General features: G+C 34.1%; 8 protein-coding genes across 13 annotated transcripts; 3 read left to right on the top strand and 5 right to left on the bottom strand.

Moving 5' to 3' along the window:
* The first annotated feature begins 32195 nt into the window (after positions 1 to 32195).
* On the top strand, positions 32196 to 33613 carry Psf2 (DNA replication complex GINS protein PSF2-like protein). Its single transcript, XM_013324971.1, has 3 exons — positions 32196 to 32513; positions 32818 to 33088; positions 33410 to 33613. The coding sequence occupies exons 1-3, from the start codon at positions 32269 to 32271 to the stop codon at positions 33488 to 33490; spliced, it is 597 nt and encodes a 198-aa protein (XP_013180425.1). The 5' UTR covers positions 32196 to 32268; the 3' UTR covers positions 33491 to 33613.
* Positions 33614 to 35160: 1547 nt separating this feature from the next.
* Positions 35161 to 102556, bottom strand: Traf4 (TNF receptor associated factor 4). Of its 5 annotated transcripts, none has more exons than XM_013325280.1 (8): positions 102513 to 102556; positions 81712 to 81763; positions 39399 to 39503; positions 38414 to 38575; positions 38180 to 38329; positions 37486 to 37656; positions 37082 to 37342; positions 35161 to 36486 (listed from the first exon to the last, which is right to left on the bottom strand). In XM_013325280.1, exons 1-8 carry the CDS (start codon positions 102545 to 102547, stop codon positions 36133 to 36135), a joined length of 1290 nt encoding a protein of 429 aa, XP_013180734.1. In that variant the 5' UTR covers positions 102548 to 102556; the 3' UTR covers positions 35161 to 36132. The 5 variants fall into 5 exon arrangements, with proteins under 5 accessions (XP_013180734.1, XP_013180733.1, XP_013180732.1 ...); XM_013325279.1 differs by lacking the exon at positions 102513 to 102556 and adding an exon at positions 89295 to 89447; XM_013325278.1 differs by lacking the exons at positions 81712 to 81763; positions 102513 to 102556 and adding an exon at positions 59227 to 59511.
* A 3020-nt stretch (positions 102557 to 105576) lies between these two features.
* On the bottom strand, positions 105577 to 107263 carry LOC106127060 (cytochrome b5 domain-containing protein 1). Its single transcript, XM_013325004.1, has 4 exons — positions 106917 to 107263; positions 106353 to 106608; positions 105879 to 106124; positions 105577 to 105694 (listed from the first exon to the last, which is right to left on the bottom strand). Exons 1-4 carry the CDS (start codon positions 107160 to 107162, stop codon positions 105621 to 105623), a joined length of 822 nt encoding a protein of 273 aa, XP_013180458.1. The 5' UTR covers positions 107163 to 107263; the 3' UTR covers positions 105577 to 105620.
* A 288-nt stretch (positions 107264 to 107551) lies between these two features.
* Positions 107552 to 109674, bottom strand: LOC106127039 (RWD domain-containing protein 4). The gene is given in 5 exon segments (NM_001312557.1): positions 107552 to 108483; positions 108657 to 108837; positions 109034 to 109137; positions 109283 to 109405; positions 109627 to 109674. Coding segments are annotated over 4 exon segments (558 nt in total). The 5' UTR covers positions 109391 to 109405; positions 109627 to 109674; the 3' UTR covers positions 107552 to 108318.
* Positions 109675 to 110094: 420 nt separating this feature from the next.
* Positions 110095 to 111474, top strand: LOC106127032 (serine/threonine-protein kinase Aurora-2). Its single transcript, XM_013324972.1, has 2 exons — positions 110095 to 111332; positions 111364 to 111474. Exon 1 carries the CDS (start codon positions 110264 to 110266, stop codon positions 111293 to 111295), a length of 1032 nt encoding a protein of 343 aa, XP_013180426.1. The 5' UTR covers positions 110095 to 110263; the 3' UTR covers positions 111296 to 111332; positions 111364 to 111474.
* Positions 111475 to 112951: 1477 nt separating this feature from the next.
* Ir68a (Ionotropic receptor 68a) lies at positions 112952 to 116713 on the bottom strand. Its single transcript, XM_013324910.1, has 7 exons — positions 116709 to 116713; positions 115614 to 115809; positions 115264 to 115412; positions 114651 to 115020; positions 114292 to 114578; positions 114032 to 114183; positions 112952 to 113838 (listed from the first exon to the last, which is right to left on the bottom strand). Exons 1-7 carry the CDS (start codon positions 116711 to 116713, stop codon positions 112952 to 112954), a joined length of 2046 nt encoding a protein of 681 aa, XP_013180364.1.
* Positions 116714 to 116910: 197 nt separating this feature from the next.
* Acox3 (Acyl-CoA oxidase 3) lies at positions 116911 to 124645 on the bottom strand. The gene is made up of 13 exons (XM_013325260.1): positions 124124 to 124645; positions 123792 to 123929; positions 122848 to 123163; positions 122183 to 122354; positions 121393 to 121532; positions 120933 to 121075; positions 120357 to 120459; positions 119679 to 119822; positions 119219 to 119452; positions 118861 to 119015; positions 118357 to 118488; positions 117725 to 117877; positions 116911 to 117401 (listed from the first exon to the last, which is right to left on the bottom strand). The coding sequence occupies exons 1-13, from the start codon at positions 124280 to 124282 to the stop codon at positions 117291 to 117293; spliced, it is 2100 nt and encodes a 699-aa protein (XP_013180714.1). The 5' UTR covers positions 124283 to 124645; the 3' UTR covers positions 116911 to 117290.
* A 470-nt stretch (positions 124646 to 125115) lies between these two features.
* Positions 125116 to 131990, top strand: LOC106127245 (beta-1,3-glucosyltransferase). 2 transcript variants are annotated; one of them, XM_013325329.1, is made up of 11 exons: positions 125116 to 125253; positions 127424 to 127474; positions 128625 to 128734; positions 129404 to 129595; positions 129750 to 129898; positions 129976 to 130165; positions 130281 to 130416; positions 130516 to 130669; positions 130776 to 130885; positions 130952 to 131118; positions 131425 to 131990. In XM_013325329.1, exons 2-11 carry the CDS (start codon positions 127426 to 127428, stop codon positions 131572 to 131574), a joined length of 1407 nt encoding a protein of 468 aa, XP_013180783.1. In that variant the 5' UTR covers positions 125116 to 125253; positions 127424 to 127425; the 3' UTR covers positions 131575 to 131990. The 2 variants fall into 2 exon arrangements, with proteins under 2 accessions (XP_013180783.1, XP_013180784.1); XM_013325330.1 differs by lacking the exon at positions 125116 to 125253 and adding an exon at positions 127044 to 127278.
* Positions 131991 to 144179: the final 12189 nt, after the last annotated feature.

The raw sequence follows: 144179 nt of genomic DNA, 5'->3' as shown, positions 1-144179 counted from the left end.
CGAGCAGCGGTACTGTAGGAGCAGTAGGACAACGGCCAAGTTGCCCGCTAAATCACTGGCCATCGTCTGCGGACCACGGCCATAGAACTTACGGGTTGATATCACGCAAAACATGGATGAAAGAACTAAGAAAGAGCTGTTATTAAATTAGAAACAAAAGGATTATGTAGATGGAATCAAATTAAACTATAAAATAAAATCGATTTGAATTCATTATGGCTAAGAATATGATCTTAATGTATTTTAAAATTAGAACCTGAACCCAATCTAATAATAAATAAAGACGAAATTTAAATATGGAACAATAAAACAAATGAATTTTTTTAAATATAAAGCAGGTCGATAGTAATATATAATCCCGTATGTTCTTATCATTTTGGCGCACTGACCGTAAGCAGAAACTTATTCCAGTTGCTCATGAGAGTTGGACACTTTGTCAATTTATGAGGCGGCATGAGACGGGCATAGTGGAGTTCTCTACAGGCACATTTTGTTAATTGACTACCAAGAGGGCGATACATGCTTAATTTGCCAGCTTTAATCAAGCTAGTAAGACCCCAGATGTTCTGATTGAGATGAGGTCTGTAAATATTTGTTTGGAATCATAAAACATGAGGATTTTTAATTTCGAAATTGTTTTGTAAGACAACTTCAAGATAAGACATCAACGCGCATATCTGATAATATTTTTGTTAAAAGATAACTTAATAGGAGCTTAACTCCTCAACAATTCAAGTCAACAGTTACTTAACGTTGACAAAAAAATGTAGATTACATTAAGCTAAGTAAGAAAGGCATGTCTTGGCAAAATTAGATGATACGAGTATTAACTTCCTAATTCTGTTGTTCAATACAGTCATTATGTTGCTCAAAATCTCATATCACAGATCCTGGCGGCCAATTAGTTGTCAACGAGGTGCATGTAATCAAATGGCATACGTTGCGGTCAGCCCTCGCCGCACGGTGTAAACTTCTGCTACTAGATGGCGCTGGTCGATGCTCAATAACCAAGTTGCAAGCCAATGTAATAAGGTTACCAGTTCACTTTACTTGTAAATCAACAACAAAGGGGATTTTTTTCTTCAATACTTTAAAGGTTTTTAAGGCTTATTAATTCTTAAGTCACCTTCTCATTTTTTCATTAAAGATGTTATTTGTCATTTGAGTAATTAATAAAATTTACAAGATTGGGGGAAGGAAACTTGTCTCCTGCGTTGTGAAAAAATTGTGTTTCCATTAGTGAGGTCGACCCGCGGCCGCGCTCTTAATCAATTTGGACAAAATCGCCGGACTGAAGTGTTTTTTAATTAATTTTATGAGTGAACAACGCAACATGACAGTAAACGAATGGAGTCGGACATATTATAAAAACATTATTTTACCTTTATTAAACACCGACATAAATCCGGAAACAGAATTATTCATATAAAGATATAAGATGCCAAACGTTACAGAGTATAAAGGCATGTCCACACGACGCGCTGTCCTCGCGACGCCGCGCCACGTCCACGCACTAATTCAATATGGCCGATGTAAGCCATTTGCGTTCGCGCTTGACATATCGCCCGTGAACAAAATCAATTATGATTTTTTGATAGCGGCGGGGCGGCTGACTGATTGATGTGGAAAAACACTAAGCACTTTTCACCTGAAATTTATCCATTGCTTGAATCTTCAAATAATTGAGCAGACAGTTTTACATCGTTTTCATGACTCAAAAATAATTGAACACAATATATTAAATTATTTTCGGTATGGTTTTTTATCTCTAAAAATGTATACAAATTCAGTATTTGCTGTATTTACGAACGTACATATTTTAAACTATTTTAAGAAAGGGCATCTTCTTTTAAGTATAGTACGGTAACCATTAATGTTAGGGTTTTAAATATTATAATTTTGATATTTTATCTACATAGTAAAAGACCCTTACCCCAGTTTTCAATCTTACCCACTTAACTAAGTTAAACCGCTAACAACACAAACGACTGTAACTATAACGACATCGCTGCGTGTCATAAATTATTCCGAATGGCTATTAAGATGCAAGCAGGTGCAGTTTATGCGCGCGCGCAGATCATGCAAACAAGTCGTGTGGCGTTGCCCTTTTCTAGAGATTTTGATAGATGATATTTTATTAAATTAAATAAAGGATATAAAATGCAAACTGTTTCGTCATTTAACCACAGTTATTGAAAAAAATGTCTGTCGGTTTTTGTAGTATTTACGAATAACACACCCCATTAAGAATAGTATAATTAAGTTGTAAATTAGTTTAGTTCCAATAGTGAATAATTAGTGTGAAATTATTTAACCTATATCAGAGATTATTATTTAATATTAAATAAAAGATCTTAAGGTTTTAACCTTGCCAAAGGTAGTTAATATTATAACGGTTACCATTTACAACACTTGCACACGGTTTCGCTACGTCAAGTTAAAAGCAATATTCATTAAACGCTATCAACGCACGTTAATATCTGAGACACTTAAATCACGTTCGCCCCAAAGCGGCTCATAACAACTGACATATTTATCCCTAAAATTAACTGAACGACGTCGTATTTAACCTTCCTAACGCAAACTAAAGCGTCAGACGCGCTAACCTTCAGTACTTAACCTCTCGACAGCCGAGCGGGACACGCCCACAAATTAATCTGCTTACGGATGGTTAATGCTCACATCACCTGGACTACGCCACCCCGCTGGCCCATTGCTTTAAGTCCGGACTGTTGCTAGATATGGCATCAGCATAGTTAACGTAACTAGAAATATTTTTGAAGTTTTTAACATTCCTGGTAAATCTCAATCTTACCTGAAAATTGAACTATTTATTTAAATCCCTCATATGATCTTAAATTTAATTTAAAATGTGGTACTTTAAATGCACATATCAAACTTATGTGGATCCCTGTAGTATGGTATTTGTTCTAAAAAATATACAAGAAGATCCACTTGTTGACAATTTGGCAATACTAACATTATTAATATTTTGAAAATGTCACATCTAGAAATCTGAATAGCATTGACATGGCAATACATGCTGACAGTGGATCGGTAAGAACATGGAGAGGAATTAGACTTTGTCGGAGCAAGGTACCGCGTTCGACCGGATTAGTTGGACCCGTGTTTATCTATTTATTTGTTCAAACATTCAACCATCGAGCATAATGTGAATTTAATATAATAGGTTTATGATTAAAAACAATTTGTGCTGCTACACTAAGACGTTTGTTTCCTACCAATTTTGATGTTCATTTGTTTAAAATGGAATTAGATTTATTTGTCACAGCAACATACGTATTTAATCATGGCTCTTATGGTGAAAGTTTGTCAAACAATATTAGATCCTAAGTGGGAAGCGAATTTAATTCTTTGACTGTACACGGACAGCTTCAAGCTTAAGCTGTAAAGTGCTTAGTCTGTGTATGTGTCATATTTTTGTACTTGCATTTAATTAAGTACGAAGCTATTCGGGTAATTGAACAGAATAACTGATATATTTTCCGAGGAAGTTTCCATATATTGAATAATATCTAAATTGCGGTGCAGCGCTAAATATCTCACGTTTTAATTTATGTGGCAAGTTGCGCAGTTTGTCGTCTGTTGCACCATGCAGGGACCAAGTTTCGATACAATGGGACCATAAATTGATAAGCCAACGTTTGCTGGACGTGTGATATATTGGTATTAGATGTTTGCGCTGGCGTTTGTCCGCAATTACTGAAGCCTTTCATTCTTATATTTTTACTATTTGGAACTTTAATTTGTCTTATTACATGACTTTTTGTAATCATAATAAATTGTTTTGCTGTAGTAACTTCCTCACGTTGTAAAAAACATTATTTTTTCATGTCATTGATCGAATCGTGGTGAGACTAGACTAGACGTAATTTTAACTGCGCCTATATATATACTAGATCAGGTAGAAAAGGGTATTATTGGGTACTACTCTTGCTGACATAGTTAAAATTAGTTTAGCAGTTGTTTAACATAAAGTGGTGCCTGTTATCAGGGTTGCACATTACGCGAACGCCCGCGTCGAGCGGCCGTATATTAGCGGCATCATTACACTGAGCCGTGGCCATTAACGCGGTAAAGTTATCAAAATTCAACGCTTATCTTGCGAGGTATCAGCGCGCACGAGCCGCTCGGGACTGCGTTAGGACATGTTTATGCGCGCTCCGTCCCCGCCCTCGCCCCTCGGACACAATTACACCCGTTTTTCATTTTCTAATTATAAATGCAACGCGTGCGTCCGCGTATCACTTTTTAGTTATTTATTAGTTTGCATATTGCACTACGGTCTAATAAACGCACACAGAAAGGAATAGATAGTACGCGTATAATATGTATTATATTAAAAATATTAGCTTTAGGTACAGTAATCTAACACAAGTGCGTGTGTCCGTATTCGTAAGAGAACGTCTATAAAACGCGAAGCGCTTTTCAGGTTGTAGGCTAATATTAATATGCATCATAATTGCATCCTTTATTATTTCTTTATTAAGTCCTATAAACCATATGTCAAAAAAGGTAAAACAAATGAAGAAGGATCAAAACAAAACAAATCTTTTGAACTGCTAAAGATATCTGTGTATATTGAGACAGGATTGAGTCGCGGCGATGGCCCTTTGTGAGTGAGTAATTGTTTTATCCGGCAATCGAGGGCTCGTAATTAGGTTCGTTAGCACGCTGAGGTCAGCTACATTAATCACAGTCGCCGCGTCAACGGGACGGCTACGAACGGGAAGCCTCTGTACGGTTACTTTTATATCATTGACAAAATACAACCTAATTTATAAAATAAACAATACTACGTTATTTTAGAAGTGGCAATAGTTTTATCTACTAACAGTATTTATTGTATACCAAAATATTCTCAAAAGTTTCCTACAGTATTTGGTCGTTTTTGGTTATATTTTTTTTTCTATAAGTATTTCAAATGTTATAATATAATTCGTCAAAACAAAGAGTAAATAACACTGCTTACTTTTGTCATATGTATGTGAATTTGTGAAATAAAAACCAGCATTTATTGAAATCTAAAAATCAATTTCTAAAACGCCACGTATTAATTTGTCAAAAAAAAATTTTTAAACATAGACATAGTAAATACATCAATTAGGAGTGGAGTGAAATTAATCTAACGACGAGTACACTAACACTAACAGAGCGCCGTCGAGTTAGAGTGACCATTCTTCATTAGCACAAAGGAAGTCCCCTTTTGTCTGGGACCTTTCGTTTGTGATTGCTCAGTGCCACCGGACAGTCTTATTCTGCGAACCAAGCCACAAAGAAAAAGAAAAGATTAACAGTAGGCATGAATTACAATATTAACATACTGTATAAATACATATTAAACTGTTATCTATCTGGATATTATAATAATATGTCCTAAGTTTGGTTTCACCACCAACTTTGTTGTTGTTATTTCTCTTACCAACTAACTAAGAAATATTTAAATGCGATATAAATGCGATGTAACTTCAGAATGAGCACCGTAATAAGGCTCCCGTTGGACGGGCTTGATCCCTGTCAACAAATCCGCAGTAAACCCTGACTCGCTGTCAGCCGACACAACAATGAAATGATTAATGGACACCCTTCTTGCACTCTACTATCGGGCCCTGATTCGATTTGTACCACAGAGGTTACACTGTGTCATTAATTAAACAAATAAATTGTTTCAGTCGCTTACATTTACCAAGTGTTATTGTTTTAAAATTAATAATAACTAATCCACATATAAACACATAGCGTTGATGTCAAACTTCTTCTTCAAAATTAACAATAATGAAAAAAGGTGGAAGTTTCTGGTAAGTGATTGAATGTTTTATTTATTATTTTTAATGAACATCACGAGAGGTTAAGGCCAGTAACTGTTACGTAAGTAAGCAAACCATATTTTGTGACATTTATGCTATCCACTTTTGCTAGTCTAATTATAAAATATCTCACCTAGGTATATAAAAATAGAATAAATTAAATTGTATTTGTGTTAAACAAAAAGCTACGTACCCAACAAACGCCTTCAGATATCACCTGTCAGACATCAGGCCCCGCTAATCCTGACGACTTGTTGACGCCACTCAGGCTTTCCTTGGGCTCGAGTGACGGCCACGTGGAGGATTACCTCCGCCGGACAGATAAGCTACATTGTCACAACGTTAAAGAACATGGTACAGACACCCTGTACCTGAAAAGGTAAAAGATAAAGGTATAAGATATTAATAAAATAGTAAAAGGAAAAAATACTATAGACTAACTTTAACTTCAGAATTATTAAGAACTCTTGTGACGCTCGAAATAAAGAAAATAAGCATATTCGTGAAAACAGACTTTAATATAATACTATAACACAAATACTAAAAAAGTGTAAAGATTTAAATCCTACATAAAAGTAATATTTTACTTAAAGAAGAATAAATAAAATCAGTAATCAACCTATTTTGTTCATCCCTACCCCAAAGTACAATCGTTAGATTACCCGTGACGTACAGACAAGAGTATCAAAAGCAGACGCCTTCTTCAATTAGACTCGCTAAACGTTTGCTCAACTATTAAAGTAAGTGACAAAACAAACTTTGCTCACTGGCGTGCTCCGGTTCGAACCGCCCTAAGCCGGCTCACCGCCGGCGCGATCCGGTTCTACCTAATTTAAGCTCGATTTACCTTGAATTAGAATATCTAGACTATCAGTCAACCTGGATAATTAATTCGTTTATTTGTAGATTAATTTTCTCGCTTATAAAATAATACTGACTTTACATTGTGAACATTTTTTCACACATTCGTATCATAATATAGCTTATGTTTTTAGGGACAAGCTAGTGTCGTAATAGTGAAAACATTTTTGAAATTGGTTTAGTAAGTTTTGAGTTCATTCGTAAAGAACAAGATAAAATAACTAACAAAAATATTAATAAAACGGTTGTATAATTATGAATATTTGTAGTGATAAATTGAGTCGCAAAAGCTCTAAGGTGCAATGATCCAAGGCGAGCAATGCGGTGCATTAAGTTGGCCGTATCGGAATCTTTACGGTGACCATTTGGAGACATTTGCGATTCTATGGAGCCGCACTGACATTTAGCTAAAAGGGTACGGTGTAATTGTGACCGCCTTTATTTTTATTCTCTCTACTCAGTATAACAACCAAAGATTATACAAACACGGCAAATGGATTACGCTTTATTTATTCAATGTTGTTTGTGTCCCGTCAAGTGAATATAATTGTTTATTTAGTGAACATAGGTAATTAATCTATTCCACCTTGTTATACAATTCTTGGTGCTTTTACTAAAACATTAAGCCTAAACTGTTAAATTCGCATTTAACGTGGCCATAAAAGCCTCAAATCCTCCACAGAGTAGTAACACAATAACGGGAATCCATTACCGAATTGTTTGCGGGCGTTACAGCGAGTGGCAAAGCGCGCGAACCGCAAAGCAAGCATGGCGGTACAAAGTTTGCGAACCGGATTGCACCGGATTACATCGGTCGCCAGTCTGAGGCAGTTAGTCAGGTGAGATCCAAGTCGCGGGCTTACAACTGGTGTATTATTGCGCTGATATTCTTACGTATGCCACTATGATTGTCACAACTTTCTATTTAATAATTAAATATATTATCAGTGGAAAAATTCTTCATTTATAATTTCCAATTTATAAAATTTTAATACCACGAATAACTTACGTGTTAAATTAAATTACGTAGTTATCTGTTTAATACAATTTAATCTAGATTTATCTAATAACATATCGTTTACTCAACTATGTCATAACTATCAACGACTAATACCAATGTACATATAACACGACAATTAATTGCATGTTAATGTTAATTATATTAGCAGTAAAGCAGCGTCAATCTACATAAACAAGCTTCAAGCAATCCCGTGGCAAAGCAGGCTCTTAAATCAATAGGTCTTTGTGCAGGTATCCTGAGCCTATAGAGGCCGGTTTGATTTAATATAATGGCCATATGGGCACATTAGACGATCAATTGGTCATCAATTGTTGGGTTAATTTGCAGTAAATACTACCTAATCCTCTCTACTCGAGGGTGGATCACGGATTCACGACATTGTCTAAGCTTGATCGCTGCAAGCCCGCTACGAGCTCGTTAACCAGCTAATGCATGCTTTGTTATCTTAATATACGTAATTAGATTATTTTAATGTTGATTACTAACATTATTGGCTCTATACATTAATATTGTACACTACTGATACCGTATATCATATTGAGACAAACATAAGGACTCAAATATATCAAAAGATAATATAAACAACGAAATTCGATGAGTCTAAACTAAATTTATTTGAACCAAAGTGGCGGCTATAATTAAACCTACTTAATAAAATTAATTAAATAACAAAGTAAAATTTAAAAACACGCTACCTTCTAAACGATTAGTAATTGATTAACAGTAATTCAGTCTCCGTAACTGCGGTACAAATTGCCGTCCCATATCTCAAGACGACAACGGCCTATCAATAAGGCGCGCTCGTAGCACGCGGTGTAAATTGGGCCGCTCGATTTACGAGCGCTGTTCGTAGCTCTTAGCTCCGTAGCTCGTAGCCTCAAGACGTAGTCGGCCGTCAGGACTCGATGGAGAGTCGATGTGTCGCCCCTGTCCCCTGTCCGACTCTAATTGCTTCCAATGTTCCTGTCTTGTTTAACCGACAATGAATTGGAACGTTCCCTACCCTTGATAGGTTGGAGACTGCCACATCTAGTCACTATCTAGAGTTGATGGGTTGTACAAAAAGTGACAAATTTAGCCATGTATTGATAAAAAAAATGCATTTAATAATTAACATTTAAAAAATCATCTGCCAAATTAATTATAATGCTAATTATTTAGTTTAGAATGAAGAGTAAATTTAGAGACCTATTTTTATTTTAATAAATAACTAGACAAAAGTAAACTATTTTTTACTCGGTAAAGGTTAAATTAAACATTGCTGTTAAACAAGTTAGATACACCCGTTTTACAATTACAACATCAAAATCCAAACAATAGTATAATTTAGAAGTAGGCAAGAGTGCGGTAGTAGTGGGGCTGAAGGGTCACGTATGGTTTAAAACTAGCTGGGCCCCATCAACGTCCGATAGCGCGCGGCCTCTATGAGATACCTTGTTTATAGCGCGACTGTCACACGATACACTATGTTCACACTGTGCTACGGGTTTTATTTAGAATATCTATTAAATAGAATAATTAAAACTGTTGGATTACAAAAAATGGTAAAGAGTATTAACTGTGCTTATCTTTAATATTCTCGTATTTTTCTTCATGTTATATGTATTATACAAAGAAAACATTCACGTTTAAAAATCGAGTTACCTCGATTACTTTTGGTTTAATCGCCATGGAATACGACACAGTGAGCTATAAAAACACCCTATATATGTAGCTGACAAACCATATCATTAAACAAATAACAGTAATATAAACTTTATTTTTAATAATAAACTTTCTAAGCAGCATAATCAGAACGCAGGGCCGCCCTATACATCCGCCGATAAGGCCTTTTGTATCTGAAAATAAATAAAATAGCTTAAATATGTCCGGCCGGGGACACAAATTGTTCTCATGTGTGTAACACACTGCCTCCGCCGCGCAGACCTACAATACTAGATAATTCCGGTACAGATATGCGTAATACGAAAATGAATGCCTCGCCCGTGTTACTGCGGGTTAGGAACTCGTTTAGGATGCGATGTTGCCGAATTAAATTACGGTATGTTTCGTTAGTTTATCATTTCTTATATTATAGGTCTTATTGTAAAGTCAAATGTTAACATTGTATTTTTCTAAGAAGACTATTTTTCTTTACAGTTTAGATTTCAATCTTATTATATTCATAGTATTTATCAAAACGTGTTATAAATGACACATAAAAGTAACTTTTGCAAATAAAACTAGTTTTATGTACAAAGTGGTAAACTCATTCAAACTTTAAAAAACGTTCAAAAAGAAAAAGATTGCAGCGAAGCCTTTTTTAACACCGAACACTCGTAGATCTAGCAGTCTCAGGGCAGCTCTTTCCATTCCGAGACCCATAACATAAACATGACGGTACACTATTAAAACTTGGACTCGTTTTGTGAGCCGAAATATTATTCCACTACCTTCCCTCTAGCCGTATCGGGCGCAGGGCTGCCAACACATTTACATTTTTATTTTATCTTATTACACGTTGCGTATGCCGGTTTCGTTTCGGTTTAAAAAGTTGGCGGCACTCGGTTTAGGAGCGTCGTTATTTTGTTATCTGTGTGACGTAAACCAATTGATTTTGTTTATACAACTGTACGAAGTTACTTCGGCCAGGAAACGTATATTTTTATAATACTGACTTGTTTTCTATTTGGTTTTATCAAATAGTGATAAACAAAATGTTGAGTAAAGTTTACATAAAACTTTTTACAATACGAGTGGCTTCTATCTGCCTTAATGTCATGTTTGTTGTTAAGCAAAAATAAGATTTGAACAAATTTTACAACGAATTTATTTATTTGAACTAAGTTTAAGTTATTAACTAACTTAACTTATTTTATCCTTTATCTTGTACTTGGGATATGACATTTTATCACGATTTTTACCACCTTTGGCCAATTCAGAACGGCGTTTTCGTAGTTCATAGCAGATGTATATTAATGTTGTTTAATTTAAATAAGCGACAACCCTAGCACACCGAATAGAGTCCGGTGTAGTCCGGCGACTGTCTCATAAACATGCCCCTGTATCAGCGAGTAATCTGCGGGATTTGTCGATCAGGCGCGGTATCCACTGGCCAGATTTGTACGGGGCTTTGCCGCCGATAGGGCACATACGTTTTGCTTTTCTTGCCCGCTATTTATGGCTCTGTGCGGCCAGGTGGAGCGAATGGGCTACAAGCGAATTTGTTTATTGCGTAACCTATGATTGAGAACGCCGATGTCCTATCTACCACTTTTTATATGCTTTACACTAACTGGATTTTGCGCTCGGATACACCATAAGGATAAGCTTTTTGGACATTTCAATAACGTTTATTGTTTTATGGTCTTTTTTTATTTTCACATAAATTATTATGTAAATATAATAAATATCTGTGCCACTGAAATATTCAAAATATAGTTTTTTACTTATGTAGAAGTTATAAATATTTTGATATTTTACTTAATAATAAGTGAGCAGTAGAGTAGAAAATTTCCGCCGCCTCCTTATTTTGCGTAATTCCATCCCAAAATACATCTTGATAAAATTAAGACGATACAGTGAAGTGTCTATCAGAGCGAGCAGTCATGCGTTCAGACTCGTCCTTATTTAGCCGACAACTCGTCAAAACTGAAGGAATTGATTCGACAGCGTCGGCCGCCGTCGGCCACGGCCTGTTGAACATGTGAATGAGTGCGGCACTAACGCGCCACTGTTGCCTTGGCTCTACCACTTATAATCTCTTTGAAATAAAATAAGTGTGTACTAAAACATTCTTGCAAGTAATACTTTGTTACTAGCACTGATGGATTCAGTTTTCTACAGACAAGTATCATTAAAAATTATATAACGTTTTTAATTCACTCAATATTTGAATATTCTTACATTGAATAAGAATTTATGTTAAAAGTAAAGATATTAATATTATTTATTGTTATAACTACAATGTAACCATGATCTAAGTGACAAGCGATGCCAACAGAGCAATTAAAGGCAACCCATCCAATGATAATAACCATAAAAAACTTTAATAAACAATGAAACGCGAGCGGCCTGTAAATTTGACGAAAACAGCGAGCGAGTGCTCCCCCTTAACTGGCCATAATTACGGCCATTTGGTGTCATCTTACCCTTAACGAGATCGTCGCCAGCTCTACTTGTGAAGGAGTCAGAGGAACCCGCGAGAAATGTTATGTTAAACATGACTTTATCTTCTATGAGATTTAAGTAACGCACGTGGTATGTGATAACTGCCTACGAGGGAGAAATACATACAGATTAAAAATATATAAGAGGTTTGTTATATGATGGAAGACTAATAATAATAGAACGTAGGCAAAGACGTATTTATGACAATTTTTTGAGACAATAAAATTGCTTAGAATTTATCAAAAATTACTTGACGATTATCTCAGTCATGGCTTGGAACCTCGCGAAATAAAACCGCGAACAATAAATAATATTTGATATTAATGATAATGGCGATATTTCGGCCGAGAGTCGGCGTTGGGCGGAAGATATAACTCAGGGCGCGTGACGCACGCCCTTTGCTAATACACGAATATTTACCTCGCCGTTATCAGTTATTTATTATGATTACGACGGGATAAAGGTGTGATAGATAAGCGCTACGGTTACAAATGGCCGGAGCGAGCCTCGATTTATTTGTATGAACTATTAATTGTAATGGGAATACAGCGCTAAACAGCTACGCGGCTACGGTGCTACGCGACAACGCAAATGCGTAATAAAATTAAATGATCGACAAAATGCGTTACATTTATATATTAATATGCAAGTTGATATGATTGTATAATTAATTTGATTGTCCTAAATTGTCGCTATATTTTATTATTATATTATGCATATTCAAAATGCAATCTCGTCCATGACGAAAGGCCTGATACTTTGGAAGTAACTTATTCCTTTCAATGGCAATTACATTTATTGTGATTATGATAAAATAAAAGTATTAATAAAATTGATAAATCAAATAGCAATACCAATAAGGCGAATCAATAACAAATCACAGTGAATAGAGAATCAAAAGGCTTGGGAGGCTGCGCGGCCCTCCTGAGTTATTTGCTCAAGTTATCACGGGCCGTTTATCAGGGGCTTGTCACATTTAATAATAATTAATGATAATTGCCTTCCAGCTTAGAACGACAAAGGCGATCGCCGATCGTAACTTACTTCAGTTTAACTTGGAATTTGACTAGAGAACTGTATCTTGCGTAGTTCGGAGCAGAAGCTCTAACAAGGAATCTATGGAGTTCATTCAATTGATATGTTTTATTAAAATAATTTATTGTATTATATTATATTACTCTTAACATCTTAAATAGAAGTGAATCAACAAATATTTACTATATATACAGTATAAGTATATTATTTAGTGCCTAGTTATATTTAAATGTATATTTTCTTTAAAAATATAACTATACAAAAACCTTGTCTGATGCCATCTAGTGACTAATTTAAACAACTTATTCAACATTTCATTTTGACTAGATAAAATTTCGCTATTTCCAAACATAAATTTAGTTAAAAATTACAATAATAATTGCAATAGTTTTTGATAACTCAGCTATTTATTAAATAAAATTAACCATAAATAAAAAATACATCTTAACAACAACTCCATAGCTCTTTGTCCATATACTTGGTGCAGCATTCTTAATCACTTAGCATTGGTAACCGGGCACTCGACAAGGTAAACAATATGAAGACGCCAACTTGAACCATAATTCACGGTTACTCCTTAAAGTTGGCTCCTACGCAAACATTTAACTGCATTGTTTGAGCTCGGGACGATTACTGACACACTGCTGTGTTATTGAAACGGCCTCTTATTAACAAAACTTGTTGTCTACTTCGCCATATTGTTATAATTTAAGTTCTAATATCTGAAGATTACGTCTACTGGCCATTCTTGCTGTTATTGATTTATACTAAAAATAAGTTATTGCATAGACTGACCTTATGGAGATAGATAATTTTTTATAAGTTGCTTAATTTTTTAATTAGTTAAATCTGATAAATAAGTTAATACTTAATAAAGTAGTAATTTACCTGAAAGTAAGTAACACAATTCTATTGTTCTAATGCATAATAAGCATTTTACATTTGTTGCGTTTAACAACAAACTTATAGTAGTCTCTAATTACTAATTAAGATAATATTATTTTCTGAATATGTCAATTAGCCTCGCAAAAACACAATGATGGTGTATATTTTGGTATTAAAACATAAAGAATCAATAGGCATCCCGTTCGACTAATCGCGAGCCATCGATCTGCTTCAGATAACGGAGCGTGTTAACAAACAAGGTATTGTTCGAGAAGTTTCCATTGCGAATACAATTTGTTCCTAAAACTCTCAGAGTTAATGGAACGTGAGCTTATAGGCCTGCGAGATGACAAGGAACAACGTATAATTACAAATGTACATTTTTGAAGGAAAATATAATATTACATTTTTTTATTCTATTTAATTAGTTTTATCTAGACATATTGAAAAGTCAAATAGTGCGAAGTTTTATATGATTTTTTTTTTATTAGATATATGGCATTTATACAACCGCCAATACCATTTGGTTGCAATATATGTTTAAAACTTTAATAGAAATGAAAGAAGTGTGCAATTGCTATCCTAAAAAAAGAAAAACGTCTATTTGTTTTAATTAATCGTGTTACTTCAACAACATTGTAAAATATACATATATTCCTTTATTTAATAATTATCTATTTTTATAATTAATTTAACAAACAGTTTTTAATGTTTTTTACATTTTCATTGTCCTGTCTATATTTACATAGTGCTACAAATATTGAAGGCGCCTCTGTTCGAATATTAACGTGAGCCGTTGGATTGTATCGAGCGATCTCTTTGTTGCGCTCGCGTATCGCCGCTCGATTAACATTGCCACTCTACTCGATATTGTGTTAAATAATGCCTTAAACTTTGATAAATGTGCTAGATGAGTCTTAAAATGTTTCAGCAAAAGTAGTAATTTGGCAACATAATGTTATGTCACAATTTAAAGATTTAAAATATGTCAAGATCAACAGAACTAAATTAGATCTCAACTAAATGGAAATTGATTAAATTGTTAGTTTTCAATTTTAATGGTTACTTAATACTTTAGTCGACGAACACACATTTAAATGAAATTACGTAGTAAAATTACTACTACATAATAAATTTATATTTTACTTAGTAATAAATCGTATGAACAGGATTTGAGACGTGAATAAATTAGTTAAACTTTCCTTATCCTTTTACTTAGTCATAAAAATAATAAAAGGTAATTTAAACATACCAACGGTGACACATCTAGTAATTGTACATCGTTGGTAATTGGCATTCGGGTCCTTTTATTATGAGATCGCTGATGGCATTTAGATGGTATCACCGCGCCTTGTATTGAGGTGGATAAACGAGTTTTCTCTTGTTACCGTACCATTTCAAAGTTTTGCGCCTATCAGAACTCGCTATTGTCTTCGAAGCCTTATCGTACTTTAACATAGATTAAAATAAGTTAGATTGTCCGTTCTCTTTGAATTTACATTATATACCTTGTTTAAAGCAATTCCATACTTTTCTAATTATGATTACTAAACCTTTTATACAATCTATTGACCGAAAAGCAATTCTTGAATATGATTTCATTTGTTTGTTTAACAAAAATCGCTACACGTATAGTTATAATATTTAATTAATGTGGACAAATAAATGTTATATTTTTGTTCTATATTTTCTAAAATTCAGCTAATTTACATTAATCGTAGCGCATTGTCGTAATAAGAGAGCAGAGGCGAGTGTTGCTACTTTAAGAAGGCGCATGCAAAATAAGTGCCGTTAATTTCCTAACAGATCTTAACAAACGCTCGATTCGTTGTTTAATTAAAGTCAAATTAGCGTTGAAAATGAACAGACAAACGTGTACGCAGCCCGCTCCATCGCCCGCCCCGCTACCCGCTCCGCTCGATTAATGAGACACCGCGCCCTCTTACAAATTGGCCGCATTAACACAGACGATAGATCTAGAACATTCGACTGTAACATGTGCGAATATACCTTTTACTATCGTATTTGCACTTTATAATTAAAATCTCAATGAATTAATTATCATAAATTATTACTTTGCTAGATCAAATTAAATTAATCTTAATAAATTTAGAAACTAATGTAATTAACAGATTGTTAAGTGGGAACTCTGAACATACTACTTATCATTTATATTAATCTATGCACATATAAGAGTAGAAATTATTGCATTTCATATAGAAATAATAAAAATGTTGTGCACTATTGTTAGTCCAATGTATATTAATGTAGTGGATTCCGCCGCCGATTCGGTAACGGGGCTGTCGAACGCTCGTCTTACGACTGAGCACGGGCTGTGCTAACATTAATGATATTATTTGATAATAATTTTACCAAATACAAAAACAAATTTATATATTTAAAATTAAAACTCCTACACGATATAAGACAATTTTACTTATTCTAATTCTTCTTTAAGACCTTACTTAGGTCGGTCGGCCTTTCGTTTACAAAATGGTAGAAGATGGGAAACCGAACTAAAAACTAAATTATTCTAGCTTTCCTTACTTTCCAAATAACTATATAAATTACCAATGGACTGACATTTCTGGATAAAGCGCGTCAGATTTAAGATTAAAACAGGTCGAAGAGTTTTTGGTCCTATAACATTATTAAATTATTAATCCAAAAGTTTCTAAGACATTCGATAAAACGTTATCGACAACCCTAGGGAACTAGAGCTGTCAATAAGGTCCGGAGTGATATCGGTTTAATTCGCGCGCCTGACGCCTGACGCCCGAGGCCCGAGGTGTGCGGGAATGTTAATTAAACAGGCAGACTGATCGCGCGCCGATACCGCGCTTCTTAACTTTATTAATACGCGCCAGAAGAACGAAGTGCCAACCCTAGCGGAGCTCAACTGATTGATACCTGAATTTAATCAATTAGTAATCGAATTATTTTTAGGGGTTAATATAAAATCGTTTAGTAATAGTAATGACGAACAATAAATAGATTTTACATAGTCTTACAAGGACAGAGTGATGGTGGCGGTCTATAGATACGTGCGTATGGTTAGATTTAGGTTACCTTATGTATGAATGCCGTAATTGTGTTGGTTCTACGTCATATCCTGCGTTAAATTTTTCATAATATTTAATACATACATCTGACTATTAGTGTAGAATAATAATTTTCTCTCTTGTAATTTTAGTCTAGATATATTTTCTTTTTTTACGTTTCTTCTTTATTTTAAAAACAGAGTGGCAACCTCGAGGCGTTTCATTTCAACGCTACATACTAATTTTCTTTTACGATACAAATAAGTAATGTTTTTTATTTTGTCTTACAAATAACTAAGAAAAAAAGATTTTTTTGAAAATCGAATACAAACTTTTTTGTCATTCTTGTCTAAATGAAAAATACAATTTAATCATCAATACTTTACAATGCCATTGTATGACTTTTATTCCTTTCATTCCTATTGCCTTCAGTAAAACATATGTTTATCTGATATCAAACAATCCAGACTGCATTTAATAATAACATTAAGGTTATGAAAAGATATTTCCCCTTGCACACATCCGCTGCCCAATTAACTAACTCGATACAATAGCAAAAAGGAATAACAAAGAATAAATTGGCATAGCAATAGCATTCGCTATCATCGGGGCCGGGACAATGCAAAAAGGCGCTAATTTCTCGAAACCAAAAAGTGCTAACGGTTATGCGTCGGCGTCGCAGCGACGCGTTTTTCTCGCGATAACGCACGCTTACAATTAGTTGGGACGGTTTTATGCAATTTGTAAAGCAATCAGCTGACACATTCTCTGTTTTAAAATCATAAAATTATTACGGAAAGATTATTACCGTTCACAATCTTTAATTTTTAGACTTAAAATTCACACTTTTTCCTTTGGAATTTTAGAGTTTTAAACGTTTTTGTAACACACTAAACTCACCAAAATGCATGCTATAAACCATAGATTACTAAGGGAAGTATAAGGAAAACTGATCGTCTTAACTTGGTTTTACCGCCCTACATTTAACACTATGTGGTCATTCCATACTGCATAATACCGGCCAGTGTCGCAATTAGAAGTGACTTGGCGACTATTATCGTTAATGTTTAGCACCGGCCACACATTCCCGTACCTTTGCGATGCACCCTCCGTCTCCCGGACGGAAGCCGGGACTCGGGACTCGGCAGTCGGCAGTCGGGACCAATCACCCCACTGCTAACTGTTATTGTACGCTTTCAACTATTTTTTCCGTGTTACAAACTCTTTGTAGTTCACTTTTGTCTTTCGAAAGTTTAACTAATATAACGGTTAGCGTCGTTATGATATTATACGAATATGTTATGCTATTTATCGTTATTACATTACAGGTTGTCATAAACGACACAGCGCAAAGCATATTAATTAGGTCAACATACATTTTCTTGTAAGAAAATCTTATAAGCATATGAAGACAATTCTTAATCTAAAGATATCGTTTTAATCGTTCCATCAGGCGTCCTGTATAAATAAAAGGATGTGTGCAGACGCGGCGGGAGCGGAGGCGGAGGCTCATTAGCCGGCATATATCGACTCGCCTGATTTCTCCAGGGCGTCTCTACCGTTTGATGTAGCCCAACGCAGAGCACTTTTATTGTTCGCCCACGAAAAATGCGGATCCCAAACGGGATTTTTTTTATTATTCAGAAAGGGAAAAATATTACGATGTTTATTAAAGAAACGAGTTATCTAGTAAAGAATGTACAAATTCAAGATTTAATTAATTATAAGAACATTTAAATAACACAGACATCTACAATATATTTTGTGTCATTTACGAAATTTAATACAGTATAAATGTTAAATAAGGATTTCATATTAAACTACTTTTTAAATGAAATTAATATACCACTCGCTAGTTTCGTGGCCCAACACGATAACTAGCGCGTCTATGAAACCATGTGTACCAACATTTCATTGTACAACCGCCGCGTCGTTCGCTGTAAAAATACAGCCTAACTTTATCTTATTTCATATATATTACAGTAGGATAGAATCTTGATAGACACTAAGAACAAAATGCATAATGTTTTTAAAACTACTTTTCAAATTCTCAAATAATCGATTCGAAAGCTTTTCCGTTTTCTCTTTATTAACAAACTTAAATAAAGCACCACGAAAAATCAATGACAAATAACAGTGAAATTAGCCTGACCTTACTTCATTTTAAACGAGTATCGTAATTAAAAAAGCCTAAACATTTTCATCACATCGAATGAATTTGTTTCAGGAATAATTCCTAAGAAAAAATGTTAAGAGAAAAATGTAAACATTGATTAAATTACTCCCTTTATCTCTTCAAATCACTGGCTGGAAACTCTCAACAAAAAAACAAGCAAAAAAAGTAAAAAGGCCCCACGATGGCCGCCAAAAACATGGCGTATTAAATATTCATAAACCGTAAAAGTTGTGCAAGGATTCAGCCAGCCTCATCAAATTATAAGTTGGTCGACATTATGAAGTTCTGAGGAGAACGATATAAGAAATACAAAGTTTAAGTCTAGTTCATCTTAAAGTTATAATAAAGATTTGTGTCAATAATTAGTTAAATAAATACTTCCAGTAAATAGAATCTTCATGAATACTAAGGAACAACATAAATAATATTTTATTTAATATCATAGATTTAAGACTTCTTATTCATGTTTATATGTCCAATATCTTAAATGAGTTTATTATACATCCTTATTTCTATGATTACATATAGTCTTAAATCTATGATATAAAATAAAATATTAAAAAAAAACGAATAAATCACTAAAATATGTTATTAAAATAATTAAACATAAATAATTATATAGATAAAAGTTAAAATGTGGCAAAGATATAAAGTCTGTTTTATTTTCATCTCGAAATTAGAAATTATTTAGTTCTAATCGTGATCTTATTATTTCAGTAGTAATAAATGTTTTTATTTATTCCAGTGTGCACCATATTATAGTAGGAAAAAGGTTACAGAAACTCATTTATAATAAAAGTTTAGTTTAAAGATGTCTATCATAGACTTCATGAACAGAACTATCTTCCAAGCGACCGGCGCCGTCGAACGCTCGAGGCGAACTGACAAGAACTGACTAACTTTTAATTTCTTCAACGCAGGCATTGACATCGGACAATTGCGATTGGCGGGAAAGTTACGTCGCACAGATAAAGACAAGTTTTTGAATATAGAATCTGTAATACGAGTAGACGCATCCGAAATTGAGGTTCATTGTAATATTGAAATTAGTTTAATCGTTTCGGTGAAAAGTATAACGTCTTATGTTTTATTATATATCATAATATAATAAAATACCGATTTTCCACATTGCCTAAACCCATGCGGTTTAGGCAATTTGGAAAACGGGGCAAAGTTTTTCCACATTATCACAGTGTCTCGAATTAATTGAATAAAGATGAGTAAACGAAATAAGGTGCCTAAAAGAAGCAAAAATAAATTGCAGAAAAGAAAATCAAAATTAAAACACGAATAACATTAATTACACGTCCACCTGTAAACATAATCATATACAAAAAAGGTGCTACGACTATTACAGAGTCAGCGAATCGCTCGGCTTATGAGGTAATGACACGAACTGGACACCTAAACAATGTTTTAATGTTCACCAAACTCCCTACGCAGATGGCTGGACGTATTTGTTTAGGACAAGCTAACTGCCGACCGTTTAGCAACCGTTCCAATCTTAGGTTTCAAGATATAAGCGGTAGCGGGTTATTTATCAAGAGAAGCGATTAGTGGATTCCTCAGTGCTTTTATTTTAAGACTATTTGTAAATCCTTAACAATAGTATCAAGATGAAATGTGTAATTGTTTGCTGTTTGATATTTTATGCATTAGACTTATTTGAATCTTCTTACTTGTAACCCGATGCATCTTTAAAACTGTTTTTTTTACTTTCCGCGTAAATCTCATAACTTATAATTTATTAACCAAATACAGCGTGATACAGGTGCGAGATTAAATGGCCGCCGTGTATACAGGGTGTTCATTACGATATTGCGAGCGCGGGAATATGCTCTCTTTTATTAGGGTCGTCATAACGGTTTTACTTTTTTGATGAGAATTGAAAACATGTTTGATCTGGCGACTGCCAACCCTTGTTTCTGTCGAGCCTAAAGCTCATTGTTTATTCGATTTGTTTCACAACTCATCGAGTTCTAAAAGTTAGGGAACATCTGATTGCAAGCTTTCATGACGTTTGTTAATTGTTTTGTCTGCAATGAAGTTCATATGAACTTAATTCTGGTTCATTAATGTCTGATTATGACTAATTCATATACAACCGCCTTTCAAATTTTATCTATGTCTTGATTCTGAGCAGCCATTTTATAATTTTACTCTTACACAAATGTATAAGACATGTCGGATTCATTGAGCTTTGATGAGAATAAAGAAATAATTTATTATTTCGTTATATTTTAAACGTCACATTTATAGCTGGCCAGTTAGAACATTATTATAATGGTAAAAAAGAACAACACTAGAGCGATCATAAAGCCTCGCACGCTCTCTCGATAAATAATCGAAGCAGAATCGATGCACCGGCGCTGAGTTACGAGCATACGATGCACGGACACGCAGACATAAATATAACCGTTAGTCACACCGGCACTTCCCTCCACCTGTTACCGCGATCGCCGTCGACTGAACATTATCAGGACGTCTCTCTCCAGAGATATATAGACACTTGATAACTAACAGACAATGTATATGAGATAAACAACTAACACAAGGATTAGTAGCTTTCCTCATCAGCCTACACTATCCCGAATTTTTTTTAAAAACTTGACTACAGATTATAGAAAAGAGCGAGACACCGCTTTCTTTGTCATGTATTTTGTACAAATGTAAAGTGTACGTGTGTAAAGTCACAAAAGAAATGACCGATATAAAAATAATTCTGGACATAAATTAAAATAATTACGAGTAAACATAAACATTAATTGTGACATTAGGCAACAAGATGGCGTCACCTATTCAACCCGAAAACGCTTACACTAAAATTTTAATTAAATATATCGAAATAAAATCATAAATACAGAGCGACGTGGATTCCGTACCTTTATTAAAGCCATTAGGATGAAGGGGAGGTACTTTAGATCACGCTGTTATTGTGTTTCCTCACACGAATAGAAAGTGACCCTCTCCCCCGCCCCGCACCCCCTACAACCCCATGCCTCGTGTAACTCGTTGCGGGTCCTTTGGTCAATACAATTAAGCGCGAGCAAGATTTCACACGTACAATTTGAATTTTAAACAATAGTTTGTCATATGAAATTATTTCAACCCGCCGACATTTTAAAAGCAAGGGTGTTCGATTTTCCAAATTCGAATTATAAGTAGATATAAGGTTTTGCTTACAGGAATCTTTAAGCAAGAACTTATATCAAAGACAAACGGTGATAGCTTATTACTCTAAAAAGTTTCTATGCTTTTTGCCAAGGTCAAGTAAAATAGGATCAAAAGTTACATAAAAGGAAGCCATATTATTGAATCGTTGATCACACTCTATAGTATTAATATAAGTGCTTGTATTATAAAAAATCTATGTAGTATAATATACTTTATCGTCAGAGATAAAGGACACAAATGCTCTGCTAGTTATATTTTAATACACCCTGTGAACATCTTCTTTCGTAATATTCAGCATAAATTGTCGTTTAGATCGGGGAATAGACGAGGGTTTACGCAATTAACTGTAGTCGCAGTCATAAAGAATAAAACCGTTCGGATTTGGCCGGGACGCCGTCAAAATTGTTGCTTTCCAACTAAAGCAGTAACTTTTCACGGCTAACGCCGGTCACACCATATACACAAAACGAAGTTTAACCAAAGATTTTATATACATTTTAAAGGCATCTTTATTATTTATGTTATTTAGTTGCAAATTCTTTTGAACGTTTAACGATTTATAACGCAAATAAAACAATAATTAACGTTGAACAAAACTGTTACTTGAACAACTATGAGTTCAAACACTAGTTTAACTAAGATTATCTACCAACATTGAGGTGTGGTGTCACTAGTCCCGGGGCCGGTGGTACGGCGCCGGTTAATGGCCGTAATGGCAGGTCTCCGCGAGTCACGCCACAAAATACTAATTCTCCTTTTACAAAACGTATCCAACTTTTCTAATTACAACGAACGCGACGCACCCTTGTAATTGTAATATTGTCAAACTGTAGCATCGTCACGCTCCCGACGACGACGAATGGTTGGTGCATGATGTTGAAACGAGGCAGCTATGACGATATTAAGAGAAATTATTTAAGTTTTAAAATGAATTGCAAACATGATATAGAAATTTATAATTATATTTGAATGCTATAATAGTTGTTCGATAGCGTGATTAATTTATTTAATTTTCTAAATCTTTACATATTAATAAAAACATAATATAGAGAAAAAATCCACTAGTTAAGTAATAAAACGACTTGTTAAAGTATCATTTTCGCAGTAAATTTATGAATAACTCAAAAAAACAGTTTCCAAATACAAACAAAAAACATAGGATATTCAATTCTTAGAGGCAACTCACAGGAAATTAATCCATAAACAACCAACCCGAACGGAAAACAGCAACGAAAGGAACAATGACCGAAATTAATTCCATAAACAACATCACATATGCAGCAATAGACAATAATTCGCACTCGCGTTCTGTACACGGCATGGATGGTCAAGATGGCCGCCCGACCTTTTGGCGGGAATCGTTGTCTAACGGTAATGGCGTCTTTTTACGCTACCTGCCTGCTAATTGGAAATTAGGAGCCTAATGTGTAGGGACTTTTATGTGCTCACAACGCTTTCCTGTTTTTCCATTTACAGAAAATGTATATGTCTCTTGATTGAATTAAACACAACAAAAACCCCAAATTATTAGGTTCACTTTGACATATTATAAACACATGTGATATTGAGACTAGGAGAATTCTGCCACAGTTGAAAATCGTACTCTACAGTACTGTAATACCTACGCAAGCGTCTAAAATATATTTTATGAAAATACAAAAACAACATAGTAAATTAAAAGGCAAAGGAAATTAGCTCAGTGGCGCAAATTCTACATTTTCAACAATATAAAGTCAGTTTAATATCAAAATCGTAATTACAACGGTACAGAAGCACTACGCGAAAATAAACACGGCTAACGCTCGCCTCCTAATAAGATCACCTATCTATGAATATGGCACAAAGATGGCTGCCGCATTACCGCCATCTGTCGCTTGTAAAACGAATTTATTTATACATCTAATTGCTTTGTACGGCAATGGCCGACGCGTATGCACTTAAATACCGTTAATATTAACGCTAAAAGCACAATTTTGCTTAAAACAAGGTATTATTGTGCGAATCTCGTGAAGTTTTATTGTTTTCGCGAACCGGGGCGCCATTACGGTGCCATCTGTCTTTTTATCGAAGCTACAATTCTATGGAATGGCTCCTAATATTCAAAGTACAAGAATACCCTCATAGAAATTTATCTAATTTATCCTAGTAGAAAATGAGTAGGCAGAGCAAAATAAGCATTGTTTATGTCATGTTTTGCAAACAGTACTCTAAACAATGAAACCTATTGTCACTTCCAATATATAGATAAATAGTGGTACGAAAAACAGCAGCCACAAATCGACAACAAATCACATGCACACTGCACTCACATTTCTCCAAATCAAATAACACCCCTTCCCTTACTTTAAGTACCGCTCAAGGAATACAGAAGCAGGCCATTAGCGCCATTGAATACGCCGTAAAACACCGTCTGATATGAGATATAAAATTTAATCTTACTTATATTATAAATGCGAATGTTTGGATGGATATATAAGGTATCTGCAGAAAGGCTGAACGGATCCCGCTGAAATTTGGCATACATATAGAATATAGTCTGTAAGAACACATAATCTACTAATTAAGTTTTGTTTCAATTCCGTACAGATGGAGTTGCGGGCGACAGCTCGTCTAAAAATAAATAAGTTTAAGTAATAACTAAAATTAAACACCACCTCAAAGGCCGGCAACGCATCTGCGGTTCCTCTGGTATTGCTGATGTCCATGGGCGTCGTTGAACACCTCGGTGTTCCCGCTGCTCGTTTGCCCCCTTCTCTTATAAAAAAAAATAATTGATTCATATAATATTTGGAATACTTAAATAGTCGTAAAAAGGTTTCCTTAAAATCTAATCTATCTTACAAACATGGGAATAACACTCTTTGTATACTCAATTACTTTTTTTTCTCGTATCAATACAAAGTATTAATCTTAACAATAATGTTAAAGTATGGGACAGCAGAATTGCGTACATTAAGAGGCGTCTACCAATGTCTTCCTCAAATAACTAATGGTACTAAAATTGACGTGACAAAGAAGAAAAACATGTTGAACATAGCCAGAATTATCAGCCACATGTTCTCTGTAGGTAAGGGAACATAAATTCCGCTCCCACCCAGTCGGCGGTAGAGCTGACGAGTTACAGTTTTTATTGCTTTTGCCTAGTCATTATTGCGAATGGGGACCGCTGCCATCTATCAGTAGAATATTACTGTTTGTGTTATTGTACGGAGCGTTATAGTTCCACGAATAAAATTACCTTCAACACATCGATTGGTACAAGCAAACTAGGATTTGTCATCATAGATTTTAAGGTAGACGTAAACATACGAGTATAAAAGTGTTTTACGAATAGTAACATGTTTCTTTTTTTAGTTTTGATTTTTTCAAATTCTTTCTTATCATTGCGAATAAAAATCTTCGAATATCGCAAAACTTCTCTGCTCAAATAAAAGTAATTTATTTCAAGATTTAACGACTTATTTGGAAACCGTGTAAAGTTTTAAATGACCTTGAAATATTGCGACACCTTTACAAAATGATGATGAATCAATTTCCACCATATAACAGAATAATTTTGGAAACAAAGAAATAAGTTCAGAAATTTTCGAGATATGTTTTGGTTCATGAAATATATTATTTATGTTAAGTCAAAATTATAACAAGTTCACAATTTCAAATAAGATGTTTGTTCTTGCATTATGTAAAAGATAAGCTGAAAAATATTTACCAATCCGACCGAAAACTCCTTATAAATTTCCAACAGCAAGAGATTTCATTTGGACGAGCGCTCCATTCCGTTTCGGAGCCAATTCCATCAAAACGGAGCGTTGTTTAGTGCAAATTAAATGCAATTTAACCCTCAAAAAGCATTTCGACATTCCACAACAAATTCTGTACCAAATTGGCGGAGGATCCAGAATCGGGCCCGATGTTTATTCTAAGGGGGTGGGACTGAGTAAAGTAACCCATTTGAATGCATACTTGTCCGTCAGTCAAAGCGATATCGGGAGAGAGCGAACGAAGCGCGTGTTACCAAGCGCCCAGCATAACATGACCTCCCGCACCGCCCGCGACTAGACATCGGAATGGGGAAAGAGGAGCAAAGCGGTATAGTGTCAAAGCTCTAACATTGTCGGGCGGTGATTCGAACGAGCCAACTTGTCACATAGGCGATTAAACCTGATTGTGATGTAGGCTTACGGGATAAATGTTGATTTGATTTTATGCTACGCCGAAACGTCTGTTTGCGCGTTTATAGCTTATAAACTCTCGTTTGAATCGAACTGTATCGACAAATAAAATTGCCTGTTAAACGATTATGATTGCGAACGGATATTTGGGCTTCGAATGTGAATTATTTTTATTGTTAAATTGTCGTTAGTATTGATAAAGTCGGAATAGCATTGTGCGCCCACGTAAGCCACTCCGCCACTTTACTCTCGCTAAGGCTTTCATCTAAAACATTTATAATTTTTGAGTTACACAGTTAGACAAGAAGTGTCTCCTATAAGAAAGACTTGTAATATATATTGTTATATTTTATTTTCTGATAAAAATAAAATTCGACCCCAAACTTAACATATTTCCTTACAAGTTAGTAGATTTACGAATACATAGATTCTATGTAGATTCAAGCTTCGTCTTATCTCGTGTTTTGTGTACGTAAACAAATTGAAAGCAAAGTCGCGCGTCGCGGCGATGTCATCAGTGCGAAGCATTACATTCGCACAAGTTCGGCGCTCCCCGCCCTCAAACGTGCGATAAATAAGGGAGGCACAACAAAAACTCTCAGAAGCATCACCTCGGCACGTCACCCTGCTCAGATTTCATTACCATAAAGAACTGGAGGCCTTAAAACCCCCCAGCAGTGTAAAAGGTGACGTGCACCGACCGGCCGCCGAAGACCCGCCTCGCAGGCCCTCCTTGCCCGCACCTCCTCTGCAATAAGAAGTCGGCAGGGGGCGCGGCGGGCCCCTCTCTACTGGGCGCTCACAATCCCAAAGCGGGCCGGTCCCCGCGTCGAAATGTGCCGTAAATCGTCATAAAACTGTCTGGATCCATGATGTGACGCTGCCCGGGGGTAATTAAAGGACAATTTATAGTTTTGCCCGCTTCCCCCTCCCCCTGCGGGAGGCCACCCCCGCCCCCTGCACCCTCCACCTCCTAGCGACGGATGTCGAAGCTCTGTTGGTTTTTGTTTAGTTTTTCTTTAGTGTTTCCGTCTGAAGCTGTGTTTGAATTTGAGCCATGATTTACTTTCATTACTTATTCTTTTATTTAGGCAATTAATTTTTAATTACACGAATCGTACCCGAAGAAAATTTCTTACATTTCTTATATTTTTCTGGAGTAATTATACGACTTAGTGCATAAAAATAGGCGACGAGCGCTAACAAGTTAAAAATGGTTTGCACTATAACGAATAAAACTAGCAAGACTTTTATGTTTCCTAAATCCAAATGAGATAACTAGTAACTTAGATACATCAGAAAGAGATAGAATTTTCCTGAGTAAAAATAATGAGAGCTTATAGAAGCATCCATTGTGAAAAAATATTTCCATACGTCAGGATAAATTCCCGCGGCCAGTTTCAGAGGCGACCAAATCCTGGAAGCGTCTCAAGGCTTTGAATTTAATTAGGAACGTTTTGTCAGATGCCTCTGTGTCGACTCACTGAACAGGTAGGGAGAAAAAAGTGAGTCGCAGCTAAAGCTTTACGTACGTCGAGAGATTTGTCTTGCGGTATGTTTTTCTTTAAAACAGTGTGAATAACAATTCCATTAAACTGAATATATTAAGTAAATTAATTACTAAAGTTAAAAAGTAAGATTATAAAATGCCTTTAGAAATGTAAACCGAAACTTATGTTATCACAGAAACCAATTTGGTTATAAAGTTATTTTCAATATATGTAAATCGAAATATATTTAAATTTTATTTGAACTATCCTTCTGTACCATAATTACAATAAAGCGTAGCGTCGTAGCCGCTCGTAGACACGCTACATCACAATCCAATTTCGGCCGAAGACAAACACGAAACAGAAAAAAATCATTTTAATATCCGCTCAATAACACGAGATCCTTATTTATAACACCAATAACACTCTTCAATAATGACGTAGTCGAAATTTTGCACCAGCATACCTTGACCTTCCCTGCTCCGTTTTGCTCTTATTGGTATGATAGTAGCGGGGCTTTTTGGTATTGAACTAGCGGTCAGGGTGACTGGTTTTCAGGGGCGATGCTCGGCGATTTATAGTTTGCGTTAGGTTCGGTTCTCCGGTCACGTTCGGAGGGACGCATGTCCGTCAGGCCCCATGTGATAGGATGATTTGAACGTGTGACGTGTATCGGTTAGCGCTGCCATTTATTTTTATCTCTTTTCATTTGTTTATTATTTGTTTTTCCAAAGCGTCTGATAGTGCGGAACGCGGCCTGAATTTTAAAATACAAAACGCCAAATTGGAAACATTTTTATATAACTATCATTTGTCATTATTGAAAAAGGTAATGTAAAATATTGTTTTATTAAATATATTTTTTATCTTTCTTGAATATTATGCTAAGGCGTTAACCAGAAAGTACTTTATTGACATCTTAAATAGACTATCGGATCTTAAGGTTAATTAATCATCAAGTTCTTACAACTTCTCACTTTAACGTTCATATCATTATTTGTACAAGAACTTCGCTTTTGCTACATTTTACACTTTGTGTAAAATGTTAGAAGTAACTATAGACTATAAGTCACTATTGTATAATTACAGAAACAATTCCATGAGGGATTGAATACTAATAAATTAGAGAGTCAGTCGCGGCTCGGCGGCCACTTTGTAATAAAATTAACCATTAAAATCAAACGGGGCATATCGAATGAGCGCAGTTAGTCGTTACATTGTCGTACATCATTGATAATCGGTAAAGTTGTACGATTCATTTTTGCCACTCGTAATATCTTGCGATTGTTATTGCGCCGATGGGAATTATCCTAATAAATGAAGCGTTTCAATTTAAATTTATTTAAAAATCTAAAGTTAAACGACGTTCAAATATCTACATATTTTTCACTTTTCCACGGACGGTTTGATACTTCAAAACAAACTTACAAAGTTATGTTTTTAATCGTCAAAGACGACTTTGCGAATTGGCAAAAATTTCGTAAATTTTAATACTAATTCGACCATTTTTAGGGTTCCGTACCTCATAGGAAAAAAACGGAACCCTTATAGGATCACTTTGTTGTCCGTCCGTCCGTCTGTCAAGACGTCTGTCCCTTTTTTCTTTAGTCAAATCATTGGCTATGTCATATTTATTGTCGCAATTCTATTTCTTATCTAGTAAAACACAATATGCCACATAGGAAGACTAATTTAAGTCGCATTCGACTTATAAAAAGCAAGATATCTAAGTGACCTAAACGACTTAAGGTAATTTATGTGGGGAATTTTACAGGAGTTAATTGCGCCCAGTAGGCGGGTAGTTGCAATAATGCGGTTCAACTAAGTACATTTGGACTGTTGCAGATAAGTCTAGGCCCGCGCGTTAAGCACACGTACCTAGAAATATTATGCAGGGGTATGCAACATTTTTATCAAGTGTTTTGTTTGTAGCAATATTGTTTATACATGCGTTTGTTTATCGATATCACGTTTAAAATTAAAAAAAAAAAAACAAATTTTCTACGATATGTAAAACATCGAGAATTAAAGCAAATGAAATATAAGCAACGATAGATTTAATTCTTATGTAATAATATAATATGTGATAAGAAAAAAATATAACTTATATGCCAAATGTTGCGAACACAAGCTATATGAGATAGGGAGAGGACTTAAAACTTTTGTGCAACTTGTAGAGGCCAACTGTAATCATAATAATTCACTTAATAATGAACTCCGCAAATAAGGATTATTCCCGAAACTTTTCCTAAAGTTTCAGTCGCGCTCCGTTTCTTTCTGTTCTCGTTTTAAACGTGCTTTTATACAAATTCGAGTTTATGATACGAATAAACTGCGGCCGCAATTTCTTATCAGGCGCAACAGAAACAATTATTTGCGTTAAATAAAAAAATAAACTGAATACATTATAACAATGGTAAATTATGGTGTTTCCTACAAAAGATGCTGACTTGCTTCTCAAGTAAACTACTTTAGCTTAGACTCTGAGCGAATTATAACTTTTTATTTCGAGTACTTGATATTGAGCGTAAACATCCTTATGTCAACTCTTTTAATATTTCACTAGTTTATAAAAAGTCTCGTAAAATTTAAAAGTATACAATACTCCAAATCTTTGAGTATAAACTTTTATCAGTATCCCGTAATAAGTGAACTCAAACATCAGTCGGGCAAGTGGTCAATCCGCGTCAGGCCGAGTGAAGCTCATGTAAATGAATCACTCGTTGATTGCCCGCTAAACTGTTGTGACGAACGGCCGTCTATTAGCTCTCACGTCCCGGAATTATGCGGCCAACATGACGTCGATATAACACGCTGTCGGCCCGAACACGCTGTCGACTTAAACACGCCGCCGTCTAACACGCTGCCGGCTGAATTCAACGCGGTCACGCCATCCGTCAACCATGTGAAGTTTATTACGGACGTTTAAGCTGTATTAAATTTACAATCCGCTTTGATGTGGCGATTTGTGAATTGTTCGCTTTGTATTTAACTTGAAGTATAAATTTGACTAATTTATTAAAGACCATTTTCTATTATCGTACGGTACATAAGAAGAATGCAAAGTTTTTGTCACTGTTTACTACTATTATTCTCGTTCTTGATTTTAAGTGTTTTAACTAAACCTTACCCCGTAAAAAAATATCTATTAAATATATAATTGTTTTTTGCTTGCCTCTAACTCTAATTAAATCTAATTGTATTTATTTTATATGTATGTACACGGTCAATTCAATTTATTAAAATAAAGAAAGCTTCTTGTAAAGTGAGAAAGTAAAGTAAATCGTAGTTTGCAAGTTAAAAGTTTGAAATAACATTCTTTTGTGTCGCTTACTGCCATCTAGCGAGCAATAGCGAAAACTTTGAACAAAAGTTTTTTGAATTTCTGTGCACATTATATTTATTTCAATTATTTGGCTTTATTTTACTTGTGATAAAGTAATTTTAATTTATAATTAAATTAATTATAAGAAATATTACAAGTACCTAAATGATATTATAATAGTTGTACATAAGGACATTTTTTTATTTGAAATGAAATAAGCAATAGTAGTGACTAAAACCAATCTTATTATTGAGTGCGATTCGAACAAGAAGGACCTTCATACTTAACGGTGCGCATTCTTTAGCGTGTGAGTGAATATGAAGCTATAAATTTAATGAAATGCTCATTAAGTTCATTCCAATTGCTGCAACAATTCTCATCCAACAAAATTATTTATTGATATATGACAAGCGTAGAGGGAGGCAAAAGTCCGGGCTCCGTCCTCCGTCGGCGGGCAGCCATAAATATCAACCGTCTGAGACATTGTCAACCGGCCACCCTAATTTACGGCTAGTAATTAGGAGTTTGCACTTTGCCAAAACGATTTGCATCGATCGCGTTCGTATAACTTCCAGCAAAAAGCGATTTATAAATCATTTTATCAAAAAAAGTAATGTAATAATAAGAAAATTGTGAGGTTTTTTTTTGGTTACGTTGTTTTGGTCATATAGGCTTTCTTAGAATAACTAAAGTTAAAAGTCTATTTTGAAAGAGGCTTTTACAGTAGCGCCATCTTTGATATACATGTAACATTAAAACAATGCCATAAACCGTGTAGTTCTTTGAAACTCCAATAGAAGGCGTGACTTGTTTTTTTTTATTACTATGTAATGCAAAATTACAGAATTGGTTCTGATTATTGCCTTGATATTTTAGTCATTCAAAAATTTTCGAAGAATCTAATGAAATATTTTAAATCAAATACCTAATTTGAAATGTATGGATGTATGACTATAGTACCTGTGCAAAATTTTGTGAAAAACATCATGTCAATGTCAAATTGATTTGCTTATATTTCAAAAACAAATTGGAGGCAAAAATAAAGTTTTGACTTTTGAAATATAAGTTATTTATTGTATAAGCTTAATAAAATTAATGATAAAGCTATAGAATGGATCCTTATGAAATCGAATTTATAGGTGAAAATAGGATTGTTAATATAATACCAAACTTTTCTCACGATAAAATATTTTTAATTTGCGGCGAGTTTGGACCTTTCCGGGCAGGATTACCAATGAATGTTCCTTTGTGGCTAGGTGTTATGTTGAAACAGAAACAAAAGTGTAGAATAGTTGCACCAGATTGGATGGATATTGAAGTTTTGGAGAACATTAAAGAAGAAGAAAAGAAATCGAGGTACTTTTAATTTAGAAACTTATAACAGTTATTTTGATGTCGTAGAAATCATGTTAAACTGTATCAATGATTATTATGCCCATTGTAAATAAATATGACTAAACTAGTTTTAACTTTAGATTTAATTAATTTTATTGTAGTCTGCTTATAATTTCTAAAAATAAATTTAATTGTGTTTAAAGTCCACCAACCCACACTGGGCCCGCATGGTTGTCTAAGGCATAGTAACCCCTAAATAAGGGTAGGCTCAAGATACATAAATACTTAAGCGACAATATTAAGTAGTGTGGTTTATAATTTTCAGGTTTTTCACAAAGATGCCAAATGAACACTATATGGTAGAAGCTAAACTGATATTGGGGACTGCTGCGGAAGATATACCAAGAGCTTCAGAAATTAAAACAATAATAAAAGATATCTGGGACATAAGGATGTCTAAATTAAGGACTTCAATGGATGCTCTAATGAAAACCGGAGGCAGTTACGGTAGACTTGATCATTTGACAATGATGGAGATTAATTCAGTTAAGCCATTGCTTCCGCAAGCAATGGATGAATTGCACAGGATAAAAATGGTATTTATTGTTCTGAACCCAAACATTTTTATTTATCCACCAGTGCACGAAATATGTTTTTAATTTCAAGCTGATTTTACTTTCTCTTTCAAGCATTCATGCATTATGTGCACTCCAATCCATTTGTCTTTTTACTTAACTATTTCTGAAGTTGAGTTGAAGAAGTATAGTTTGAAATTTTTTTGATATTTTTTCCGGTAGCGAGTTACCTGAGATTTAAACAATAATATCTAATTTAATTAAATTATCTTCTGAATATTATTTTTTGAATATTAAGCATCTTACATAATATAATTTAGAATTTATCATTTTAATTTACAGAATGCAAGAAAGACAATGCCAGTACAGTCCAGTCTCAACTCCGCAGTCAGTCAGCCGGGAGGCTCACAAAGTATATTGTAATAAGTTATATAAATGTAGAGTATTTTGTATATAAGATGTATTTTTGTATTATAGGTAAGAATTTGAACAGTAAATATATACTCATTTCTCATTTTTCTCGAAATAAATTAAAATAGCAAGGTTTTTTATAGAATATTTATTATTGAACAGGAACTGTAATGGTTAGGTACTGATGATAGTGCCATGGACTAATTTTCGTGGCAGTCTATATAAATTCAAAGAACTTCCTATTCAACTTGTGAAATTAAATATTTTTCATGAGAATCATCTTCATAGTAGTGGAATGGGCAATGATTTCAACAAAACTACTTTGTGTAAGTTTACGGATCACTCAAAACAAACCACTAAAGAACCCCACCATCTCTTTTATATTATTAGTGATCTCCGGAAGCAATCTTGGCAAGCCGAGATACCTGACCCTGTGGGTACTGCTGGTCATTGTTGTATGTTGAAGATATAATGGGATTTAGAATAAAAGATAAATGAATTTAAAGAAAAAAATATATTTTTCCATCTTAATTTTCTTAATCATCTTTGTTTCTTACAAACTAAAATACAAGTCTAATTATATTATCTTAGTCTATGATATTAGTCTTATATCTGTTACAGACAAGGTACTAAAATAAACATATACTTAGTTACATCTATAAATTCATATTGCTATATTAACTGCTATCGTTATAACGGCGGTTTATAAAAATAACTACGAGAACATCACTACTGTTAACTGTTATTCGAGTTAACTTAATATTACAAATAGTAAAATAATTTAGTCACGTTTTTGATCTGGTATTCGCTTGTTTAATTTTTAAATGTACAGTCACAAAGTAAACTTAAAAATCAGGCATTTTTAAAATACGAATATACATCTATATGTGGGGTAGAAATTTGTTAGATATTTTGGGTATAAAAATATGTCATCTATTTCGTTGTATTTGAAAAAACAGAGATGTAGCTCTGCTTTTGGCATTTTTGGTGACAAATAAATGATTAAAAAGAATTATGTATGTGACTGTACATAATCAGATTTGAGCTTACAATAATGTTTTAATCTGGAATGTAAACATTACTTTTGAGATTAAATACAAGCGTTTTTAGAGATCCTAATCATTTTAAATTTTTTTAACACACAAAAACGTAATACAAAGAAATATACAGATGGTTATTTACAAAGTGCAAATGTTCTTAAACATTCAAATATTGTGCGATTTGAAGTTCACAAACTAGTAAGAAAATTAAGGAGCATATAATTAGTAATTAACACTATTAATCGTGGGTTTCTGAGACCGAAATCCCCATTTAAAAAATATGACTTCTGTTTTATCAAAGATAATGACAGTGACGACGATATGCTTTATGCAGATTTCGGTCTCGGAAACTTATTGTAAATGACTATTTTTCGTTGTTCAGACAAAATAACAATATGTCAATAATTAAAATTTTTCTTATCTTCACTGATAAAATTAAATATGAATTTAAAAATATATCAAACATTAATTTTAGGTCAGTGAAATTAACAGCACCAAAAAGTCGAAAAAAACTTGCAAATAATCTATTATTTACATTTTTTTTAAATTTTAGGTGCTTTATTTAAATGGCAATGATTATGAAATAAATTGAGTAGCCAATGTTATTTTTAGTAAAATAAATCAATTTTGTCTTTGTTTTATTTAACCCAAAATTTTTGACATACAATTAATTTTCTCATTTTAAATAATATAATATTTACATAAGAAAATTATGAGTAGACATTGAATGTAAATACTTAAAACATATATATTTACAGATATATCAACAGTCAGCTTTAGCCGTGTTTTTTTCTTTAATTCGATAACTTTACTAAGATTTGCAAAGTATTTGCTTCAATGTAAAGTTACCGTAAAACTTTGGTCTAATTCCAGCTTCGTAACACACAGAAAATCAGACATTCTTATTTCAAAGTAACATCTTTTATATTTACATAACATACTTTGATAATTTGTCTTTATGTACAATTGGAAATATTTAGATATAAATTAATGTAAATAAGAAATATATACAAAGATATGCCGATATAACATAACCAAACGTGTCTCAAAGTTTTAGTCCAAGCATTTTTCAAATCGCCTTTATTTTGAAGGCCAACAAAAATGCTTTTGAACTTTTTTTTTTAGAATAACACACAGTTTTTGCAGTATCCTATAAAAATGTGTGTATTTAATACGGATTTCACAAAATAACTTATAAAAATATGGCACATTAGTGTATTATTTTAGGTGTTACATGTTTAAAACTGGTTTATTGTAATCTTTCAAAAATTTGATTAGTGTATTAGTCAAAAAAAACAAAATGTTCTATTATTAAAACTCAAAAGAAAAAAAATTGTAATTATTAATGGGTTATTCTCAAATAAAATCAAACAAAACTACAAATGGTCAGTACTTTGAAACATCGGTCGGTATGTGGGCGAGGGCACGAGGGCACGAGGGCAGTGAAATTCAAGAGATCTTCAGTGAAAGGATAACAATTGCGTACTCGCTCTTACATTTACTATATACAGAGAAATCGGAGAGTTCCGGAAAGCAAGACCCTTACATCTTAATCTATGACTTTTAAATTATCTAACACTAAATAACGATGACTACTAGAGTTACAATGTAAACTTAAACTGCTACTATTTTGCTGGGGTCCACTTTGACCCTCAGGAACATGACGTCATCCTTGACGAAGTTCCTCTTCTTGAGCATTTCATGCGAGACGAACCTCGGGAAGCCGAATCCGAGGGCGTCGGGTTCCTTGGAGGGGCGCTGGAAGTTCTTCCAGGTGGGGTCGGGCACGAAGCTCTCGACGATGTTGCAGGCGCGGTCGGGGCTGGCGCTCTGGTCGAACAGCGTGAAGGAGACGGAGTGCGCGAATGGCCAGCGCAGCAGCGCGTCGTACTCGCCCGGCAGGATCTTTATGTACACCGACATGTGCGTCGCCTCGCCCGCGCCGTTGCCGTTCAGGAACAGAGACGCCTGGAACAAAACATTTTATTATAGCATACGCCCTTAACCACTAAGTAACGACTATCAAGTATTTAGAAACAAATATCGTTCATTTGTATATTATATCTAATCTAAAAGCAATGAAAAAACCTTTAGTTTGATTTCGATTAAAATAAATCGATTACGATTAACATGTCAATAATACCAGTCGAACTTTATAAATCTTTCACTATTTCATCAATATAAACATCGTACGTAACTAACGTAAGTAAATTAAATTTAATTTAGGAAATACAAACAGCGTATGCGTTGACAAGTTCATTTAGTGAGTAAGCGTAGCTAAATCTGTCCGCGCGCGCTGACTAACGCGACACAATCTGCTTGCATCTCTTTGTTTACTCACAAATACATGTGTTATAACTTGGTCCCTTTGGTAACATATATAATGTGGATTTTAAAAGGTAACACCATCAATTGTTTTTAAGGCAACTAATCTTTTAGTTTTATTATGTATTAAAATTCCTTAACTTTTAGTCTACCGTCCGTAATCTTTTTAAGTCTAGCGGGGCTGCATCGTCTAAACGCGGGAAGGACCTTTAGCCTCCTTTTTGGTGAAGCAACGTACCTGTAACTTGTACCCGTACTGGCTGGTATAGAAAGCGGGTGACAGCAGCTCGACGCCATCTTTGGTTTTAGCGTCGGCCATCTTGGCGGCGAAGTCTGAGACGCGCCAGACGAGCGCGCCGGAGCAGTTGACGGCGAGGCGCGCCACCGCCGCCCGCAGCGCGTCCAGCTGGCGCGCCTGCCGCCCCGCCACTGCCGCCAGCAGCGCCACGTGCTGCTGGCAGCTCTCCTCCGTGTGCCGCTCCACCGCCGCACGCGTGCCCTGCAAGTCGGAACACTAACTTACAAATGTGTCCAGTCTAACACAAGATTATAATACTTTTTCGATAGATGTCTTCCCAGCTTCGCAATAAAATGGTAATTACTGTGCCAATGGTGTTTTCTTGTATAATTATAAATAATCACCTTATATCTGCATCCCGCGTCGCGGTAGGGGCAGGGCTGTGCGGCGGCGCAGTGGTCGCGCAGATGGACGTCGAGCTCGTCGCGTGCCGGCAGCGCTGCGCAGCCCGCACTCCGCTGCGGACACGGTACTGGCGCGCGGCTGCACGTCGCCCCGTGCGCAGACACGCAGTCCTGCAACAACACATACAATATTACAAATTGTAAATACACTACATTCACACTGAACATGGTTGAACTTTACTAGATATGAAATTGTGGCGCATTGTAGGTTGCAAAACTAATTACACCTTTAGTGAATTTCAGCTGCCTAGTTTATTTCCTTATAAAATCGTTATGCGAGCGCTAAGATATTGTTAAAATATTTTCTGGTTCCTTTTCCTTGCCCTTTCTTGAAAGTAAGGAAATTATAATTTAATTCGTAACTCAAAGTGAGGGACGAAAGTAGCAGAACATAGTATGATTTATACACGGCAATAACTGTATCCGGCCAACATAAACACCGATCTTTTCCTGCCGTACAAATTCATTATATAAACAACTGAATCGTTTCAAAATAAAATAAAATTTTCAATTCTAGTCATAAAATGATTAACAGAATATCCTTCAGTATAATCCATTGGCTTATTTGATCTAGATCTTCTAAATGCAGCAGGGATTACAATTCTAATAGTTAGCAGATAGTGTTAGTATTTACCTGCGTGTACTTCTGTCCGCAGTGCGGGCAGGGCACGAGACGCTTGCTGCAATGTAGCTGCGCGTGCTGCAGCGTGTGACGACGCTGCACCTTCGCGCCGCACTTGTTCTCGCAGTAAACAGGCTCATGACCGCAATTACCCTGGTGCTCCTGCAATTTGAAAATAAAATTTAAATAAAGTACTCGGACAAAATAGTAATGTAGCGCAGTTGTTTATGCAGTACGCAAGCTAACCTCGAGCGCGCTGCCAGAGAACTCCTTGTTGCAGTGCTGGCAATGTGCACGGCGGCGTGGGCAGGTGTAACGCAGGTGGTCTTGCATGAGTACGCGAGGGATCATGGCGCCGCACTGCGCCGCGCACAGCACCGCATCGTGCTTGCACGTGTTCAGATGCGCCTGTAACACAACACACCTTTTAATATACAGTCAAATACATTTATTTCCTACCCATTTCGATGAAATGTTAGATAATGCAATTAGATGGATTTGTCATAAAATAGATGCGTGTTAAATTATAGCTCTTATTACGGTGAACTGAAACTACGGTCTTTTTTTACGCATATGTTACATAAAAGCGTAATTTCGTGATAAATACGATCCTAACAATTAATAAACAGTTTACAGGAAACGTTATCAATACGCATCAACTGACTCATTGAATCGCAAGTAGTGTCATATCACCGAAATTTTATACGACGTTTCTCAAAAAGTACTAAAATCCCGAAAGGTTACGATGGATCAGAGTTAACACAGCTTCAATGTTATTTCTAACTTATTTTAGTGCATGTTTCTTGTAGCAGTATTGCTCTAATTTAAAATGCGTTATAACGAACTTTAACGTGACGCAATGGCGTTAAAGCCAATAACTATAAAACGTTTATTGCTGTCATAAATAAACAGTAAACGGTGGTCAACTAAGTGGTGAGAAAGCATCTTTATTCCTACCTAAATCTATTTTCACATCAAATAAATTTTAAGTTTACTTATACAAGTTATATTTTGTGTACGAAACTAATAAAACTTTAAATTGAAATTGAAAATGTAACAGAAAAATAGTTGTCAATCAGAGTACACGTGTGATATCCAAAAATAATACAGATAAAATAATGTGACAGATTATTATGTAGTCGTAGTAGACATAATGATTGATAGCTCGGCCTCTTTTCGAGGTATACAACTTTATCTAGTCGAATATAAAATATTCTCAATAATAACTCACCTTCAATTTGCGTAGTTCGTCCGACCACTGGCATCCTTCCTTATGGTGGATGCAGTACACCACTGACCCCATTATTGCCTTCTCAGACTCAGGGTCGGGATATATCTGTAACAAATTAAATTACAATAAAATAAAATGCACAAATAACACTAACACAGTTTTATAATCACAATAAACACCTTCTTCTTAATCTTATTAAGGATATATTTAAACATTTTGCTGAATAAATTGTGAGAGTGAAAACACGAACGTCAAAAGCAACGGTTGCCGCTAAGACTGATGGAAGCGCTGGGCACACATAACGGATTAAATAGGACAACGCGATCAAAAATAAACCACATCTCAAAAAGAGAATATCAAACAAGCGTAAGCCGTACGCACCGTGCGCTCGAAAATGGAACACATCGTACAAATATGCAAAATGGCCGCCCGGTTTTCGCGGGCAATAAATCGGACAGAAGCGTTCGCGCCAAGGGCCCGATACTAAATGAAAACGTTCCCGTTTGTTCATTTTCGTTATCTTTATGGGTGCAACGAACAGATGGCTCGCAACAAGCACGGACCACCGCTCCCTTGTGTGGCAAGATAAGCGTGATTTTTCACTTCCCAAACCAGCTGCGTAATAGAACGAGCAAATAGCTTTGTTAGATTCCTTCTCTTGCGGTATTTTCACACCGACAAGCTAATTTTTCTCTGAATTCATGTCAAAATGCAATAAAGTTTATCCAATGTATTGTGCATTAGAGCAAATAATTTAGTAATAAGTATACTAACACATAGCAAATGTTGTTTGTAAACATTGTTATACAAAATGCATGGCATATAAAACACATTTAAAAAGACACAAAGATGTCAAAGCCAACTCAAACACCTTACAATGAAAAAGTTGTAGAAACGATAAAACAGATTATTACACATTCATCGAAAAGTTTTCGGGTTGAGCTAAAACATTTTGTAAAGACGGAGCAGCGATGTATTAGGAACTATGTTATACGAGTGACATCAAAGAGGTTTAGTGGTATTCAGCGTTCTATTTACAAACATTGATGCATGTGGTCATCGGCATGGCTGCCGCATAACCGTACCACCACCTTAAGATCTATATTGTAAAATGCGAGACAAAGCACCTTATTTCTGCTGCAATAATTTACGAAAATCAATCTTATCTTTATTTGATAAAGTCTGAATTCGTTCGGAAATTCTACAACCGATAGGTACACTTAAGCGGGCGTGTAAAATTACAAATATAGAATGTTATTTGTGTCGTATTCTAAAAAGATGAACCGCGATGTGTTGAACTCTCCCGCATCGCTCAATTATAGAACCCAATGTATCGTAAACATAGCGGACTGGAAGCGTCACAGGTTCCTAAACGAAACTGTCACTTACGCCGTTGCGAAACATCAACCTACTGGATATTTACAATACATTTGAGGAATATTATGATGAACTGATCATTTTACAATCGCTGCTATCAATGATTAAAGTAATTTAAGCATAACTTAAAAGGCTAATCGTTGAGTTCCGAGACCAAAATCCCGGTAAAAACAATGTGATATTTGGGTTGTCAAAGATAATGAGAATAACGAAGATATGTACACTATGTACGGATATTTTAGTCCCGAGAACCAACGATTAATCACACAACATATACTTAACTACTTAATGATTACTTTACGTTTTTTAAATTAAATTTCTTAACTACGCATATATTATGACTTATTAAGATGGCTGAATTAATTTGCCACTAATTAGCACGTTTGATTTCCTTATAGGACAGTTATAACTATTAAATCAAAAGGAATTCGAAGTGTTGCCATATCGAATATTCAAATGATTACTATTAAAATTATATTCGAAAATAAAAAGCACTTTAACGTTGTCCATATAAATTTAAAAACATTAACTATTATGAATTGATCGAAGGTTAGTATGTCTGGAAGGCGTGGGTGACATGTCGAAAATTTAGTTATAGGCTCCTGTGGGCGGAGGAGTTGCCTTGTAATTAGACAACGTTTTATACCATATACGATCACGAACCGGTCTCTTGGACCACAAGCGAGATGACCATTTCACAATAAATTCCGAACGAGCAAGGATTAAGGTGTGTCAATAAAAAGGGTAATTAGAATACAGTTAATCTTTGATAATTTGGTCGTACAAAAAATAAATCAAATTGTCTCTGACGTTTGATCTTTGATTTGGTAATTTTAAATGTCAATAGATGGCGCTTATTGCAAAGACGTACAATAAAAATTCAGCACTAATACAAAACGTACTAAAGTGACTACAGTTTAGTATTAATTTTGTAAGCTGGCATTTTAAACAAAGTGTGAATATAGTTTACCGCAGGGAGCGCAAATAAAACAAACACTTTGATATATGAAACACTGGAACGAGTCACACGTGTTCTCGATGATTCCAATTTCGTTGCACAGAGCTGGTAAATGTTCGCCAAAATGTTATTTAGTTCCTCACAATTGTTCCCATCAATAGTTACGGAACAAACATGTTGATATTTGTTTGATATTTTACTTATATATTTTACCGAGATTGTTTTTTTAGCAGCTTTCTTTGGAACAATCAAATAGAATACTTATGTATAATAAATACCTGTGTTGACACCGTAAAACTAATACCGTAAACTAAATATTTAAAACAATTTTACATCTAAAACATTATTACCTACCTACTTATTTATTCGCGGTTTATCAAGTTCTAGTTTTACGACTCCTCTTTATAAAACATTTCGTAATCGTAACATACAAAATTTGCAAACCTTTGTAAAACTAAAACAGGATGTGTTTACGTAATTGGGACGAAACGCAATAACAATCCGCCATTTTGTGGCGCGAACATTGTTGTGACAATTGTGCCCTAATTTAGGAATTGGCGGGAAATATTTAGCAGACAATTTATAGCAGTAATTAGCAATAACAGTAAATTATTTAGGTCTTAAAATCCAATTGAATATAACAGATAATTTGAGATAACTTGACCTCATTATTACATAATATGTATTAATAAAAGTAATTTATTTGCCTACATTGTTACAACTATATAAAAAAAGACAATTTTGAAGTTTTTTCCAGCACAACACTATGTTTTGATTGTAATTTATTTATATCTATGGTTTAAACTTTGACAAATTTACACTTTCTGTTTTCGTTCTGGTAACACCGGTTGATTGACGCGTGTCGACCCTCCGGCTTTGACATTGACATGTTAGTCTCTTTAGGGTTAAGGGTTTAAAGTTTAAAATGGTGTAAAATAACTTTTTGAAGCGATTAGAAACTGGAGTACCTGTCAAGCTATCGGCAGGCGATGTCGTGGGAACGTAAACACTACGTCACTGCGTCTACATAAACACTTCTAAGTTTCGATTTTAAAACTGTTGAATGATATGACAAGACTGTCTTATGCTAGCTAAGACTTGCAACTAAATGTCCCTGTTTTGTGTCGAGAAAAGAAATGGTTTTCTGGGTATTAATTAGCTAATTAGATCCAACGAAATTTAACTCTAATGGATAATCGAATATTTGTTGTGTTTGTGCTAGTATTTAGAGAAATATGTTGGCACAATGTATGCGTAATATATTGTGAATTTAATACATATTTTTCTGCAAATACTACAATTAAATACATGGCAACATTCACAGTAAAACGTCTTGAAGGAGAAAGAATCGGCAAGTTTGTTGAGGACGGAAGCGGGTTCGATGTCCGTGCGGCACTCACCGGCATAATGATTACTATTGTAATTACCACCGTGTTAGTGTGCTACGTCCAGCCACGCCTAGCACAACAATGTCCATTTTGAATTATTCAACGTTTCTACAGATGTTGAAATTAGGTGCTAACGTCTGTATATTTTGGTGAAATAATGGCGACAATGATGTAATAAGAAATCTATGTGGACTCACTATATTCGTAAGGTAATGCTGCTTAGTGTGAATCTTGACAATAAAATTTTTGACATAGTGCAACTGGACGAACCATGTATTATAGAAATGCTGCCAGCATTATGACGCCCTGGTATTTTATTTAACTTCATCAAAAATAGGGGAGAATAACCTAATTGTAATGATAGATGATAGACAATAAAGTTCGTTTACTTCTCTCTCTGTTTACGTTGACGTCAAACTGATTGTTTACTGATCGATCAGCAATCGTTAAACAGAAATTATAGACAGTGATAACTGGCAGTTTATAATTTGATTTAAGGTCATAAACACATTAAGAATAAAAACCGTCAAGATTAATATTGCACTGGAAATCATTTTTAAATTAAGAATTGTTTTTTTTTTTTCGAACGCACTACGAATAAAAGTTGCTTTTGAAAATAGAACGCTTAATTTGAAAGCGTTCGGAACATGATATCAATTAGGTTGTCTGTCATCGCGGCATGGACGTGTCGTTTTACATTTTAATTCTATTTCTGTGAACCATCTCACAATAAATAAAACCTAAAAATTTAAAAAAATGTAAGAAAAATAGGAACAATCCTATTATTTGTGTGATATAAATTAAATCAATGTATAAAGTAATAAACAGCTTTTGTAATATTTACTTATTTTATTTAATCGATTTACAAGTTATATTACATTTCATAAAGTTTACTTAAATTGCATCAGCAAATTGTAAAAACTCTGACGAATTTTAATGAGAAAACCGTAGAAGGCCAAATCGGTAAACTGAAGAGAGGAAGAATAAAAAAAAACGTTCCAGTCCAAACACGTCGATATAATTAAGCCTAAAAACTCAGCCAATTCGACACGGTTCCCTGAGCCTTTAACGATACTAAATTGCTTTAATCCAAATACCTCGGATGTATTCAAGTGTGTTAGAATATCTATAAACCCTTAGGTGATAGAATAGAAAACGAAGATTGTTTTTCTATTGTATTTTGACACGTCTTGAGGATCGGTAGCATCATGACGAAATCCACTGATTTAAAGAATGACGATAAATGAGGATTTTGAATGCCATCATTTGTATTGTATACACAAAGTCTAAAAACATCAGCAGTAATTCGAATTCTGTTGGCGTATAGAAGTAAAATATTAAAGCTTTGTGTTGTAATTCCATTTCTGGTTTTGTACTATACTATCAACAGTTTAAAAATAATATTATTATTATAAAGAAGTGCATAAACTATAAAAATATATTTATATTTTATGACTGAACTTGCAATTATAACATAAACAATGTCTCGCAATCGCTTATTACGTCAAGTTACTATAATTATTATATCATTGGGTTTCAGAGACCAAAACCTCTTTATAAAATATATCGTCATCCCTTTCATTATCTTTGTCAAAATAGAGATAACATTATGTTTTAACAAGGATTCTGGTCTCCGAAACTCCCGATATAAGTTATCGATACAAATATTTTTTCTAGTGAAGCGCGATTATTAATCAAATCGGGATCATTATCCGAACGGACCGGAAATCGCTTTGTCAAACGTCAGCTGTCAAATTTACTTGTCAATGTCATTATCGTTAGGACCGTAATTACTGTTTTATTTACTCATGTTATCATTGTGTTTGACAAACATTATTCTTAATCATTAAATGAACTTTCAATTTCTACTAGTGCTATTAAACTTAAATATTAAATTGGTTTTTTTTATATACATCAAGTCAAGTCAATCAAGTAAGTCAAACGTAAATGTTGACTTCGTAGTCTGCTATAATAATCATACCCGACAAGCCAATTCATTCAACAAGTGTGACCTTACAGCTCTCAAGTCACTAACCGATTGAATTAAATTGGATAATGGTCGTCGAGTTAAAGGGTAATGCATCCAATGCCAGTACCAAAATGTCTCAAACGCAGGTCTGCGGTCTGCAGTGGGAATGTAGACCGTACTACGATGGAATAGGAGCTAAACGAAAGATTTATGGAAGTAATATTTTGTTGCTACCTAATATAGGGATGGCAAATTTATATTTTGGTAAAATTTTATAACCTAATCTTATATCTTATGTTATTAGTTATTTTTAAATTTACCAAAGTTGCAAAAGATAAATTGTGTGTACCAGACTGTTATCATAATTTTATGAGGTTATATTATACCAGCTGGCAACCCTACCAACACGCGCGATGCGCCCGCGCAGATTGATCGATCACCGGAAGCCGCCATTATTGGTGGCGGAATTGCGAGTTCCTTTATTAGATGGTTGAAGTGATCGCGGGATAAAGTTCCCAGACACTTATTTACTATCGTTTCCTAAACAAAGTTGCATAAGCTTTAGATTATTATAGGTTGATAGTAACATAGTGGAAACATCAATGAATACGTTGGTCCTTGAACATGATTACTTTCCTTTCTTATTTTTTTTTGTTTTAAAAATATTCAAAATTATTGTTATTTTATACCTTAAAAAAACAATTTATATTAAAATCTTTTTTATCTTCCTTAATTTAATTAAGATGATTTTTACCTCGTAGATTAATTCATTGGTATAATTTATAGCTTCCGTTGGTTCATTGAGAGATGAGAGAATTTAAGTTTTTTGTCTAATTCATAGACAACGGTTGTTTAATAAATGTTGCGCCATAAATGTTGCGGCAAACCACCAAGGTACCGTGAACACCGGAGATTCGTTCTATTAACTTTTTTAAAACATTATATCGTAAAGTTTGCGTAACTGGTATCATCATAATTGAGCCCAAAATTAAGCCTTAGTCCCTCTAGCAACTCACGTTTAAGATGTGCGTTTGATAGAGCCAGTAAATAGAAGTTAATTCAGCGCGTTATCAAGAAAGACGACGTTATTTTCGACTCCAAAAATCCCGCAATATTTTATTTGGGATAAAGTAACATTTTGGCCGGTATATTAAAAAAGAAAGCTACATTTGACATAACGAGTATTGAGGAATTTCAACGCTTCCGAATTCCAGGGATTTCTGATGCGATTGAGAATGTGGTTATGAATCATCGGAGTTTATTCATTCAACTTGGTTGTCACGAATGACCGACTCATTGACATTCCGTACTAGATAAAAATTCAGTACGGAATTAATCATAAACGATGATTATTTCTATGGAAACATATTCTATTTAAACTTCCCCCTTCGACAATAATATCACAATAAGATTGCTGTAATGACTTAATGCTAAATCGAACAAAATAGAATAAACATAGTTAATCTTTGTCGCAACGTACAACTTTATCTTATCAATCGGAATGCGGTTAGCTCTTGTCTCAGTTAATGGAATTCAGATTCTTAAACATTGGCTCTTTTACTATTCGCAAGAGTTCATGTAAAGTAAGTTCATGTAGAAAAACATATGTTTATTCGCACGTTTAATTCATTAATTGATAACCGTGGAAAAACAATTTTTACACTCAAATATTTCAACTTTGATCTTAATGTTAAAAGTTCAATGACACAGCTGCAATATTTCTCATAGCTAGTCAACATAAACATTAGGCCCTTCCGCGAGATATGGACCATTTTAATGTAGCTAGCAATAACACACAAATAAAGCTTTAACCAAAAGAAATGAGTTATCCGAAACATAACGAAGCCGTTAAGTCTTTTAACGCGTACGCTTACGATGTTAAGTCGTTTTTCATCGTCTAGTTACATTTTTATCGCGGCTATTGACATCCTTTTCTAATGCATAATGAAGGAAAGAGAAAGCTTATTTCCGAGTTTAGACACAAATTGAATAGTATAATTGTCTACTAAGCTACTTGATCTTAGTATTAAAAATAACAGTCGTATTTCAGCCAATGAACTGTTGTTTAATATTTATAATAGAAGGGAGCAAACGAACATAATGTTCTATTTTAATCTAGTGTTTTCTAACCCTAGTTTTTTCTACAAAATAAAAAATCCAACAACTCAATAGTTACTCAACAACACAATAAACACTATATGAGTAAGTGTATTGACCGGATATCGCACAGCCTCTTGCCAACGGAAGTGGCGCCATCTTATCGTCATGCCTACGCGTCTCGGTCAGGTCAGGTTATTATCATGTCACAGTTTGATTTATGGAATTCACGTTAAGATTCCGAGTGTTTTTATTTATTAAAAACATAAAGAATTCGAAACCAGGACAAGTTATTTTTAAATTACGCAGAGTAAACAATATTTTAGATAGAGTTGATAGATAATTAAACCGATAATAAATTAATATATTAGTCACCATATCTTAGTATAGATAACCATATTTCCATTTAAAATACATTCAAGCTATAATATCATGTTTATTATTTTGTTACGGAATTAATTTAAAATCTACAGCAAAGAAAATGCGATGCCTCGGGCAGTGAACAGCAGCAGATTGCAGTTACTTAAGTGCAGTATGCAGTCTATTACGAAATGGGACAGTGATAAAATGGATGATGCAATATAGAGAAATACTTAAGTTAACATATCCACTTATTTTATACATAAAATTGTTTTAAATGGCAAATAATACGTAACATTCTTAGCTGCCAGTAACATGCAATAGGACATATGGTTCGCATTTACAGTGGACCTAGCATGAATATTTGTGACAATGGCTATTGTATCGTTATCGAAAAACTTTGTATTAAAAGTAATGCAGCGCCCCTATAATTTGACTATGACAATACTAAGACGATTATCACAAATATTCGTACTAGGCCCAGTTAGCGTTTGCATGTGATAAATAAGTGATCATCGAATGAGACGCGACCTGTCATTAGAAGTGGATTCATTGACAACTTTCTCATTCGCTCTCATGACCGTATAACACTGCATAAAGTCAATATTATCGTAAGTATAATTTCAGACAAACTTTCGATGCGCTTATTGCCAACATGAAACACAAACTTTATTTAGCTTTACAGTAACATAGGCTAAATCAAAATTCACAACATAAATTACATTTTGCGATGATTTTTAATGTTCAAGTCGTTATATTAAAAAAACTAATCGTAAAAAACATATGTTGTCTATTTAGTATTTGCCCTTTTTAAAATATAAATATTAATGCCATCTAGCGAAACTTAACGGCGTTTTTAATCTTACAATGCTTTATATGGTGTTACGAACATGGCCATGGCCGCGCGGGCTAAATGTTTGCGTCTCATTAGGGATTCCAGTCGTAGACGAGTCTGGAGCCTGGCACGTTCCGACATGTCCCATACGATCCCACATAAACCGGATAGTTTGGATGAAAAAAACAATGTTGGATCATTAGTATATTTTATATCCATTTAGGTATTACTCAAATTCCTATAGCTATGACTTTAGACCAGACGCTGAAAGTAAACTTAAAGCAATACCTAAGCGATTGAATCGCTTATGAGAAGCTCTTAAGATGTTTATATCTTGTTTACATTATAGACATAAGTTTTACTATGTCGTTAGATTTACGATTCACGTTATCACTGCTTCGGAGAATATGCAAAAAGTTTTTAGCAGTAATCGTAATGTAAACATGTAATTCAACTCATGCAAATGTCAATATAATCTGTGTAGACTTACGTACTGGACCGCGTATCAATTGCAATACAATATACAGGTCGTCCACATTTCTGTTAGTATTAATAAAAATTACGGCAATAGTAATACAAGCGATCGATTTATGCATAGTACAAATCAACTATCGACGCATCAAATATAATAATAATATGACATAGTTAAACCCATTTAAATCTCGTCCAATTAAAGTTTTTGTTCGAAAAAGGAATAAATCCGAATAACAACTTACGCTGAATTAAATTCAATAATAAATACTTATACTCAATACCAGTGAATAATAACAAGGGTCAAAACATTTCGTATCGTCTCTGGTTTAGCCAGGCGCCCCTCTCCCTCTCCACATTCACAACCGGTCTGCGCCGGCGCGCGAAACGCTTCCTATAGCGCACGTAATGAACATGCATTATAACAAAAACAATGTGAATTAAAAATTAAACACTATGCTAAATAAAGAATACGCTTAATAAGAAGTGACTATCTTATTTTTAAAAAGGTTTGCTTTTTGATATTCATAAAATAATGGTAGAAGAAAGGTTTATAAAATTATATTATACTAGCTGTCGCCCGCGACTTCATTCACGCGAAATTGAAACAAAAAACCTAATAAGTTAAGTAAAATAAGTTGTCTTTGTTTTCTTCCAGGCTATGTTCTACATCTATACCCAATTTCCGCGAGATCCATGCAGTCGTCCATCATCAGCGCATCCATCCATCCAAACATTCGCATTTATAATAATAGTAAGATGAATCTAATATACCAAATCTTATGGTTATATATATATATAGTTTAATCGAAATCAATGGCTTGTTAGATAGCATTAAAAATAAACAAACGTTAAGAAACGGTTAAAAATCGGCAGTGGCAGACAATATAAGATTTATGACAGAATAAAAAATACTGGCCATCAAATTATTATCAAACGAAACCACGGGCTTTATTCCTCGTGTGTTGCGCCTCGGGCGCGGATGTGTAATCGTTTTATTAACAAAAAAAAAAAGAAGTCGCCTTCGCATGTACGGCTCCGTGGGAACGACGGAACAATAAAAAGGATATATTTAATACGTCCCAGATGCAAGCGAACTTTGCCTTCTGTATAACAATAAATTAAGTCAATATTATGGGACACATCAATAAATTTAAAAATGTGAAAGTTATGTCGTGGCCAAAGTAGTGATAAATAGAAATAAGGTCTGAGCTGTGATAAATGTTTTAATTTTATTTGTTTTATTATTTATTTGTTTTAAAATTTTAATTTGTACGTTATTCATTTTACTAAAGTTTTACTCGTATTTAATCTAAAATTTTATTTGAATTTTAATTTGAAAATTTTATTTGTATATTGTTATTTAACTTGTATATATTATATTTAGCTTAGATCTTATTTGTATTTTAATTTGAATTGTAATTTTATTTAAGTTGTATTTTGTATATTATTAAAAAAAAGCAGTTGTAAATAGTTTTAAGAAACTTTGTAATTTATTGGTTTTTTTAAATTTTTAATAAAGTAATAAAGACTCTTGCATCCCAAAGTCCCTGATCGCCATGTTAGGGGAACGAGAGGGCGGCATAGCGCCGCCCAAAAAAAAAAAAAAAAAGTTATGTCGAATTGTGGCCAGAAATATATGAAATGTAGTATTAGGATTAAAATTGACCTTTAGTGTTGCAATTGTAAATGTCCGCCAAACTGTCAGGATTTAAGATAGATGAGTGATTGCGAAATCCTCTTTATTTCTTAAAATATTAGGTCCAGGAAATACATTAGCTTTTATACGATGCCATTTTTAAATAACAAATTAAAAATAAAATATCTATAAAATCTTCAATTTACAATTTAAGTATATAGTATTGTCTAATGTGATTTTATGTTATTATTATATATTTATGACTAAAAGTAAATATCATGTCTATGTAATCGAGCGAGAAACAACAATAAACAATTGCATATCAAAGGTTATTACGCCGTGAACTCGTCATGTGTTGTCATTGTTGTGTTACCATGAGTTTCCACTGCAGTTGTTTATTTCTTTACAGTTTCCATCCGGACTATTATAAGCCATTTAACTTACAATGTACTTATCATGGAATGTTTGTTTCGACAAAAGAACCTATGATTTCGTTCAGAACATTTTCATTCAACTTAGAACCACTTAATCGCATTAAAATACAATCTAAACGACAATTGGTACTCATACAAAATGTACGAATGCTTTACGCATCAAGCTACTTTCCCACAGACGATTTAAAAATAAAACAATATATGAACAAAGTTATTCAAAAAAAGACTGTATATGATTGTTATAAAGTCTAATATTGAATGTTTAATTTTCAACAAAACTATTATGTCATTCAAGTTCAATTGTAAATCTTAAGTGTCAGGTTTTATAGCTTAATATTATTTTGTATAGTTCGAAGGACACCGGATGTCAAAGTATGGTCAAATTGTTCGGATCGCGGTCGGCCGTTTAAATATGGCCGCGTATCTGGTCAATTGAACGTCTATAGTACTAATTAGGAATATAGTTTTAATCATATCTAGAAATATACTGTCATATGATATTTGTAAAAAAATTAAAACTACGAAAGAATTTAGATGTAGTGGTTTTATGTAGGAATTATCTAATCAAAAATTATTTTTAGTCAAAACCAAACAGCCAGAAGGTTTTAAATTCAAATAGCAGTAAGGTTTTTACCAACAGAATTATATATATGTATTAACAAGATAGTAAGATGAACATTATAATACATACAGACATTAAAGAATTTATTAAATGTTAAAGATATATCCGTCGTTGTACATACCAGGTGTAAAATATCTTTGGTCATTGGTAAACGGTTAACAGTATGAGTCAAGCTGTACATTTTGCGGATTCAGAACACGCCAGCTCGCCGCCGAGTTACCTCAGATTTTAGTTCGATGAACGTAGTCAATTGCTATGCGCTTGCGGTTCCCCGCCTGTGTAACGATCGTAAGAAATGCGAACATTTGAATACATGAAACACGATGTTTTGAGGTTGTTTTTATTACTCGTGTTAACTGGTAACTTGGTCTGTATGAAAGCAAATTTATTAAACAGGTGAAACATATAGATATCTGCAAGCAAATCTGAAAGTTTCAAATTGTAATTTTTTTTTAAAACATCCCAAAAAGATAAGCCAATGTCTAATACTTAACATAGCTATTTAAGTTACGTGTTATAATAATTGTTTATTTTATCCATGCAACTTTAAAAACAAATATGGTTAAAAATTTTGACGTATAGGTAGTCTGGTCTGATTATATCATCACTTCCGTGTTGTCCTATGTATACCTTCAAGATGTTTATGTACTCGTTACATCTCTCAACAATTGTTTATCATACTGACCCTCCATATCCCACATCACTTCATTTAGTCTGAAAGTTAAACATCTTTGTAAGCTATTGTTGACCTTGGTCAAGGATATTCGAGTTATATTGCCGCCTGATTTTTTAAGTAAATTTTTTGCACTCTACGGTTTGACTAAGTTATAATTATTGTTTGTTTATTCCTCTACTTTAATGTTTATTGTTTTTTTCTTATTAAAAGTCGTGAAAATCTGAATAATATTGATTTCAAAAGTAAATTAAAGCAAACAATTCGGACAATTTTTTATCTCTCCATTCTCACGACCTAAACGCATTCGTGGTATTACAGTGGACAATATTTACATATCTTGTTAAAATCTCCGGTCACCACTCGGCTTATTATACCTATGTACTTGATGGTCGTCGGTCTGTCTGTCAGATTGTACGATAACCAATTAACTGTATAATTTCCGTGCCTTGGCGCCATTATCATTGAATGCGTTGTATAATTATTTTTAGGAAAACATGAGCCTTGTAGTTTGGAATCACTTATTTTATTATACTTTACTTAAATTTAAGTTTTAACAAGTTTTTTTTTCTGGCAAAATTAATTTAAAAAGTAATATTTATGACAACTTTGTTATGAGTAAAGTGTTTTAAAGATCAATATATTAAGTAGTCCAAAGGGCCAGTACTTGAGCTTTATTTATAAAAGTTCCAAACAAAAGGCGTCCCCTTTTTCGTTGAGCGTCTGTTTTGTATCCAAACGTGCATGTGTTTATTGGTACCCGTCTATCGGGAGCCCTTGTTCCCTTTACAGACTCCTCGACCCAGCTAACCTTTGATATTGTATATAGAATGAACTATTTCCGTTTGTGTACCCATTTTCCCCGACTTCCCCCTTGATGTACTCATAAACCTGACGTAAACAAAAACATGAATAGCGCTTTAAAAATTGTCTTCCGTTGTTATGATAATTAATAATACAGGAAAGCTTCGGAACAGAATGGTATTAACGACAGTATTCTGGACTAAAGCTTCTTTTCTGAATGGATGGACGGAATACGTCTACCAAACTAACAACTTGATTAAGACTTTTTCTAGTATATGTCGTTGATCCATACTTGACTACACTGAATAAAGCTTTAAAAATACAACACAGGTGAAAAAAATGATTTTTTTTATCTGTTCAAAATGGTTTAAATTTAAACATTGCAACGCTATGATTACAGATTTTGAAAGAGACTTCTTTTTACTATAATCAAATTAAACGTTGGCAATATCAAAAAGCTGATCCATAAAACCCTTTATTTGTGAACCGTAATTACGGAGCTATAAAGCATTCTGACAGCATATCATTTGTATCCATCCTTCTGAATACTTCAGTGAATTAATAACATATTTGATTTGATCCTCTATCAACCACACTCAGAGACGTGAATAATATCTTTAAGACCAAAATGCCCGTTTAAAATATTGTTATTTCCATATTGTCAAAGATAATGACAGGGATATTTATACAGAGATTTTGGTCTCTTAGTGAACAGTTAATAAGTTATTATTGCAGCGGCGAGTGTTAATTTTTTATATTAAATGGACAATAACAGACGCTGTAGTGACCATTTAACGATTCTAACTGGAGTAGTAAAATATTAGACTCCGTTGTAACAAAAGAAAAGGGTAAACTAAATATATAAGCTCCCAGTTAAATACGTAATCAGATGAATATCTTCTCTAGCACAATAATAATGATTACCACTGGAATATACAAAGGGCTTTCAATAACATAATAGATCTTTGAATTTCTTTTGTGTTGTTTGTTTAAGAATCGTGATGGAGTATATTAACAAGATATTTTCTCATGAGAACGGTAATACAGATAATTGTCTACTAATTGACCTTTGATGAGATGCTAAAATCATTTAAGGTTCGTTAAAGTTTTGTTACGAAGTTTTTGATTTGGATCGTATATGAAAGAAATATTAGACGTAAATTATACTTCCGTTGATATTTTTGTAATAAATAAAATCGATTAGTTTTAAAGAAATCTTGCCCCTTTATATACCTTTTTGTTATATGGCATTTTCAGCTGTTTGATTTGACAACAATAACAAAGTATTAAGTAACCATGTGAACAAAATCTTTGTTAAACGTTCGGTGTTTTTTCTACCAAATTCCGAACAAAAGTGTTTCAAATTGAAAAGCGCCATCTGTCTCGAAAATCAGCTAACGTAAATCGGAACATTCAAGTGTCAATTTTGCTTCGGTTTTTATCGAGACCCAAAGATCGTCAGCTGTTTCACTTTACAACACGAGCCTTTAGAAAATCTTACGACTGAGCATCTGTTCATGCAGGTGCCATTTTGGAATTTCTTTAAAAACACCTGCCTTTATTTTAAGAGTGCAAGAATGACCTACCTACGTATTGTTTTGGTAGAGTAACCATACTGTTATTGTGAATTATCATTTTTGTGTTATTAGAGCATGTAGTTTTAATTATAGTTAATTAATTCCCTCCGCCTTCAAGAAACTTTCTTTTCTCATTTATAAATTCTCTGTAGTTAACAAGCGTTTTACGTTTTTGCTATTACAGAAGTATTTGCGGTTTTCTGTTTATTAGAATAAATCTAGAATTACGGCTTTATTTTTTTCCTTTTCTATATGTTTATTTAGTATCATAATTGCTTTTTATCAGTACGAATCTGATAAACACAAAATTCGTCAAAAAACGGACACCATTTATACTAATATTATAAAGCGGAAGAGTTTGTTTAAACGCGCTAATCTCAGGAACTAATGGTCCGATTTCAAAAATTCTTTTTTTGTTGGATAGCTCATTTATAGAAGAAAGCTTTAGGCTATATAATATTACGCTGCGACCAATAGTTTTTTTTTAATTCCGCGCGGAAGGAGTAGCGGCTGACAACTAGTATAATATAATTGAGAAGGACAGTCTACCATTTAGTTTACAAATCGAACAAATAACTAGTTTATTGATTTTTATAAACATTATAGATAACGTTCCAAGTATTCATATCAAATCGGTAAATATCTCTATCACTTACCGTGGGTTTCTGACACGAAAATCTCGGTATAAAACTACTACTAATATTGTTATCCCTGTCTTTTATCTTTAACAAAACAGAGATAACAATATGTTTTAAAAGGATTTTAGACTAAGAAACCCATGGTTAGAAACCTTTTTTGCGCGCATCCGTCGACAAGATTACCTGATATCTTTCAATGACAAGGTTATTTACGAGTATCGCATATCATATCCGTTCTACTGAAGACCAATGATGCTTGATACTTGATACAACTACCGCGCTTGTTGGTGGCTGATGAATCTTGATACTTATAGCAATTAACACAGCACTAATTGCGAAGTGGAGCAGAGATATATCATTATTTTTACCATAATTATTAAACCTGTGTAAAATTAATGAAAGTTGAATATAAAAATATATATAATGGTGTATTTGTTTTGACAATGAGACCGTGGAACATGCTATATGTTGTTTGTATGTTTTTAATTTATAAACCTTAGTTTTCTAAAACACAAAGTGGAACGTAACAACCCTAACAATTTAGATATATTTCCATTAGTAAGTTAACTTGATTTTGGATACATAATTTGTGTCCGTGGAGTATTATTAGCATTTAAAAAACTTACGTAAACAATATAGCCTTAGTATATATGTGTAATCTTATATTTATATACATATTTGCTTATTTTGCAAGATACGGTTCGCTTATCTAGGCAATGACCTTCAAATAACTGGGACTTTAGACACGTTCATATTGTTATTAAATAAATAAAAAGTTGCCGATTTCGTTGTTGAAGATTTCAAGGATTCACACAAAATGTGATGTATTTTATAATACTGAAACAAAGTAGTAAAACGCGTAATAAATAGCTTATGTGTTGTTACGGACTATGTTCTACATTTATGTCTTATATCATCAAAATCCGTTGAGCCGTTCTGGAGATACCTTCAAACAAACATCTATCCATCTAAACATTCGCATTTATAATATTAGTAAGATAAATATTAAGAAATGATAATTTTTACTGGTGTAACATTAAAAGTGTCACCCTAATAAATTTCGTAACATACTTTCAAAACAGCTGACGTTAAAAAACTCCCTTTACCTTAACAAATGGTTTTTATCAACTCATGTAACTAATACGTATAATACAAGAAACGATTGCATTCATAAGTAACATCGTTCCTCATTATTCATAGATATTGATTCATAACTAATTTGAGCGTCTGATAAAATCCTTGTCGGTATAAAATACAATAAAAAAAACTAACATCCCTTTAGAGCTTAGGTAAAGGCATATTATCAAGTACTAGGAAGAAAATTAAAATCAATATAAATTAGCGTAATGTATTCTATATTCAAAAGCACTCGACTTTTTCGTTCGTCGGTCATGCTGTCCGCTTCCCACATGCACATGGCGTCGAGGAATTCAACACGCAGATGTTCGTTCCGCCACAGACACTGTTTAATACTTAATAAAAACAACCACTATATTTTTTATAATATACTTTGTCTAATATAGACTTAAGTCTTTGGTGTATGAGGTATTAATAAATTGCAAAAGGCAGTGTTTCCGTAGAATTATCATGGACATCCTTTAGCAAAGATTGGATTGGTTAGGCTAATCGTAAATCTTAAGACACGTCTAATGTGTCAAGGCAAGATATTATGAATGTGTTACTTAAAATAGAGTCACTTCAAATAGTTAATTAAATAGTCACGGACTAAATCGTAATGAGTATAATGTTGAAGAATGAGAAAGCATTTAAGATAGTTATTTAAAATGGTTAACAAAACAAAGAAAGTAACAAGGCTGTGACATCCATTAGCGCATGCGTGAGTTACGATGCATATGGTAGCGTCTGTTTCGAAATATCATTTTTAAGTTCACTTCTGTTTATTTAATGCCAGACGTCCCCGGAATGCGCCCGCGCAAGCAAACATGTCGTCACAGTATCACACGCTCCGATGAAACGCCAACCAAAACCAACATTGTAACAGCCATCAAATCTGCATTCCGATGCATCGAACAAAGTTATACGCTTAGTATAATTTACCGCCAATAAATGACGTACACAATGTCAAATAACTTTTTTAAAAATATGTCAAGGAATACCGACGTAGACCATAAATCGAAAATGGCCAATGGTAATGGCTTTCTTTTTACGATTTACTTTTTATTACGAGTAACTTAATTTATAGCCCGCTGAGAATCTTGCACTTTGACATACAAGGCTGTTAAAAGTAAGAACCATACGAAATGCTGTTTATTAGATGTTGCGAAGTTCTTTAAGAACAATGTTTTAACGAGACAAAAATTCAAATGGAATATCTTACATACCGAACCTAAATATAGAATTTCGCTGAAGCATGTGGTCAGGAAATACCTGCGTTTAATACCTGTTTAACCACTATATTAACCGGACATTTCTACTCATATTACATTGCAAATGAAATATTAATTGTATACATAAATATAATTACAAGGACTGACTAGATATCTATAGAAAAATATGAATAAATTGACGTAAAATTATTTAAAAGTCTTTCTGGTAGGCATAAAATATCGCACGGAATATCTAAAGATGCAGATTAACGAAAGTTGTTTTTTTTAAGGGATATACGATTTTAATAATATAAATTCAATGCCTTTGTGATTTATGGATTCAACAATAGACTGACGAAAAGATAATAATGATGAAATCATGTCATTGTGTCGGGAATTTCATCACATTTTTTTATCGTCACAAAAAATAATGCCTGCAATTTTTTTTGGTATAATGCCTTTCATACATCACTTCATTTTCGACAATAATATAATTTTAACGATCGCAAATAAAGGCTTACTATTATTTTGGTAATAATCATAATAATGACAACATTCTCAACACTGTTGAAAGTTGTTAACACAGAAAAGTTTTTAATAAGTGTTATTGTCGAACATTGTGAAAGCTATAACTGCAATTTTGTATTGTCAGTTAATCACGTCTATTAAAAGATAGTATCATAAACAAAATAACGTGTTAGTTCACACGACCATTAATGACAATACTAAAGTTTAATAAACGACTTACAAAGAATAATGAAACTTTCCGATTTATTCACTAGTGTTTACTTTTAACACTAACATTCGAAAGCCTAAATAAGTTTAACTATAAGTACGGATGTTTAGAAAGGCATCTCAAAAGGTGAAAGTCATGTGCTACCTAGCTTTGCAAAAACTGGCATCTCGACGCGGCCTTGCCAAGGTGACTGCAAGAGGGACATAACGGTACGAGTCGCGACCGCACCGGCTACGTACACCCCTGTCATTGATCGCTATACACTGCATCGCCTTGTTAACACTCCAATGAACGCCGATACCGTTTTGTTTGGCTCCGATCACAAATAAAAGCGTCGATGAACAACGAACTGGTAGACATCACGGTAGGAACCCCGATCGTTGGTATGAGACACGTTTATTTCATTTCCTTTCAGCAGAACTTCTCGCTAATATGGTGGTCGGAGCCGGTTTGCATTTTGGACACGTATTTGGGTGTTACTTATGGGAAAGCAGTTACAATATAACTGTGCCACCGTAAAGGGTAAAGGGACCGTGCCGTGGTTTATATTTGTAAACACAATGCAGACAGAATGAACAGGGAATGCAAGAACCCGGTAGAAATGTAGGTGATTGCACAAAATAAGGAACGTGTTACATAATTTTGCCAGAGGTCCGGGCTTAAACTTGTGCAAAAATGTTAAGAATGTCGACCATTTTAGAAACCTTCGTAATAAAATCACCCCAATAAACATAGAAATAATCTTCAAATAGCAACAGTAAAACCAACAAGTGTAAAAATGCTCAATTTATATGCATGCTTGCTAATAAGAATAGTCTCTCAAATAAAGACCCTTTCAAATTCCAAAACTAAATGTCAATGGCCTCTACAGAGTTCCCCTTTGTACAGAGTATTGCACACCCCTATTGCAAAGCGGAACTTACGATTTGGCTGATCTCGGTGATGGGGATCGGCGAAATGGTTTTATCGGATCCTTGCGGGAGCGAGGAGGCGCTGGGTGTGGGGGAGACGCCGGGGGAGGCGGGCTGCACGTTCACCACGCTCTCCTTCGACGTCCGGTTGGGCGACAGCCTCGCCGGGAAGCTCAACGTCTTCGTCCACTGCGACAGGCTACGCACCATTTTGACTGTTCATAGGCACAAAACACGTTCACTAAACACGATCGACACGAGCGACACAACCGCTCACCACGACGGTTGGTGGACGAATGCGGTTGGCGGACAAACAAAACTCGACGCACTCCGTGCAAGTTGCGACTTGTTGTTGCTTTGCGTATGTGTTTGCGTGGCGCGTATGTGTGCGGCCGGGTGCTGGGACCCGCAGGGTCCGACCTTTTGTTTATCGATGGGGCGACCACCTCGATTGACGCGATGATTCAGGCGAATTTGAAAAAAAATTGCCTGCACTCTCATATACTTTATTGCTTATTTTCCTATACGCTAAAATTAAAAAGCTTCGTGACGACCCTTTGTTCGGAGATCTGGGCTTTTTTTAAGAGAAAGATAGTACCTAATAAACAAAATAGTTGCGATCTTAATTTTTTTGTGAATTTTCCCGACTCGTATTTTTTTATATTCTTAGTTATTATTTTATAAAAAAAAGTGGAATTTATTCTTCACGCTGAAAATAAGTTGTAGGATAGGATGATTAATCTTATTATTGTTTTCTGAATAATGAGTTAGGGTTACGCAATGATGAAAAGCGCTGACACCTTCTTTACAATAAGGAATAGGGTTATTGCAAATAAGATAAATATGTACATCAATTATCGATTGTCAAGCGTCTTACTCATTACAAAACAAATATTTTTAAAGAGTTATTTACTTGTCATTTGAAGTTATTTGTGCGTAGTCGAATCGCTACACAGAGAATAAGCACATAGCTTGTTATAAAAGTTTTTCTGTGGTTACACTAAGTATTGTTAAGTTCATTGCTTTAAGTGCTCGTGTGTACTCTATTAGCGACGTTGCGGCAAAATTAAAGTTCGTCACGACACGATACTTACTTAGGGTCGCGCCCTTTGTGACGTTTTGCTTATCCTGGGAAAAGTCGACTCCTGGGACGTAAAGAATTACATCTACGACATCCCTTATAAGATTTATAACTGTTTTCCCCGCATGAGAATATTTAAAACAACTACAGTTGTTTTTTAAAGCTTGAAGTGCTAATATCCTGATGTTTAAAGGACTTTTGTCCCAAACCAGTTATTAGCACAAGCTTCGATGTTAGGATGAATGAAAGAATGAAATGCTCTTTAATTTGTTACACCAGTATACTGTATACAGTTCAGGGGGACCCTCTGGTGGGCTTTAAGAGGTCTGAACAATGGGTTTGCGCGTTGCGTGCGACTTCCGACCGCCACGTGCGCGCGCAGCTGCCGTCGCCGCCCGCGGAGACACGCGATTCCACTAAATGCATGCTTCTATAGAAATATTGACGAGATGTATAAGAGCAAATCTCAGACAATAAAGAAACCGATCGTTATAAAGCTCATAAAGTAAATCAACGCAAGCCAGGGAGCCATCGAGTTTAGTTAGCGATAAGTGGTTTTCGATAAACGCATTTTACGTTTTACCATCTCAAAACTGGAGTAACTATATTACTATCACAAGAAGACAATGGATATTTCATGATAAAACAGGTCGTTAAAATTAGGTTTAAAAAAATAATCTAGTATTTAAACATTACATTACAAACACACCATTTTAACTGTTTCGGTAAGGTTGAACTCATCAAGCCCTATCGCGAAACTCCTTTGTTCTTCAAACAGGGTGCCCTTCTAAAATCTCACCCCAAGCTCCAAAGGGGAAATTTTATTCTCGAGTAGTAGGTGCACTATTTCAAAAGGCCTATAGACGTCATGGAATCGATCAATTTAGACGACTTGATTAGGGTTTAGAGTTAAATAAAACATATAAGGATTTTTATTTTTTCTCACAGTTAATATATTGAATAATGACTGAGCTTAGTTTTTTATTCCTTATAACATCGTAGACATGAGTTAGTTTTATTTTTATAGTTTGTTCTAACAAAGCTATTTTTGTTTCGTTAAGTTAACAACTAATTTTGTTTTTGAGGTTTTAACAAAATAATCTGAGAGCGAAGTAAAAGCTTAAAGCGTGTAAATGTCAATTTGATGAATCCACGCCATCTTGACGATAGGGTGACCATAAAATTACAGGACTAGAATTGAAACACATTTATTTTAAAATGCTTTTTAGTATTACAACTCGTCAAAATTAATAGATAAAGTAAGTTGACCACGAGTTTAAAAATACTAAAATAGAAGTTTTTTTTGTTCCCTGAGCAGATCACAGACATGTTATTTTTGTGGCCAATATCTAAATTTAAAGCAACACATTTACTTGATTTATAGTCTATTCATTAATCAAATTATTTGATTGGCTGAATTTGGTTCCCTTAAAAAGAATAATAAACATATCCCGTGTATCTTTATCACATGGTCACTCTATTCTCTATTCATGCGAAGGGTCCTATTATTCAAATTCGTGCAGTACACTGGTACGAAATTAGTCGTCCGTCAGTACCAACACGACGCGACCCGGACTCAAATCGTACTATTTCAGTAAACTCGTAAATTCATCGCCGTAAAACGCTACCCGTCTCTTTCGTGTAATACTCATTAGGGAAAGTTTTACAGTTCCCTTTTTTATTGTTTGCTTACATTACGTGACAATTCGTTGAATTACCTGATCGTAATTTATTTATGTGATTATTTAATGAGGCAAACGAGGATTTCAAACAATATTTTATAACATATATTGCTGTATCACTTAAAATTATAATAGCTTAATATTCCTGTTGTTTACATAACCTAATACAATTTCGGTTACGGTTGCCATGGTAATGAAGCAGCCATGAAACAATTATTTATTGTTGGTAATTGCTTTTTTTATTTATCATTTATTTAAACTATGACACTAAGGACACCAAAAAGTGATCGACTAAGTCTAACAATAGGAAACAAACTGGATCCTGGGTCGTTAATAATTTGTCGCATATAGAATAGACATAACTGATTAAAAATAAAAACAATTAAACATCATTTCCTGTTTCCCTAACGAACCGCAAACACAATAAAACCAAATAATTTATCTAATAAATACAATTACTCGTTAACTAAATAGAGAATACAAAAAACAGCAATTAGGGGAGATCCGGCCCGCACGTGTGGGACAGCCCTTAGCCTGTTGTTTCTCCGGCAATTCGCTTTATTTATGTGACAGCCGATAAATATCAGACAACTGTCATGCAGACAGTATACTGTGGGAAAGAATACGGAACTGTTATTGCGTCACAAGTTTAAAAAGTGAATTCATTTATTTTGATAACTCAAGCAGTTCCCGTCTCGAGATGTTGCTGTTCATATTGGGGATATTATTAATTATTATACTCAGAAAATAAAGCATCGTAATAACATTACTAAATATAAATAAACAATACTAATTTTACTAACATTATTTATCTGAATTCTAATAGAGTTAGAGAGAACAAAATCCATCGGATGATCCTATTACAGTGTTATTCAAATAAGTAATAACGCGTGGCAAAAGATTTCGACTTTCTGCATCTGTTGCCAAATTAATACCATTAGCAGAACAAAACAGGAACCATGGAACACCATATGTGTCACGTTGGAAGTGGGCGAGACTACAAAAAATATATAAAAATAGACTCGCCAAAGTGACCCGATTCACCACATGCTACCCATATCCCCGACAAAGGACCTTTTAAGACATTTGAAAAAACATTCGAGGAATTATTGCAGTCGCTTGCCTTCTTCTGTTTTTGGACTTTACTTTTTTTTCATTGAAAAAGGGTTAATTGCCACCTATGAGAACTCAAAATATCAAAGAATTATCTTTCTCTGTCTACTGCACTTACTTGTTTTAAAATCGCGATGATATGATCAGATGTCATGTTCACGTCACATTTGACAGTTCGATATCGTACAACACTTTTTAGGCACGGTAACTAAAGATTTCCTGCCTGTCTACAACAAAACTGTATCTAGTCTACTAATTTCTTTTATTATTAAAGCATTAAAGATACTCTGGTTCAAAGCTTCCACGCGTTTCAACTGTTAATTCAAACACGAATGAATCTAACATCTTAAACCTTCATTTATAATGCTGTAAAAGGAACGAAGCAATTGTAAGATTTCCAGGATTGTGACGTGGCTATATTTGAAAGAAGAATGAATAGATTGTTATCAACCTCTTCTATAGTCTATAGTAGGTTGGTATAAGAGCTTATTGTGTTATTGTCTATGATATATCAAGCACATATCATGTAAAAAAGCTATTTTTTTAAATTCTAATATTTTATGTATTTTACAGGTGAATGTCCTTTTGGTTCCATTGGTAATGTAATAAAATACGGACCTCATTTATCACCAACGTGTACTCCGATGACTAATCCCTGACACTAGATAGGTGTGGTCAAATCAGACTGTTTCTATCAAACAAGTTTAACAACTTTTATGCCATGATTTTTTGTACGAAATTTGATTTGAAATTTGCCAGTTCAGATACTAATGTTTCACTTAGCTTTGCTAATCAAATTAGAGTTGAAGTATCAACCTTATAGTTCAATGTGACCAATGATAAAGTCATAATTCTAGCTGGCTTTAATAAATATTTTATGAAGCAATCGTAACGAAGCAAATTAAGTTTTCTTAAGTTTTCTCTAGTTGTACATGCATGGATTTTTCATTTTCAAAAAATCCGTGCATGTATCTGTACTTATTTGAGTTGTTTTTGCTTTGTTTTTTCTAAAGTTATTTATATAATTTTTCTTGTATTGTTTGTTGTATTGTTGTCTCTTTGAACCAGAAGTAAATTAGTATGCAATGAACTATTAAATCAACGGATGTTGATACTCTCGTATAAATAATATTTATTGGGCACGAGCCATGTCCACAGTCATGCAATTCATAAATAATCAATTATTATTTATTATATAATCGCATTTATAAATAAAGAGCATCTCATCGTTGGAACGCAATTACACAATAGTTGAAGTCGTGTGCACGCACCACGAATGTACGGAGAATCGTTCATTAACAATCGACCGACTCGGCTGACCCCGTTGGCGCCATTTTGTTTTTATTTTTTTTAATTGTCTCACCGGCAGGCGTATGCGGTCACGCCTCATCTGCCAATACGTGACTGATTTAATTTTATATTTTAAAACCGTTGATAAATGAACATTTTTTTGTTTTCATTCTTAATTTGAATTTAACTGGTTTGGTTTTGTTAACTGTTGTTTATTTTTTTGTTAATAATCAAGTAGCAAAACATGCTATTTCAAAGAAAATAAGCCACCCCATAGGCTAGATAGATTGATTTTGTAAAAAAAACAAACATATTTTGTTATCCCAAACCGCGTGAAGTGCCGTGTTAAGAGTTGGTAGCAACCGATTTAGACGAAGGAGTTTGGACAGATTTATTATTGGTGCATTACTAATAACCAAAAATTCCTTATCCTGAGGCGTTCAAGACAACACTGCGGCAATTAATAAATTAGCTGTCAGTCCCACGGCGCGGTATTGGCCGTTATGACGATTTGTAATGCCACCCTTGCATTCTGCCTCTGCCACCGCCGTGTAGTAAACATTGTCTATTTTGAAACGGCGAAACGGTCGCGTACACGTCTTGTGTTTACCACATGTTACATGTTTAGACAGACTATGACGGTTTGTACATTAATGAAGCATAAGTATGATGGACCTATTATAAATAGTAAACGACCTACTAGGTCCTAATATTAAACTTGCGAAGATTAAAGAAATTGAAGAAGTTATACAAAAATTCTATGAGAATTACACCTATATATTGATGGAGTATTTTTTTAATTAATAGTGTAAAAAGCTGCCTCAAATGCTTGAAACCTAGTCAGTTAAACCTATGTCAAAAGGAAATAAATGCGCAAAACTTATTTCATTCATTGATAAATATTTAAATACGTATCGAAATTCTACATTTTATCCTCAATCTTTTTAATTAATCATATCAAATCCTACAATGTTAATGGCCACCCTACACACACGCTTAATTTCAAAATTCGAAAACAAAGGAAGGGCATAGAACTTTAAATCATGGCGCTGGTGACGCGACATTGACGGCACTGGCAGTTGAGAAAAAAGAAATAGACCAATGACACATTTATTACAACTGTCACTTACGTTTGACAGTTCGTAAGTTTTTAAGCTTAATTTGTGATAAGGTAAATGCGTGCGTTATGTTGTTAGTTCGACTGCTTCGAGCTACTGGACATTAACTTTCACATATGCATGTAAATTCCGTTGTGAAATATGAAGGCTTTCACTGGCATTACTCGACAATATAAATGAGGGTCTTTTGAGTTATTGTGTTGCTAATGACTTAAACGCCATTTGTGCTGTACATGAATTTGTTATCTTGTTTTTAAATTATATATTTTTTATTCGAATTTGATTCATTATTATGGTTTATGGATTACTTTGACGATATTACGGACGATATAAAGGTCGTTAATATCGAAATATTGTTTCCTATTTTACTAATATTATAAATGAGAATGTTTGGATGGACATTTGGCATATATGAGAACAAAATCTGGAAGAACACAAAGGCTACTAATAAAGTTTTTTGTAAAACTACATGGATGGAATCGCGAGCGACAGCTAGTTAAATTATAAATGTAAAGAAAGTGTAGTCGATGTTTATCAAGCAGTAGCAACAATAACCACACGTTAACTGCTATATTACATGCGCTGACAATGCTTAAGACATTAGTCGAGTAATTCTTTCGACAAGGCTACGTAATCTCTGTTCCCTTCGCTGCAACCATAGACAAGCACTGACGTCATATTCTCGTGCGATGACAATCAATGACAGGACATTTTAATTTTTTGTTCATTGGATTTTTTATCATACGGTTAAATGGATTTGGTATTACAAAGAGTTATGATTGCCTGATCACTCGAGCTATCCATCTAACTAAACTTACGCATTTATAATATTAGTAAGAAGTAAGATTAGTTAGATATTTTTTTTTAATCTTTTTTTTTTGGGATTTTTGTCCATATCGGACATGTCAATCCCATAGTGCCCTTCCTTTTAATAAACGAGCTGGCATAATCGTACCGCCGCGATTGAAGTCGGGTCTGACAGAATGGAAAAAACTAGGCCAACATCATATAAATTAACTTTAATTTCTGTAAATATTAGTTAGATATGTTAATTATAATAATTCCAATTAATATTATATTTATCTTTACCTAAGCATCGTTAAATATTATTCTTTAAATAATAGCTTATTCACTCCAATAATCCTGTATCAATTTACCTAATCGCTTGAAGAATGTTCACCTTTTTCATTAAAAGCATAACAATAGCACTCCGTCAGCTGTTCACTCAACAATGCGATGCAGAGAAGCTCGCCAGATGCTATGTCAAAGAATTAAATTAAATTCCCCACATAAGATTCAATTTCCTACAGCAAATTGTTACCCTAAGAGCTATAACCTACCCAATTGCATTGTAGTCGTCAAATGATTTACTAAAATGGATAGGGAATTAAAGACCTTAACTACAACGCTCGTGTCATACCTCACATCAAAGTCAGATCGGCTGTTACTTTATTCAAATATTCGTAATAAAAGTTTATTATTCTACAAAAAAACACCCACATTAGAACAATAAAATGCAAGCTGATTTGTAGTATTTTTAACTGCTTACATAAAATAAATTTTGCTAGAAATTTAATTAATTTAAGATAAATATGTTAACATAATTTATTAGTTGGGTGATAGATCTTTTGTTAGCTTATATTATAAGAAGATTTTTTGAACAATAACCATATCTTAGTGCTTTATAGCAATAGCTTTTAACCGTAAGTTTCTGACTCCAATATCTTTGTATAAAACATATCGTCATCCCTGTCATTATCTTTGACAAAAACAGAGATAACAATATATATATTAGTCTCAGGAACCTACGGTAACATAAACTAAAAATATTTTATAACAGATCGTAAGACTATAGTAGAAAATATAGAAAAAATAATTCCCAGTGTTACGAACTTGCGTTGCCCATCGCATATTGTTATCGTTATACGTTGCAATTAAATCTTTAGTCAATCGCAATGTAACTGTTACGTAGCGTTACATTAGTGCATTGGCCTCTTGTATTGTGGGAAAGTGGCACAAAACATATACAACGAAATTCGATTTTATTGTTTCATTTTGATATAAAATCTTTATATTAAGGGCAGCGTATCATAAAGTACAAGTTGGCACAGAAATGACACCTATAATGTTTTTTTTTCTTATTCTTATGAGCTTTTGAGTAAGAAAAGATCATCTTACTAATATTATAAATGCGAATGTCTTGATAGATGTTTGTTAGAAGGTATCTCCAGAAACTTTTCATAGATGGCGCTGAAATTTATCGTAGGTGTAGAACACAATCTTGAAGAAGACATAAGCTACTATTTTTTTTTTAATCCAGCGCGGACGGAGACGCGACGATATCTAGTTTACTTTCGTACTCAGAGACGCTTCATGTTACATAAACAGGAACATGTTGTGTTTACTAGGATCAATTATGCATCATTACGCAATTCATACCTCTAATTATAGGATAATTAGGAAGGGCTCGGAGTAGAAGAGTTCTGTAATGGGTACTTAACATTGCCACTTACGCGCGAACCGGCGCAGTGTCCGGTCTAACAAAATACACTGCATGGAAATAAAGTATTTTGTATGACTTTCAGATAAAGAAAGGAATTAAAATGAAACTTGATATTTTCTTGAACACAATTAAGTTTTTTATTATGTAAAGAAACTAGCTTAAATTTTCTATTAATGTTCATTCAGTCGTATCTTCTTTCATTTAATGTAAAAGGTACAAGAATTTGAGGAAGATTTTAAATAAATATAAAGAAAATTAATCGTATGCCATCATAAATTATTAAGATCGAATATTAATTATATTTCGAGTACCAAAACTATTTTCTTTTTTTCCTAAATTGAATAAACATCTCAAAATATAAATGGTGACACACCACTATAGTGATTAACCTATAAGAAATTTAAAAAAATACGTATGTCAGCGTACATCTCACTCGATGCATTAAATACAAAAATGTTTATCTCGGATCCTAATCTTCGATCCAATTAGGTCCTATTTATACAACTCGGGGTGGTCCAACAAAAGAAGTTCGGAGTGTCCGGAGGTTTATGGACGACCTCCGTCAATTACATATGTCTGTTACGCGCCGTGTCGCATGAGAGTCGCCACTCGCTGTCCCGTGTTACTCGTAGTAACCACATTGTATTCGTACCAATTCGTAGTTACGTTTTCTATAAAAATTTGCTTATCAAGATTTCATAAGAATTAAAATAATTTTATTGTGGAGAGATCTTAATAATGGCAATAAAATATCATTTCACTGTAAACTTAACTATGTTACCTTAGTTATCGTATTAACAAATTTACTATACGTACATACGCCGTTTTTCGGCAGTAATCTGTCCATCTTTGTAAAATTTCGCTAAGTAGAATCGATAATTGTATACCAGAAACTAAATAACCCAATAAAGTAGCTTAATGTCAAGTATGTATTTAAATAATAAATAATGGATTGAATGCAATTTGGTTAACGAGAAGAGGCGCATTTCGAAGCATACAGTTCTTCGCCCTGCATTCCCTCGCACAAAGCACAAGACCGCTCTGCTATTGTCAAACAACGTTCATTTGTTTTTTTATTAATACCGTCTTTTGATAGAGTCGCCTCCGATACTTCAAGAAAAAGATTAAGTACAGCTCATTGTCACTTATAAAGGAATTTAACGAAAAGGACGCACGTTAATATAGCGTCAAATTTAATAATTATTTCGTATTTAATTTTCAATCGCTCACTAATTAATTTTATAAAACCTGTAACTCACAAATTCAAAGTTAGTAGTACTAAACTTTACTTCAAACATATAATTACTATAAGTTCTAAGAAATATGTGCAAATATTTGTTACCTTCCTCATTACTTGATGATCTTATTTATATTCTACAAAGAGCTGGTCGTTACCTTATCTACAATTAACGGTATTGTTTTGTTTATGGAATTGTACTAATGACGCATCAATTTATCATTGGGGTAGACTTTTATGTATTTGAACATAGCAACTCTGTAAATTACCTTTTAGAGCTTAAAGAAATTTAGCAGTCGAAATAAGTTTCTTATTTAAAAATAAACTGGCATTTGAATAAATAACTTCATCGATCAATAATTTCTTCAACAAAAGACATCGACGCACACTTCAAAATGTCTTGTAAAATTTTCAACGAAAACTTCGTAGCCAACATATTTAATAAGTGTTTTCATGCTACTTATGAATGAAACTTATCTATCATAACAATATTAAGAAGTAAATGATTTGTTTTTAATTTGTAAACCTTACTTTTTACCAATATGCGAATAATGCGAATGTTAAGATGGATGTTTGTTTGAAGGTAAGATTCTGGAGAACGGCTGTAAGTATCTCGCTGAAATGTGGCATAGATGTTGGATATAGCCGGGAAGTACACATAGGTTACTAATTAATTTATTTTTCTAATTCCGCGGGACGGAATCGCAGGCGACAGCTAGTATTAATATTTAGTTTTAATCGACTATATCTCGATAATCTGTCCCAGTTCTTCAATCAGCTTTCTCATTACAAATCGAATATTTGAATGTAACGAAATAACGACCATTTAGGCGTCGGGGAGCGGGGCGCGGCCATTCCGATTCTCGAATGAATGGCGTAACCATATGTTTCTATGAGGTCAATCGCGACCGGTCGTCAGATCGTCCGTTAAATACGGAAACTGGTCGCAATCAGCTGTTCACATCCCAAATGATACTGGTTTTATTGATACACGTTAAGTTGAAACAAACGGCGGATGTACGCAGAGGCCTGTAAGAACAGGTCACAACGTGTTTTGTATCAACGGATAGTATGGTTTAAAATTGAGATCGTTTTTCAAAATGAAAACTAAAGCTTCAAATAATTCAACTAAATAAAACCACAAATAGTAAATTAGACGTTTACTAAAACGGTTTAACAATAAATGTCGTTTAACAATTTCCAAATGAGATGCCTCTCAGATCCGTATTGTGAGGCGCGAGCGTTTTATGAACGATAAATAGTTGCGGTGTCTCTGTATGACTCATTGCTCTGTGCTCTGTGACCAGGAATGTATCCAACTCACAGCGAGAGTGCAAACAAAACTTCAAAGACACATCATTTTGGTTCATATGTTTTATTAGTGGTTATAAATGTCCGCGGCACAGACGGACAAACAAATCATTATATTGTAAATACTTTTCAAGCACGGTTCCCTCTGGTTATTATATTTATGTATGGAATTATGGTATTGATATGGTATATGATTTTAGGAATGTGACATTTTGTATGTTTTATCGCCTGTTTGTTGGTTTTATGATGGATAGTAAACTCATGGTTGTTTAATGGGTTAATGTTATAAGACAAACTAAATAAACATACGGTTTTGAAGATAAAAATGTTATTAAGTTTTTTTTAATTATCTCTGATTTGACGACATCATTTTTGTCGTATCTTTAGCACTCTCGTCGCATACTTTGATGTTTTCTTTCACACTAAACTTTAAAAAAAAGGATGAGTTATAGATAGCTTTATTTTGGGACAATCAGGCCACACACAACCGCCCACGGATATCAACGAATTGTGCTAAAACGTCAATATTTTGTGTTGTCAACGATCAATTGATTCTTCACAACTAACGGTGCCGCAGCAACATTAAATTTGTACCAGTTTAGTGGATTATCAGCTTTATTCCATTGACATAAGTAATGTATAAGAGACTTTAGGATATTTGTCAAGTTCGTCCCCGGTGGTTTCACTTAACCTGTACATCGCAGCTTGACACCTTGTTACCTAAATTACTGACGTTCCATTTTTGACCTAACTACAATCTTCATTAGGTTTAAATTTTAAATTCATTTCTTTAAGATCGCGTTACCCTGATTTCATAGAAATAAGGACTTTAAATGATAATCACAAAAGGTGTAATTTAAATGTTCTGAGTATTGTTTTGTTTTCATTGTATGATCTGCCGCTTTTTAACCTTTAGATGTACCCAACATTTTTGTTCCTAAAAGGATACAGTCAAAGTATTTGAAGTTAATAACAACAAATTAACTAATTAAAAGGTTATTAACCTTTACCAAACTAATGTGTAACGTAATCGTACATATGCGTACGTCCCAACATTGACCGTTAACTTAAAAATTGACTATAAAAATAAAATTTTATGTATGAGTCATCCATAATTCATACAGAATTCTTGAGAAATGTACTTCTTTACCCTGTATCTTCATACAGTCATGTATGACACAAATAAATATCCGTACCAAAGATGGTCACCCTAGTGTCATATCGGGCGGTCTTGTCGGCGCAATTGACCGACTTCAAGCGAATCCGATATAGTGAAATATTTGTCGGTCTCTGTCGACGCTGCCGGGTGCCAAGAGCCGGGTGAAGGGTCCCGCGGGTTCTACGTAATGAAACTGTTTGCGTTCGACGAAAGCTTTTAACAAGATCGAAGCCGACATTTTATCATAATGTAACGAATTAGATAAAATTTTTACAGTTTTTTTTCTTTTTAAAGTGAAAGATATGACTAACGTGAAAGTAACAATGTATTTATTTGTTAACAATGTGTAATATAGAAGATGATATAAGATTTTATGGCTCTTACTAGAGTCTGTGATACCATATCGAATAAACTTCTTGAGGGCAAAGCGCCAAATTTGACATGTAAAAAATAATAAAATAGTGCAAAATATAATACAGGGTGCATTATATTTCGAACACCATTCAACCGTATCATTAACAATGTTAAAAGTGGCTTCTTTACTTTTTTGTTTATCACAATAAACGGTGAGATCATTGATGAAAAGGAAGAATTATTCCTTCGATAACAACAACCCCAACTTATACATTTATGAGCTGGCTAGTGTTGTTTGTAGACAGGTTAATTTTACCTGACGATTGCTTTGTACTTCAATAGACCGGTTTGAAAGGCGGTATTCTAACGGATTGCGTTTATACATTATTGTTTTCTTTTCGGTCAAATTTAATTGTTCGTAACTGCTGTTTGTGACGTAACTAACTGATACTTCACGCTCACGTGATTATGGTGCAGCAGGGAGTTAAAAGATTCTGTTGTGTTTTGTTTTGTGAACGTTATTCACGCTAAAGGACTGCAAATTGGTTATAGTTCGATAAGGTACAGTGTGTGAAGGTAAAATGTTAGTTGTTTGGTTTTAAATAATAGCACTGGGAGCTTAAATCACTCTTTTTTGTGACTACATTATTCTTTTAATTGTGTTCTTTGTATTTACATGTGTACTATTAGGCAAAAGTTATTTGTTTTTATTCTTAATCAATAATTAATATGAATGATGTTATTATTACGTTAATTGTTGTTAAGTAAAATAAAAGCTAAAAAAAACAATCTCTTTTTGTACTTGTCTTTGTTTACCTTTCCTATTTCTATTTACATCGAAACATAACTTCGAAACTCATACGATTAAATCCTGGGAAAACAAATCTTTACTCAAAGTTACCCTTTATAGTTGCCGATAAACATCGTTATATGAACCGATGTAATAGATAACAACGTTTGTCAATTCTCACGATACGCCCATATAATACTAGGTCCGTGGCCGTACAGTCATCGTATCGAATCGGTAACGTACTCGGAACGTTTTATAACGTTCTCGGATCATTTGAACGGGTACCGGTCTTTATTGGTTTACATCGACTTACCACTATTTTCGATTCAGCAAGGTCGTGCATTCGCCTCACTTGAACACTTAAATAAGACCCATCAGCCAAAGGAAATAAGCCCGTTTAATTTAAACTTGTTTCTCAAAGGTTAGGTAACGATAGTTCAAGATATACTGGTTTTTAATTGGCACAAAAAGTTTGGAATTGCAATAATTGTTGATATTTAAAGGTAAACGCAAGAGATGATACTTTATAATCTAGAGCATGAAATAATTAACCTTATTTTATACAAATCTTGTTATATCAAATAAGTAAAGAAGGTAAGCTTTAAAATTAGTTTCTCAAATGCACTTTAATTCTCGATTTACGAATATAGGCTTGTAATATACGTACGGTTTTAAATTGCATTGATAGATTTGTTATCGCAACATTCAGGGGTCCGTGTTGTGTTGTGTCGTCAGGTAGATAGCCTAGGTCGTCGCAAGGTCGCTGCAGTTACAAAAACATGTCGCAACATGTCCGTCGAATCCTGTTAGTTGTCGATAGGGTTGTCACTTCTTTAGGCTTGCTACTGCATATTAAAGACTACGTAATGTGATGATGTTTTCTTATCAGACTGAGTGGAGAGTGTGGTTATTGGACGAGCTTTTTTCTTGCCAAAAAACAAAGAGTTGACAATTTAATCTATGTTGTCAGCCCTAGTTGTCAACCAGTTTCTTAAAGTAGCTACAGAAATGTCTTGGGCTATATGTCTAGCTTTTATTTATATCCATTTGTACAAAATTATACAAACCTAACTATAGGTAAATTACACAAGTGGACATATTCGTTTTATGAAAAAAGCTTTAGAATGTAGAATGAATGAAAATCCGTATTTCCACTAAAGTTAGTGTGCATTTCCACTACCGTAACTTTTACAAAACTCTATCAAATCTCTAATTTACCGAAGAGAAAGAACGTGGGATGACAGATTTGTTTATTTAATTATTTTTACTATGAAAACTCTGGATTACTATTGTTATTAAGCTTAGTTATAAATTTTCTTAGTATAACAAAACCGACAGGCAGTAAATAAAAACATTCGCCTCAGATTCAAAGATCTTGTATTATGTTACTGAGAAGAAGCGAGACGAATCCAGTGAAATTTGTCACCGATTTGACCCAAATAGTGGCAACAAAGAATATCAGGTTATTTGTGACTCGATTCTAATTATATTTTGTAACAGAGAGGTAATTGAAAGTTGTTTTAACTTTTAAAAAGTGATACGCTTGTTAGTTTTTATTTACCTTGATCATGGATGATTCTGATAACGGATTTTTAAACAAAAAGTCAAATATAGTTCGTTATATTTTCATCATTTTAAAAAGTAAAAAAACATTCACGAATTATCAATAGCTACTGGTTAGAAATCCATAAGGTTTAAAATCGTATAAACTATACGTATTAAACAAACGTTATTAGTTCCATAATTCAACGTAACGACTGTTGAAAGTCGAGCTGTATATGCGAGGGATTATGGAACGTCGAGACAAACACGATTACATTAACAACTTCCTAAGCTGAGGTGATGTGCTATCTGGATTACTGCAGTCTATACAAAAGGTCGTTATCGTAAATATGGTTCTCTTAACAAATTACTTTATTTAAACACGTTCAAAATATAGTTACTGAGATAAAAATGTATCATCACACCAAATGAATGTTATCTATTTAGTTTTGTCATCTCCTAACAAATGTAAGTATCCAGTTATTAAGACGATTTGGTGTAAAATATCAAAATAAGATTTATTAGAAAGTTATCTGGGGGCACGGGAGTGCCCGCGACTAGTCAAGTATCATCGAATCCTTATTTCGAGATACTCCGACCACATTCAACATCCTTGTAACTTGGTTGAGAATTAAAAGACATTTTAGAATAATTTAAAATTAATGTAAAGAATGTTTCCTTCAAGGCCATTACGCGAACGCCATCTGCCGACTGGTCTACTGATGTTCAATAATCGAATGTAAATTTATCAAAAGACTTATAATTTAAAAGTTAAATATATGTGGTATCCGCAGCAGCTGTTCAGCGCTGGTTTGTTCTCAATCTGGTCGAAAAGGAAGCTGCAGGTGATGTGAGCACGCGGCACGCTGCGGCCGATTTAAAATATTACACGTCAAGTACACCTGACGAATGTAAACAAGATCGTTGTTAGTAGTTGTTATTAAATCCTAATCTTGTTAGAAATGCATATTAAGATTGACTATTTAATAATTTTCGATATGCTTTTTAGCATAGAAAAGCAGCTTCAAAAAAATGATTACTAAAAACTTGTTTGCATTCAAAATAAGGTAATAAGTTTACATGATAAACATTAAAACAAAAGCCTGCGTTTATTACCTAACCAGACATAACACAATACAAATAAAAGCTTACAGATATAGAATGTTCAAAAATTAACTCAGTATTATTTGAGTAAAAGCATTGAATGCACACGTGCGGCCGCGGCGTGCACCTTGCGCGCAGCTGTCGTTGTCGGAGCAGCTGCCTCACGCCGGCGCAGGCGTAGCGGCGCAAAAGGCGGTCCTAAATCTCGCCTCGCAACCTCCACAAACACCTTTATATTGTTAAAAACATGAGACACTTTCGTATAGCTCTTTATAATTTATATTCTCTACCTAGATTAGTGAATAGTGAACAAAAAATGTCTACTTAAAGTAGAATAGGTACTCAAAACTTGTGTATTGGTCAGACGAGTTTACATACTTTAGGGGTTTCGGTACTGATCGACTTCGTAGTACCAACTATTTACTACATTTGTGCAAGGTTTGATGTCTCTATAAGTCTAGAAAATCTACTTCAAAATTTCACTAAATTGTATTCAACATAAGTAACGCAGGCAATCGGCAACTCAAAATTCAACTGAATAATGCATCGCGGACTATGGCGGGTGGTAGGAGAATGCCGGCTGACATCGCGCCGAGGTCACACCTACGGTAACATTTTATTATTCAAATGTATACGATGCCTTATAAAAGCTATGTTACCGAAACGCTTAGGGCATAATTTACTATCAAATCAATGTATATGTTTGCCTTTTAAAACACCCAGACTTAGAACTTATAGCTATTTAACATACACCTTTGTGTATATTACTTTGACACTTCGTAAGTGATAAAGTCTGAAATTAAACCTAATGTTAAAAAAGAGAAGACAACAAGACAGTTTCTAGAATTTATTAAAGTTTAGGATGTCATTTCTTTATCATTCAACTCAACAAAACTTTGAAACTTCTGGAATTTACAACTTTGTACTCTAAGCCACTGTTGCCCAACAAATACTGATATTATTCGTTAAGTCTTTTTATTACCCTTAAAATTCCAACGTAAGTGCATACGCTTTAGAAGCATCAATATTATAAACTGTGCAATCAACTCGAAATTCTTTGATAGACGTGGCGTTTCTTTTTTATCTGTGGACATTAATATACTTTCATCTCAAGCTGTTTCATATTTAAGTTCATTTTTTATGGCCACATATTAACTGGCCGTCTATAAATCAAAATCACCAAACAATACAACTTGGAAATATTTAAAGAAATCTATCACATTGTCACATAATGTTTTATTCTTTATGAGTAGGTTAACCATCATTTCGAACTTGTGCGGAATGTCCTGTTATAATATTCATATGTGTTTTCCATACATTTCCTAATGAAATTATTTTATAATTCAGAAAAAGCTTGTTATACGAAGTAATAAAGTCTATTTATTTTTCAAACATAGATGAAGAAAGTTTTCACAGTAGTTTACGTGGTCTAAGTAATTATCATTTTACTTTGTAATCAAATTAAAATATAAATGTTTAGATTTAGGCAAATTTAAATTATGAAGTTTCTTAAGTATCCCTAAATTAATGTTTTGATGGCTAACCTACCGACAGTTATCTCTGGTAATCATAATCTATCACACGGGCGCTGTGACGCGCTTCTCGCGCCCTCGCTCCTGATAAAAATGGCTGCCGTGTCAAAGGCTTTGTTGCACTGGAACGATCCGACAGGACGCGGGAAATATTATTAGGGAGATTCTTTAACTTATCTAAAGTATTTTTTTTAATTATTTTACGTTTTGGTATATATAACGTAATATTTTAAAAACAAAAAATTAAGTCATGGTCTGTTCAAGAATTCACCAAATATTTGTTAAAATTTGTACATTTTTTCTGATTCTTGTAGAGTTTAGTAGTAGTAGTCGAACAAGAAAATTAGTGCCTGGAGCGTACAACGATATATTACACATAAAAATCTATATTTCAAACTGATAACATTCTAAACTGAAAAAATGCAACCAATTGTTAGTATAACACTATTTGAATCAATCAAGTTCAAAAAGCACTTGAATTGCAGAATAACCCATCAGATGTAATCTCCACAAGAGATTTGAGACACGTGACCTATGACAGCTGGTGATTTACAGTCGATACGGTAACGTCCGAGTCCGTGCCTGTGCGTCAAGCGCTAAGCCGGCCCTGTGCTCCACACAACACAAACAGATGCTCTACATAACAAAGGCATTGATGGAATTCCTGATAACAACTACCATCTCAAACTTCGTCCTGACGTCAATATATGTAATTAAACAAATTAAACATTGATATATTTAAAATATTATTCAAATTACCATAAGGGCATAACAATGTACTACAAGCTAAAAATGTACTTAGTAATGAGGTAAATCATCATCAGCTCACTATACGTCCCCACCAAGGGGCTCGGAGCCTACCCTAAGTTAAGGGTGATTAGGCCATAGTCAACCACGCTGGCCTAGTGCGGGTTGGTTGACTTCACACACATCTTTGAATTTCTTCTCAGATATGTGCAGGTTGCATCACGATGTTTTCCTTCACCTTAAGAACGTCGTATAAATGTACATATGTAAATCGGAAATCGAAAAACACATTGGTACATGGCGGGATTCGAACCCAGGACTTGCAGTTTGCAAGTTAAGTGTTTGACCCCTGAGCCACCGACGCTCTTTTAAGTGTAAATAAGGATAATTTAAATGGTATCCTTATTCTGATTTAATATATTTCTATTTACTTAAATATCTTCAGGAACTAAAATTCAAAAATAAAGAAGTACATACTGAAAGGCTAGAGAAAAGTAAGTTCAATATAATAGAAATAATTTATTCTTTTCTTATGTAACTCGATCCTTATGTTAAATATCAATTTAAACATAAAATCTACATGAAAACACTCGTTGAAGATCTCACGCATCTAAATAACAATAAAAGCTATGAATAGTGGAAACCGGATCCGAACCGGCCAACATACAAAAGATAACCGAATAAATTCTATCTCTATTCACCCCTTTCACAATAGAGGGACTTAGATAATGATAAGGTATGTCACAAACCCTTATCTGTCAACGATCCGTCAGAAATAAGGGGATGATTGAATATTAAAAAAAAACATGAGTATACATGACGAATTATTATTATAAACAACATTTTAATTTATTTAAAAAAAACTAATCATAAAAACGATATATTCGTTTGTATAAGTATTTAAAAATAGTGTTTATTCATCAATAAAATTGTTATCAAAATAAAACTGTTAATAAAATCAACTTAGAACTTTCATATTTATTTCGGTGTCATTGGTACGGGAGTTCAGTAGATCATACGATATTTAAAAACAAATATTATCTGTAGTCCATAGAGTATAGTCATATTATCATATGCATCTACTATCCTTTGTGTAGGAATGCTTTAAATTAAATATTAATCTAGCATGGGAACACATCAGGTCGACGACCAACACATAAAAGGGTCACAATTCGTGGTTCCACGGTAAGAGATCTATTCGAACGGACTTTTTATGTAAAGAAGCTGTAAACAATTAGGTGGTGTGTGTTGGGACGGAACAGTGGACAATACGATTATTTATTTTCTTTATGTTAGCTTTATTACTTTAATTATTTTCTCTATTTAATTTAGTTATTCTTCTCTATCTTACACGTATACATTTTTTAACTTTATATCAAATATTTGACCCTACATTAGCGTCCTTGAAAGTTAACAGAACATTTTCAGTAACACAAACAAACAACAAAATCGCACTCCCATTACTTCATTGCATTCTTGGCATTGTCAATTGCAACGATTAGTTTAGTAGTATACATTTTACTGCACCTGGCTACATACGTAAATGATTCTTCACGTCAATCAAACTTGACTAATCCATATCAAAGTTCTTGTGACCGTAAACATTATCACAGAGCGGTGTACACTCACAGGCACTATCTTACGTTTTCTCACGTTAAGAATGTCTGTCATAAATAAGACGCATAAAGGTCAATGAACAAGTTGCATAGTAATAGATAACTAAGTAAAGAAGGGCTTTTAATAATTACTTAACATTTAACTTTATTGTAGCTGCGTATATTAAATGATTTTAGATGTATCGACATCAATTTTCTTAGCCAAGTTTTTATTTCAAAAATAGCTGTATAATTTTTAGGCTAAAACATTTTATTTGTGTTTTTTTAAATGCAACTGTTTTCGTAGAATATCTTAGAATCAATAGAATCGAGATATTCAACAAGGTGTAGCAAACGTGTCAGTTCCTGCCGGTGGTTCTCACGGCTGCGCACGCGCACCGCTGCACGGGGACGCTTACTTATGAGTAGAACAGACATGATATTTAAAAGTAATTAAAATGTGCTTTTGAAATAAAAACAAAACAATCTTTCCAGGTCCTCTCAAAGTTTCTCTAACTGAACTCTCTTACAGAGACTTAATTGCTAAATTTATTATATAAATATTTTTATAATATCCCTTTTTAATAAACATTTTTTCATCACTTTATGCATTAGTTGATTTTTCATTAAAAAAAATTAATAACCAATAACCGGAACGTCCGTTTCACTCGTAAGCACAAATACACAGAAAGAGACAGGCGTAGTTACAAAAGCTCATTAGAGAGAGACGGCATGCGACCGGTTAGCATTGCAAGGCCGTGTGAGGTGAGTGACACCGATGCTTTTCGCCGGCCGCGTGACAATTCGCTGTTTTTGTTTAGCGGCTTGATTTTTTGTTCAACTTGAATACTTAATCGCAGTAAATGTCAAAGGTTCTAGAATCTAGATCTAATAATGCGCAATATATAGCATTTTCTGTGAGATATAGAATATAAAGAAGTGATGACTGTGCTGCAATATTAACCTTGAAGTGTAATAACCGTAGAATGGAACTAGGATATATTTATGACTCAAAAGCTATTGTTGAATAATTTATGGTTCATCTTTATGGTGGTAATATTTTAGATGTAGTTATAGTCAAATTCCTTGAACAGTGAAAAAAGCAGATTGCGTGTGTACCGGCCATAGGCAACAGGCAACTGGGATGGTCAATTGATAAATGAACGGTGTTACGATGCCGCTGCGTGTGCGGGGCCGCGCCGCAAAAAGCGTGCACGAATCATTTTATTGTTATTGTGACTAATTTGATTACAAGTCCCTCTCAAAGTCGCGGCCTCCACGTAACTACAATGTCGAATGTCTAACTTCTATGTTTCTTAAGTGTATTTTATGAATCATGTTCTTTGCACGTGTGTACAGACATTAACCTCAGATTCAAAAGAGATAAAGGAATTAATTTTAATTATAATCAAGCTTTATAGAGATTCTTGATTATAAATCAAATCTAAAGGCAAAGTCATGAAGAATTTTATAAATTTTCATTTATCAGTACTTCTACTTCGTAATTTTGCAAACTCTGTGACATAAGTCATGTTTTACAACTGCTTCGTTACAAACTCAATTAAAGAAGGCGCTCGCGGAATTCTAAAGGAATCCGTTAAAACTGGATACGAGATATGTCACTAATGTGGCTCTCCCTCACTGGTATTTCAACTTGTCATTTATAATGATTGATTTGTGTCCAAGGCATTTTATTAAGGCATTTATTTTATATACTCTTTGGTCCAAAGTTAAAAAAATATTTGTCGTCGTTTTCATTTTTTTATCGAAAAAATTGGAATCATAGTAAATGGTACCGATTGCCTCCGTTCAATCAATTGTATTCATCTATTATCAGCTAAACGGAAGCAATATATTATTGTTTAAATTACCACAATTGTTTTTACAGCTAAGTAGAAGATATCTCTCCGAAGTTACGATGCCATAAAATGTCGACCCAAAATGCATGTGATTGTGGCCCTACGTTTTTATTACTATCGTAACAACGCCATCTCGCGGCAGCTGTTCAAACCACTTGTATTTCTGGACCACCCACGTATTGAATTTTGATCGTGACAACGTCAACAGGTAAGAAACTATTGCACCTGGCAGGTAATATTGTGGTTATAAACCACAGGACAACGCCATCTACCGAGCTCAGTAGAAATAATAAATACATTTAGCTACTGGCGCACTCTATAAATTTAAAGGGGCATAAACTGGAAATCGAAATAAAGTTTTTTTAATAATATATGTAATTGAATTTATTTAATGAATCTTTATTTTTAATGTCTTTATTATTGAGTTATAACAAAACTATGTTTTTTTACCTTTATTTATTAATAAATAATAAAGCTTACCTTTGCGTAATCGACGGGAGAAGCATTTACTGGACAAGTGAACAGGCCCTCGCTGGAACAAAAAAAATTGGTCACTTTACTTATTTTATTTGTTTTGCACCGTCAATTTAAAGTTTACTAATCATCGTGAGAAAATGTTTTTAACCTTGTTAAAAATTATGCTAGATTTAATATTCAAGTAATATGATAAATTCATCTCTCGCCTAAACTTAGTTTAACTCTAACTTGTCAAAGTTTGAACACTTTACAAAGTTATATCGCACGCACTTATTACGACTTTACAAGTTTACTACACACGTGCACTAAAAAAATGTTTTAGATCTTTCATTCATGACTTGTGATATGAGTTAATTACATTCCTTTACATTTATTCAACAGTTTCTCACATTATAAAAATACTCGACACATGAATCAAATACTAACGCGTAATGGATCATAGAATAGCGAATTAATTTGTAGTGCCAGTGTTATCTTATATATAAAATTCTCGTGTCACAATTTTCGTGCCCATACTCCTCCGAAACGGCTTGACCGATTCTCATAAAATTTTGTGAGCATATTGAGAAGGTCTGAGAATCGGCCAACATCTATTTATAATCCCGCGCGGAGGGAGTCGCGGGCGACAGCTAGTTTTAACATAAATTGCTTCAATATTAATATACTTGGAGATATGGACAAGGTATGCATAGACATTTAAGTGCTCATCTTTACGCAGTCTGAATATAAGTTTGCTAAAAATTTAATTTAGGAATTCAGATATAGCAAAAGACTTAGTTAAATGGCTGTGTAGTCTTTAATAATCATTAATCAATTTACATGAGTCGTTTAGCTATTTTAAATTATCGTTCGATCAACGCCCGACGCCATTTTGTAAAAACTGTCACTTGTTTTCAATTCGACACAAACAATGACAGCTTGATGCATAGATAAGTCAACATGATCCACGCTTCATCGATTGTTGCTCATAAAATTCACTAGATGTCAGTACACGTCTCGCAGTTACCGTGTGCAATGCACAGGAATTATTCAAGTGGATGCATGCGTTGTTTTTTGTATCCGATCTCGATGTTTCCTGTTGAATGATTTGCTTAATAATCAGTATAATCGGTTGGAATAATGGAGCGGCAATTGTGGCGTGGATTTATTGGCACACGTTACGGGACCGACAAGAAATATAATTGTTTATGAAGAGCGTAAGACGAATATGCGTTGTTTATGTTGTAGACTTGTTTACAAGTGATGAAGGCAAGTCTATTTTTTGCAAAGACTTGGTGCCGATGTTCGTGTTATAGTTACCATCAATAAAGTTTACTAACTTTAACTTTTAACTTCGTAGATTTTCGTTTGACTTTATAATAACTTAATTTTATCAGTAGAATAAAGCGTTTGTCTCCTTCAATTTTTATTCGTATTCATAGTTTCTAACCGTCGATAACTGTAGATAAAAGTAGCGCTGCTGGGCCCACCATCACGTAATAAATCCATAAACCGTTCAAACAGAGGGCGAGGTGCGGTTTCCCAACAGCTTAGGTTACAGCTGCTCTGGGCCGTGTTTACACCGTTTTTATTACCCGATACAAGCTGTTAATAACGCAAAGAGCACGCCGTATACCAGGTTTGGTGTCGAATTACGTTACTGTGTTATCATCGTCCGGATTGCATTTCAAATTGTTCAAATGTTGACAATAGTGGCGGTTGATAAACATACAAATAGAATAATTTACGAGAAATTTTGAATAGTTATTAAGAACTAGCTGTCGACATCGACTCCATCCGCACGTTATTAAAAAAAAACTTAATTAGTAGCCTATGTGTTCTTCCAGACTATGTTATACATCTATGCCAAATTTCATCCATAAAAAGTTTCGCATTTATAATATTAGTAAGATTGCGTCGGCTAAGGTAGATTATAAACTGTACTGACTTAAATAAAGCATTCCGTAATTGAATTAGTGAATTCTAGGAGTAGTTATTATCTAGTCGTAAGTTAATGTGGAATTATTTCTGCTGCATTAAAGTGATGTAAGTGACGACATAAGGAAGCAACGTCTCTGTCAGCTGAGCATTTATTGTGGAACTAATGACGCGTTCGTTATTGCCTTAGTAATATTTTGCTGTTCTTTGAATATATTTTATTTGAATTAATCTGTTTATATTACGTATTCAGTGTTTATTTACAGCACTTTATTTTGTTGTTAGTAGTCGTATAATAGTATAGTATTTTGTATAATTTAACGTTTAAAATTTATTTAAAAAGGACTTCACGAATTTATAAAATATAGCAATAAATTATGTTAATCAATATTTCATGTGTAGGTGCATAAAGGCAGATTTATAAAAGTGATTAACAATTTACCTGAGCACTGAGCTTCAATGAGGAGTATTCCCACGCCCACGGCCAGTCCCACTTGCGAATCTGGTGTGGGCTCAGGAGAATGTTTAGTTCCACTTGCCCACGTTGCAATTCGTTCTGTATCAGTATTCCGACCTTGCCCAAAAAGATTTTAAGCCGATATTGGATGCATTATGCAATATAAACGAATTGTATCTAACTAGTTTATTTGCCATAGCGTTGAATTTAATAGTATAGCTAATAATAACCTTTCCAAATACTAATAGTGATAAAGCAAATTTGCCCAAAAATTTAATACTTTATCTGTCTTGGGAGTCAATTTTTTCCGGATCCAATCCGGAACAAATCGGCTACATGAATCTCTCGTGAGAATTGATTGAACAAAAGTTTTATTATTCCGACTACGAACGTCACGCAAGCCATATTTTTTTAATCGTTTTTATAGAAGTCCAATAACATCCATTAGCTTATACAGTAGGTTTTAAATCACTACCATGTGCTTTCTTTAATGAAACAAACATTAGATGTCTTTAGCAGCATTAATAGGTTATCCCAAAGAAAGCTTACTGCTTACTGCGTAGATCAGTCTTTCCCAAAGTCGACGATAACGCCCCCTTGTGGGCGCTGCAGGTCTCAAGTTGCGGGTTATAGTAAAAGTTTCGTTTAGAATTCTCCGTTAATATACATATATAGGCCACAATAATTAATTAATTTAATTTGAAGTTATAGTGGTTTTTAAATATGTGAAAATATGGGGGCGCTAAAAAAATATTTATTCTCAAAGTGGGCAGTAGACAAAATAAGTTTGGGAACCACTGGCGTAGATCAATCTCCATTAATCTTTGTCAGAAACAGCCTATACATTCAAAAGACTACTGTACTTACTAGTCAATAAGTTAGGTGCAGAAAGAGAAGATAAATGTTTTTGTCTCTCAGAATACTTTCTAAGAAATTATTATCACTGACATTTGTCACGTGGTTTACACATTTCAATAGTCCCTGCATGTGACCCATTTGCAGTACGGTCACACAGCGTGGCTATCGAATGCAGCAAGCAACGCAATAGTGCGATGTGTGCCAATGAGATGCGACGCGATTGTTTACCGAGTGTTGCAACACGCGGGAACTTATACTTGCACCATTGGTTAGCGTATAATGCATATATAGTCTTTGACGATTGTTTTTTTTTCCAGCGAAACGCTCTCAGATAGCGCATAGAAACAAATGAAAATATTTTTTGAACTAATTTACAGATCTTTAGAGATATGAGAAATCTTTACTTAGTGACGCCTTTAGTGGCTATTAAAAACTCTGTGTTAGGTATTAAAAATTACTGAATTATTTAAATTAAATGTTATTTTTATAATCATATTATATAATTTCTAGATAACATAACTGTAACTAAATGACTATTCCCACGTCAACACATAAAATGTTATCACGCCATCCTAGTTAGTGTCAGTCAGTTGGTGCTTGTAAAAAGACTTTCCACAAACCTAAGCTAACAATAGACATGCCAGCACGACACTCCGATTTCATACAAACTCGCGGAAACAGTGTACGAGAACTTTGTCTATTCTCTTAAAAGAATAGTGTTAATTAAGTTATTAGCTTTTTACCGTCATAACAACAGAGACCTTTGCCTTGTAGTTAGAGATTCAATACTTTATAACTGTGTTCACGCGCAAATAAAAAGAAGTGTTGATAAAAATATAAGTTTCGTACTAGAAATGCTAGATGGCGCTGCGCTGTTTAAATGCACGTTTTTTGTTTTACTGTTGTGTTGTGCTTGCGCTTAACGCTAATTAACGACTCATCCACCCTACCTTTTTGTTTCATTTAGACTAGTCCCGGGGCTTTTTGGGTTTGTGTACAAACGGTGCGTAACCGCGCTTGGTTTTAAAATAAATATTTGTTTTCTATTCCTTATGAATATTGGCGTTAAATAGATTTATTTTATTCATAACAAGTTATTTTATTGTAATTTTCAGACCTTATCTTCTTTTTATATTATCAATAAGAGACTAAACACAAAAATCCTCGTTTCAAGCATATTTTTATCTCTGTTTTGTCAAAGGGATAAAATGATTTATACAGAGATTTTGGTCTCAGAACACCAGAAAAAGAACATATGTACTGTCTTTATTTTCATTTAATTATATGTAAAAAATGATTTTTTTTAAAGAAAGAATACCTACAACTTAAAATGTCATTGGTAATTATAAAGTAAACTCGTTCTGTAATAAGTAATGTAGTTAATAAGAAACAAGTACTCAAACGAATAAACTGTTTACAAAACAAAATACAAAATGTTATAGTGTATCAAAACAAGATACATTGTCCTTCAAAAGTAACATCGCTGCGACGTCCACTTTCAAAACACGACCGTTGTCCTGCGACCGTCATTTTGTAAACAAACGTCCGAAAGGCCGAGTATAATTTCTGTATCGTATATCGATACGTTTACCGTAAAATAAACTGTTTTATGGTTAAGGCCTTATTTATAAAGGCGGCGACACATTAGTGAGAACGTGTAACAACAATTCTGTGAATGTATACAAAAAATTTCACATATGTAAGGAGAATTGGGACGGATATATTTAGAAATCGATATTTCGTTGCTTAATATAACCAAACTGTAAATTCGAGACTAAATTATTGAAAAATAAAAATAAATTCCAGCTTGATACCTTCACGCGTTTTTGCGAAAAAGGGTCTTGACAGACGGACAACTAAGTGATCCTATAAGAGTTCCGTTTTTTACCTATGAGGTACGGAACCATAACAAGAACTTAATTTTAGTTATTAAGCTTAGCAAGTTTATAAAAACTAAGCATCAAGTTAAGAAACGATAATGCTTAGTGCATATAGTTAGAAAATCTTCCTAGATTACTTTGGATTTAGAAAGAAAAAGTTCTTACATTTTACGTTGAAGCAAATGATACATGTTGCGTAGAATAAATAAATGTTGTAGGAAAATCGCTTCACATTAATGGACACATCATAACAGTTGTACGTCCGTTCTATTTTTTCAAGCTGCGACGCTGATACAACGTTGAGATAATAAATTGTAACGTGCATCAGTGTTGACCTTCTTAAGTCATTATTAAACATCGCTAAGCGACGTTCTCACACACTTATTGCGTATATTAAAGGCGAGTTCAACCGCAACTCTCTCTGAGCGAAATTTAAAAAATATATAAGACTAGCGGACCCGATAGACGTTGTCCTGTCTACACGTCTTTAATTTGAATAAATTAATATGAAGTTAATATTTGATGAAAATTGTGAATCTAAACCATTCCCAGATCCCCTTGAACACACACAAAAAATTTCATCAAAATCGGTCCAGTCGTTTGAGAGAAGTTCAGTGACATACACACTCACAGAAGAATTATATATATAAAGATATAATATTATATAAGCCTTTGTGTTCTTTCAAACTATGTTTTACATCTATTAACAAACATTTAAACATTCGCATTTACTACATTAGTAAGACCTCCATTCCAAAAAAAGTGGAAAGAAGTAAACTAAAAAGAACAATGGACCTCATACTAAGCTTTAAATACTTTTGTCTACGTATTTATATTCCTAGATATTATTACCATTTATTACCATCCTATTAATAGTATTACCATGTGAGTGGTAGTGAGTTGCAATTCGATTCGAATCAGCTACCTCCCGTTACTTAGGTAATGCTATCCTCGGGAACCAGTCGACTGTCGTGCTGACCATATCTGAAAGCGATCCTTTGGCGATCATCTGTCGTATTCTTGTATTTTATTTCTTTGCGTATTTACTACATTATTAGCTGGTTTAACTGCCAGTAATTTTACTAAATTATATGATTTTAGCTAGCGAATTAAAAACTCCGAACTATATGAACTTATAAATCTTACTATCTTACTTATATTATAAATGCGAATGTTTAGATGGATGGATGTTTGTATAAAGGTATCTCGAGAACGGCTGGACGGATCACGCTGAAATTCGGCATAGATATAAAACATAGTCTGGGAGAATTATTAAGTCTTTTTTTTAATTTCGCGTTGACGGAATCGCAGGTGACAGCTAGTCTGATTATAAATTAAAAAATCAAGTCGGACATCCAGTTGGATATTACAAAATGTTACGCCTAGACTTCTGATGTCATACACCTGTCGACATCCGGAATCCTTGTATGGCTTAAAATATATTTTTAAATTATTGTGTAAAGATTTATAATATAATTCTATTTGAGTTTTCACATGTTAATAAGATACATTAGAAGAGCGTCGGTGACTCAGTGGTTAAGCGCTTGACTTGCAATCTCTTAGAGATCCCCCTGGGTTCGAATCCCGTCATGTACCAATGTGTTTTCTTAATCGTGATGCAACCTGCACATATCTACGAAGAAATTCAAAGATATGTGTAAAGTCAACCCGCACTGGGAGAGCGTGGTCGACTAATGCCTAACTTAGGGTAGGCTCCGAGCCCCTTTGTGTGGACATATAGATCTGATGATGAATAAAATAAATTATCTTAAACGATCAAAGCACCTGTCTTACCAAGTATTACATTTTGAATCTACGTTTATTAGAATAAGTGTTGGTAAAGGTTTAATAAAGGCTGTGAAACTTGCATTAATCAAGCAGGACATGCAAACCAGAGACTACAAGGTCACATGACCATCGTTTATGTTATACAACATGTTACAGCCAATAGAAAATTATTTGATGCGTACGTGTGAAGGCTATACTAATTGTTCCTCGACAACTCAGGTACTCACCAAAACAGTAGTACAGGGCGTTGTCATGCGTTTATATTGCAATCCCTTCGAATTAAAAAAAATTAAAACATGTTTTAATATTTAAATTAGTTAATAAATATAGGCTTAATTATTTTTTTGTCTGTAATAAATAGTACAACTTAAAATTGATTAATTTGTATGTTGTATGATTATCGTTATATATACGTAAAAAAAATTAAATAACTCTTACCCAGAATTTAAGTTAAACTTGTCAAAAATAAATAAGAGTCAAAATAAATTACGTTGCGTAGAAAACGATAAATATTTTAATTTCTTCCACAAACCTCATACATAATAACAATAATGGCTTTCTCGGCTAAATAATAAAAGGTGCAAGAAAATTACTCTCACGACCCGCATCCCATTTCCAATTGGAATCTATGTATAAGTGATACTCTGGAGCGACTGCGCGCATACAAATAGGTGAACCCGACTCACCTGTTCACCTTAAACAGGAGTCCAACAGGGGTCATTGCAGTTTGTTTTCCAAATTCTTCACAACACTTCACGAACAGTCAACAAAGGCACTCCGAAAAAAAAAACGTTCGAAATTCAAATCGAAAATTCCAATTACGAATTCGAAATTTAAATTTGTTATTAAAAAAACTAAAAGGCGGTAAGTATTATCGATATTATAAAATCGATTTTAAAAAACTCTGTTGATAGAGCGTGGGATCGCGCGTGTTGTACGGTCGACGGCCGCAAGTGTTCTGTGGCGAAGTGACAAACAATGGTGCTGCTTGAAGACTAATTATACAGGTTTCTTTATTAGTTACGACAGCAGGTGGGAGCCCTTAGCTAACAATGTTGCAACACATAGAACTCCCGATCTTGTGTTTTGGGTATTTGAATTTTTCATATCTATTTAATTTTAACCAAAGTCGAGGTAACGTTGAAAAGACTTCGAGATTGCTGTTCTTGGCTGTGTTTAATTATATTATTCACGGTTAATAGTTTGCGTGCGAATATTAAATTACTTACAACTTTAATTATTTTAATTTACAGTAAGTTATAATGTTAAATATATAAAAATAAGATACATGTGGTGTAGATTCTAGCGCACATTACGTAGTTCATCTACGTTGTAACGGTCGGTGATTCGAATCTAATAGAACAATATTTGCAAATTTTGAAGATAGGTCTCTCTACTAATTCATAGTTTTCTAAATAACCAAAGATAACCTGGTTAAATATGTTCAATGTATTGTGGGATATTGGTATATTCCAAAAGACGCGTTAAAATTTTCTTCACTAGCTTTGCATAATTCCTCTTTACGTTTAGTTTGGATATAAAATTGATATAGGCATTAAAAGCTTGGGAGGCTATCGGCTCCTGCCGTTTATGGTTTTATTACTGACACCACATCCGCGTGCGCGTGCGCCACAGGATGAAGTTTAACACACTTAGTAATTGCGGTCTACATCGCTCTTAACACCCTTAAAATAAGAGCCATTTTTGTAAACCTATGATTTTTTAATTTCCCGAAATAATAAACAAACACAAATAACTTTATTATTGCTGTAACATCTATGTCCTAAGCAATAAGGTTTAAAATTAATTGATTCATAGGCAATATAATATTGCGGTTGTCGTCGTTTTGATATCGTCAGGTGGCACATTATTTCCTTTATATAAGACGAATATTAACTAACAGAGGGTCCTTATGTCCGTTTTCGATCGATACGTCAGCTGATGGGCTTCCGGGAGTGCAAATTTAGAAAAAAACGATTATTATTTTTGGAATGGACGTTAATCCCAACTTATTTTTATTACTACAAAAGTATTTTTATAAGATCGTCTATCAGGCAGACCGTACTTCTTGCTATCTTACTAATGTTATAAATGCGAGTGTTTAGATGGATGGATGGATGGATGTCTGTTAGAAGATATCTAAAGAACGGCTGTATGAATGTCTCCGCAATGTAGCATAGTTATAGAACATAGCCTGGAAGAACGCATAGGTTACTAATTTTTTTTTAAATACCGCGCGGTCGGATACGCGTGCGACAGCTAGTATCTACATATATGTTTACAATTGCATTTTTAATACCATAAACAAAAAACTATCGCTTACATGTCTAGACATGTTTTAGTTCATTACAATCAGATGTCGATCCCACAGATAACTAATTCATGAGACAATTAAAAAATCAATAATTCGTTTTTGTTTTTCGCAGGTATGTAATAAGCTTGTACATCGAGTTTGAGTGCGGGGTATACTATGCTAGCTGTGTACGGAATTTTATCAACTCTGCCCGCTAAGGAAACATTTCCGACGACATTTATCAAATTAAGGATAGACATACACGAGGTATGTGTTAACTTTACAGCTCATTTGACATTAAAACTAATTAGAAGTCTTAAAATTCATTTCGTTTGATAAAAAAGTTGTAAGTACAAAAGTGATTTGTTTTTAATTATTTGTCTACAATTATCATTCTTCTTCTTTAAGTGCTTCAGTCTTGAAGGTTGACCGCTAACTTTGAATATGAATTATCGTTAATTGTGAACATCCCAATACTTAAGCTAAAATCTCTTACTTGATCCAAATTTCTTATCATATCCCGTTACCATGGCAACGACAAAGGTTGACTGATTGTATCCGTGTGCAGCAGGCCTAATTGCGGAGAGGGCGACACCTGTCGATCTTGCTTCAGTTTGCATGCCTCAAGCCCCGCATATCCAGTCTGACTGGGTTTATTTATAAGTAAATCGATAGAATGTACCGTATGATGACCATTCTCACTAACCATTAATGGAACTTGATTAAGAATTTGTATAATACAAGTTGTCACCCGTGACTCTGTCTGCAAGAAATTATAAAAACTTAATAAGTAGCCCATATGATCTTCCAGACTTATTCTACATTTATGTGAAATTTCATTAGGATCCGTTGAGCCGTTCCGGAGATATCTTCAAAAAACATCCATGCTTGCATCCATCCATCCATATAAATTTTCGCATTTATAATATTAGTAAGAAGTAAGATAGATAAACGTATGTAAAAAAGGGCCTATTTGGTAACTTGCATGTGTACAAAACTATTACTTTATCGTATTCATGAAAAAGGAAACGACGACCATGCATTCGTAGATGTATAGATGGGGAAGAAGCGAGCGATGAGCTAGGACCTGTCTCGTGTTATGGTCGTATATTATGTTGTTGAGCGGTTACTACATTAGGTAATTTTAGTAACAAGAGGTAACGAGCAACGTTAGGACTTGGGAGGTGCAAAACTTTTCTTATTTGAGAAACCGGCTAACTCATTGTCAAATATCTCATCGTAATTCTATCAGCTATAAAGAAACTAGTATGCGATGGAACCGTAATTGAATTAACGGTAATACATACATAATCTTCCATACGTAATAATGTCTAAATAAACATTGTAAATAATAAATTTGATAAATCAGTACGTTGTCTTTTGTGTACATGCAACAAGGAAGGCCGTTACAGCGGTCGGCTGATTGTTCTCGGGTTTGTTATCGTTGGCGCGGGTTCGATTCCTGTTTGCATTCCTCAGCCGGCCGTAAAACGCAAACAATGGTGAAGTGAAAGACTCCACTCGGGGGTTATTTCCTGATTTCAACTAAGACCTGATGCAAGAGTTTTTATTTTATTACACGAACATAATGACAAATTGTTAGTTTAATTTTATAGCAAATAGCTTCTGAGAAGTTACTTACATTGTCCCAGAAACGGGATTAAAATAGCCCCAGAATTGTAACTCAAATATTAGTAATCAAGTCATCTTACTAATGTTATAAATGCGAAAGTTTATATGGATTGATGGATGGATGGATGGATGGATTTGTTAGAAGGTATCTCCCGAATGACTCAACTTAGATGAAATTTGGCACAGATATAGAACATAGCCTGGAAGAACACTAAAGACGACGGAAAATAATGAGGATGGAAAGAGCCGGTTTTTTTTGGTTTACAACTGATATTTTAAATAACAGAAAAAGGAAGAAAAAATATATTATGTTCCAAATATAAAATTAAAAAGGTTCCGTATCTGTCGGCAACAAACACATAGATTACTTATTCATCTTTTTTTTTAATTCAGCGCGGACTGAGTCGCGGGCAACAGCCAGTAGTTTTATAAAGCTGATATGCATACTTCATTAAATTAATAAAGCTGATTGGTTTTCGAAAGCGCGATTTGAACTTGAATTAAGTTAAATTACACTATTTAACGAGGATTTATGTACAGGATATTTTAACTAGATAATATATAGCGGATGCTCTTTACCATGAGATTAACAAGTTGTTAGCAATGCTAATATAAATTATATGATTGTTCATAGGGCACGAATCTAGGACTAGGACGTCTAATTTGGTTGTACGAAATCGTGCTTTAAACACACACAAAAATTAGTATGTAAATGAAAGAATATTATTATCCTAAATATTATTATGTGACCTAAAAATATTTCATTGATTTCTTTACGAAGTACTACGATTTTTCGTCACATTCATTCTATTTTTGTTAATTTTTTTTTTTAATAAAATATTAAATATAAAAACGAAAACATCGTTTAATACAGATAAGATAATAATTTCGTTTACTTAAATTTATAAACACGACAATTGTTCATACAATTTGTTGTAGTCATAACAGTATTGAGTTGTACGGAGTATGGAATGCAGTGAAAAGTGTAACATTTCTCACGCTGCTGCGTGTAATTGTAGGCTTCGACTGTCGTAGCACTTGTATAATCATATTTTCATCCCTCTCATTACTATTGAAAAAAATGAGACAACACGTGTCAATACAACAGTGGAATTTCAGAATTTCACGATAACAAACGACAAACACCAATAATGCCTAGATTGACAATCACAATCCGTTCAAAGTAAAAGTTGATGAACATAGTTCTTTCTTTGTCATACTCCTAGTTTAATTATATCATCTTTCTCTGTCTGAGTGCAGCTCGGCACCTAAATTTAGATACACAAATTTTTGCCGAATATGCCGTAATCGGGAAATAAATGGTTAAAGAATTTTTAAACAAGAACTAGTCGAAATGCCCATCGTTTAATAATAAATAACAAAGGATTTTTAACAAAAATCGATAAATTCTCCATTTATAGAGTTTTCAGCTACAAATTAAAAAAAAAATCGAATATACATCAAGATTTTGTTGTCATTTTAAGCTATGAATAAAGATAAAGTAAACGTATAAATGTTTAAAAATGTACTTACGATGACCATTTTCTTTTATTACCGCTTGCTTTAATTGAAACCAAAGCGTCCGCCATTTTGTTTTATAAACGGATATCCGGTTCTGTGGCGAATCATCCAAACGATACCAAACGGGTCTCGAGCGATTAATTAACGGTCTAAAGGTTTAATTATAGAGTTGATTGCTGTTTAATACGAGAAAATTACAGGAGTAAGAACATTAAGGGGTTGATAAACATCGTACATTCTGTAAATTATTTGCAGTTACGTTGACTTACTAATACTTTAATATAATTAGACAAATCACCGAGAAAACTCTTATTATAACTACTAATTGGATTACTGTTTTCAAATATCTTCCCGGCTCAAAAACATCGGAGCGTTGCGTAGTGCCCTCCCCCCGCATCCCGCTACACCTAAAATTGTTTTCAAGCAGGAACTTGTGCAAATTTAAGAGCCGTCGAGATATCTGAATATTACAATACTAGACAATTTTTATAACAATCGTAAATATTAAATTGTTGAAAAAATAACTCGTGAGACTTCATTTAAGTATGTGTATTCATTTTGACATGACAGCAGCTGGTCTGTATAATTTGTAGTCCTTTCATCAAAGTTCAAGGACCGTGACGAAACAACAGGGTACTCCAGGCATTCCAACGTAAGAGCCTCAACACACGACCGCAACTGCTCGAGGGCCTTTAATTTGGGAGGAGCATCGCGAACACAGTTTGTAGCACAAGAATTTGCAATGAAAGGAAACACGCAACGATAACTGTAAGAACAACTTTGCTCGCTAAATGAAGCCTTCATTCAAGTCTTTATAATACCCATGTTTTTAGTAATCAAGTGTGGCTCACCACTTCCACTATACTTTAAAAGGTTTCCTGACAAATAGCATCTTACTTTAGAGAACTGTTTCTTTTTGTTATACATCAGAGCCCGTTTTGGTTAGCACATTAGGAAGAAATATATTCTTGTTATTATGGATGTGCCAAATCAAATACCGGGTTCTGTAATAATTTTTCTCTTGTTATTTTATAAGAGACTAAAAATCCATATCGTTATCTCTGTTTTGTCGAAGATAATGACAGGGATGACATGTTTTAAACAGGATTTTGGTCTCAGTGGCTAATGATTAATTGTACTTAAGCTGTCTATATTAAAAAGATGTTAGATTAGTGAGAAAACAAAATTTCTTTGTCACCAAGCATAATTATTGTTTCACACATCATCATCATCAGCTCGCTATACGTCCCCACCGAGGGGCTCGGAGCCTACCCTAAGTTAGGGGTGACTAGGCCATAGTCAACCACGCTGGCCATGTGCGGGTTGGTTGACTCACGATGTTTTCCTTCACCGTAAGAACGTCGGGTAGATGTACATACGTAAATCGAAAAACACATTGGTACATGGCGGGATTCGATTCCAGGACCGTGCAGATTACAAGCCAAGTGCTGAAACCGCTGAGCCACCCACGCTTTGTTTCACACATGTGTGTATATTATCAGATGAACAAAGTTATCTGTTATTGTCGAGTGTGTATAGAAATCGATTGAGACAATGATCTAAGAGAAAACATCGGATACAATGTAAGAGAAAGTCGTGTGAATTATAATCAGTAGCTAGATAAACTATATGGATAAAAGAAACAACTTATGTTATTTATAATTCATGAAGAATAAAGTGAACCTATGTATAATGGAACGGAGTTATAAGTGAAAACGACTCGTATTAAATGTTCCAATTAGAAGATAAATAAAAAATATTTGTTGCCACTTAAAAAAAAATTAGAGATTTTTTAGATTCGGTGACTCAGGGGTCAAGCACTTGACTTGCAATCTGCAGGTCCTGGGTTCGAATCCCGCCATGTACCAATGTGTTTTTCGATTTCCGATTTACATATGTACATTTATCCGACGTTCTTACGGTGAAGGAAAATATCGTGATGCAACCTGCACATATTTGAGAAGAAATTCCAAAAGATATGTGTGAAGTCAACCAACTTGGCCAGCGTGGTTCACTATGGCCATATCACGGACGTATAGTAAGAGGATGATGAATTAAAAAATAAACATAACATTTTCATCCCCTAATTCTAAAAATCTTAGTTTAAGGTAGGAAAACCAACGGAACTGTAAATTTGTAAATGTGAACATTGCCGATAAACAAATTAAAATGGAATCACGGTAATTCGCTACATGTTTAAACCAGTCTTAAATTTTATAAAAAATTTCCGTAACAAAAGCAAGAAAGATCACATGGTCTCTGTATGATACATCTAATTACGATGCCGGTACCTTCTCCCCCGTGCCGCCCTCCTTTCCCCCCGGTACTGGTCTGGTCGCGGTCTAGTGGCGGCGAGGCACGCCCGGCCCAACTGCGATCACTTCACTATCCATGTAAATCTTTTGATTTATCCGACCATGGTCTCACTTTAATCTTATCTTCTCTTATATTCATTATTGTTTTTTATACGGAAACATACGTGCTGTATAAATTGATTTACTAGTGAGAATTATAAAGCGTAATAATATAATGAACGACAACGGAAAGTTACATCTCTTAGGAGTTTTTTTTAAAGAAGATGTCTTAGTCAGAATGCTCTTTTGTTCTAAGTCTACTCATTTTTAAAATTCCATCAATTAATATTATATAATATGGAATTTGTTATAAACATTTTACGTAGGTTCGTGCATTTTTAAGCCGGACACGTTGTATAAAAAATGCGCAACATATCCAAATTCATATTTTTAATATTTTTACGACAGTCTGATTAATCATATAATGTGCAGTTCCATCCAATTCAGTGGGTGTCTTGTCTGCCTTGAGACTTAAAACTAGACAAAGGATACTTCATTCGCCTTTAAAACTAAACGATTCCAATTGTTGCCACCTTACAAAAATAATTTTAAAAGGCTGAATCAACCAACAAACACAACGGAAAATTCAAGACAAAGACCGGATCGGTCACTCTCTATCACATATTATATTTGATTTTTTCACCAAATATCTTGTACAGATAAAATCTTTTTAAAAATTAATTACAAAAGTGGATTCATCACTCTAAATAAGGCTGATGATAATGCGTTCTTGTCTGCCGGCGCGCGTAGGCGCAGCTTTTGGTCTTCGTGAAGGTACCACATTATTTAGCCTTTAACAGTACGCGATATCGCCAGTTTAGAATGGATTTATATTGCAAATTACCAGGTTAACGAACCAATAAATGATAATACCTTTAAACTTTTCAGATGTCTGGCCGGTTTTTCCCTACATCAAGATGAATAAATGTATTTTAGTATACGAAAACAAAGGTTAAAGATCTTTCATCCAATCACTTATATGATTTGTTCATAACAAACTCTTCTGTTATTTCTTCATCTTTTTTATATTTTTGTTTGTAACAAAAGAAAATCGAGTAATGCTTCCATCGTCAGTAACTTTGTGCGTAATTAACTATCCTACGTTTCGATAAAAAGCCCTAACGAGAATTCCATACTTGGCGGCCATATTAATAGGTGACTAGTTATTTTATAAAAAAATAAAGTAAAGTGTAGTGACATTGTCAAATAACGGTAGCTAACGTTACATTATTTTAGACATTATTAGTTAAAATCATTTAGAGCGAATGGCGCGCTTTCGTTACCAAGTCAAGTGTCAGATTGATTAGGGAGGGGACATAAACGTTGATATTTTAATAAAGCCAGTGTTGTGCCGATACATCGTCACAGTGTCGGTTTTTCTTGTTAACAATTATTATGTGATAAAGAGGTTTTACCAGAAATATTTTGGCATACGATTTTTCGTGTTATTGTAGTTTGTTTATGATTTAAGGTTGATTGAAATCCGCTATGTCAGTGAACTTGTCGTTACATCACTATTGTATAAGGCTTTAGTGTTATGTATTTAGTAATCTTATATTAAAGGAATCTTTAAATAAGATTGTAAATAAATGTTATTGACATGTAGGCGGACAAGGGCTGAGCAAGCGTACAACGACTTCACATCGAGTACACACCTCAACAATGTCTGTACAGAACAATGCTTCATCCTTTAAGCAATATTCGCTTGTGCCGTCCAAGTTTTAAAGCTTATAATCGCATGCTGGGAAAATCTTACAATTGCAATTTATTCGCACAATGTAACAGTAGTATTAAATGTTCAAGTTAACGCTTAAACTTAATTGTATTTAATTTTAATTAGTCATTTGAAAACGTTAAAAAAACAAAGCCAAATATTAACATTTTTGCTACTTAATAATCAATATGTATCGTTGTAATTTTGACTTGCGTTATTCCCAACATGTTGATGCTTGTCTCAAACCGGACAAGAGCGGAACTTAGTACTAGGAGCTCGCACCGGATGAAGACAGGTTGCGGAAACGCCGGGAACTGCAGTGTACCAGCTCCTTGCCACACGCACATACCACACCATTGAATTTTCTAGTTAAAAGAATATTTACTTTGAGATATTTAACAATATGACCAAGCTTAACACAGTGAGTGCGGATTCACTCAAACTTAACGTAAATTGACAGTGAGAGACGACGGTGCATGTGACATGCGCTCGCGCAGTCTGAACGTGACAACAAACAGGCCATGTGTTATTGTATTATAACAAGGGGAGGCAACCTATAAAATAAATAAAACTCCACGCAGACACTAAGTCGTATTAAAGTTAACAAGCCACTTTACATTTAACTTAAAATTCTTAAAAGGTCACTAATTCTCTTATTGCTATGAGGTCACTTATTGGTATTTTTAAATTATTTTCGAGACATGGTTTCGTATCACTTTATTGAAATGGTATAGTTTCCAGCAATAGAAAAAGGCTGGCACAAAAATTGTCTCGTCTAAATGCACCAGTAGTAGCCCTCCAAGGCCATACAGTGCAATATACAAAACGTAAGTAATACGTTAAAACTGAAAGTAGTACGTTCATTGACGTGCCCAGGGCTCGGTGTCCGGATGCTTTTCACTTACACCCCCGGGTTAAGATGGCTGTGAGTAACTCCGAGAAAGTAAACATAAAGTATAGATATGTGTAAGAAGCGTATAACATAACCATAAATCATTAAATGAAGGAGAGATGGCGATAAATGAGCCGTAAAATTAACATATGTACATTATGATCATAATACATAATTCAAATCGTGGTGACGAGCACAAGATTAATTGTTACATGTGTATAGAAATTCACTTTCATACATAATCTATCAATCATTGACATCGTACGGCAAATGTTTTCCTTCATAGCTTTATAAAAAACTGTCGCCCGCGACTTACGCGCGGAATCATAAACAAACGTTCGTTCTCTGGACTATGTTCTACATCTATGCCAAATTTCAGCAATAACAATACAGCGGTTCCGGAGATACCTTCAAAGAAACATCCATCCATCCATTTAATTCGCATTTATAATATTAGTAACAAGTAAGATTGATATCTTGGTTTTGTATGAGAAAATAAATCTATGATTACTTGGGAGCAGTAGGAATTCTGTTCAAAGTATTTCTTAAATAAATAGCCCTGAACTTTTATTTGAATAACTTCATATCATTTTAAAGTAAAAATTTTAAAACTAACCGTTTACACGCGGCCTTTAGTTCATTAAACATTTAAAAATTAAGCATTTATTATTACGGCCTAGAGGGGAAATGATTAAATTTCCAATGACAGAACGTCAAGCTCAGCATCTGGGGAAATAGATGCAAGAATGATTGATGTAGCCGGCAGCGCACCATGAAATTATCTGCTTAACGCCTCTCAAACAACTCAATCACACGTTCTTATTTATCTCTCGTGTTTACACAACATTACGATCACCAAGTCACTTCTTTGAGCAATAAATCACAAATGATTTAATTTATTTTTTGTTATAATTAGATTTATTAGGAATATTAATGTTAAAAATATGCATCTTTTTAACTTATGTTCGTATTAACGTACGAAGAATACAATGAATAATTGAGAGAGATTAAGTCCAGCGGTGGTCAGATTCGTATTGAAGATTGTAAGACTGTGTTATTCGCACATTTGAGGCGCCCTCTTCTGTTCAGCGCCTTGAGAGGTTGTCTAGCCGCGCCCTGGTTTTAGATTGTAAAAGCTTTTTTAGAAGAGCAGTTATTTATTTCACGATGCATCAAACAATGATAGATTTCCTCATTCGAGTTCTTCTCATGGCTATTGCGGATAATGATACGGTCTTAAAACAAAAGACGCATAAATCTTGCCAACTTATTGCAACAGAATTGCTATCTTCCATCAATTTAAATATCAGTTATCTATTTAGATTTAGTGAGATAGAATACTACGATAGAACTACATACATCTTCCTCTATTAAAGTCATAGTCACAGCAATGAGGAATCATCATCATCATCATCAGCTCACTATACGTCCCCACCGAGGGGCTCGAAGCCTACCCTAAGTTAAGGGTGATTAGGCCATAGTCAACCACGCTGGCCAAGTGCGGGTTGGTTGACTTCACACATATCTTTGAATTACTTCTCAGATATGTGCAGGTTGCATCACGATGTTTTCCAACAATGAGGAATGTCAATGATTATATCCGAGGAAATAAGTATTGGTACATGTAAGTAATGTAAATGCAATATAATATGTTTTGCCGGATGGTATTAGTATGTGAGAAGTATTTCGTTCAGTGACCAAAAAGGCAAAGGCAATATGGCGGCTATGGCATTATTATTATATGACAGATACTGTGCCTTAGGGTTGCCATAAACGATATATTCTAAAAAGTATTATTTGATAAATAATACTTAATAATACTTTTTACTTACTCATAATAAATAAATCACAAAAATGCGATAATCAATAATATGCTTGTCTTTTATCCCGTTGAATATTATATTTTAAATTATACTTAGAAAAGAAAAGAAAGAGCCGTCACGTAAACTACGAAGTTTTGTGTAGGATTTTATTTTGTTTTCTTAAGTAATACTTATTCCTGTTACATTTTTAAGACTTTTTATAACTTAGTCGTGATCGGCAGCCCTAAACAAAGCACGTCTCGGTATTTACTTCCTTACCGGGAGACAGGAAGCGGCGGCGGACGCGACGAAAGCTCTCGCAAGCTCTATACATAATTTATATTGTTATTGCCTGTACAGTTATTGTTTGACTACCCATAGAGGCCTCAAATGTATTGTCAGTTTAGACACCACTCGCTTACGAAATGCTATTACTTTAGTTCAGTAGTAGTTTAAGCACTTGTCAGTCAATGAAGAAGATATGTACCTACAGTAAATCGTTAAATTTCATAACGTCTTTACAAACATTACACTAGATTTTTTATACATGTATCAACAGTATAGCTTTAAGCTCTTAAAAGAAAAAAATATTTTAAATATATTAATAAATATTTTCGTTTTGGAGGAATTACTTTAAATTTATTGAGAACATATTGGTTATATATAACAATCCATAAAGATCAAACTACGTAAAATATTGAAACATTAGCTGTCAGCGTCCGCCATCTTGAATTTCGAGAACAACAAAATAGCGTTGCAAAAAATCTATAAAAATGTCATAAAGTCAACTAATTATCTGCCACGTGTCACGTGTTCCATGTATTTACGAATCATTTCCTGACTCCCGAGGGATCGTCGGGATTCCAAATGCTAATTACCATGCACATGAGCTTGTCGAAAGTCGACGGTCGTTAAAATACTCATAAAGTTATAACCGTGATGAGCTATAACCAGCTATAACGGAATTAACTCACCGCTTTACGATCTGTTGAACTACCCTTGTTACCAGAGACGGAACAAATTCGGTGTTTATGGTTGCACTTTTTGCAGGAAAAAAGGAAGGAAAATTTCTTCTGCTATTATTAACGCATTCTCATCTTTCAATATGGACTGTTAAAGCAATTTTATTTTGCAATGGCTAAAATACAATGAGACAAGGAAATATAACTTTATTTAGACAAATAAATGACCATCGGTTACATTCGAATTTAATATATACATTTAATATATGCAATTGTTTATGACAAAACTGGCTTTTCTTCAGAAGATCTATAATACTTTTCACTCGAAGCAATAACTGTCAAGCTGATTATGAAGCTGAAGATGAAGAAGGCGAGCGTCGGTGGCTCAGTGGTCAAGCACTTGACTTGCAATCTGCAGGTCCTGGGTTCGAATCCCGCCATGTACCAATGTATTTTTGCATTTCCGATTTACATATGTACATTTATCCGACGTTCTTACGGTGAAGCAAAACATCGTGATGCAACCTGCACATATCTGAGAAGAAATTCAAAGATATGTGTGAAGTCAACCAACCCGCACTAGACCAGCGTGGTTGACTATGGCCTAATCACTCTTAACTTAGGGTAGGCTCCGAGCCCCTCGGTGGGGACGTATAGTGAGCTGATGATGATGATGATTATGAAGACATCACCTAAACTTACTTATAATAAAATAAAAACAAAATCGAATTTACCTGCTCAATGATACATATATTGGTAATGTAGCCATCGCCAAAATCTGAAAAAAAAACAAAACCTATTAGCTATTTGTTGTTGATAAATGTTGTCTTAAATATCTATAGGAAACTTTAATGTATTGAGACTCGTTAAATAATATAAGTTCAGGTAACGTTAGTTAAGGTCAAACTAACAGGAAGCGATATCTATGGTCAACGCAGAGACAATGGAAAGATTCGATAAGCTTTTTTTCGTATCCATCGAGCAGCGACAATGGCGCGAAGTCTTTGTTAGATAGCGAACAAATCACCAAAGATAATTGTCCATTTGTACAGAGGATGCATCTGCGTATATTTTAAATAGAATCGAAAAGCTTATTGTTAAAAAAAATTGCAATTTGTTTTGAAATGACAAAAGCTTCTACTTCAAAGGAAAGGCATATAAACCGAATTAAACAAAACGAAACTTTATTTGAAATGCACAATATGTAATCTTACTACATACTTACTATGAATATTATAAATGCGAAAGTTTAGATGGATGGATGTATGTTTGTTGAAAGGTATCTCCAGAACGGCTGAAGGGATCTCGATGAAATTTAGCATATATAACATAGTCTGGAAGAACACATAGGCTACTAATTATGTTTTTTTTTAAATTCCGAGCCCGACTGAAATGAATCCAGAAAGACTCGCGAATATATTCAAATCGTGTGATTATAAGACAGAAGTCCGTAAAATAAGCTTTTAGTAGTAATTACTATATCATCAATATATTATACAACTATTATTCCATATCAACGCACCCATTAAAATAAAAAAGAATAATGCAAATATGAAGTATTGAACCCATTAGTGTTCGTGAAGAATAGGGAACGTCACAATAGCCCCTAGAGAAGGGGAATAAAATCAATATTTCTAATACGTTTTAGAAACGCTGACGAATCTGCAAACATCCCCTGCCCTTATTATTAAGACGCACCCCATGACTCACTTTAATAAAGAAGGATTGGTTCTATATTTTTTTTATACTAGAAGACAGTTATTGCCAACCTAAAAAATCAACTCTGAAAAACCAAGTGATTCGAAACTATTTTAAACAAACTTAAGTGCGCATCGACTTTCGTTACTTCAAAACTAGTCCTTCGTTGTACGCATATTAAAATTTAAAATATATATTTAATTAGTACTGACCTGAGTAAAGTTTACAGCTAATAACAATTATATGTTATTAATTCCATAGCCAAAGAATAACGATTTCACTTATAATTCAAATTCAAATAACCGATACCGAGTAAATTAAGTACAAAAAAGTCCGGAAAAAAAACACAACCATAAATTAAAAAAAAATACGCGCCAAATTTCTTGGTTCAACTTTTTAACGTCACACGTGCGCGCGCCGCGTCACTCATTTGTCTATGGACGAAAATGGCCGACGGTTTATTTTACTCGTTCATTATTATTGGGTCTCTGCATGGGGCGAGTAATATAATTTGGGGTTACATGTGAATTATTCGATCCGCGCATGCGTGGTGGTCGCGGCGTGTAAGTAGTAAATTGGTTACGCATATAGAAATAGCAATTTCGCGTGGGGTAAGCACTCTTTAGAGAAATAAGTTAAGAAGGAGATAATTCAAATAGATATCGTCGTTCTGTGTCGCCAATGACAATAATTTAAGGATAGATCGAAAATGAAAGAAGTGGATTAGGGAATAACCTCCAATATTAATTGGAGAGACCATCTCGAGAAAGCTGTTTAGAGTTGGTTGATTGGAATTTAAGACTGTTAAATCAACTATTTAGATTCTTATATCCTTATAAGGGAGTTAACCTTTACAGTATAATGTAAATAAAAATTAATTTATTGATACACCATGTATGACTTTGAAATAAATTCACGGCTGAGCATTACTCTCTTAACAACTGAAGCTTACCTACACACAAAAAAGTTATTCCGGCACGCGTCTTGATATATTGCTGCTATACATTTTTTTTAATAAAAAGAGGCATGTAGAAGGCAACATGGCTGGGGTCCATAAGGGCTCGTCGCGCTCGGTGGAGCGCAAATCCTGCGACCTGCGCTTACTCCGGCCACTTGATGCAGTTCGTAGACTTGTAATGTTGATGTAAAAAACTGATTGTTGTTTTATGGAACAACTACAGAAATAGAGTTGATAGGTGACTTATTTCTGTATGATTATTACCTCATCTAACATGCATAATACATATACAACCAACTATTTATTTCTTGATGATAAAGAGACAAGCACTCATTTTACAAATTAGCTTAGCATCGACTTAACACAAATAACCCTCCATGTACTGTTTCACTACTTTTTAGCGTACAATTATAAAAATTATATCTTGAACTGAACAAACAATGTAACACTAGAATGATATTATCATTCCAAATTACTCTCTTCTGTATTAGGTGCTTACAATCTATACAAGGTTCTGTACCTGCTATCAATACTCGCACGCGCCAAACAAAAAGTTAACCCTTTAATGTAATTGTAAGAAAAATATCTAGAAGTTACGGAGCATAAGTAAATAGGGTGACCAACTGAAGAATAGGACAAGTCTACAAATCAATCGATATATGAGAATTTTATTTTTCCTTTTGTTAAAACCCGGATCTTGTAAGATATCTATTTGATATTTATACTACATTTTTTACGTCGTTCGTGTTTATTCCAATGGTAGGAAGTATAAGATGCGCATGACAAAGGGTACATCCCAAGAAAAATTAAATCACATACAACCTTGCAATTTATGTCTAATGCATTTATTTTCCGCATTAGCTCTAACGAGTGGCACGGAGTGTGTCTGCACCAGTTTTTGTGACGGTGAGTGTAGCGAGCACGCGCCCGGTCAGCGAACACATCGGATTGATTGTTTTTCTGGCTCTTAATTGTATGTGTTAGACATTAATAACATTTTTTACCAAACCTATTGTTTATGATCTCTCATACGTCACGAATGGTTACTTATTGTCGCTTTATTGCAGTTTTTGTAATTCTTCAATCAGTTTTATTAGAAAAATCTAGTTGGTTTATTATTACATGTCAATTAACAAGATTAGTTTAGATCAAATAATCTTTTTTTATTTAAATGTTTTTATAAGAATTATTTATTTTTGCATTGCTCGGGCTTCGACACACACTCCCTGTTGAAACAGACACAACCATCTCGAGGAAGATCTGAAAAAAAAACTTTGTTTTAGTGCATTCTTAACAACCTGGCAAAGATTATTCGCTCAATTAAAAATATGAAATAAATGTTTGCTTCCTGACTCACGTCAATACACACTTATCTCGTCAGATATAAGAGGTGTCCTGTTAATTTCAAGATTTCTACGAATTATTTCGGTAAAGCATTATGTACCTTCAGTCAGATCATCGTTATAGTACAGCAGTATATCAGGTACATAGATATTCTCCGGCAACGCCACGTCGCTGAAGCGATCTCTCTCGTCATACACCTTGTTCTGCTCCAGTGTGCGGTGGTACTTGAGAGGTTTGCCCAGATGGCGCCACGTGTAGGAGTGCATGTGCGCGTTATGCGGCAGATAACGCATCATTATTTGGTAGATAGTCTCCTCAGAGCACACCTCCAGCATAACAGATGAACCTGACAATTTTAATTTTCTTTACCTAAATTCCCTCTACTCTTTATACAAAGCAAAGCCCACAGAAGACTTTAAACGTAGACTTTTATACCATCAAAATAGCCTAACATTTTCCATACCATTTTGCTTTTTTTTAATAAAGTGAACTCGCCAAGCGACTAAACTGAACGTAGGATACATTTTATTATGTAGTATGATATGAAAAAAACGAACACACACGATTTTCTCACTTGTAAGTGTATTGGTGATCCTTATCGGTCTCGTCCTCGCTGTCAGCTTTCCTACAACAATACTGTCGTCTAACCACCAGGGCTTGGCGATCGGTCTCCAGCGAGTGGAGGGCACCACGGGTTGCTCAAAGCTCGGACCGTGACGCATGAACGGTATCCTTGATCCCACTATAGGGTGCACGTATGTTATCCAGTCTTCTGCTTTGAACCAGTGGCTGACGTCTTTACCGGCGTATGCTAGGATCGTCATAGCGAGCTACAAAATTGAAACGTTCAAATTGTAAATTACTTCATATAACAACCAAAAAGATTAATTTTTTGTTTATTATATACAACTGCACATTATGAAATTGTGAGTTGGAATTGGTTATTAGATTTTTTCCATATATTTGGTTGTTTAACAAGAACTTACAATTTATTTCTTATATCATCAAAAGGGCTGCGTGGATCTCGCTAAAATTTGGTGTGGCAGAGATGTTTAAGTTTTTTTTTCAATCCGCGCGAATAGAGTTGCAGGCGACAGCTAGTAGTAGCATTCTGAGTAGCCGTAAATAATGTGTTTACCCTTTTAGCGTCACAGTACTCGTAGCCCATTTTAAAACATCTACAGTACTCAATGCAGTCATCAGCACAATACCAGTTCTTGTTAGGACAGGAGCAGTCTTTTGGGCACTTGCAGTAACGGAACTGTTTTTCCAACCATGACGTCATATCCAACACCTTGCCGTTCAAAGACACCCAGCAATCGTTGGCTTTGTTGTGTATTGCGACCTCCGCAGGCGTGTAATACTCTTGCTTTGTATAAATCATTGTAAAACGTTCAAATAATTTTATTAAATTCTTACAAAATTACCATTGACATTATTGTCAATGGCTTCAATTGTCAATCTGACATTTAGATGTCATTATGATAAAATTTATTGTTTTAATCTTGAAATAGGTACAAAAAATTGACAAGTTAATCAATGAATGTAGAAGACACGAGAGGGGTGAGCCAGGACCTCGCTAAATGGGGGTCCGTAGTCTCAGCCTACCCCCCGGGATTACAGGCGTGAGCGATGTTTTAAAAAAGTTGACTGTAATATTTTTCTTATTCAAAAAAATGACATTTCCGGCCAGTGTGTAGGGAGTTAAAACATTAAAAAACACGAAATAAAACAAGTCTTTATATATTAGCAAATATAACTATGCCAATAATACCATCATTTGATTACCAAATTCTATTCCTTTGTTAGACAATTGTAAAAACGCATTTATTCACATTACAATACAAAGCAGAAATATAGATAAAATAAAAGCAAGCAGCAGTACAACAATAAACTATCCAACGGTTTGTTTGTTATCTTGTATAAAACATAACCTAATTTGGTACTTATGAATCACTTTTCCGTAATTTTTTAGAACAATATCTGACACTATTAATGCACATTTTATATATTATTAAAAAGAAACAAAGAACTATGTACCTATTGATTTTCTTGTAAATAAATTTTAAAACAATCTAAATGAGATCGGTACATTATAAATTTAAAAAATGCCGATATTAAATTTTATGAAATTTTACTTCTATAAATATAATAAAGGTGGTAGCATTGAAACAAATACTTTAGTGCCGGAGACTCTTATTGTTACAATTTAATTATAAAATAATTCTTGTCAAAGAAAAATAATTAATTTCAAATCTAAATTAAATATTTCACAACTTTTAACTAAAGTCTTACAACTTTTATAGAAACATACAATTCACTATATTAAAACCACAATTTTCAACATTGTTGACCTTGATTCATCAGAACAATATAAAGGTACGCATTTGAAATAACTCAGGAAGTAATCCACAATTCATAATTTTTTCAATTGGCAACACTTTCAAAAAAAAATTAAAATGTCACCTTGACAGCTGAGTAGAATATCCCTAGAATTTAGCATTTGAATAGTGAGAACATGCGTTCTACAAAAGCAGAGGTCATGAGGAAGGCTGATGCGGGGCTTGTGAGAGATGTTTGACGATGTCGACCCAGTCCCAGCCGCGTGGCTTCTCCCCGGCGCGCCCTATCTCCGCGCGGTCCCACGCTCGACGCTTCTGCGCTTTTGTTAATTGCTCCTTTTTCTCTGGTTTCTTTGATTCAGTCTGAAATACAATTGTTTTGTTTTTCAAGTGTGTGATCAGTTGCAGAATGCAAAATATAAGCAAGGAGATCTATTATATACAAAATATACATATAAACTAACTCAAACAATTCATGAAGAAAACTTTTATATGTTCACTATGATGTAAAAAAGGTAATGTTTCATCTAATGTACCTGATCATCTATAGCTATCTTCTCCACTCTGGCCACCACAGCCTCCTCGGTCTGCTCGGACAGGATCTCCGCAACTTTCTCTTTTAAACACTCAAATAATGTGTATGTCATTGCACATCCCACCCACTGCTCTGCCTCCGCATCCACTATTGTCAGAATTTTTTCTTTAACCGAAGGTAATCTGGGAAAAATTGATGGATAGATTGTTAGTTACAACTGAAACAAATGCAAATCCTCCTTCCCATCGAATCATTATGAGGAAAGGGAAGAGGACTATAATTATGCCTTCTGCACACACAGCCTCAAACAAGTGCAGATTTCCAATTACCATGATTCAATGAGTCAGTAAGGAGAAAGTGGTACATAAAAATACTTACAAATGTTGATTGTAGAATATTTCTAAATTGCATTTAGGTTTTTCTGTTGGATATGTGGGTCCCCATTTAATTTCCAATACAAAAGATTTGTCTCCTTCAATATACTGGAAACATAGAGTTAAATCATATTTATTTTACAGAAATAAAAAAAGGTGTGGCAGCGCTGTGAAAAATGTAAATCTTATTTACAGCTAATATAGGTCTAATGAAAATTCAGTAAAATTTTACTGAAGAAGTCAAAATAAATACCTTGTATTGATAGGTTGTGGCATCAACTTGTTTAAAATTCTCGTCTCCTTCGTATATAGACTTCAGAACTTCAATTTCCTCTGCCTGCTGCTCTGCATCTTCTGACATTTTGCTTACACCAGACTGAAAAATATTAAAAAGTAAGGTAATAACTGACTAAGAATTTTTACGGAACGTTTAGGGCAAAATTAATGGTTAGAGATTAATTTTTCATCTTATATAAATAAAGTATATTGTAAAAAAAACAATATAAATATAATAATATTTGAAAACTTGTTAAAATGTAACCTTTCTACAACAAAGTTAACATATTTTTATCTTAACAAATATTTCTTGGTACTTACAGTTAGATAATTCGACGATTTAATAGTACCTGTTATGTTTTTCTAAATGTAGTTAAAAATATTAGATTTAGTGATTATTTATATGCAAAATATATAAAGATATGAGAAAAACTACGAATGTAAGGTTATGTATGGATATTTGACAGATAAGTTATCAAATACAGCGAGAAGAAAGTAACAGCTGAACAACTGGCAATTCTATTAACTGTCAGTCAGCTGATAGATGACAAACATAGAGGTTTAATGTTCGTTTAACAGTTGCACCTTATTCCGTCTTTTCTTAACAATGTTTTTTAGCTTAACAATCTTTTTTAGTAATAATCTCCATAAATCTCTCTATTTTTCTATTCCAAAATTTACTAAGATTGTGCATCTGTTAACCAATAACAGATGCACAATCTTAGTAATTTTTTAACTTGCCAGTGACAAAGATGGTTAAAGTTGGCAACCCTCCCTTTCAATATTTTGACAAGAAAGATAAGAGCTCAAAATACGTTATATGAAATTTAATTTACGAAATCCTACTTCAGTTACTTTAAACTTGTGTTTTCTTTTTATGTATTAAGTTTGAAGTATTAAGTTAAACAGAATTAAATCTGCCATAAACAGGGATATCACGAATATTTAAAACAGAACAATGAACATTCAAAAGTGTGAATGTAAAAAAAATCGACCACCCAACACTGGACGATGCTTCACCTGTTCATCGAATTCGCAAAAGAAGGTCCCAGTCAATTTCAAAGTTCCTAATTTACCTTCTTCGTCACGTCGTCCACCGACAGATAAGAACAAAAATAATGAAGCTGCTAAACCCGAACTGAACAGAGACGTTAAGAAAAAGGTATGGACATTATCTGATTTCGACTTGGGAAAACCTCTCGGTAAGGGAAAATTCGGTAATGTGTATTTAGCTCGTGAGAAGGAATCTCATTATGTTGTTGCCTTAAAAGTGTTATTTAAAAGTCAAATCATGGATTCAGAAATAGAGCATCAAGTCCGACGCGAAGTTGAAATTCAGTGTAGACTACGTCATCCTAATATATTGCGCATGTATGGATATTTTCACGACGAAAAGAGAGTTTATTTCATTTTAGAGTATGCAAAATATGGGGCACTTTATAAATTGTTGAAGGACCAGGAGAGATTCGACGAGAGAACTGCAGCCATCTGTGTGAGAGACTTGACCAGGGCTTTGCTTTATTGTCACTCTAAGAAAGTTATTCACCGCGATATCAAACCTGAGAACTTACTTGTTGGGTCTAACTATGAATTAAAAATAGCTGATTTTGGTTGGTCAGTACACTCACCTTCATCAAGACGTATGACTCTTTGTGGTACTCTAGATTATTTGTCTCCTGAAATGATTGAAGGAAAACCACATAGCTATCCTGTTGATATTTGGAGTCTTGGGGTATTATGCTATGAGCTACTGGTGGGATTACCACCATTTGATGCCAAAGATTCACATCAGACATATAAAAAAATTAGATATGTTATTATTAAATATCCTGATTTTGTATCTGAAAAAGCTAAGGACTTGGTAGGTAAACTTCTTGTAATAAATCCAGATCAAAGACTGCCGTTGACTCAAGTTTTGAAGCATCCTTGGATATTAGAAAATGCTCCAGAGGGTGCTAAACCAGTGTTTAGTAAATTGGAGCAAAAATAGATTTAATTTATTAATTTTGAAAGTAAACTCTAATTTGTTATGTTGTATACTAGCAAATTTTTGATTTTATATTTAAAATATTTTTGACATTCTGTAGCAAATCATAGATATATTGCCTTTTGTATTACACTATAACATTTAAAAATTTAAAGTTGACAAGGAAGATATATAATCAAAAAAATATATATAACTCAATTTTTCTTTAATTTGACTGATATCGGTTACTTTAGTATTTTTAATTATAAAAGTATGAAAACTTCAAACAACATGATAATTTTCATATAACTGAATGAATGATGTATATTTTCAAAGAATTGGTGCTTGTTGGAAAACAATGAGTAAAGCAATAGCTTTATTTAGGATATTATTCTAATACAAAAGACTTCCTAATTGCAAAAAACAACAAATTATATGAAGGAAATTTACCAGATTTAAATAAGTGGGGTTTTTTGTGTGACTACATGATATATAGTTTTCAAATATCTTGGCGGCTCTTATCTTTGCGTGAAATGCTGCACATAATTTTATGTGTAATGGGGCCTAGCTAATGTGAGATGACGCGAAACATGCCAATGACTGGGCCGCTGAGATATGTGAATAAAACTATATCATATATTATTAAGGTTGTATACATTATGGGATAAGGGATTTAAGAATATTCTTTAAATGTCTTTTATTTGACTTATTATAATATTGGGATTGAAGGGCATTTATTAATTAAGATAATTTCAGTGCATCGGTAAAATCTGGTGCTTGTTTATTGTTAGTTTGCACTGCTGGAACATTCACATAAACAAACTCTGAGAGAGATCTCAACTTATTTTATGTTAATTCTTTAGTTTGTATTTTATATTAAAGGTTACATTTACCAAAAATAAACTGCCTTGTACTTATTAGAAAATTTTGATGATTTATGCTTTTAGTGTTATACTGTTTATTTAACTCATTATTTAGTTATTAAAAATATTAATAGTCCGATATATGATATTATGATAAAAGATATTACTTGAAAAAATTAATTCCATTGACTACTATCAAGGATTCTTTAATTTTCATAACTTTGATACAGTTTTATTTTAAAAGAAAGTAGCTGGAACTACTTAAACAAGGTTCAGCATTATATAAACCAATGATTTTTCTAACCTTTTTCGACGAAGAAATAAAAACCCGTCGTCGGTTGTCGCCATAGCTGCAGTCGCTTAAATTATTCGAATCTTCGTGATTCTTTTACGAACGCTTTGTGAGTGCGACTAAGATTAACTTTTTTCTTCCATCAATGTCTTTGTACCTGTGATCTTTTCTATGTAGTTGCTTTTCATAAGCATTTAGAATATAGTCGTACTTGGATAAGCGAGATAGCACCATAAGCGAGAGTTATTGTCCGGTCCCCGACGGGCGACCTCCATATTAGAAACTCAGAGAAAAATATTGTGGTCTGTTGGACTTTCGCTTGTAGATGTAATGACTGATGTATGTGAAATATTTCGTTTTATATAATTTTTTAGACTGATGCGGAATTCCGCTTTTAATTTGACGCATCACATTACACAAATATTAGACTTGTAATGTAAGTTTCGTCTGAGTATAATTAAAAAAAATAATGAAGTAAATTATAATTAGAGAATAATAATAACGTAAATAAACTCTTTGTATTATTTAATGTTTTTTATTTTTATTAATATAATACAGATCCATGGCATATTTGTCGAAATGTGGATCTTTCTTAACAATGAAATGCCAATGACTAAGTTCACTTATAAATATCACCAAACTAATAAAATAACCAATAGCCAGTGCTATAAACGCTCCTTGGAGTTTCTTTAGATTCATCAAAGCTTTTATTTCTTCATCATTTGTATCCAACGTGTTAATACGATACATGGCATCGTTTGACCATTTCTCAAAAAGGCCAACTTCGACTATTCTTCTCAAGTACACATCTGCTAATGGTTTTAAGGGAGAGTTCTTATGAAATCCTATTGAAACAGGTATGTTAACCATACAATCGGACATTATGTGTAAATTTCTTTCCATCCGTGTATTACCCATATTAGTATCGTTGGTAACTAATAAATTAGTCGTGTTAATATCGATTTTATTGTTTTTCCTTTTAACCCTTAAGTATTTTAAAAAGTTTTTATTGTCATAGTAAGCGAAGTCTCCACGGACGACTCTTTTAACAGCGGCATCCGGGTCATTGATTATTTCGAATCTTTGACCGATTTTCTGGCCAACATCGTCTAGTGATTCCAGAAAGAATTTTTTAGTCTCTTGTCCCCATCCGCCGCATGTTATTTTGCTATCTACTAACTCTTTTAACGTGTCTATAGTTACTCTTGGTGTGGGGTTGGCTAATATAGCAGTCATGCTTGCTTTGTAGGATACAACCAGGAGTATGCAATAAAGCCAATACCAGCCAGTGAGTAAGCGAATCGACCAACCGGATGGTAATTTGGGTAAAGATACGACAAGTAACATTCCATAAGTGTAGAGAATGCTGTTCGTTATTTCACCAAACAAATATAAACCGCCAGCTCGAGTATCTGAAAAATATACAAGCTTGAAATATTGCATACGTAATTAACGCAACGTTAGTTTTTTTGCAGTCACTTGAGTTCAAAGCTAAAGGTTAAATGCGTTCATTTGAAAGTGCAATTTTTGTTTACCAAGTCCGGACTACTGAATAACAGTAAGAATATAAATACATTGTAACATATATACTTAGTTAAAATTAACCTAAAGTAAGATTTTGCTTTATTTTTTCCGTAGATCTATCCTTCGTTGTTTCTCCTCTAAAATCCATCAAGTGTATGTAATATTTTGCGAGGCCATAGAAGATAGAACCTGTTACTAACAGAACCATTAGGACAGCGATCCACATGTACAATCTGAAAAGTTAATAAGAAAATATTTATTTGGACAGACAGACAAACAAAATAATGAATTTTCGTTACGATATGGAGAATTAATTTAGAGCGATATACGTATAATATTACTTGAAAGGTAGTATCAAAGTTTTCCATGAGTTATCGGACATCGCTTCAGGAGTCAAGAAAGTCCAGCATTGAGAGGTGTAAGGTATACTGAGGTCAGTCATTTTAAGATAAAGCGTGGTGTACTGCAGGTTGCCAACTGCGATGTCGGCCTGACCCGTTACCATCTCGCCGAGGAGACCGGAATATGAACCGTTTGGTAGCTTCTGACCCCATTTGTTCTGTTCAGCGTCAGCGGATTGGTACAATTTGAGTTTGAAGTTCATTTTTGACGCTATTGTGTTTAGTATCTGGAAATAAAACTAATAGATAAAGTCCTACATGTAAATTTAATCGGTCTTGCTACATTTTGTCGGTTTTACCTCAATTTCAACGCCTCCAACTTTCTTCGTTTCATTTGACTTTGTGTTTACAACAGATGGAACATGTTCCAAATAGACAACGCTTAGCGTCTCTCCGTAAAGGTTCTTTGTTTTGTCTGCGAATAAGTCTGTATTGTAATGAAATTTTCCATTCCTCCATATCTCTATTCTTCGAGTTATCAAAACTTCTCTGATGGTATTTGGGAAGGGAACAGTGGAGAGGTCGAACCAGGTTTTATTCCGTGGAGCATTGTGGTATCGCAGGAATACGATGTTCACGATGCGTTTCCATAGATAATGTAAGCTACTTTTAAATAATCTGATGTCGTGTAGCATTATATACTTCGCTCTTGTATCCAAGAGACGGTATCTGAAAATTATATAATATTGAAAGTTTATACTATTATATACATTCGATTTGTATATAATGTTACTCTGAAAACTAAGTATTGTTATAATAAAAAAGGGGAAACGGGCAAGGGGTCGCTTAATGTTAATTGATCTGCTGCTATTAGTCTTTTGCAACACCAGAGGCAACGCAGAAAGACTTGCTGCGTGCATCAATGTTGTGAATTCAAGAAAGCTTTTTATTATTAAACCAGTGTAAGTATACCGATCACCAAATGTCAAGAGTCGAGAAGCTTGCAAGCCGTTCGCGAGGATGATGAAATACGCTCCGCACCCCTCCTTCCTTGCATGTCGCATCGCCTCCAGCGTAGAGAAGTTTGGAGACAAAAGGTCCTCGTGTTCAGCCACCACAATCTACCATATAATAATATCAATAATTTCTGAATTTAACTTATTAGTTAACTGAATAAAATAACTAGAAATTAACCGTATTGTAGATAATCTTGCGTCTAAATGTAGACATAAATTGGCAATTTTAATACTATTCGACCCTCTTTTTTACCTTTATTCAGAACTTTTAAATCGAATAAAATTAATTATCAGTTGTAAACTTACGAAGACAAAAGGCACGGTGTAGAGTTTATCAAACAAAGCGCCTTCGAAGATGTTCAAGTAGACAGGGTCGCAGAGGACGGCGACGCAGGCCTGGTCCCCGCGCATCGACACCAAGTTCACCAGATCAACTATGAGGTGCTCCAACTCCTTTTGTTTCTTCACATCTCTTAGGATATTATCTATGTCCGCATGAGCGCTACCAATTTCCAGAAATACAACTAATTTAACTCTTAAACTTTCTTCCTTTTTAGAAATTACAAATTCTAATAAGAGTTTTTTTAATTAAGTTCTTTAGAAAGTCAAATCCGTGATTTTTTTGAAAACTGCGCACTTTTCTCAGCTATAATTATGCTTGTTTCCACTTAGCAAATATTTTTTTCGTAAAAAATATATCCCGAAACTACATACAAAAACGCTAAGTGGAAATACGCGCTAGTTAGTAATGGTCATAAAATAAATAATTTTTTTTTGTCATATTTTTGACTGGAATAAAACAACTATAGCTAATAATCCGAATATCATTTTGTCCCATTCGGCGTCGAGACCCTTGGTCCGTGGGGTCCTAGCGCTTTAAGACTTTTTAAGGACATTTCCAAAAAAATAATCGACATCACAGGGGACCGGAGAGCTGGCAGCTACCTCGGTCAAAGAATTAGTTTAGCTGTACAAAGGGGGAACGCTGCCAGTATCTTCGGGACCTTGCCTAAAGGGACTCCTTTTAACAATATATTATAGTAAATTATTCGGTTTTTTTTTATTATTTTATTTAATATTATATATTTAAGACTTAATGTAATCATAGAAATAAGGATGTAAATTAATTAATAGTATACATAATAAATGTTATTTATGTTCATTAATTTATATATTACATAATACTACTCTTATTGCTTAATATGTTCTTAATTTATTTCTTAAATATAGCTAATTGAATATTATATATACTTACTTAATTAAAATAACACAAAGGATTATAGTTCTGAGCATGTTGTTCTCGTAGTTCTGAGACTTGTGTGCGCCGGCATGTCCGTACACTTCGACATTTGTACGAACAGACGGACAAAGTGATTGACGGAAACCATTACATATGCAAACTCCATTATGGAAACACGAATTGTTTTCGATCACTTAAATAATTCACAGAGTATTTTGTAATTTCTCGATTTATTTTTTTATTTTACTTAAATGTAGGAAAAAAGTTATCATTTAAAAAAAATATATAAAAAAAACAAATATATAGAAAATAAAATTTAATTTTTTTTAGTTGAAAAATAACAAATTTTTATAAAATCTCTATATACAAAAATAACCCATCACATTATATAAAGCTCTTAATATAAAACATTATAAAATAATTTTATATCACTTTTTCTTAACGTATTTTTTGTGTAATCATTACTCATGTCTTTTGTGTGTAAAATGCTAAATCAAACGTGACATTTTAATATGAAAAAAAAATCATTTGAAGTCTGTGAAACGTAAAAATATTCTCTTGGAATGTATAAAATCATTTTGTTTGTAGTATGTAAAATGTAAAATAATTTGGAGTGTGTAAAATAACCTTGTATATAGTGTGTAAAATGTAATATAACTTTGATTTTAGTATGTGATATGTAAAATCATTTTGTCTGCAGTGTGTAAAAACTAGTGTAAGAGGCGTGTAACATTCGTTGGTTGTTATAGTTTGGAGGGGGCATATGTCTGCCAGTGCACCACGTCGCGCCACCACTGCGGGCGCGCCAGTGCCCCCGGGTACGTCATCACGCTGTTTTGCAGGTGCTTGTACACCTGGATCACAGATATACATCATAAATATTTTTTAATTTACTAAAAATAAAATATCGGCAATAATTGCCGTAAATTTAATGTGTTGCAGGGCGTACGGTGATGCAGGAGGGAGATGCTAGCCAAGACTAAAACAACTAATATATGCCTTCTTCCATTAAGGTTCATTTAGACACAATCCGGAATCGTACGAACAACGATTTGAAGTCGCTTCAGAGCGAGACAAATGTAATGTATTCCCATACATTTGTCTCGCTCGAAGTGACCGTCGGCTTGTACCTCAATGAAGCTTAAGAATGCATGGCTCCATCCCAGCCATTATTTACCTGTCCATCTGAGTGTCCGAGCAGAGAGTTGAGGCACCAGTCGGGCGGGGCGAGAGTGTCGGCGAGCGCGGGCGCGGCGGGGGCAAGCTGTGTGCTCAGCCGCACCGCCGCCTCCCGCACCAGCACGCCCTGACTTCCTGACAGGTACCCGCCCTACACAACAACCCCAACACATTTCTCTATGTCATCTGATACCTTCCATTCACTAAATCGTTTATAATATGTTTACGAATATTATACTGAATATTTCCATTTTAATATGTTTATAGTTTATGATGAAGTCTAGAAGTCTAGAAGTGCTAGGCCCTAGTAAAAATATTTGTGTGTCTTTGTATTATAATCGTCAGTTATGTCAAAATTACTATGAGATTTTTGATGTACTTTTCACCCGCTAGGGGGCGCTGCATAAGTTTAAATACTATTTTTGTCTAAAGCACAATTGCGTTTGTCACACATCACAAATATTATGCTAGGCCCAAATTATTAGCAATTATCAGGAATCAACGTTATTCATAATATTAAAAATAAATTTATAAGAATTGCAGTAATTTCACATCTTAAATAAAAGCTGTCAGTGTTCAAAGAAACTACACTGACAGTATATAAGAACAGAAATAACTCTGTATACTGACAATGTACAACGTGGCGAGATGTTTCTCAAGAAGGAATGCGCCGTACAGCGCGACCAGCTGCACCAACACCTTCCTGCACTCCACCTCATGGAAATCTGCAGCACTCTTGTAGAAGTGATTCAAAATGAAGTTCTATGAACAAACAAATTGGATTCAGTTAACAAAATGTGCTAGAAATCTTTCCTTATATTATAAAGGCAAACGTTTGTATCGATGTTTGTTAGAAGATATCTCTAGAACGGCTGATTGGATCTCACTAAAATTTGACATAGATGTAGAACATTTTTTTTAATTCCGCACGGACAGAGCCTGGGGCAACAGCTAGTGGACTATATTATTATTTAAAGATTGTCAGTTTTCTCTGTTAAAAGTGCAAATAATCAAAAAAATAAATTATCTTTTAGGCCGCCATATTTCAAATTTGACGTTTCTTGATTTATTTTGGTATTGGATCTCAACAAGATATAAAAATGTAAGTGACAATATGTGACTATGGAGATGTACCTCTCCATATACAGCAGAGAGTGTGACAGCGTTGTACGGCTGCGACTCGTTCTTGGCGTGGAAGTTGTCTCTGCCGGCCGCCTTCAGGCTCGACACCTTCTCGTACGTCGTCTTCAGCGAGTACGCACTCAGCCACTTGTATATCTCGATTATATCTAGGGAAACACTTTTATTTCTTATTTTAATTCATTTCTGTTACAAAACATTCAAGGTCACGTCACGTTTACGTACATTATGTTACATGAATGAGACGAAAGATATGACATAGAGCAAGAGGAAAAGAGTTGGCTTGTTTTATAATTTACTAAGTGTGCTAATTTTTAATTCATTCTTTTCTTTTGAGTAAAATTATCCTCACTGGCTGGCTCCATCATATCCTCAACCTTCGTCCAGGGGCAAGTCTTTGTCAGGTTGTGGTCAGCATTCTCGAGGAAGTGCAGGGAGCCGAGGGGATGGTCGGAAGGTGTGAGGTGGTGACGGCGCGGCCAGACGGTCAGCAGCCAGTTGCTGGTCTGCTGCAGCAGGAGGCTGTTCTCTCCCTCGTACGTGCAGTTCGCATCGTTGTCGTTGCGCAGCTCACCCAGAGCCGACGCTGGGGATACATACGAGAAAACTGATTAGCCTAGTTATTTCTAATGAATGAAGGATTCCAAGATTTGATATTGTTTAGTTCGGTTTCCTAGTGCATTAACTGCGTATGAAAAAAAATTGTTGGCATGTTAAGAGAAAAAGAAAAGGGCATCTCAACCCCGATTTGATACTTCTGGTTTGTTGTCTATGAGTTTGTGACCTTTAGATAGAATGCAATGACATATAACCTTTGAGATATCCATGTCCCCCGGTAGCCTCGCGACATGCCTGTATGGCGTCGCGCGAACTCCACGCGCACACCGGCTTCGCCGCACACGACAGCGCGTGCAGCTCTATACCCCGACTTGCTGCATCCTCACCTCCACCTCCACCTGCACCCACAACACCAACATCACCACCACTGTCTCATCACACTTGTTTGACACTGACAGATGTCAACAACTTTTAAGGGTTACCAGTAAAAAATTACTAAATTCTACCGAAACTCACCTATGTTGCAACTCAAAAGTAATAATTTGAAACTAAGACCTGAATTCTCGTTATAATTTCTTACGTTTTTAAATAACTTTCAAGTGATAACATCATGTCTACGTGATTTTTGAAGAGATTTCTACACTATGAATATGGCAACACTAAATCGTGCAGCTGCCATTTTCTCATTGGTCAAAATATATCGGTGTCAAGCTGTTATTGGCTCACATATTTTCGTTAGAGCGTCGATGCCTCAGGAGTTAATCAATCGACCTGTAATCTGCAGGTCCTGGGTTCGAATCCTGCCATATACTATTTACAATGAAGGAAAACATCGTGATACAATCTACACATCTAAGAAGAAATTTCAGTTTGGTGGTTAAAACACTCGATGAAATAGTGTATTTTAAAATATGTGCGTCTGTCTGTTGTACCTGTGATATTGTCTATGGTGATAGAGACATGCAGAGCACCGAACCAGGTGCAGAATATCCTCATCGCGAAGGTGGTGGCGAGGTGCGGCACCAGACGGATTTGCTGCACAACAAACAATATACAAATTAGGACAGGAAGAGAAACAGACAGACTATCAAGTGATTGCTTGCTCGTTTGCAATTCTTATAACATTAAAAAAATATCGAACAACGAAAGAGTTAAAAAGAAAGGGACATAACCTTTTCTATGTTTTTCTATCCTTTAATCCTATTTTTGTTTTCTTTACAAGTTATTTTTAACTTAACACTCGGTAATGTAAAATGACTTTCATAAAAAATCTATATTAATATAATAAAGTGGAAGAGTTTGTTTGTTTGTTTGTTTGTTTAAAAGCGCTAATCTCAGGAACTACTGATCCGATTTCAAAAATTCTTTTTTTGTTGGATAGTCCATTTATAGAGGAGGGCTTTAGGCTATGTAACATTGCCAATAGTTTTTTTTTTAATTCCGCGCGGACGAAATCGCGGGCGAGAGCTAGTTAGATATAAAACGTGTAATATTGTTTCATAGAACACCTGTTGCTGATACTCCAGCACGGGCAGCTCCTCGCTGGAGTTGTCAGGTCCGAACTGTCTCCTGACGGCGGAGTAGCGGATTGCGATCACGATGGCCTTCTGCATGTAGTTGGCGGATATCGATGTGATGTGCACTCTGCCGCCTGGACAAAGAATAAGAAAAAAGAAAAAACCGTTTAATATGACATGAATTACACACAACATGGCGACAAAATTATAGATAAAGCCATACAACTGCAACTAGCTGTCGCCCGCGACTCCGTCCGTGCAGGATTAAAATAAAACTTAATTAGTAGCCTATCTGTTCTTTCAAACTATGTCAGATTTTAGCGAGATCCATGCAGACGTTCTTTAGATATCGTCTAACAAACATTCATCCATCCATCCAAACATTCGCATTTTAATAACAAGTAAAATTAATTTTGATGGTTGTTTTAACCATATTTTTTAGTGAACTTACCTGACAGAATGCCCAATGAGGCACCAAACCTCTTTTTAGGGTCTCGGAAAGGAGTTTTGTAGTCTCCGTTGTCATCCACACCACCAAACTTGTCTAATGCAGCCTCCTTAGGCAAGTGGTACTTGTTGAACATTACAAAACTGTAATAAACATTTTTTTTTAATAAGGTTAGTTTAAAAGAGTCACTATAATATAATTAATAAGACCCATTGAGGTCTGCTTAAAAGAAATTTTTTTGCCGGAGATGTAAATCTTAAAAATTACTTGTTCTTTACATCTACTCAACATTCTACTGATCGTAGATAAACATTACAAAAAAAAGATTGAAGCAAAAAAAATTTGAATAAAGTGTTATTTAAATTTTCAAGACGCTGTCATACTTTTTTATACATCACAAAAAACAAGTACAAATAATAAAACAAAATTACTTAAAACAATGGCATTTTATCCATTTTTTATTACTTTTTCAGATATAATTATAAAGTATTTATAAAGGAATTGGACTCTACGTTTATAAATATAGAAATTCCCACAATAATAAATATGAACAAATAATAAAATATGTAAATTCAGTAGTACAAATTTAGAAGTATGAGAAAAGTTATTATTTATCAAAAAATAATATGCACATATGATCATTACGTACGTACGTACTTCGCTCAGTCAGTCGTCACATTTACCGTTGGTTTCTGAGACCAAATTCTCTGTATAAAAGATAGATAACATTACATTTTAAAGGCTTTCGGGTCTCAGAAACCCACAGTTTGAGTAAATTTCTTAGTTCAATTACCCATTATCAACGCCGTTAAGTCCAATCTTCTCTCCGATGTCCCCCACAGTGACCCCTGGGTATGGCTTCAGGGTCTTGGGGTCTCTGATTGGTACGACGAACGTATGCAGACCGTGGTTCTTGCCTTTGGAGATCAACATTGCGTACACAATCGCATGTGTCGCGCATTTGCCTAGAAGAAAAATAAAAAAAATTCAAAAGAACTGGCAATACTATAAATTAGTAGAAATCGAAGCCGCGACATCTAGATAAGAAATATAAAATCATCTTCTTCTTTTTGAAGTCGGTAAAAATTGTGATGATGAAAATGTGAAATGCCGTTTCTAATGTCAAGACCCTTCTTGTTTTTTTTAAAGAAAGGATAAAAATCAAAGTTTGACTACAAGTCAAATAATAAAATTAAAAAACATGTAGTCTTTCCTTCAACTTACTGATTCATAGAATACATTAATATGTTACACTTTGCTCAGGTCAGACAATTGAACTTCAGTTAAATCGTAATGTTAATCGAAAAAAGTTAAACTTAAAACAAAACTATAATGAATTTATTTAAAAAAATTTTAACAAGTTGCCGCCGGCAAAAGGACGTGGAAGTCACAACTCGTTAAAAACATCAACCTTGCGTCTGAATCTTGAACCTTGAGTTCAATGAACTTCAATCTCACCTAATGATCCTATCCAGAACTTTGCGGCCTCAAAATCCGGTGTATGCAAGATAAACTGTTTCTTATCCGGACAATAGGTGGCAGTAGTTCTCATGCCTTTAGCATTGGATCCATGGGATACTTCAGTCAATGCAAAACAGCCTCCTATCTCCCCTCGCTGCGACTGCTCTATGTAAGAGTAGTGATGACTGCGACCACTGCCTTGGATCACATTCGAGAACATACGGAAGGTCAATGATATTTTCACAGCTAGGGAACTGTCAAACATGAATAACGCTTCAGCTTCCGCTTGGAACAATCTAGGCTCTACACCAATCTGAAAAAAAAAAATTGCCTCTATTCAACACTTTTGGGGCCCCGTAACTTCAAGCCTGGAAACTGTAAATGCCACTGCAAAGTGTTTAATGAGTCATAGATATTCTTTTGTTAATATATTTTTTATTCAGTGTTTAACCGAGCTATCCTTATTAGAACTTTTTTACAATACACCATGTGTAAATGTAATATAGCTTTCATCCACATAAACACTAAACATAAAGTAGGGTTGTGGTCAAGTGCTAGTATATTCATAAAAAATTAAATTCCAGCTTGATACCTTCACGCGTTTTTGAAAAAAAGGGTCTTGAAAGTCAGACCGACAGACAACAAAGTGATCCTATAAGGGTTCCATTTTTTTCCTATGAGGTACGGAACCCTAATAACAAGTTATGTTACAAAATATGACATTTTCTGTATGTTACATAGTTACGTAGTTAACAAGCTACAGCTATAAGTATGTTAATTAGGCCATTGACTTCAATGACCTATCATCATTAAAATGTATGTGAAATATGATAAAGAGTTTCTGTTTGTTGTGTGTAAAATACGAAAGGTGGGGTTATTCTTGGATAATTCTCTCTTTCTAATGCCACCCCAAAGAAAGTGATACATGACTTACAGCTCACCTTTGTTAAGGGTATGAAATTCTGACTGTATATTGCATACATCCTCTTTGTGGTGATATGTCTTTGCTCATCCAAGGAGGGAGTGGCTTCCTGGTGCCGGAAGAGAGGGTTGTCACGCATGAAATTCCAAATGTCATTCTGTTGGTAAAAATAAATTAAGAAATTTAAGATCAATCTTACGAGTTTTGCTAAACATATAAAGGACGGAATTTTCTTTTAGACGCATTGTAATAATGAGGGTAAAAGACTAAGGATGTTATTTGCAAGATAAATATTTTTATTAAAAAAATGGAATCGTAAATAATTTGTAATAACATAAACTTTCAACTTACTTTCAACTTTAATGTCGTCAAGTTATCGAAAACAAGTTTCATTCGACGCCAATCGAATGTGGCTTTCTTTCTATACACATCCAATGGACCTGCTGGTAAATCCGGAAACAGTTCCTTCAGCTGATCATCCGTTACACTTTCATTATTTAATTTCAACATTTTCAAGTTGTTTTTTACTTTATACAGTCTTATACACTTTTCACTAGGTCAAAGTCTGACTTCATGTAAAACAATATATGATTTGATGATACTTTTATCATAAAGATAACATATATCAAATATGTATAGTTTTCTTAAAGTTGTAAATAAAATATTTAACTGATGTTATTGGTAGATACGATTTTTGGCGCAATATTTCAAACACTAATACAAATGTTATAAAAACTGACTATATCAACGTGAGCGCCAAAAGTATTGTTAAGTAAAGAAAAAATGAAGGTAAATAAACTCAAACCTCGTATTATGTAAATAATTAAAATCCGAGTAATAAAATAAAATTCAACTTTAACACAATAGCGTAAGGTGTATTTTATTATATTCCTTTCAAAATTTCCTTGACCATGGCAAAGTCCACCTTCTGTTTGTCAGTGTCAATTTCTGACGTTTTACGTCAATTTTATTTTATGCCAAAATGTTTTCCGTTTTACCTTAGTTATTTTAACCTATTCACGAAATTTAAAAATAATCACAATACGATATGACACATGAAAGTTTACTGCAAAATAGTTGATTTTTTGTAAAAAAGCATATAATTTTGAATGTATTTGTGTATCCAAAGTGCAAATCATTTAAAAGATCATGTGGCATTTACATTTTATAATCTTAAATACCTTATTTATTTTAAAATATGTTGATGACGTTTCGCAATAAAAAGAAAACTTGATAAAGTTTTTATTTTAAGTAGTGTAGTTTTGTGTCTGTCATACAGTATGTATGATCAATATGCCTTTGCTTGGCGGGCTAGAAGTATATAAACACAGGCAAAATAAAGTTTACTGTTTACTGCAACTGTCAAACTGTTTTTAATTTGTAGGTTTGTTTTGTTTTTATTTTAAACGCAAGTATATTTTCACAATTACTATTAGCTAGCAAGGGTTAACTGCACAGTTTAAGACTTAAGATATTTATAGGTAAGGATCTAAAAGATTTATTCTTTCCTGTTTCCTTCCAATTTACTTCTGTTCTACAAAAATTTAATATCCTTTTAAATAATATGAAACCAATAAGTACTATTAAAAATCTCATTACACCTTGTTAAGGTACTCCTATAGCAGGAAATGACTATCAGAAAACTTGATACGTTTAAAATTTAGTAACAACATAAGAAATAAATACGATTAATTTAAAAGATTTGCTATTGTTATCATCTTCTTGGCATTATCACACTCGACGAAAAATTTTTATAAAAAAAAAAAATTGTTGCCTTGTTTTTTACGGTCAGTCATCTGTCTATCACCAATCCTATTTGGGTGGAATAAAGTAAGACAAAACATTTGTTTATCAAATAAATTAAGATTAATTATGTAATTATAAACAAAACAGTTATAGCTACATACCTCAAAATTACTTCAAATAATATACCAATTATAATTAATAATAAATAAAGTCTTGTTGCTCGGTAGTAATATAATATGCCGGAGCAAACATTATGCGGCCAATGTTCCTAAAGTGCAAGGTAAGTTCTCATCTGTCAATCTGCTTTTTGTACAGACTATCAGTAATATCTTGAAGAAAATATAATATAGGTTATAATCATAGATGATGACAACATTGTGGAGGTATATTAAATTGAAATATTGGCAATTTGGTCATTACCTAGTTTATACTGTTTTTTAATAACCCGCTGTAAAAAAAAATATTCCTTCATAGTAAGATTTACAGCTTACTATTTATTAGAGTTGCCTTTGGCAAAGCATGTTGTTTTACATAGTGAAAACAGAGTAAAAGACTAACAAAGTCTTCCCATATTTCTTATAATCTAGATCTTCCTAGAAAGAATATGAAAAAAAAACATACATACCACTGGTGGGCATAAGTTAAACTAAATTGTGATGGCTCGCTAGCGCCCCCCTGCCAACGATTCCATAAGAAATGTCACAAGATCCTTTTCGTACTATAGTTGTCATGTCATTTTTTTATTTTTATTATGCCATTTTCTGTGCCCATGTAGGTTTAATATATTTTCTCATAGAACTAACCGCGGTTATACGATAGCAGCGTATCGGCCCAGATAAGCTTGTTTGACTCTACAATTATTATTAGTAAAATTTAGTTACAAGTTTTTTTCTCTAATGCGAATTTGTATAAAATATCTAACAAGGTATTGTTGGAAGGTAATTTGAAAGAGGCCATTAACTCGATCCGCTTAATAATCCTAATCCGCATTTTCCTTACGTATCATTAGCTAGGGCTGTAATGGAATGGTGGTTTTCTTTATTTTTATTTCTTTTAATAAAACAAATGAAACACGAAATGAAAAGTTATGAAATGGCTTTGCTTATACAGATATTGTAGACTCTCAGTGACGATAATAATAACACAGTTAACCTTAACTCTTTTATAATTGAATTGACTAGAACTCATTGTTCGAACAACGACGTTATAAATGAAGTCATAAGGCTCATTGTGCTAATATTGTCATTCTAAATCTTTTAAATTACGTCGTAATCGTAGCAAATGAAATTTAGAACTAATTGTTTCATTGTACCATTATTTATAATCAATATTACTATTAAGACTAATATACAGTAACGGCTATATTTTTTAATATATAAAAAGCACTTAAAAAAATATTACGAAAATTTTATAAAAAAAACTCTGAGCAAATATTAATTAAAACTTTTGCTAAAGAGCGGGTTTCTCTATAAAATCTTAATTGCCTAACTTTGTTTTCATATGGCATCTCGAAAGTTCTTAAAAACTTGGATAGTTCGTTATGAATCCTGTTTATAATTATCTCTTTAAATTAAAATGAAGCAATGTTGCAAGAATATCTAAAAACGACGTTTATGTGACTTCAGTTGAATATTAGAGGCTTCTGCAACCCAAATATATCCGAGTTCAGGATAGAGGAAGAAAATTTAGTGTAGCGCTTGACGTTGGAGGTAGCAGACGCGCGTCATTGGTAGCTCCGTCGCGAGTTTTCCCGCCAAAGAGTACGAAACGGCGCGAATTATTATTAAGCGACAGATTAAAAATAATTATAACACTATAAATAATATTCCACAAACAAATTTCACGATTTTTTTGCTACTGTTTTATTGTTATTTTTATTTCACATTTATTTTATTTTTGTTGCAGCTATGTTTTTACTGGTGTTATTCATGTTCGTCGATTTAGTTTCATGTTTCGGTGAGTAATCAGAATTATAAACAAATTATAATTATATATCATTTGTTTTACTTTATTTTTTATTCAAAAAGTTTAATACAATACTAAAAAATGTGAATAACAGGTTTTAGCGTTTGTAGGCAATATTTATTGAAAATTTGTTGTAATGAAATGACCAGGGTAGGTTAAACTGTAGCGGACCATCAAACAAATTCAAAGTAAATGTTTGAGCCAATACATACGACGTAAACCGATAGACAATATTTACTTTGGCTTCTACATTTCACAAAAATGTACAGAGCGAGTTAGATAAAATCATTTAATTAATAGTTCTATTTATATTCCTTCAAAAGGAACGGAACCCTTATAGGATCACTTTGTTGTTCGTCCGTCTTTTTTACAGAATTTCCTTCTCTCTCAAATTGAAATGGCAAAGAAAGTCACGGGGAAATTCTTAAATATAAATCAGGTGTTATAATGGCAGTTTCCTTGTAGTTAAATGAAGCGGTTTGCGTCTACATAATACGAAGCGGGCGCTGTGTCAGAACTTGCTAACTTACATTATACCGACTTAAGTAGGGAGAACTTGGGCACTTTATTTTATAGCAATCTGATTGAGCCGTCAACTTTCTTATAAAGAGCTTTTGTTTCGAAGCTCCAACTTTGCTGGAATAAAGAAGACGTGTTTAAGTGTGGAAAAGGGATTATGGATGATGTGGGCGGAATTTTTTGCTACCGAATGAGTTTGTAAAACAATCTACACATTGCTTAAAAACTTAACTATCTCTATACTTAAAATGTTATGTTTTTCCAGTTATAGGCAAATTATTCGCATCGGATCGGCTTACAAAGTCAAGTGGAAGCAATTCCGCGTTTCGTTTGATGAGTGTGCATCCCGGAGGCTTAATTTAGTCCTCTTTCCCTTCCCACCCTTTTTCTTATAAGAAAAGGATGGGAAGTGGAAGTGGACTTTCCGGATGAGAGGATGCATGTAAAGGGAAAATATTTTCTTTCTGTGTATCCTTTCCTCTGTCGATTAAAAGTAGGCAACGCATATGCATAAGCATATGTCTATGGGCAACGGTCACTTCGCTATTTCAGCGATTTCAGGTGGCTGTTCGCTCGTTTGCCACCTTATGATATAAAAAAAAATTTGTTTCTCTTGTTACAGATTCTAGAAATGTAGTGTTCACTATCGTCAGCCAGGCGGAACCATACCATGCGAGTGTGGCCACTAGGCTCAAACAGGACATAGACCACCAAGTTTTTGAACTAGAGGGGGTGAGATTTAAAAGACAATTTTTTTCTTGCTTGCTAAATATTTTGTGGCGTTGTTTCTTTTTTAATGATTTAAAGAAATAAACTATAATAAACAAGTGTACGTTTTTTTAGGACATTAATATTAATATTTAAGGTAGACATAAGTCTAGTTTTTTTTTAACCAAAGAAAAATATATACTGCAAAATTTTAATACACTTAATTTTTTAATTATTATAGCTTTATTTGTATGGTGTATGGTTTATATTCAAATGGGAGATCTCTTTGTGTCATCACATAACGATAGTCGCAGAATTGGCATGCAAGTTCGCGTCTGATTGCTAATATTGTTATGGTCACAAACGCGCGCCTTAACGAGCCTCGATATGATTGTACCAACTATTTTTGTATTGTAAATATGATAGCCTCAATTGTCCAGTATCCTTCTATATGTAGATATACAGATAATTTGTACAAATATTATTATCTGTCTAGAACTAAGATTTTACTTTCTTATATGCATAATTATAAACACAGGTTACCTACGCGTTTTACCAGGCGGGTACCCAGGTAGGAGTACCTCGACTCCTGTACCTTGACTTGTTTTTGTACAAAACATGTGTTATTTATTTGGTTACACTATAACTAGACGACAGACTAGCTATGGAAATTATAGCGTTTTCATTATTCAGCGACGTCCCATAGTCCACACAACGCATGAAGATTTCCCGGTGGGGGGCGCCTGGACGATAATACCTCTGTTACGGCCACTGACAGAGAAGCACAGCGGCAGTGATGTGCGCTGGGTGGTCTTCCTGGAGCCACACACCGCTGTTAGATGTGGGAAACTGTTCGAGGCACTTACTGCCGCTGATAGCCAAAAGGTAATAATGAAGAACTTGGTAATTTACCAAAAGCAAGAATGATATCATTTTGTCTGCTTCTACACATTTAGCCATTAGTTATTTCTAGTCTTTTAGCTAAGGCTATTTATCCTATTTAGCGAACTTTTTTTAAAATTCTTGTGACACGAACCAGGACACTATGTGGATCGGTTACCCTTTGAGTGACGAAGAACCGACGATTATCCACCACTTTACATTCTACGAGGAGTTGCAGGACGATGGAGGTTTCGTATACCCGAACTTTGCCAGCGGCTTCGCTATGAGAATTACACTTATGAATAAGTAAGTCAACGTAATAAGTTTTTACAATACCGTACTCATAGTCGATTAGTTGTTATGAGTTATATTTGTATTTTTAGACTGCTAAACGAAATAGAGAGCGGTGATAGGAAATTGGAGGCAGATTTCTCAATAGACGCGGCGTTTGAGCTCGCGCAGCTTGTGTACGGAGACGCGAGCCGGCGCGGGCCGCTGCTCACACCGGACTTGAGGTTCTGTGTCGTGTCCGCCGATAACTGTGCCACCTACCCTAGGCCCTTTGATTTATGTGTGAGTATGTGAAACTATCAGTTTAGTTCACGTATATGGTTTTCAAAACTTTTTTAACTCTACAAAGATGAGTACTTTTATAAAAATCGATTTAAAAATATGAAGGTTTCGGTAGGGCAGTGCCATAGCTGAGGAGACGATGTTGTTCGCGGTGAAGACCTGGAGCGGCTTCCACGCGACCAGAGCTAACGTGGTGAAGAAGACGTGGGGCAAACATGTCACCAATCTATACTTCTTTAGTGATAAAGCGGGTGAGAAACTATATTTGTACATTATTCCAATTCGTCTTATTGGATACAGGGTGTTAGAGAATGATGTACTTTTTGTTTCATTTACATTTGATTTTTCAGACGCTTCCATCCCGACTATAGATATAGGCGTACCCAACACTAAGACCGGACATTGCGCGAAAACAATGGCCATACTGAATCGTGTGGTCGACATGATTGAAGACATGCCAAACATTCAGTGGATATTCCTAGCGGATGATGATACTATTTTAGGGTGAGAGATGTTTTATATTAACGTTGTTTCAGCCTTCCAATATAGAACTTATACGTAGAAAGCTGTGTTCACAAGTCGCTATGTCTAAGTACTTTCTCGCGTGTAGTGTGCAGCGGCTGTGCGAGGTGCTGAGCTGCTACCGCGGCGGCGCGGCGCTCACCCTGCTCGGCGAGCGCTACGGATACGGATACGGCAAGAGGGAGACAGCTGCCAAAGGTAAACTTATGATTGTATTAATCACATACGGAATATAGGAAAAGATATAAATAAGGTGTGTGTCAGGTTACGACTACATAACCGGTGGGGGCGGCACAGTGGTCAGTGTGGGCGCGGCGCGTGCACTGCGCACCTGCGTCTGCGCCGCGCTCAGCGCACCCGACGACATGACACTAGGCGCATGCGCCAAGCGACGTAACATCACCCTCACACACTCCCCGCTCTTCCATCAGGTGTGTACCATTTTTAGTTATACTTCTTCTTTTTATAATAATTAAAATTTCTGTGATAAATTTTTTGTGCAAAGTTTGTAAAGCCTCTTTTTATCAAGCTCAAGAGCCAAGATTCACTTTTAACCAAATTAAAGATTATTGTGTTGCTGTTATACTATAAAGTTTTCTTTTTATTTAAATATTTATTTCGAAATAGGTTGTCCATTGTTGAATTGGGTTTCACTATTTACGACTTGCCATTGACTTTCGGAACATCCTGTATTCGCTGTATTATAAAGACCGGGGTGGTGGGGGGTGGTGTGTCAGGCGCGGCCGCAGGAGTACAGTCGCGAGGCGGTGTCGCGCGCGCGGCCCGTCTCCTTCCACAGGCACGCGGCCGACCCGCTGCGACTGTACGCCGCATGGTTCCTGCACGACGACCGCGCGCGTACACACCAAGCCCGGGAAGAACTATAGCTCTCACTGACTCACTGACTCACTGACACACAACATAATATTTACCTCCATCTACGTGACACATGTTACCGTAGGATTCCACTGCATCCTCTTTCACTAAACAGAGTATATATGTATCAATAGAAGTTACACTGCAGTGGAATTGTACGTTAAGGTGATGGTTAATTATGTTGCTTCTCGAATACCGATAACTAATCTTTGAGAATTAATTACTTCTACAACTACTGTGAAATAACACTAATTATATACTCTCAAATAAGTATATAGTAATCCATGTGCATGTTTTCTTATAGGATGATATTATTTGCATTTAAGTTTTTACTGGAGACAGTAATATGATCTTTTACGCTTATATACGCCATAATAAATTTGTGATCAAACTCTGGTTTATTTTAGTTTAAAAATATTATAATAAATGAAAGCTTTTTATTAAAATTACTAATGATAGTTAACATTATAATAATTAGTTTTAATTAGTAATAATTAACAATAATTGTTATGTTAACATCACAATAACAATATAATAAATATGAAATTATTATAACTTAGAAGTTAAAAATGTAATTAAGTTAATTAAGCTTGTACTTTATTAACATATCATTGTTTTTAATAATAAAATGTGATATTTTTATATTCGATTTGTTTCATTTTTATATCTTACTTCTTACATCTTGTAACAGTGGTAGAGCCTGCTTTAACATCTTCGCACGAATTGGCCCGGCTAGCCCGGTGAAATACCACGACCACACAGAAGACAGGCGTCAAGTGGAAGCTATTCCGCGTTTCGTCTGATGAGAGTGCGTCCCGGAGGCCTAATTTAGTCCTCTTTCCCTTCCCACCTTCTTTCTTATAAGGAAAGGACAGGAAGTGGAAGTGGACTTTCCGGATGAGAGGATGCATGGGAACGGAAAATATTTTATTTCTGTGCATCCTCTCCTCCGTCGATTAAAGGTAGGCAACGCATATGCAATTGCGTATGTCTATGGGTAACGGTCACTTCGCTATTTCAGCGATCTCAGGTGGCCGCTCGCTCGTTTGCCATCTTCTAATATAAAAAAAATATCTTACTATGTTTAATTAAAGGTATCTCCGGAACGGCTACATAGATGAAATTTAGCAAAGATATAAAACATAGCTTAGAAGGGCATATAGGCCACTAATAAAGTTTTTTAATTCAGTGCGAACGGATTCGCGGGAGACAGCTAGTTAATATTAACGCTAAATGATGAAAGAGCAAGTCATCAAAGTAAAAATAACAGTTTGGTACATAATAAAGGTATTTATTAATTAAATACATAACATAGTCAACAAGAATAGTAATTACCCCTTGAACGTTCCTTTTGCAATGTATAAAATAAGCTTTGAATTATATAATTTGTATCTAAATAAACATAATATTAATTAGAAAATTAAATGGTGTAAATATAAACAAGATTGCAGGAACAAAAGCACTTAAGTCCTTACATTTGTAGCAAAATTTAATTAAACAGATTTCACCTGCTCGTAAACCGAAAGCCAGGTGTCTGAGGCAGTCTGCGATCAATTTGAATGGCGACTGAAATAATTCATTCACTCGTTTGTTCATTCATTAAAATGAAGGTGAGCTCGCATTGAGATAAATGTCAAAATTCAGTTTATCCTAATAACCCTTTAAACCTTTAAATGAAAAAGTTTCGGATTTTTTGTAAATAAAAGTCGGAACGCGTTAGAACAGTTGTTCCCAAAGTCGTCCAGATATCCCGTGGGGTTCATGGAATACCCGAGCGGGAAAATTATACAGGATGTTCATCGAATCTAGTAAATAAGTAATGGCGTTCTAGGAGAAAAAAAGGTTAGGGAATGTCTGTAATATCAATAAGCAATAATATATGAAAAAGTAATTCCTTATTGCTATCTCGGTTATTCCCCAATATGATATTCGGTGTTGATTTGGTAAGAGTCGCAGGGGACGTAATAAAGCGCGCTGTAACGTAATAAACCGACCGATTTCGTGACCGGACCTGCATGTTAATATAGCCAAGATACCCGGGGGAAACTTCATCGTAAGATTGTGAAAATGAATATTGCATTATAAGATAGACAAGAAAATTAATTTGAAAAATTTCGTGAGACTAGATAAAAACGTAACAAAGAACCTTATAAATTCAATTAAAGGTTTTGATGAAGATAATGACAGGTTCCTTTTAAATTGAATTAGGCTTTGCTTCAAATACATGCGAGCACTTACTAGGTGGTTTTTATAAACTTATCACTATGTAAAACTCAACCTTAAACTTTAGACTAAAGAGTAAATGTAAAAAACTATTCTTCTAACGTTTATTCTTCTTTACTTATCAGATTCATTTCGATACTTCTTATGTTATTTGTAATTACATTGTTGAATTCTTTATTCCTTGAATTGCTTGCGATATTTCAGCGGGCACTGTTATTATGGACCCAAAAAGTCCTTTGTTATGGTTATTTTTTTCGGTTCTTATTCCATTTTCTTTGGTTCCCGAGGTTTTTTCAATGATATTGAATACCGAATCCTTTGTTCTATAAACAACTTTAGATAATAATCCCAAGGGAAACGTTATAATTCTCAAAAGTCCTTTCTGGTTGGTTTCTTCAGTTCGTGGTACCGTTTCTTCAGTGTTGAAGTTATTTTCGCCGAAGATGAAACTCAACTTCAAAATGTAGAATGCTTTCTTTTTAATTTGATCTATACATTTGTGCAGTAAAGATCTTACCACTTGTAGTACTAAATGAACAATTATTTTAATGATATTATTAATTCCCATTTTGTTTTATCTGTTGTTTTATTAACGTTGCTTTAGAGGTTATGAATGTAAAGCAGAAGGAATAGCACATTTATATATTGTGTGTACTTTGTTATCTTTCTTATTTATTGCATTGAAGTCCTGTGTACTTTCCCTATTTATACCAAATTGATAAATTGAATATTACTCGTACTGTACGTAATTGTAGAATATGAAAGTGCACATGATTATCAGCCGTGTGGGTAAACCAAGTGAGATTTACGTAGCTCATTCGAATAACAATATTTATAACTATTATACGAAAATAAAAACTTCTTCCTCCTATTATTTATTAAAATCCGGATGACCGAGCCTTGTGGAAATTATATTTAAGTACGAATTACTAATAAAATGTTGAAATATGAATAATATTTTTCGATCTTACGGATAGAAAAAGTTAAGTTTATGTTTAAGTTGATTATCGATAAAACACGAATAAAATGGCATTTTCTAAAAATGTTTCCTAGCTAGATCGATTTATCGCCCCCGAAACCCCCTATATACTAAATTTTATGAAAATCGTTTGACCCGATTCCGAGATTCCAATTATATATATACATATATACAAGAATTGCTCATTTAAAGATAAAAGATTATTATTTTCCTATTTTACCAGATGTAGAAAATATCTTGTAGTTTTGATTAATCCCAGTAAATCTAACGTAAAAATCTTCACTTCCATTCAAGAGCCATGTTATTCTAAAAGAAATAAAAAGCAAAGCACTTGAATGGTAATAACCTCTCGAAGAAAACGAAGCAAATTTTCATAAATTGCATTGTTATTCTCGTTCAGACGATGGCGAGGGTCTGAGTTTAGCGAAACGAGCGTAGTTCTATAATACATAAATAAAATGTTTCTAAGAACATAATTTGTGTGGAAAACAGAAATTAGATAAGCAATATGTTCTTATTTAATGACTCTTTACCAGTCTACGTAATGATATTAGTAAATAATACATGCAGATTAAGAATAAAATTGAAAGTTGTGCATTGCATCAATGGAGACGCACTGCGTCGTATATTGATTTATGTTAATCAGGCGATATTTTAAAAATATTGGTGATAATTTTTAGAGAACATAGTGTAGATTTTTATATTCATCTCTTCTTTCTATTCCATTATATGATATAAAAGTTTAGGTACATATTGTTAGGAAGAAACTCCGACACAGACATGTGTATCGGCGCAACACTAGCTTTATTATAATGTCAACGTTTATGTCCCATCACTAATCATTCTGACACTTGACTAGGTTGGCGAAAACGCGCCATTCACGCTACAGGGTTCTAACTAATAATTTGTAAAAATATTTAGTTTATTTAATTTTCTAATTTTGGCTTTTCCTTTAAAAAATGTCTATGGAAAATTGTAGTTTCAATTTGGAGAGTTTTTAAAACTTGTTCTTTAAAATAAACATTAAGTTCTCTTTACAGTAATTGAACATACAATAAGCAATTTAAATAAGTTACGTAAAAGGTAACTTAATGTTACAATCTCGGGAGGCTTATAAAAGTTTGAGCAACTTAACGGAAGTGCTTTGTAAGTTGGCAAGTTGCAGGAGGCTGTAGCCACCCGCACGTTGTGTGACACGCGACCTGCCGTGTACAGCTTAAGTTCCGATAACTTTTATAACTTCGTATGGACGAGTATTCACTACTTTTATTTAAATAGTAAGCACAAAGAATTAGAAATACAAGAACATTGTTATTATACTTAGTTATAAGGACTCTTTGTCCGCAACTTCAGGACTATCGCGTATTTTGCGTGTGAGCAGGATCCCGATTTACTACAGCCAGCCCAACATCCAAGAAAATTAGACGCAATAAAACCTTTTCAAAAGATACCTATTTGCTTAACAATTCTGTCTTGTCAAAGTTAGCTCTTGATAAATTCAACATAGCATAAATGAAACAAGATATTTGGCTTAGACAAAGTAATCTAATATCTTATACAGTACATTTAAATCGTCGTGTCCAATTCAAACGAAACGACAGACAATATAAGGAAAATACGTCTTAATGCTTGTTCGTTTTATTTTATACTGTATAAAACTAAATTGGATATCATAACTATGCTTGCGTTGTTTCCTTAATATAAAAGGAAACGCGAATATTATTTTGATCCTGACATTTATAATTCTATGTTAATCATGTTACCAATTTTTGTGATAAGTTAATCTACACTAATATTATAAAGCGGAAGAGTTTGTTTGTTTAAATGCGCTAATCTCAGGAACTACTGATCCGATTTGAAAAATTCTTTTTTTGTTGGATAGTCCATTTATAGAAGAAGGCTTTAGGTTATATAACATTACGCTGCGACCAAAAGGAGCGAAGCGTCAGTGAGTACTAATTATGTTTTTAATACCGCGCAGATGGAGTCGCTGGCGACAGCTAGTACACAAATAAAGGGAAAGGTTGTGCGAGAAAAACGATAAAGGAATACAAATGTGGAGGAAGTGGTTATTGGAGATAACTTTCCGAAATAGATTATTGGATCATAACAAAGTAACTGAGGGCAGGCTGCGGCACCGCAACCGAATACTAAGTACCTAAGGGCGTGAGAATATATAATAATAATATTTATAATCATTTATATCACCCTGAAGTTTGAAGAAACAACCAAGTATATAGATGCATTCAGGAATTAGGAAATAAGTCCTGCAGAAATCAGGCATAGATTTTTTATTTATATAAACAAGGAATATAATACAAATTTACAATAAAAGTGTCTATAAACTCATTGCGGGTCTGTCCAGACACTTTGGTACTACGCTATGAAACGGTAGGTAAGTTACATTTTTTTTGGTTTACAGCAAATTAGTGAGCTCGCTCATACCGTCATATACAGGGTGCACAAACTCGTTATAAATTTATTAGACTTAGGATTTTAGATAATGATTTTTAAGTATATTTAAGTATATGATGATGATAATACATATTCTGTGTCTGTTCCAAATCAACCAATAATTTTACATGAATTGTACAAACTGTCAAAACAGTAAAAAATCACAATATTATGTTTTGGTCTCTATTTTAAAGTTTGAAACAAATCTTTATCAAAAGCAAACATTGCTGATTTTGTACAATGAACATGAAACGATAACTTTAATAAGTCAGTCTAAAATGAAACTGTGAGACAGTTCAAACGATAATTGCTAAAATTAATGAAGCGCCTGCGAGTTCTTATTAGCCCAGACTAAGATTTATTAATAAGACAGCTCGTGCTCTACCGTCATAACTAATTGAATAATATTTAAAACGTTAATATATTAACAATGCAATTAAGTAATAATACTTTAAAGTAGCTAACGTTTACTGATAAAATGCTACGTTTTTATAATAAATGGGATATCACTGGTGTGGAATATAAATGTAGAAACGCGATAATTTGCGAGAAAAAGTGGAGCCGCTTCCCGTGAGAGATAAAGGATAACGAAATAACAGACAAAACGAGCCCACCTCACGATACTCGGGATGAATATTAACAGAATGTTTGTACCATCCTTCTTGTTAATAAAATGTTTGAGTTTTATTGTCCTCTTACATATTATGTACCTTTAAATGTAAATTAAAAATCATACTGCATAAAAAATTTAATAATCTGTTTTATCATGCACAATGGAAGATATTTATTACCTATATTGTTTTTGACTTTCACAAAGCAATAATTAGGTCAAAAACTCGTTAACAATTTATAATGGGTAGCGAATATAATTCTTTGACAATAAATATAGACAATATGAGTACAGAGTGCACATTCAGGTTCAAGTCGTGAAGAATGCTTCAGTTAAAATGCGTCGCGCGAGAGCGTTCCCTCGCAGCGCGACTTCGTTGTCGTCAGCCAAAGCAAATACCGAACGATGTTTAAAGTGATTCGAACTTTTAAAGCTCTTCAAAAAGCTTACAAAATATAACTGGAACCTTGAAAGGTCTTGTAATATTTTTGTAAATATTTTTTTATTGTATAATAAAAAATTGTAAATTTTAATACGTGTCATTGACTTCATAATAAACAATGAAATATGAATATTTTAAATTTCAATATTTCAAATGACGACATATTAGAAATTGTATTTAAATGCATATTTCTATGAAAGTATTGCTCGCAATTTATTTTCGATTACCATCTGGGGGCTCTTCACCGCTTTGTTCGCCACAGACAGCGCCCCCTGTAGTCTTCATCGAAAACGACGCACTCCCGGCTTTCATCAGTAAGTACTCTTTAGAATATAGAACATCTAACGTAGTCATATTTTAGACAGGTCTTGTAGTTAATTATGGATAAAACTTTAATAAGATGATCTGTTTTCCGGGTGCTTTAGTTTCAAAACATTCGAAACAAAAAAATCTTACCCAGTGGAACAAATGACAACTTACTCGTCTAAATTGGTTAGATCGCTTAAGCTGCTATCACAATGGAAATGACATTACATTCAAGCCTGCATACATAAAAACATATACACCACAGAGTAAGTTAGATAAAATAATAAAAGCTTATATAAAAAAGCATATTATAAGATATCTCTTTTTCATCCATAGATGGCATTGCAAATAAGGCCAGCTAGCATTGAAATAGGCATTGAATTCAAATTCCGTACTCGTATACCGAGGGCAGGTAAATACAAATATAAGAAGACTAGTTGTCTGATGTTATTCGATTTGCGTCGGAAATTTCCGCTCGATCAAGCAGACGTCTGAGCGAGCCGATGTCGAGACAGGATTTACAGATCTCCAGTGAAGTACCGACAGCAGCATGACTAATAGGACATTGATACTGTTTGCAAAACTTATTAAAATAAAATAATTTATTCTTACTTAGGCTCGCAAACAGCTTAAGGATTTTTTTTCAATAAATTGGTTACAATAATTTTAAAAGTTATGATTCGCAATTGGCATTATGCATTTTTTTAAAGAAAAAAGATCTTAAAGTTATAAAATTGTCAACGCTTATAATATACTAGCGGACCCGACAGACGTTGTCCTGTCTACACGTCTATAATTTGAATAAATTAATATGATGTTAATATTTGATGAAAATTGTGAATCTAAACCATTCCCAGATCCCCTTGAACACACACAAAAAATTTCATCAAAATCGGTCCAGTCGTTTGAAAGAAGTTCAGTGACATACACACTCACAGAAGAATTATATATATTTTTTTTTTATAAGAGAAGGGGCAAACGAGCGGCGTGAACACCGAGGTGATCAACGACACCCATGGACATCTGCAACACCAGAGGAACTGTAGATGTGTTGCCGGCTTTTAAGGAAATGGTATGCTCGCTTCTTGAAGGTCCCTAAGTCGTATTATATATAAAGATAAGTAATTGTGCTGAAAAAACTAAAACTAATTATTATAATTTCATATTCAGTTGCTTTTTACGTTATTTGCAATCTGTACGTATTTGTAAGATCTCATTTAAATTCTAATAGTGGACATAACTAGTCCGCGATCTCTACAAATATTGTAAAGAATAGCTACTTACAATTTTTTTCATAGCAAATAAATGAAGAGCAAAAACATTTTAATCGATATCCAAATAAAATACAGAATAATATTAGCCGTTTATCGTTGTCGAAAATCGTACAAAATGTAAATTGCCATTTACAATCTTACGGCATTTTTAGAGCATATTCAACAGATTAAATATTCGAAAAGAATCAATGCATTACAAAAAAGGTTGACGTAACAATTCGGAAAGCATATAAATAATTCTCAGAGAGTGCACCTCACAGATCTCGTCTGCAGTTTGCACTTGCACTGTAACCCGAATGAATACATTATGTAGACAATGGCACGATGAAATTCCAATTCATTTCAGTGTAAGAGATGAATTTTCGAGAAAAAGGGTTGCCTCTACTAACACCAATGTTTTTATAAGTTTCCACCGAAGAACTTGAGCCTACCATAAATTATTACTACATCAAGCTGGCATAGTGCAGATTGATTTCAGATGATTAGTTGAGAATATATTTTAGTTGTTCCCAGAACTTTAGAAGCTTCAAAGACGATGTGACTTCATGTGCGAAAACCTAGCAATTATCTTGTCCATAGTACTAATATTAAAAGTTTTATTATACACTAATTATTGTATAGTATTACATTATCGTTAGTAAAGTTGTAGTGGAGCTCAGTGAAGCGAAATTGGTTGTCGAGCAAGCAGTGACGTAACGAGCCAAACTTGCCGACTCACACGACAACCTGACAAACTTTGTAAGGACACCTTATTAGCAACTTTGTTGACAGATTTCCGATTCTACGATGTTAGTGAATCTTTGTTGTGTACTAGTGACCCACCCTGACATCGTCTGGGTAGTTATAATGATTATTGACTATTCATGTCACATCTTACTAATATTATAAATGTGAATGTTTAGATGGACGGATGTTTATTTGAAGATATCTTCAAGACGGCTGCATGGATCTTGCTGTAATTTGACATAGATGTAGAACATAGTCTGGAAGAACACATAGGCTACTAATATGTTTTTAATGGGCTGACGCAGTCGATGTCGACCGCTAGTGATAGTATAAAATAGAGAGAAAACAAATATTTCTGTTTGCGATACTAGTATACTTATTAGTTTCTCCTCTTTAAGATTTCCAATAGCGTCTTGATGTAATTCTATTTATCTGCTTTCCGATATATCTATAGCGAAAGTTCGTCTCAGGAATATGAATGAGATCACATAGGCAGTGACAAATAGTTGGAGCAACTGATGTCACGCCTCGTGGGACACAATAAAGGGTATCATGACGCAAACTGAAGCAAACAGCGCGCTCTGGCGGACACTATTCGAATATAAAGAAGATGATATTAAAGAATAACGTATCGTCTTTTAGTTCAACGCTTGCATTACTCAATACGAGTACTATACTGAATAATCCTTTGTAAACATTATGTTTCTGTTTTTAGAAGTCAAAGTGTAAAATAGATTATAAGCTGCTATATTCCTTATTTAGCTTTCGATATTTAATAAATAAGGACATATAAAGGGAAACGAAAATAGTAACTTTTTATATAGCTCATAAAATAATTTCCACGTAACCGCGAGTGTAGAGATCCCGTAGCACTTGAAAAGTTTAAATTCGAGCAAAGTGTGAGCTTTCATTTGTTACGTAACGCCGCCCCCAGTGATGTTACTTTGCAGAACTATAGCTACATTTCACATAAAGTATTTTGTTAAATTATTTTATATTGATGATATAATTTAAATGTGTAGTTAACTTAGAACTTTCAATATTTTCTCTATTTGTTTGTCATTCGACAATAACTTGCTAAACAATATATTATAAAATAACAAATATGTTTTCTCAAGCAATTTAATTTAATTTCTTAAGTATTTCTTATTCCATACTCGCAGTTAACAAAATAGCTTGTTATTTTTGCAATTCTATTGTAATATTGTTTGCGGCGCATTTGCGAAATCAAACAACAACCACTACAAAAGTCAATCTCTTTTCGCATGTTTTATATTTCAAATATTTCCGTCAACCACTTGAAAGGATAAAATATTAGATTGCCTTTTTGGACGTCTTATAACTTAATATACAAAATGTAGTAACTAACTACGAGAAACCTTTATAAAATAACATCATTACGTTTCGATTTTTTTTACTAAAGATGCATTTGATCTCTTTTTGTACTAGTTGTCGCCCGTGACTTCATCCGTGAGGAATTAAAAAAAAATAGTAGACTGTCGTTTTTCCAGACTATGTTCTACATCTGTGACAAATTTCAGCAATATCCATGCAGACGTTCCGGAGATACCTTTAAACAAACATCCATCGAAAGATTCGCATTTATAATAATTATAGCCATACATTACATTATTTGGTACTACATTTAATAAAAACTTAAAAAAAATACTGCTTGAACTACCATTGCATGATGTCGCGCACTGGTACGGAAGTTGAAATAATATGGACTACGAAATGCCGTGTGTTTGTCGAAGTGAGCACGACACTATAATATGTCATAATATCGGATAACTTTATTTACTATCTTTGCTAGATTAATATTACCCGCATACTCACATATTATTTTTAATTTTGATTTTTTTTATAATAGAAGGGGGCAAACGAGCAGCGGAACACCGAGGTGTTCAACGACCCCCATGGACATCAGCATACCAGAGGAACCGCAGATGCGTTGAGGTGATGCCTTTCAGGTGGCGATATGTTAAAGAATTTACCCATCAGTTACAAATATAAGTTGTGCATTTATTTCTTTGTATGTTTAGATGGAAAGACGGATGGATGTTTGTTTGAAGGCAGAACAGCTGAATGGATCTTAATGAAATTCGGTCTAGTCTGGAAAAACACATAGACTATAGATCATGTTTTTTTTTAGCTAATACGACAGCTAGATGTTTAATAAAATCAATCAAATATTTTAGAGCCACCAAGACTATTGTAGACAGTGTTATTTTACAAGAGATTCGTAATTTAAGTGCACAAAAGCCGAAGAGAATTCTTAAAGCGAGATATATATAAAGTCTATGTATAAAGGTTACATACAAAGTCTTATAGCTTTACAGTTAAGTAAAGGAAGCATTCATTAAATATCTATTCATCAAAGATTAATTAAAATAATTTTGCAACCAGTCATCATGTTCAATGGTTCCATTAGACGTAAGGTTACTGGCACAAATATTTTGCTGCATCATCAAAACTATGAATACACGCTTCTCGCTAACTTCCATTCGTTAGTTGAGATGGCTGCAGAAACAAATCTTTAAGAGAAGTTAGTTGGCTATTTTACGTTGGCTAACTTTTTAGTTAAACAAGTTATCACCCTTAACTTAGGATAGATTTCGAGCTCCTCGATGGAGAAGTGTAGTGAGCTGATGATGATGATGATGAACTATTTAGGTTTTATCTTTTAACAAATGATAATATCGTAGTATAAGAAGTCTAGGAAGAACGTAAAAATTATTGAATAATACTGTTTTTCTATTTTTGCTAAATGTTTGATACTTGTGAATTCATATGTAGGATCTTGTATTTTTCATAAGAACACTGTCGTTTCAAATTAATGGATGTTTGATAATTTGTCACCTCGTCAATATTGTTCATCGATCAACTTAAGATACAGCTCATGTTACTTCGGTAACAATGGGTTTCCATTGCGAAAACATGCACATAAAAAGACTCGGTGAATATTTTTGACACGACAAATATACAGAAAGGACAATAACTATAATACTTTTTGATCATAAGTAATTAATTTTAACATACAGGAAAAAACAATAAATAAATACAAATAACAAAAGAGGTTAATTATCTGTTTAAAAATCTCTGATCTGTTTAGAAAATAGATAAAATACATGACTTAAAATCGCATCAATAAGTTCTATTTTATTTCCATATCGCTGAATATTCCTGGAGCTGAAGATGCCGCTGTGAGACCAAGTGGAAAAATTTATTTCCATTCCATGCACTGAACAATCAATATTACCTAAGCTTTATAATATTTCACGTAAGGTTTATATTGAGAAATTTAAAATAAATTTATCATTATTTTTCACCAGCGAACATAAGTTTAGTTTAAATTGATAACTGTTACATCTAGCATACTTTATTTTTATGGAAATTTAACTGACTGTTTTGTAATTTTTGAATAAACTAGATCGTATACTGAGGTCATACATTTGTACACACAACGATGATTTGCTGGGAAACTTTCCTTGGGAGGTAATAAAGGATAACGTAATAACTGAAACTCGGCCGCCGAGTTAACCTACCTTACCTGAATATTAACTGAATGCTTAAGATAATTTTTACCTTCCTGTCTACTTAAA

Source organism: Papilio xuthus, unplaced genomic scaffold (assembly GCF_000836235.2).
Source record: "Papilio xuthus unplaced genomic scaffold, Pxut_1.1 DF824888.1, whole genome shotgun sequence".
NCBI classification, from domain to species: domain Eukaryota; kingdom Metazoa; phylum Arthropoda; class Insecta; order Lepidoptera; family Papilionidae; genus Papilio; species Papilio xuthus.
This window is presented reverse-complemented; position numbering and strand designations above follow the sequence as displayed.

Coding starts and splice junctions, on each gene's coding strand:
- LOC106127060 (XM_013325004.1), bottom strand. CDS start 107,162: ATGATTTATACAAAGCAAGAGTATTACACGCCTGCGGAGGTCGCAATA. Junction 106,609..106,916: donor AGTACTGTGACGCTAAAAGG/GTAAACACATTA, acceptor TCAATTTTGTAG/CTCGCTATGACGATCCTAGC. Junction 105,695..105,878: donor TAACGATGATCTGACTGAAG/GTACATAATGCT, acceptor TTTTTTTTTCAG/ATCTTCCTCGAGATGGTTGT.
- LOC106127032 (XM_013324972.1), top strand. CDS start 110,264: ATGAACATTCAAAAGTGTGAATGTAAAAAAAATCGACCACCCAACACT.
- Acox3 (XM_013325260.1), bottom strand. CDS start 124,282: ATGTTGAAATTAAATAATGAAAGTGTAACGGATGATCAGCTGAAGGAA. Junction 122,355..122,847: donor GTTCTGGATAGGATCATTAG/GTGAGATTGAAG, acceptor TTTTTCTTCTAG/GCAAATGCGCGACACATGCG. Junction 119,823..120,356: donor CACCATAGACAATATCACAG/GTACAACAGACA, acceptor TTGTGGGTGCAG/GTGGAGGTGGAGGTGAGGAT.
- LOC106127245 (XM_013325329.1), top strand. CDS start 127,426: ATGTTTTTACTGGTGTTATTCATGTTCGTCGATTTAGTTTCATGTTTC. Junction 129,899..129,975: donor AGAATTACACTTATGAATAA/GTAAGTCAACGT, acceptor TTGTATTTTTAG/ACTGCTAAACGAAATAGAGA. Junction 131,119..131,424: donor ACTCCCCGCTCTTCCATCAG/GTGTGTACCATT, acceptor GTGGTGTGTCAG/GCGCGGCCGCAGGAGTACAG.
- Psf2 (XM_013324971.1), top strand. CDS start 32,269: ATGGATCCTTATGAAATCGAATTTATAGGTGAAAATAGGATTGTTAAT. Junction 32,514..32,817: donor GAAGAAGAAAAGAAATCGAG/GTACTTTTAATT, acceptor TATAATTTTCAG/GTTTTTCACAAAGATGCCAA. Junction 33,089..33,409: donor AATTGCACAGGATAAAAATG/GTATTTATTGTT, acceptor TTTAATTTACAG/AATGCAAGAAAGACAATGCC.
- Ir68a (XM_013324910.1), bottom strand. Junction 114,579..114,650: donor TTGGAGGCGTTGAAATTGAG/GTAAAACCGACA, acceptor TTTTATTTCCAG/ATACTAAACACAATAGCGTC. Junction 114,184..114,291: donor ACTTTGATACTACCTTTCAA/GTAATATTATAC, acceptor TTAACTTTTCAG/ATTGTACATGTGGATCGCTG.
- Traf4 (XM_013325278.1), bottom strand. CDS start 59,424: ATGGTGCGTAGCCTGTCGCAGTGGACGAAGACGTTGAGCTTCCCGGCG. Junction 38,576..39,398: donor ACGAACTACGCAAATTGAAG/GTGAGTTATTAT, acceptor GTTGTGTTACAG/GCGCATCTGAACACGTGCAA. Junction 37,343..37,485: donor ACGCGGGATGCAGATATAAG/GTGATTATTTAT, acceptor TCCGACTTGCAG/GGCACGCGTGCGGCGGTGGA.